Here is a 144,179-nt window from a genome sequence, read left to right as displayed (position 1 = left end):
ACCCATATATATGCTGTCTACAAGAGACCCACTTCAGACCTAGGGACACATACAGACTAAAAGTGAGGGGATGGAAAAAGATATTCCATGCAAATGGAAATCAATAGAAAGATGGAGTAGCAATACACATATCAGAGAAAACAGACTTTAAAGTAAAGACTATTACAAGAGACAAGGAAGGACACTACATAATGATCAAGGGATCAATCCAAGACGAAGATATAACAATTATAAATATATATACACCCAACATAGGAGCACCTCAATACATAAGGCAACTGCTAACAGCTACAAAATAGGAAATCAACAGTAACACAACAATAGTGGGGGACTTTAACACCTCGCTTACACCAATGGACAGATCATCCAGACAGAAAATTAATAAGGAAACACAAGCTTTAAATGAAACAATAGATCAGATAGATTTAATTGATATTTATAGGACATTCCATCCAAAAAGAGAAGATTACACTTTCTTCTCAAGTGCACAAAGAACATTCTCCAGGATAGATCACATCATGGGTCACAAATCAAGCCTCAGTAAATTTAAGAAAACTGAAATTATATCAAGCATCTTTTCTGACCATGATGCTATGAGATTAGAAATCAATTACAGTGAAAAAAATGTAAAAAACACAAACACATAGAGGCTAAACAATACATTACTAAATAACCAAGAGATCACTGAAGAAATCAAAGGGAAAATCAAAAAATACCTAGAGACAGATGACAATGAAAACACGACAATCCAAAACCTATGGGATGCAGCAAAAGCAGTTCTCAGAGGGAAGTTTATAGCAATACAATCCTACCTCAAGAAACAACAAACATCTCAAACAATCTAAACTTATACCTAAAGGAACTAGAGAAAGAAGAACAAACAAAACCCAAAGTTAGTAGAAGGAAAGAAATCATAAAGATCAGAGAAGAAATGAAATAGAAACAAAGAAAACAATAGCAAAAGACCAATAAAACTAAAAGCTGGTTCTCTGAGAAGATAAAACAAAATTGATAAACCATTAGCCAGATTCATCAAGAAAAAGAGGGAGAGGACTCAAATCAATAAAATTAGAAACGAAAAGGGAGAAGTTATAACAGACACCGCAGAAATTCAAAGCATCCTAAGAGACTACTACAAGCAACTCTATACCAATAAAATGGACAACCTGGAAGAAATGGACAAATTCATAGAAAGGTATAACCTTCCAAGACTGAACCAGGAAGAAATAGAAAATATGAACACACAAATCACAGGTAATGAAATTGAAGCTGTGATTAAAAATCTTCCAACAAAGAAAAGTCCAGGACCAGATGGCTTCACAGGTGAATTCTATCAAACATTTAGAGAAGAGCTAACACTCATCCTTTGCCAACTCTTCCAAAAAATTGCAGAGGAAGGAACACTCCCAAACTCTTTCTATGAGGCCACCATCACCCTGATTCCAAAACCAGACAAAGATACTACAAAAAAAGAAAATTACAGACCAATATCACTGATGAATAGAGATGCAAGAATCCTCAACAAAATACTAGCAAACAGAATCCAACAACACATTAAAAGGATCATACACCATGATCAAGTGGGATTTATCCCAGGGATGCAAGGATTCTTCAATATACGTAAATCAATGAATGTGATACACCATATTAACAAATTGAAGAATAAAAACCATATGATCATCTCAATAGATGCAGAGAAACTTTTGACAAAATTCAACACCCATTTATGATTAAAAACTCTCCAGAAAGTGGGCATAGAGGGAACCTACCTTAATATAATAAAGGCCATATATGACAAACCCACAGCAAACATCATTCTCAATGGTGAAAAACTGAAAGCATTTCCTCTAAGATCACAAACAAGACAAGGATGGTGTGATGAATTGGGAGATTGGGATTGACATATATACACTAATATGTATAAAATGGATAACTAATAAGAACCTGCTGTATTAAAATAAATAAATAAAATATTCAACAATTCAAAAATAAATAAGTAAATACATTCTATAATAGCCATTAAAGATTCAGCAGACATAAATCTAAAAAGTGAAATACTATTAATTTAAATAATTTATAATTTATATACTCACATAACATAAATTTATATATGAAGAAATGTCCAAAGAGTCTGGCAGGATATTATATTATTTGTCTGAATTTTTTACTGTTTGTGATGTCTGTCAGGTCCACAAAAACTGAATAATTTTTTTGTGTGATTTCTTTTCTCTTTCTAAATATATACTTATTTTTAACTGTAGTTTTGAATTTAGAGTTTTGTACTATTTTTTTCTTAAAAAGCGCTCTCAGGGACTTCCCTGGTGAGGCAGTGGTTAAGAATCCCCCTGCCAATGCAGGGGGCACAGGTCCGAGCCCTGGTCCAGGAGGATCCCACATGCTGCGGAGCAGCTAAGCCTGTGCACCACAACTGCTGAGCCTGCACTCTAGAGCCCGTGAGCCACAACTACTGAGCCCGTGTGCCACAACTACTGAAGCCCGTGTGCCTAGAAGCCTGTGTTCTGCAACAGCAGAAGCCACCACAATAAGAAGCCTACGCACCACAACAAAGAGTAGCCCCTGCTCGCAGCAAGTAGAGAAAGCTCACGCGCAGCAACGAAGATACAACGCAGCCAAAAATTAAATAAATAGATAAATAAATTTGTAAAAAAGAGCTTTCAGAAATATTTAAGCTTTGGCCCACACACGATCTTTAAGCAAGATGCTGCCCGAGGGCTTGTAAGAACAGAGATGGCTCTCGATCAAGCTTTCAGAACAGGCTGCATGACTGTTTTTGTGCCTGCTTGCTAATAAAAGTTTTTATATGTGACAGAATTGGGCCCAAGACTTGTTTCCAATATAATATACTACCTGGTAAGGAGATTGTTGGGGAGACTAAAGCAGGGTAACCATATAATTTATCATCCAAGCAGGGCACTTTTAAGAGTGTTAAACTACTAAACTGAATGGGACACTAGAATAACAGGCACTAAAGGAATGTGGTCCAAACAAACTGAACCAATAGCCCCTCACCTTCTTTTATCTACTGGATGCCACAGATAGCTTCCAAAAAGGACTTTTGACAGATCAAGTGGGCTTAGGTCAGTTCACGACAGTTTGAGTGTATATATGTATGTGTAAATACAGATAAATGTACATATACTTATGTATGCATATGTGTATATACAGGTATATATGTATATATGCATATGCATCTATACGTGCATACATGTATGCATATGTGTATATATGTATACACATATACCTGTGTATATACACATGTATATATGTTTGTTTTTTTTTTAGTAACGATCATCATTTCAGATACTTAGTCTCTTTGGGAACAATTTAAGGTGTGTTTTTAATGTTACTTTGTACTCAAGATACACAGCTATCCAAGACCAAAATGAGGGACTTTTTTAAGGGTGAATAATTCTGCTACTTGCGTTATTTGTCTTCCTTATGGAGTCCAGTTCTTCATTATGAGGGACAGTAAGAAAACCCCAGATGTCAATGCTTTCTCAGAACCCCATTAAGGCAGAGGTGAGAGTGCAGAATATTTAAAGGGCTCTGAAGGCAGGAGCTACACTAAGTGTTTCTGGGTGTCTGCTCTCTACGTATCTGGTCCCCAAACCTCCCTCTTTATATGTAACTATCCTTAAAAGAAATATGCTACAGGAGCTGTATGAAGTTCATGTCATTATAATCTCATGAAATAAGTAAATATGACTAGAATTCTCACAGTCTTCTATTTTTTTTTTTATTTATTTATTTTTTTTTTTATTTTTTATATTTTTGCAGTACGTGGGCCTCTCACTGCCGTGGCCTCTCCCGTTGCGGAGCACAGGCTCCGGACGCGCAGGCTCAGCGGCCATGGCTCCCGGGCCCAGCCGCTCCGTGGCATGTGGAATCCCCCCCGACCGGGGCACGAACCCGTGTCCCCTGCATTGGCAGGCAGATTCCCAACCACTGCGCCACCGGGGAAGCCCCCAGTCTTCTATTTTGGTCTGACTCCCTGAGACTCTAGAATTTGAAGCCAAACAACTGTGTAAAAAATCATCAGATTTTTGCCATGTTGTTTTGTTTTTGAAAATCTCAAATATTTCCAACTGATGCTCTTTGTCTATTTCCTATTTGGAAAGAAACCTACCATCTCACATTTCCCAAAACAGTCACCAATAGGCTTTCACCAGAAGAGGTTCTGAGCACATGTCAGTCAATACCCAAGTTTCCAAATTCAAGGTGATGGCAGAGTTTTTAGGAGAAAATACACTTGGTGTGACTTCACACTCGAGTGACTTTTCAGTTTCTCATTTGATAGCACATTAAAGACAGTGAAAAGTGAAGATGGGCAACACAGAGAAAATAAAACACCTACTCTTGGTGCCCATGATTAAATCAACATTTAGATTAAGAACAGTTTTTAGAAAACAGATTCTTCTGCCTATGACTTTAATTTAAAAAAATTCAAAAACAGTGCACTTTTAATAGAAGTTGGAATATAGTCAGCAGAATTGTATGATTTTTTTAGAGGCTTTAGTAAAAAGGGTATTGTGTTTATTTCCTGTTTTGTCAATATTTCTAATGTTGTTTGTACCAAGTGTAGCTGTTGTCATTGTCCCCAATTTCATCAACAACAAACTTGAAGGAAATTTCTTATGGATTGAATGAATTAATTAAAAGGACTGTAGAAGTTTAGGGCATTATAAACTGATGATTTGCTTGGCCAGTCAGTGCAGAATCTGGATTTTGACTCTAAGTCCCCACTCCACAAGGTCCCTTCATGCTGTTTCATTCTCTCTCCTGCTCTTCTGCTCTTCTTGTCTTTTCTCTTTATTTTCCTTTTTTTTTTTTTTTTGGTCTTTATTTCCTTTATCTTGGGTACACACAATTAAGATAATTAGGCTCTCCTCATGGCCCACCGTCATCACTAGCTATTCACTTTGTTTCATTTTATTTTATTACATATCTGCTTTGTCTCTGTTCCCATTCCATTCCCTTTCTCGTCTCTAGTCACCTACTTTACTTTATTTAAAATATACCCCTAATATACCATCTTTATGTATATTAGATAAACAGGTACCCTTAAAATACTTTTGTGTTTTATAAAATTTCATAAATAATATTAGATTTAAATCTTAGTATTTATTAAATTTTTCTGGTTACACTTTTCTTGAGTTCTAACCCACACTGTTGTTAATCTAGTTAATTAATTGTGATGGTAGTATAATATTGCACCGTGTGGTTTTACTACAGTTTGAGTCTGATTCCCCTAAAGACCATCATGTATCAAGGACCAAATTTTGCCCAATAAAAATGCAGCTGTGAGCTTCATCAAACACATTCCTTCATGGGTCTGGGCCAGTTTTTCTGAGGTATATACACTGGAATGGGCTTGTGGGGTCTACAAGTAAATCTGTATTTAATGTCACTAAGCACAGGCAGGACATTCCCCAATTGACTGTATGTGATGCTTCCCTTGAACAGGGCCTCCCCACTCTCATCATGACTTCCTCAATTTTGATGTTTGTCAAAGTAGTGTTATTCATAAATTTAAGTTGCATCTCACTATTTACTGAAAAAAAGTGAACATCTTTTCATATACTTCTTAGCCATTTGGTTTCCCTTTCTCTGAATTACCTATTCACTGTCTTTGCCCAATTTTTGATTGTGTTGCCTTCCTTTTCCTTGTTAATTTGCAGACATTTCCTCTATGTTCTAGGTTTTAATCCCTTCTTATATTTTAGAAATTGAAAATGTCTTCTTTCAATCTACCATCATATTTTAACTTCATTATGGTAAACTTTGTTAAACAAAAAAAGTTGATTTATGATAAAAGTCAAACATGAAGTTTTACCTGATGGTTAATGCTTTGAGGAATCTGATTTTTTCAAAAATCCTTCCATAATCCAAAGTCATAAAGATGTTCTCATATGTTTTGTTTTATTAACTTTAAAATTTTATCTTTACAGCTAAGGTAACTTTCAACAAAATGAAAAGGCTACCTACTGAACAGGAGAAGATATTTACAAATGATATATCTAATGGATTAATGTCCAAAATATACAAAAACTCATGCAACTCAACACTAGAAAAAATAAACAAACAACCTGATTAAAAACTGGCCAGAGGATCTGATTTTTTTTTTTTTTCAGTACGCGGGCCTCTCACTGTTGTGTCCTCTCCTGTTGCGGAGCACAGGCTCCGGACGTGCAGACTCAGTGGCCATGGCTCACGGGCCCAGCCGCTCCGCGGCATGTGGGATCTTCCCAGACTGGGGCATGAAGCCATGTCCCCTGCATCGGCAGGCAGACTCTCAACCACTGCGCCACCAGGGAAGCCCTGAATATTTTTTTTAAAAGACATACAGATGGCCAACAGGCACATGAAAAGATGCTCAACATCGCTAATCATCAGGGAAATACAAATCATAACCACAATGAGATATCACCGCACACTTGTCAGAATGGCTATTATCAAAAAGATAACAAATAACAGGTGTTGGCAAGGATCTGGAGAAAAGGGAACACTCAGGCACTGTTGGTGGGAATGTAAATTGGAAAGCCACTATGGAAAGCAGTATGGAGGTTCCTCAAAATATTAAAAATAGAACTACCATATGATCCAGCAATTCCACTCTTGGGTATTTATCCTAAGAAAATGAAAACACTAATTAGAAAAGATATATGCACCCCTATGTTCACTGCAGCATGATTTACAATAACCAAGATATGGAAGCAACCTAAGTGCCCATCAATAGGTGAATGGATAAAGATGTGTGTATACACACACACATATGTGCACACATGTGCACTATGGAATATTACTCAGCCATAAAAAAAAGAATGAAATCTTGTTGTTTTAGACAACATGGTTGGACCTAGAGAGTATTATGCTAAGTGAAATAAGTCAGACAGACAAATACTGGATAATTTCACTTATATGTGGAATCTAAAAAACAAATGAACAAACATAACAAAACAGAAACAGAGTTATAGATACATGGAATAAACAGGTGGTTGCGAGCCGGAGGAAGATGGCGGAAGAGTAAGACGCGGAGATCACCTTCCTCCCCACAGATACATCAGAAATTCATCTACACGTGGAACAACTCCAACAGAACACCTACTGAACGCTGACAGAAGACCTCAGACCCCCCAAAAGGCAAGAAACTCCCCACATACCTGGGTAGGTCAAAAGAAAAAAAGAATAAACAGAGACAATAGGATATGGACGGGACCTGCACCAGTGGGAGGGAGCCGTGAAGGAGGGAAGGTTTCTACACACTACGAGCCCCTTCGAGGGCGGAGACTGCAGGTGGCGGAGGGGGAAAGCTTCGGAGTAGCGGAGGAGAGCACAGCAACAGGGGTGTGGAGGGCAAAGCAGAGAGATTTTGGCACAGAGGATCGGTGCCCTCAGGCACACACCAGCCCGAGAGACTTGTCTGCTCGGCCGCCAGGGCGAGCGGGGCTGGGAGCTGAGGCTCGGGTATCGGCTTTCAGTCGGAGCGCAGGGAGAGGTCTGGGGCTGGCGGCAGGAAGAGACCCTGAAGGGGTTAGTGCTAGCCCGGAGGGAGTCCGGGGAAAGGGTCTGGAGCTACCGGAGAGGCAAGAGACTTTTTTCCCTTTTGTTGCCTGGTGCGCGAGGAGAGGGCATTCCCCTCCCTCCCCTCTGCCTGAGTGAGCCAGAGCCCCCGAATCAGCGGCTCCTTTAAACCCGTCCTGTCTGAGCGAAGAACGGACGCCCTCCGGCGACCTACGCGCAGAGGCGGGGCCAGGTCCAAGGCTGAGACCCGGGAGCTGTGAGAGCAGAGACAGGGAAATCTCTCTGTGCAGCCTCCGAGGCAGCGGATTAAAGCTCCACGGTCCATTTGATGTGCCCTGCGTCTGTGGAGTGCATGAATGGACAGCGAATCATCCCAAATTGAGGAAGTGGACCTTGAGGACAAGATTTAAGACTTTCCCCCCCTTTTTTTTCCTCTTTTTACAACGAATTATCCCAAATCGAGGAGGTGGACTTGGAGAGCAAGATTTTTGATTTTTCCCCCTGCTCTCTTTTTGTGAATGTGTATGTGTAATCTTCTGTGTAAGATTCTCTCTGTATAGCTTTGCTTCCACCATATGTCCCAGGGTTCTTTCGGTCCGTGTTTTTTTTCAATAATTGCTTTTTAATTTTAATAACGCTACTATATTTCATACTTTATTCTATTTTACTTTACCTGCTCTTTCTTTTTTTCCTCCCTTCCCTTCCTCCCTCCCTCCCTCCGCTCCTCCTTTCCTTCTTTCTTTTTCTTTCCTCCATCCCTCCCTCCCTCCCACCCTTCTTCTTTCCACTTTCTTTTTCTTTCCTTCCTCCCTCCCTCCCTCCCTCCTGTCTTTCTTTCTTTCTTTCCTTCCTCCCTCCCTCCCTCTCTTCTTCCATTCACTCTTCCTTTTGCTTTCATTCCTCCCTCCCTCCCTCCTTTCTTTCCTTTCTTTCCATCCTTCCTCCCTCCCTCCTTTATTTCTTTCTTCCTTCCTTCCTTACTTCCCTTCTTCCTTTCTTTCAATCTCTCTTTCTTTCTTCTACTAATTATTTCTTTCTACTTTTTCTCACTGTTATTCTGAGCCGGGTGGATGAAAGGCTCTTGGTGCTGCAGCCAGGAGTTAGTGCTGTGCCTCTGAAGTGGGAGACCCAACTTCAGGACACGGGTCCACAAGAGACCTCCCAGCTCCACATAATATCAAGCAGCGAAAATCTCCCAGGGATCTCCATCTCAACACCAGCACCCAGCTTCAGTCAACGACCAGCAAGCTACAGTGCTGGTCACCCTATGCCAAGCAACTAGCAAGGGAGGAACACAACCCCACCCATTAGCAGAGAGGATACCTAAAAACATAATAAGGCCACAGGCACCCCAAAACACACCACCAGACGTGGACCTGTCCACCAGAAAGACAAGATCGAGCTTCAACCACCAGAACACAGGCATTAGTCCCCCCCACCAGGAAGCCTACACAACCTACTGAAACAACCTTAGCCACGGGGGACAGACACCAAAAACAACGGGAACTACGAATCTGCAGCCTGCAAAAAGGAGACCCCAAACACAGTAACATAAGCAAAATGAGAAAGCAGAAAAACACACAGCAGGTGAAGGAGCAAGATAAAAACCTACCAGACCTAACAAATGAAGAGGTAATAGGCAGTCTACCTGAAAAAGAATTCAGAATAATGATAGTAAAGCTGATCCAAGATTCTATTTCCCAGATCCAAAATCTTGGAAATAGAATAGACAATATGCAAGAAACAGTTAACAAGGACCTAGAAGAACTAAAGATGAATCAAGCATCGATTAAAAACACAATAAATGAAATGAAAAATACTCTAGATGGGATCAATAGCAGAATAACTGAGGCAGAAGAACGGATAAGTGAGGTGGAAGATAAAATAGTGGAAATAACTGATGCAGAGAAAAATAAAGAAAAAAGAATGAAAAGAACAGAGGACAGTCTCAGAGACCTCTGGGACAACATTAAACGCACCAACATTCGAATTATAGGGGTTCCAGAAGAAGAAGAGAAAAAGAAAGGGACTGAGAAAATATTTGAAGAGATTATAGTTGAAAACTTCCCTAATATGGGAAAGGAAATAGTTAATCAAGTCCAGGAGGCACAGAGAGTCCCATACAGAATAAATCCAAGAAGAAATACGCCAAGACACATATTAATCAAACTGTCAAAAATTAAACACAAAGAAATCATATTAAAAGCAGCAAGGGAAAAACAACAAATAACACACAAGGGAATCCCCATCAGGTTAACAGCTGATCTCTCAGCAGAAACTCTACAAGCCAGAAGGGAGTGGCAGGACATAATTAAAGTGATGAAGGAGAGAAACCTGCAACCAAGATTACTCTACCCAGCAAGGATCTCATTCAGATTCGATGGAGAAATTAAAACGTTTACAGACAAGCAAAAGCTGAGAGAGTTCAGCACCACCAAACCAGCTTTACAACAAATGCTAAAGGAACTTCTCTAGGCAAGAAACACAACAGAAGGACTATACCTACAATAACGAACCCAAAGCCATTAAGGAAATGGGAATAGGAACATACATATCAATAATTACCTTAAATGTAAATGGACTAAATGCTCCCACCAAAAGACACAGAGTGGCTGAAAGGATACAAAAACAAGACCCATATATATGCTGTCTACAAGAGACCCACTTCAGACCTAGAGACACATACAGATTGAAAGTAAGGGGATGGAAAAAGATATTCCATGCAAATGGAAATCAAAAGAAAGCTGGAGTAGCAATTCTTATATCAGACAAAATAGACTTTAAAATAAAGACTATTAGAAGAGACAAAGAAGGACACTACATAACGATAAAGGGATCGATCCAAGAAGAAGATATAACAATTGTAAATATTTATGCACCCAACATAGGAGCACCTCAATACATAAGGCAAATACTAACAGCCATAAAAGGGGAAATCGACAGTAACACAATCATAGTAGGGGACTTTAACACCCCACTTTCACCAATGGACAGATCATCCAAAATGAAAATAAATAAGGAAACACAAGCTTTAAATGATACATTAAACAAGATGGACTTAATTGATATTTATAGGACATTCCACCCAAAAACAACAGAATACACATTTTTCTCAAGTGCTCATGGAACATTCTCCAGGATAGATCATATCTTGGGTCACAAATCAAGCCTTGGTAAATTTAAGAAAATTGAAATTGTATCAAGTATCTTTTCCGACCACAATGCTATGAGACTAGACATCAATTACAGGAAAAGAGCTGTAAAAAATACAAACACATGGAGGCTAAACAATACACTACTCAATAATGAAGTGATCACTGAAGAAATCAAAGAGGAAATTAAGAAATACTTAGAAACAAATGACAATGGAGACACGACGACCCAAAACCTATGGGACGCAGCAAAAGCAGTTCTAAGGGGGAAGTTTATAGCAATACAATCCCACCTTAAGAAACAGGAAACATTTCGAGTAAACAACCTGACCCTGCACCTAAAGCAATTAGAGAAAGAAGAACAAAAAACCCCCAAAGTTAGCAGAAGGAAAGAAATCATAAAGATCAGATCAGAAATAAATGAAAAAGAAATGAAGGAAACGATAGCAAAGATCAACCAAACTAAAAGCTGGTTCTTTGAGAAGATAAACAAAATTGACAAACCATTAGCCAGACTCATCAAGAAAAGAAGGGAGAAGACTCAAATCAGTACAATTAGAAATGAAAAAGGAGAAGTAACAACTGACACTGCAGAAATACAAAAGATCATGAGAGATTACTATAAGCAACTCTATGCCAATAAAATGGACAACCTGGAAGAAATGGACAAATTCTTAGAAATGCACAACCTGCCAAGACTGAATCAGGAAGAAATAGAAAATATGAATAGACCAATCACAAGCACTGAAATTGAAACTGTGATTAAAAATCTTCCATCAAACAAAAGCCCAGGACCAGATGGCTTCACAGGCGAATTCTATCAAACATTTAGAGAAGAGCTAACACCCATCCTTCTCAAACTCTTCCAAACAATATCAGAGGAAGGAACACTCCCAAACTCATTCTACGAGGCCACCATCACCTTGATACCAAAACCAGGCAAGGATGTCACAAAGAAAGAAAACTACAGGCCAATATCACTGATGAACATAGATGCAAAAATGCTCAACAAAATACTAGCAAACAGAATCCAACAGCACATTAAAAGGATCATACACCATGATCAAGTGGGGTTTATTCCAGGAATGCAAGGATTCTTCAATATACGCAAATCAATCAATGTGATACACCATATTAACAAGTTGAAGGAGAAAAACCATATGATCATCTCAATAGATGCAGAGAAAGCTTTCGACAAAATTCAACACCCATTTATGATAAAAACACTCCAGAAAGTAGGCATAGAGGGAACTTTCCTCAACATAATAAAGGCCATATATGACAAACCCACAGCCAACATTGTCCTCAATGGTGAAAAACTGAAACCATTTCCACTAAGATCAGGAACAAGACAAGGCTGCCCACTCTCACCACTCTTATTCAACATAGTTTTGGAAGTTTTAGCCACAGCAATCAGAGAAGAAAAGGAAATAAAAGGAATCCAAATTGGAAAAGAAGAAGTAAAGCTGTCACTGTTTGCAGATGACATGATACTATACATAGAGAATCCTAAAGATGCTACCGAAAAACTACTAGAGCTAATCAATGAATTTGGTAAAGTTGCAGGATACAAAATTAATGCACAGAAATCTCTGGCATTCCTGTACACTAATGATGAAAAATCTGAAAATGAAATCAAGAAAACACTCCCATTTACCATTGCAACAAAAAGAATAAAATATCTAGGAATAAACCTACCTAAGGAGACAAAAGACCTGTATGCAGAAAATTATAAGACACTGATGAAAGAAATTAAAGATGATATAAATAGATGGAGAGATATACCATGCTCCTGGATTGGAAGAATCAATATTGTGAAAATGACTCTACTACCCAAAGCAATCTACAGATTCAATGCAATCCCTATCAAACTACCACTGGCATTTTTCACAGAAGTAGAACAAAAAATTTCAAAATTTGTTTGGAAAAACAAAAGACCCCGAATAGCCAAAGCAATCTTGAGAACGAAAAACGGAGCTGGAGGAATCAGGCTGCCTGACTTCAGACTATACTACAAAGCTACAGTAATTAAGACAGTGTGGTACTGGCATAAAAACAGAAAGATAGATCAGTGGATCAGGATAGAAAGCCCAGAGATAAACCCACGCACATATGGCCAACTTATCTTTGATAAAGGAGGAAGGAATGTACAGTGGAGAAAGGACAGCCTCTTCAATAAGTGTTGCTGGGAAAACTGGACAGGGACATGTAAAAGTATGAGATTAGATCATTCCCTAACACCATACACAAAAATAAGCTCAAAATGGATTAAAGACCTAAATGTAAGGCCAGAAACTATCAAAATCTTAGAGGAAAACATAGGTAGAACACTCTATGACATAAATCACAGCAAGATCCTTTTGGACCCACCTCCTAGAGAAATGGAACTAAGAACAAAGATAAACAAATGGGACCTAATGAAACTTCAAAGCTTTTGCACAGCAAAGGAAACCATAAACAAGACCAAAAGACAACCCTCAGAATGGGAGAAAATATTTGCAAATGAAGCAACTGACAAAGGATTAATCTCCAAAATTTATAAACAGCTCATGCAGCTCAATAGCAAAAAAACAAACAACCCAATCCAAAAATGGGCAGAGACTTAAATAGGCATTTCTCCAAAGAGGATATACAGACTGCCAACAAACACATGAAAGAATGCTCAACATCATTAATCATTAGAGAAATGCAAATCAAAACTACAATGAGATATCATCTCACACCAGTCAGAATGGCCATCATCAAGAAATCTAGAAACAATAAATGCTGGAGAGGGTGTGGAGAAAAGGGAACACTCTTGCACTGCTGGTGGGAATGTGAATTGGTACAGCCACTATGGAGAACAGTATGGAGGTTCCTTAAAAAACTAAAAATAGAACTACCATATGACCCAGCAATCCCACTACTAGGCATATACCCTGAGAAAACCATAATTCAAAAAGAGACATGTACCAAAATGTTCATTGCAGCTCTATTCACAATAGCCCGGAGCTGGAAACAACCTAAGTGTCCATCATCGGATGAATGGATAAAGAAGATGTGGCACATATATACAATGGAATATTACTCAGCCATAAAAAGAAACGAAACTGAGCTATTTGTAATGAGGTGGATAGACCTAGAGTCTGTCATACAGAGTGAAGTAAGTCAGAAAGAGAAAGACAAATACCGTATGCTAACACATATATATGGAATTTAAAAAAAAAAAAATGTCATGAAGAACCTAGGGGTAAAACGGGAATAAAGACACAGACCTACTTGAGAATGGACTTGAGGTTATGGGGAAGGGGAAGGGTAAGCTGTGACAAAGGGAAAGAGAGGCATGGACATATATACACTACCAAACGTAAGGTAGATAGATAGTGGGAAGCAGCCGCAGAGCACAGGGAGATCAGCTCGGTGCTTTGTGACCGCCTGGAGGGGTGGGATGGGGAGGGTGGGAGGGAGGGAGATGCATGAGGGAGGGGATGTGGGAACAGATGTATATGTATGACTGATTCACTTTGTTATAAAGCAGAAACTAATAAAAAAAAAAAAAAAAAAACAGGTGGTTGCCAGAAGGGAGTGAGGTAGGAAGAGGAAAGAAATAGGTGAAATTAAAAATAGGAAATTAAGAGGTACAAACTTCCAGGTGCAAAATAAATGAGTCACAGATATGAAATGTACAGTGTGGGGAACACAGTCAACAATTATGTAATTATGTAATATCTTTCTATGGTGACATAATTAGACATATTGTGGTGATCATTTTGAAACCTATAGACATATGGAATCACTATGTTATGCACCAGGAACTAACATGGTGTTGTATGTCAGTTATATTTCAAAAACAAACTTGAAGAAAAAGAGATCAGATTTGTGGTTACCAGAGGCAGGGGGTAGGAGGAGGGGAATTGGATGAAGGCAGTCAAAAGGTACAGACTCCCAGTTATAAGATAAATAAGTACTATGGAGGTAACATATAATATGATAAATACAATTAAAACTGCTTTATGTTATATATTAAAGTTGTCAAAAGAGTAAATCCTAAGAGTTCTCATCACAAGAAAAAATTGTTTTCTATTTCTTTAATTTTGTATCTCTGTGAGATGATGGATGTTCACTAAACTTATTGTGATAATCATTTCATGAGGTATGTGAGCCAAATCATTATGCTGTATACCTTAAACTTATACAGTGCTGTATGTCAATTATATCTCAATAAAAATGGAAGAAAAAAATAAATACATTGAAAGCAAAAACAAAAACAAAAAAGCTGGTGATTTCAATAATAAGGATTGGAAAAAAAATTATCTTTACCAGTTTAAATCTTTAACTCATCTGAGGTTTATATGGTATTAAGTAGTAATCCAATTTTATTTTTTCTCTCTATAGAAGGAGAGTTTCTCCAAGATCATCTATTAATAATCCACCCTATACCTACTGTCATATACCAAATACCCATATATATGTGGATCTAACCCTGGGATCTTTACACTCTTCCATTAGTCAATTCTCTTTTCCTGAACCAGTGCCATCTTGTTTTTATTTCTTTGCACTAGATCCCAAGGGTTAATAGGACATAGTCCTCAATTTTGTTCTTAAAAAGAGTTTATTCATAGGCTTATTTTTCCATATAAATTTTAGAAAGCCAGCTTCTCAAATTTCATAAAAGAGTCCTCTAGGAATTCTAATTGGAATTGCATTGAATTTAAGATTAATTTGGGGAGAAACTAGGTCTTCACTATATCATATAATCTCATCTTTGAATACATTATATCTATTGACTTATTTGTCTTCTTTTACTAACTTTACAAGCTTAAAAAAATTCTTTTACTGAAGATGTTGTGCATTCTGTTAGTTTTATTCCTCAGTATTTCAGAGTTTCTGTTGCTCTTATGAAAGGTATTTTGTTTTCTTATATTTTCTACTTAGTTTTTATTCTCTTTTGCAGAAGAAAGTTATTGACTTTTGTATGTGAAACTTGTATCCATCATTATTTACTTAGATATTTTCTCCCTTCCCTTTATTTTTCTTTCTGAGATTAATATTAAAGAAGTGTTGGGGGCTTCCCTGGTGGCGCAGTGGTTGAGGATCTGCCTGCCAATGAAGGGGACACGGGTTCGAGCCCTGGTCTGGGAAGATCCCACATGCTGCAGAGCAACTAGGCCCGTGAGCCACAACTACTGAGCCTTCGCGTCTGGAGCCTGTGCTCCGCAACAAGAGAGGCCGCGATAGTGAGAGGCCCACGCACCGCGATGAAGAGTGGCCCCCGCTTGCCACAGCTAGAGAAAGCCCTCGCACAGAAATGAAGACCCAACACAGTCAAAAGTAAATAAATAAATTAAATAAATAAATAAATAAGTAACTGTACCATTTAAAAAAAAAAAAGTGTTGGCATTTCTACATCTAGCCTTCATATCTCTTTTCTTTCATTCTTTCCATTTTTTTAAAAACCTTTTCTGATGCCTTAAAACAAAGTCCCTCAATGGGATCTTCCAACTGACTATTTCCTACTTCGATTGCATTTTCTCTTCACTTCGTCTCATTCATCAAGTTATTTCAACAGCTTTAATGTTAACTGAGGACCACTGATTCACCCTCACTGATGCCACATGGTGTAAAAGAATCACCTGGGTGAGCTCTGACCTAATCCCTGATGCACAAGATTGTGAGATATAATAAAATTTTTTCTTAAAGATGCCACTAATTTTGGCCCAGTTCACTACACAACTGATAACCAGATCGTCATGAGATGGTGGTAAAAGAGGATGCAGCTTTGAGAGACAGATGAATCAAATCCCAGTCTAGATTTTGAAAAGAAAACAAAAATAATCTAAAACTGGTTTAATCCAGGCTTTAAAATGAAAATAAAAGCTGCCCAGATTGGTCCCAGTGCAGACAGTCTTTTCCCTGTTCTTACCTCTTAGTGGTGTCATGGGAGTCCTGGCCTAGTAGAAATGTCGAGCTCTCAGGGGGCTTTCATATCACTAGATTCATCTGTGTGGACCGCTGTGGGGGCACTTCTATTCATAGTGCTGTGGCCTGTTTATTAACTGAAGTAGCTCACCTCATTATGAATACATCAAAATGTGCTTGTGTTTGCTCTTTGGATTCTCAGAGTGATTTTTAAAACAGCATTTTTATACACTGAGAGCCTCTAATGAGGAAACTATCAATTCCAAAAAAAATTAGGCTTCAAAAGGAACAGCTAAACTATCCTTTCTGCTGTTAGTTTACAGCCCACGCATAGGGGTTGAACAATAGATTGTCATTCATCTAAAGAAGACAACCTACCACAGATCTTGAAAAAACATGTATTTGCCTTTAATCTGCCTCAAGTATGTAAAATTCAAAGGTCACTTGCCCAAGAGAGAAAACACTGAGTGGCTGTGTGAGGGGAGAAGAGTTGTTAGATATAATAAACCCAGTGTACCATGTGGAAAGTTGGGTTTTTTTGTTCTTATCTTTGTTTTTCCTACTTAGCCTCAGTTTCCTCACCCATAAAAGGAGAATACTACTCATTCTCAGGGCCAATGTGAGAATTTAGTGAGAATTTATATCTAAATTGCCTGAGAAGCACTCAATAAATGGTAGCTGTCACTTTTATTGTTATCATCATCATTATCATTAAAAAGGGAGGAATGAACCTCAGTAATTCAGAGCAGGGTTAAAACCTAGAGAGATCATGGAACGAAAGCATTTTGTCAAGATGTCACTCCAAAACCAGTGAAGCTTTAGATTAGCTAGAAAACCAGCAGAAGCACCACAATTAAGTCACTTGGGGGTGCTGGACCAGAACCCAAAAAGTCAGTTTAGACAGAGTACTCAAATGGAATCAAGGGAATGAAGACCTTATGTAGAAAGAAAATTTTTGACCCATGTAGCCCATCCCACTCTCTATGCCATTTTTAATGGGCAATATGCCTTGATCAATTCCCATCATAATGTTCAAGAGCAGGGAAGTCTTCTGGTGAAGGGCAACAAGGATAAAATAGGAGAGGAAGATGTCATCAAGAATTCTTCTTGGAAAGGGCAGTCACTATGTGGAAAGAATACTTTGATAGGGTAGCAGACACCGTCGGTGTACAGCCTACATCTGCCTGGGTCCCTCATTCTGTTTCTTTGCGCACCTTCATCCCAGCTTCCACGTGCACTTGCCTCTCAAGGCCCATGGTAGTACCTCTTCTTTGAGGGACTACACTTAGGCTCCTGGAGTCCTTTGCCTGCACATACAGAGAGCCTCAAAAACATGAGAGTTTATTACCCTTAGGTTGGCCCTTGTCCAATGACCGATGGTGCCTGCACATGGAAGCCTAGTCTTCTTGCCTTAAGTCACAAACTATGAGGTGTAATTTGTATCACACAGCATCATGTCAAGGGTAAGGTTTCGCCTGAGGTTACACCTTTGCTTGACTTCTTACTGTTCTATGTTCTGCTTCCCTCACTTCTTCTCCAATTTCTCCTGGGAGCATCTGAAATAAATCACTTGACTTTTCATCTGAGGGTTTGCTTCTGAGAACCCAACCTAAGACAGTGAGCCACTTCAGTGTTGGCTGCAACAAGAAAAGGATGCATAGGTAACAAAAGGCAATCTGCCCTCTGAAACTGGCGGAGCCTATTAATTGGAGAGCCCTTTGTTTCAGTGGATTTGAGAATTTAAATTTTGCTGAGACAGAGCTGGTATTTGTGTGATAGAACCACTCCCCCACATACACACATATTCAACTTATCTCCTCTGTAAAATATCAAGTAATGTCTATGTCACACACTAAGAAGTTCACACACATGAGTGGATTCTTTTGAAGAACTGACCATGTGCTGAGTTCCTCGTTAGGAAAGGCAAAAAACAAATGCCGTAATTGCTCTTGTGAACCTATACAGGTCCAGAGATTTAGGGTACATTTCACTCTGGTTACACATATAAAATACAAGATTTTAAGTTGTAACAAACAGATGGAGTGGAAAAACAACAGCAATATATTAGTCTTATCCTAATCTATTTGTTCTCCTCTTTCCTTAACACTTTAGTTATATAAAATGCTTAACTCATCTGTGCCAAATTTCTCATTCTGTTATCAAAAGTCGAACATAATTATAACATTTGCTTCCCTCCTTCCTTCAGTGATCAAACACTACTGTTCACCTTCTCAACTCCTCAGCAGCTCTTTTCCCACCTTTCCCTGTCTCCTTCCTCTGGGTGTCCTCCCACCTTCCTATAATAGAAGAGTGATGTCATCTTGAAGGAACACGCAGTCTCTATTTTCAAGGGCTCTGTCATCATTGAAGCCGTCTGACATCCTGTCATTGTCCATCTCTGTCAGTTAATACAGAAACACAAAACTTCAGTGACATTATGCAAATGTGTCACCTTCCCTGGAGAAATTCTGCCTGGATGCCATTGTCTAGGTATAACTGAAATAACACTTTGTCTACTTAGACAGCTGTAACCTACTCTACTGTGTCAGAAAAACAAATAAAAATTATCTTGACCTCATTTGCTAAGGGAATCTACAATTTCTAGCATGGAGTAGCCTTCTAGACCAAAGCTCCCACAAGGAGAAAACGCTTTAGCAATCCATAATCCATGTCATCTGGGAAGAGCCCTCGATAGAAGTCGAATTTAAAACTCACTGAGTAAAATTTCTTCTCCTGGGATCCAACAGGCAATGTAGGCTTTGCAGGATCCATACCACACCCAAACTGAAGGGGTAATCACTCCATTTTAATCGTGTTCTCCTCTCCTTCAGGTTCATCAGGCCAATGCAAGTAACCTAGATGCACTAACCTTTCAAGACACTAAAGCATATAAACTCTTGTTATTTAAGCATCTTAATCGACTCGCTCACCGACAATTGCTTCTCATGACCATTTTAGCCACCGACATCCTTAGTCTTCCCTTTCACTCAATAAATAGTCCTTAACTATTAACTGTGTTCACACACTCAGTAAGTCCTGGGAAAAACACAGCACTCAATCACCAACGGCCTGTTGTCAATGAGCTTGGAATCCAGAAGGGGAACTAAGAAATATATACACACAAAATCAATGAGAGATTGTGCATTGTTTTGAAAACCCAGAAGTGCTTCAAGAAGGTAACATTTATAAGCAAATATAGAAAAGAAGGTTACAGTGATTTTCTAGTTGCAGCTGTAACAAATGACCACAAGCTTAGTGGCTTAACACAAAACAAATATTGTCTCATAGTAAATATTTCTGGAAGTCAGCAATCTACCGTAAGTATTAGAGAGCTAAAATCAAGTTTGTCGATAGGACTGGTTTCTTTTTGAGGCTCCAGAGAATCCAGTCCTTGCCTCTTCCAGCTTTTAAAGGCTACCTTGGCATTTTTTAACTCGTAGTAGCATCATTCCAATCTCTGCTTCTATCTTCACATCACCTTCTCCTAATGTGATCTTCCGTGTCTCTCTTATAAGGACCCTGTGCATATATGGGGCACACCTGGATAATACAGAATGATCTTCCCATCCCAAAATTCTTAACTAAACCACATCTGCCAAGTTCCCTTTTCCATATAAGGTAACATATTCACAGGTTTCAGAGATCAGGATGTGGATATCTTTGGGGCAGGGGAGACATTATTCAGCCTACCACAAAAGTGTTCCAGGCCACAGAAGTTTTCCCGACGAAAGGCAAGGAAGCAGGTGGGGATACCACCACTGGAGGAATGGTGAGGTAAGGGTTTATGCAATGGAGGTAGGAAATCTCCATTTAAGTGGTAGGACAAAATGCTACTAAGGAGGCTGAAAACTAAAGATAACTAGAAGAAATCAAAAGTGTAGAACAGAAGAGTGTTTTTAAAACTCAGTATGACAGTATTGTACAGAATGATTTGGAATAGGAGTCTCAAATATAAATGGTCTAGGGGCCATTCAGTTACCTTAAGTGAATGAAATGCTCACAGTGTAAAGAGAACCCACCTGTGGGAGGAAAGGAGCCCACAGACTCCCTTCTAAAAAGGTCAGCACTGGGCAGCCTGAGCCAGTTGCGGCCCTGATGGATGAGACCCAGTGGTGTCATAGCATCAGATCTTTCAAAAGAAGTGAGAAATCAGGATTTTATATAACATCTCTCAATTTGTAAATATTAATAACTATTCAGAAAATTTTTTTTCAAAAACATTGTAATACTGAAACAAAGCATGTCTGTGCACTTGACACACCCACAGCTGGCAGTCTGCAGCCCCTGAATGAGAAGGCAAGAGGAGTCATTCAGTGCTCAGGGCCCATCTCTGCTCTGTACATGGAAGTGTGACTGGGATTAGGAACAAGCTCATAACCTTAAACCCTAAATTGTCCTTTTGCTGATTTCCACGTGTCAAAATATTATCCACCACCATTATCTAGTTGGGGAAACAGAACGTAGACATGAGAGGATAATTAACTCCAAAAGTTCAGATATGCTAAGTGTCAGTGAGTATTATATCAACTGTTGCTTCAGAAATCAGAAGGACACTGGTGGTTTGGCCTGACAGAAAGACTTTTGGATAGAATATTTCCTCAAGTCTGATCTCAGTTATTTGATTCCAGTCATTACATGCTCAATCAAATATCTTCATTCCTATAGCAGTTGTACTTGTGGCCTAATCAATAGCCAATCCCATCTCTGACTTCTTGCTAACAAAGTCTTGATTCCGTGCAAGAATCTGTATCCTCATCTTTAGTGGAAGCTGGGCCCCTCCCCAGATCTGTGGGAAAATCTTGTTTAGTATAAGTCTATCATGGCAATTCCATTCCTCTCCCAAGTGACTGGTTTCAGAATTGGTCCAACAATTCAGTTCTGACCACTGAGATGAGAAAGCAATTCTGTTGATGTAACTTGTAGGGGAGTCTTCTCTGCTCTTATAAAGGCACAGACACTCTTCTAGACACGGAAGATTGCTGTGTGATGTCTGGAGCTGCTGCAGACATCTTGTGTCCATGCTGGGGCAAGCATGAAGTAAGATCCATCATGCTGAAAGTGGTATGGCCAAAAGATGAACCAGTATCATTGGTGATATTCGCTGCTAAAGTTAAACATGGGAACACCACAGAAGATGACATGTGGCTGGCTGGTTCAAGAACCATAAGGGAGGAAATCCACAAACACTTATAGCAATGGTTAAAATCAGGCCTTTTCAACACCAAAGCAAGATGGGTGGGAAGAAAAACATGAAAAGTAAGAAAGAAGAAAACAGATGAACACAGTAAAGGGTCAAGGGAGCAATTAAGAGCAGAGCTGACTGTAGAGATTCCAGGTGTAATAATACAGTGACAGTAGGAAGATACCAAGCAGGGCAGCAGGGGAAAGGGACAAGCTACATCCACTTCGGACCCTGCGGCCTTCACTAAGAGCATGGGTGTCCAGCCAGTCCAGCAATCTAGAGAGTGTTTAGTAAAAAAGAAATAATTTTTAAAGAAAAATTTCAATAACTGCATAAAAAACCTTAAATGGTACCACTCTGAAACCCTACTACACAGTAACAAAACTTGGGGGCAGTGAATGGGCAGTTTAATTTCTACTCATTTAGTAGCAAACTTAATTTTATCAACTCAAACTGAAATAACTGAGATTATAGGGGCTAATATGTGCAATATGATAAGTTAAATGATAAGGAAGTAAGAGCAAAACAATGGGGTGTATAAGTAAATGCACAAAGCAAAAGAAGCAAAAGAATGAAGACAGAAGCAGAAAAAGCTATAGTCATCCTAAAAGAGGAAACATGAGATTGTTATGCAATTTAAATAGAATAATGTAATTAGAAAAGAATTATCAATAAAATATAACTCTATGGAAGTATGACCTAAAGATCAGAAAACAAAAGCTAGTTAAACTTATGAAAATTATGAAAACTATGAAAATTAAGGCAATTATGGTCAAGTAGAGCTAATAAATTAGCTGTTAGAAACAATTTGAACATCTTGACATTTTTCGAATGAATCTCAGTAAAAAAGTAGAGAGTAATTCTCTATCCCTGCTTTTTGATAAATAAATACACTAATTTTTAGTAATAAATGTATTATTTCTGAGTCATATGTATTTTCTGAAGGTGCTGATATTGTTGGAAAACCCAATATAGCTTTAAGAAACTACATGTATTTTAAGAGGGGGAGTCAGCAAACTATACCTGTTAAACAATGTTCCAAATTCAAATATATTTATTAATATTTATAAACATTATTAATATTTAATACTGTTTCACAGGTTGGAATGAAATCCATTTCTTTTTTACATCTTTATTGGAGTATAATTGCTTTACAATGGTGTGTTACTTTCTGCTTTATAACAAAGTGAATCAGCTATACATATACATATATCTCCTATCTCTCCCCTCTTGTGTCTCCCTCCCTCCCACCCTCCCTATCCCACTCCTCTAGGTGGTCACAAAGCACGGAGCTGATCTCCCTGTGCCATACAGCTGCTTCCCACTAACTATTTTACATTTGGTAGTATATATATGTCCATGCCACTCTCTTGCTTCATCCCAGCTTACCTTTCCCCCTCCCTGTGTCCTCAAGCCCACTCTGTACATCTGCGTCTTTATTCCTGTCCTGTCCCTAGGTTGTTCAGAACCATTTTCTTTTTTTTTTTTTTAGATTCCATACATATTTGTTAGCATAGGGCATTTGTTTTTCTCTTTCTGACTTACTTCACTCTGTATGACAGTCTCTAGGTCCATCCACCTCACTACAAATAACTCAGTTTCGTTTCCTTTTATGGCTGAGTAATATTCCATTGTATATATGTGCCACACCTTCTTTATCCATTCATCTGTCCATGGACACTAGGACAAGGTTGCTTCCATGTCCTGGCTATTGTAAATAGAGCTGCAATGAACATTGTGGTACATGACTCTTTTGGAATTATGATTTTCTCAGGGTATATGCCCAGTAGTGGGATTGCTGGGTCATACGGTAGTTCTATTTTTAGTTTTTTGAGGAACCTCCATACTGTTCTCCATAGTGGCTGTATCAATTTACATTCCCACCAACAGTGCAAGAGGGTTCCCTTTTCTCCACACTTCTCCAGCATTTGTTGTTTGTAAATTTTCTGATGATGCCCATTCTAACTGGTGTGAGGTGATACCTCATTGTAGTTTTGATTTGCATTTCTCTAATGATTAGTGATGTTGAGCATCCTTTCATGTGCTTCTTGGCCATCTGTGTATCTTCTTTGGAGAAATGTCTATTTAGGTCTTCTGCCCATTTTTGGATTCGGTTGTTGTTTTTTTGATACTGAGCTCCTAAATACCAATGTTTCAGGTGTCTCATAAAATATAGACTTATACATGTATAAGTTTTTTTATAATGTAAAAATTATATTCGTGTCCCCAGATGTTTTTTAAAGTATAGCTAACTTACAATGTTGTTAGTTTCAAGTATACAGCAAAGTGATTCAGTTATACCTATATATGTATATCCTATATATAAATATAGGATATACATGTATGTGTTTTATACTAATTGCGTATATTAGTGGTTCTCAACACTTTTTTTTTTCAGCTTTAACATATGTAATGGACAATGTTAACAAGTTCCTTTCCCTTGGTTACACAGATTTTGCTGACACAAAGAAAGAAATAGCTGGGACCTCTGGATGTAATGCAGAGTTATAATTCACATTTTTATTCATACTTTCTTTATCCTTACGGACTTCCTTACTGGCAAAACTAAATAATAATAATAATTGCAACTTATTAGGATTTAAATGATTCATAATCTCTCACATATTATCAGTACATAAGTAGCAGCTGCATTTCAAGGACATTTCCCACTTAGCTAATGAATTATAACTCACCTCCTTTCCTCCCATATCAGAAAGCACATAAGAGAGAGAGTCTTGGGTATATCTTAATTTTTAACAAAAGGTAACTAACTCATTTATAAACTTTGGTACTCTTGTTAGTAACAAACGACCTATACCTGGGTTCACAACACATTTTTATCACAGGTGTGTAAGTGTGGCTTGACATCATTTTGGGGAACGGTTAGACTGTTAAATGCAAACTAAAGTGTTTGTAAAGAAAAAATTCAATTTCATATGTTGTGTCTGCAGAGGGAAAAAAAAAGACAGTAATTCTGGATCATTATAGAACACGCATTTGGAGAACAGGGTCAGTGTATATTAATAATTTTTATTAATCTATTTCCCAAGGTCACAGCCTTCATTCTACCTATGGACCAAAGTTTAATGAAAATATGAAATGTTATTATAAAAGAAACAGCATAAGAAAATTCATCATCATGCAGATCCTATGCAGATTTTCAAAATCTCATTATGACCTTAATATGCAATTTCTAATGTTCCTTGTGCCTGGTGATATGATGGTGAGGGGGGAGCAGCAGGGAAGAAGTGGCTTAAAGTATTTAGGAGTCTGAGTTGATAGTAAAGCTCAGTATGAGTCAACAGTGGCAGGAGGCAATCAAAAACTCTCACACATTCTTTATTAGAAACATAATATTCAGAATGAGTTCCCTGCCTCACAGACTATGCCTAGATTAATATGTGCTATTTGGACCTCACCTTCTTGAATGGGATGTGAAAAAGAAGAGAAAATTAAAAGAAGAGTGACTGGGAGGGGTTTGAAATCCTGTATAAAAGAACTGCCTTGGGCTTCCCTGGTGGCGCAGTGGTGGAGAGTCTGCCTGCCGATGCAGGGGACACGGGTTTGTGCCCCAGTCTGGGAAGATCCCACATGTCGCGGAGCGGCTGGGCCCGTGAGCCATGGCCGCTGAGCCTGCGCGTCCGGAGCCTGTGCTCCGCAACGGGAGAGGCCCGCGTACCGCAAAAAACAAAACAAAACAAAACAAAAAACCCCAAAAGAATTTCCTCGAGGACACGCTAGGTAAGATAAGCCAGTCACAAAAATTTTATGATTCCACTTCTATGAGGGTCTTAGAGGAGTCAAATTCATTGCGACAGGGACTCCGGGGAAGGTGGCATGTGGAGTTGCCATTTTATTTTATTTTATTTTTTGCCCACACTGCACGGCTTGTGAGATCTGAGTTCCCCGACCAGGAATTGAACCTGGGTCACGAAGTGAAAGCCCGGAATCCTAACCACTAGGCCACAGGGAACTCTGGAGTTGTCATTTTTAATGGGTATAGAGTTTCAGTTTTCTATGATGAAAAAGAGCTCTGGAGATTGGTTGCACAACAATGTGAATGTACTTAATACTATGGAACAGTTGACTTAAAAATAGTTAAGATGGTAAATGTTATGTGCCTTTTACCACAATTAAAAGCTTAAAAGAAAATCTGCTGAAAGAACAAAGATTGTTTAAACAGGAAAAGAGAAAGACTCGGGGTCAAAAGATAGAAGAGGTCAAATCTATTAATGAAGAGTCACTACACTACATGGGAAAAAAAAAAAAAAAGAAAACACAACTTATTCTTGTGACCTTAAGAAAAAGCCAGCACCAACTGGTACTAGCTACTGGGCTACAAATTTTAGCTCAACATACATAAGAACAATTCAACAGTCAGAATGTAGGACAGAAAGATAGAATAAATGATTGATACCTATGATTCATGATATTAGTGACCCTGAATAATTCATGCCCCAGGAACCAGTTAGGAGCAGTGATGTAGTATAAAGAGCATTGGGGAAGGAGTCAGATGATCTAAGTGTATGTAAGTCCACCTTTGTTACTAAATAGCTGTTACTATCTTAACATACTTTAATGTACCTTAATGTCCTTATCTGTAAATTAAGGTCTTGGAAAGGACTTCCAAGTCAAATGGCAACTGAGGTGGGCATTTAACTCCACACCACACCGATTTCTACTCAAATAATCAAAAGAGGAAAAAAATTGTGTAGCTATGTCAGAAACGAGGAGATGTGGGGCAGATATAGTGCACATAGGTCAGACCAGAAGCAGACACCAAGATGCTATCTCCAACTCTTACCAGTGAGAGAGCATCTAAAGAGTAGAAAGGATCTTGGAGCATCACGTTACAAACCTGATTATCAATATAATTTAGAGGAGTCAGAAATCAATTCATGGCTGAGCCTGGGGAGAAATGAAAAACATCCCTTTGAATCACTTTGACACTGCAGAGCATCAACTGATCAGCTGTTCTAGACTGTGGTCTGACTTTGTCTCCTCTCTTTATTGAACCCCATTCAAAAGATAGTAAAGGATAAAAGTCCTCTAAGACTAGATGGAGGCCTTCAGCAGATGGGTTGTTTCAACATATTTCTAGAAGAGAAAAAGCAGATGGAATAGTGCTGACAAATGAGATAAAATTGTGGAAGCTGTAGTTTAGAGTTCAAACAAAGTAGGATTCAGGGAAGTAGAGAGATAATCAAGTCTCCAACTTAAGACCGAGAACAGGTAAGACAAAGGACAGGAGGGGAGAGGGAGCAGACAATAGGGTAGGTGATTGCCCGTCTGTGTGCACCACAGAGAAGTTGATTCACTGCCCACTCTACTTCCCCATCCCACACTTGCATGTAGAGTATAGGTAACTGGTATTTACCTCCAAGGGAAAAAAGTAAAAGCTGAGAAAATTCCTAGACAATTTTTTTTGAGATAGGATAACTAAGGTAGCTAGTGAGTGTGTTCGTGCCCTCCTGATTCTGACACTTGGCAATAATAGATTGCTCCCTCAGCACTCCCTTTGAAGACAAAAAACGGAAGAAGTTCTTCTTCTTCTCTTAGTTCTTCTCCATGTGGAGGAGAACTAAGACACAAGGAGGTTGCGCAACCAATAACGACTGCCTATCATGTGAGTGACCCATACTGAATGGTCCAACCCAGTCAAAGCTACAGATGTCTGCAGTCCCAGCTGATACCAGGTAGAACAGAACCATCCAGGTGAGTCCAATCAAGCCAGAGGTTCATGAAATATAACTTTTAAGCCACTAAGTCTTGTTATACAGTAATATATAACTGACACACACACCCTCCCATGTTAGATTGATGATAAAATATACAATTTGTTTTCATCTGACTTAAGACTTAAAATATTTGTTGTCTTTTTAAAATAATAACTCTTAAACTTGTTAAATCATCAGGAAAAGACAATTTCTCCTCATGAATCAAAAACTATGTCTTATCTTTAAGTCCATACTGTCTTGACCAGCCAATAACTTTGCCTGCCTGGATCAAGTACATCCATCAGCAAATTTCTTCCCTTGATAGAATAAACCCTGAATTTAGAAAGGCTAGTATGGTGTTAAAAGACTCTTAAATTATAATTTCTTATATCTATAAGGGACCTAACAATTTACACTCACATTATTACTTGATGTGCAAAGCAACCCCATGGGATAGCCAAAGATGATTATTCTTGTGGTACAGGTCAAAAAAAGGAGACTGTGAAAAGCCTTGTCCGAGTTGACAGTTAGTAAATGGTGCAGTGGGGACTCAACCCAGGACATGCCTGGTTTAATGCACTTGCTACTGTATCATGATGTTTCCAACCACACAATATACTTTAACTTGAGGGATTGATAGCAGAACCTACAACTGTTGACTTAAAAAGGAAAGTGTACATTTATTTTATGTTGTATTAGAAATTACAGAATATTGTAAAGGACAGGGACATAACGTGTGGTTATTGTCAAGAAGAGCCTTTGCAAAAACAGCACCTCAGCAGAACATATATTTCCTCCCCATGTGTCTTCTGATTCACGTCTGCTTAGCTTACTCAGAAAAAAATAAATTTTTTACTACCACCCCTTCTGAGGAAGCAATCTTGCTACAGAAGAGCAAAATGCATGCTATTCTGTACTCATAAATCAAAAATATAGCTGGCTAAATTCTGATTTCAGAGTCACCATTGTTGGCAACGATATATAAACCAGAAGAAACTTTCTGTTAAAAAAAAAAATGGTTTCAGTGCTATGTTCTTAATATATAAAATAAATACAAATATTTGGCAAAATGTTATATTTGAACCCTGTTTCAGAAATACTTGAATTTGTCCTGATAGAGGCAGAACTTCTTGACACCTTAATTTCTGGATGTGAGAGTGAGCTCTGATGTAAGAGTGGCAGTTGCAGATCTTATTATCAGGAGATGGTGATTTAATTTCATAAATCTAGACTTTTGTGTGGCAGAAATATGTAGCAAAGCTCCAAGAAATTGAGAAACACTGTACTGGCCCAATCATGCCTAGCAGTGATTTGAAATTAGGTAAAGCAGAATCCTTCAAGCCAGAGAGAGTATATCGACATAAATAACAGGAGATTCTGTGTGATTGCATCAGCTCTTATCTTTACAATGGCAAACACCAAGCAGCTGAAGCCAGCAAACTCCATCAATGCCGCAATGCAATGGGCTTGACTCATAACTGCAGGACACAAATATGCCTATCTTCCTCCAAGGGTGATGACGACTCTTAAACACTAAAGGCTCAGTTCTGGATTTTCTGGTAAGATCCCAAGACAGCCCAGCACTTAAATATTTCTCTAATTTTTTTAATGTTTCTTTTTCACTAGATGGGACAAATTTTGCCTCTTTTCTGCATTCTTTTGTTACTAGTACAATTTTGCCTAACAAGCAAGAATCTTCTCTGAAATAGCCTATCTTATGAAAGGGTAAAAATGAACTTTATCAGACCAGAGGCAAAAGAAATGTATACAGGTCACTGTCCTCTCTCAAATGCAGGCATATTAAAATCACATTACCTTCATATTTTAAAGCACATCAGGGAAAAAAATCATAGTTATCTTTTTCATCCAGGCTGTTTCCCAGCATTACTATATAAGAAATTCACCATTAACAGTGAACCTGGGCATTATTCTTCATGGGTTATATTTCTATCTGTTCCATCCATCTTGCATTGGCACTCTTGAAGATTCCTTTATTTAACCCATTAAATATATGGCTAAAGAAATGTGTGTACCTGTTGTTTATCATCTTAGCTATTAAATATTGCCAATTGAATTATTTGAGTGAAACTCAGTATCATTAAAATTATTACCCTGTTTTATAGTTACAATTTCCTTGTTTTAAATCAACCTCAGAAATGTGCTTGGCACAACTGTATCTGCATTTACCCTCAGATGAACTTAAGCCTCGTCAAACAAAAAGACACCAAAATGTCATCTAAATATAATCTGATCATGTATCCACGGTTAAATTAACCTTTGATTATATAATTGCTTGAGCAATGGAGCCTCAGCATTGAAAGTCTTTATTTTTCATTACAGATCAATAAGGCTAATGAAATCAACCATTTGCAGGGCAAATGTCAATCCACTGGACCATGTTGGTAAGGAGACCTCCAATGTGAAAATGTCACTCTAGAAAAGAATACAGTGTGCAGTGGGCTGATGACAAATGGGCCCCTTCTGATGGCCGCAAAGCCCCAAGCCAACCATGTGGCTTCTATCACCACAGACCACCTCTTGTCCTTTAGAGCAAAGATGATGCTATCAGTTCATTATCTACTGAGTGGATGTTTTGTGGTTTGGGTTTGCTTTCCCCATGGGAGAGAAGATAGGTTGAAAAAAATCTACATTCATTACTGTCTGGACTACACTCATTTATGAGAAGGTTGGCCAAGGACAGACGATAAGGGGACAGATAATTAATCTCTGTGGAGTTCAAGCCCAATACAGAGGCTTTGTGATAACTCTGCCTAACCAATTAAGGTAACTTCTTTTTTATTTTATTTATTTTTTTTATTAGTTTCTGCTTTATAACAAAGTGAATCAGTCATACATATACATCTGTTCCCATATCCCTTCCCTCTTGCATCTCCCGCCCTCCAAGGTAACTTCTTAAGATGTGAATGTGACCTTTATATATATATAAAATGGCATCTGCACACCATTCTTTTGCAAGGGTCAAGCTCATTTTTTTCTGTCTTAATATTTTAATGTTTGTAGCAGGAACAACCTTTCATTCCCTCTCTAACTTATTTCCCCCGGCTTCTATGAGGTGTTGCTGCTCCTTACATTTGCTGCTGGCTATAGCTGCTACTGCTCCAACTCTTCCCTAGTTTTGTGGTAGTTTGTTCTTTCTGCTATGGCTTCTGGTACATAACACACACATGTAATCGCCATGTATAAATACACATACACACTCACATACCTATACTGGCTAGCTCCTGCTTCATTGCTAACAGTTCCATTTTCTTTTGTTGTTGTTAAGGGTCAACACTTTGCAGATGGGGTGATCATGTGACTTTCTGATCAATGAGACAGAAGAAGCAGATTTTAGGGGTGGTTGACAGAGCTGGTAGCTCTCCGGCTCTCTCCTTCCAGTCTAAAATGCAGATGACATGGCCAAAGCTATAGTGAACGCCTTTAACAATGCTGTAAGGTGGAGAATGGGACCCACTGTACCAGCCTTGGACCACTTGCCTCTAGATTTTTTTGTTACATAAGATAAAAAGAATTCCCTACCTCATTTAGACCGCTGCCTTTCAGATCCATGTGACTGATCTATTCCTAAGACAGATTCCATGTATAATTATTACTCTATTCATGCCAAGCACTTTATATGTATTAATTTAATCTTCATGACCCTTCAAGACATTTTTGTCCCCATTTTACAGATGATGAAACTGTCAGACACGAATCATTTAAGTTAACTTTATAATTTAAAATTAGTCCATTATTAACCACTACACTACATCCTCTTTCACACTGCTTTTCCGAGTTTATCTTCTTTAGAGTTGTTGCTTCAGTGAGCTTAGGGACTGATTCTTTTCACTAGAAACTCTTCTGGAGCTACATGTGGGTTCCAAGATGTTGTGGAGGGCTGAGGTAGTAAATAGTTCACGCCCTTGAGTGAGATTACCTGGATTCAAGTCTCAGCAGGACTAAAGCTATCTGTAAGGCTTTGGCCAAAGTACTTAAACTTTCAAAGCCTGTTTTCTTATCTTTAAAATGGGACAAAAATTGTACCAAGGAAATGAAAGCCATTAAGAATTATTTAACACTTGTAAACCAATGAAAATGATGTCTAATCATGGTAGGCATGCAACAAGAAAGCATTCACTGCTTTGATTACTATATAGTCCTGACTTTTAAGGAGCCTATACAAATTAGGTCATGGTTTCTTTAGTAAGAGCCAAAAGACCATTGACTTTCACCAGTAACTGGAAATAAAAGTTTTGGTAATTTTCTGATATCTACTCTGAGTCAATGTTGAAGTAAAACCCAAATTCTGGAGAGAAAAAAAGAGAGAAAGAAAAAAAGCTAATAATTCATAAGGCAAAAAACCCCAAACAGTAGTGTTTTATTTACTGAAGTGGGTGAACCTCTGATGGCTTTATAAAAGTAGACAATTCCAAGAATCCTGTGGAACCTTGTTTCCTCTTGGATGACAAAGCTAGAAAATCACTGGGGAGCATGGAAACAGACTTTTTGAGACTGAATGCCATTGAACAGTCAATGAGAGGTAAAAATACAGAGAAAGCAGGAGAATGGTGATATGGGGGGAATGGAAGTCTAGCTGAAGCCAAAAAAAAAAAAAAGTAAACCAAAGACAATGCAATCAGTCTTCTGTTCAAGATGTACATGTAGGGCAGAGGTAGAGGCAGAGACCTTTCTATTAAGGGAGAATGTATTAAAAATATCTGGTGGTAGAACTGGCAATAAGAAAATGCTCAAATATAAAGTGGAGAAAAATGGGGGAAAAAAAAAAACCCTTAGGTCCTATTCTGTATGTAGCCTTTTAGTTTATATGTGATGTAACATTTTAAACAAGACAACTAAAGCAACATGCTATATTTAGTGATCCTTAGATCACCTATAAATGGAAATGATTTATAATGGAACAAAATTTTGGAAAAGGTTCAAAACAAGAGAAGAAAATGGCTCAGGATTGAGATTCTAATTCACAATTTCCTGAAACTCAAAACAAGTTGACAGTGTTACTAAGGATGATCCCATCAAGGACGTGTTGAACTCTGAATTTTTTTTTTTGCTGTTGTTCTATGGATTCCTTTCCTTCAAAAACTATTATATAATATTAAGATATTCTCCAGAGATAACAACCTGAATATGATATTTCTATGGATTATTTACCACTCATAGCAGGGTAAGAGGTTTATTGCCCTAAACTCCCACAATGTACAGATAGATTGAGAATTGAATGACTATATTTTCTTACAGATGAAAAGCCACAAAACCACAAGCTTACCTTCGAATGAAGAGGTGTTGCTTACCTGCCAATTCTTAAGAAATTATAGTGTAATTTGTGTATTTATTAAAGCAATTATTATGTATGTTTCATTTTGTTTATTCTTTCTTCCTCTTTCCTCAACCATAGCTCTAGGAGATTGATAGATTTTCTACTTGGTATTCCACTCTCCAAAATGTCCAATTGGTCATCATCAATTGGCCTTATCTTTTTGTGTCATCATTACCTGATAGCTTTCTCTTCTTATGCCCTTTTAAAATCCCCATCACCTCCCCTACATCTAGATGACTTTCATTTCATTTCAGCAGATCTCCTGTGAATACTGCCTTTACTTTTAGGCTCTAAGATTTATAAATCTCAATAGTACTACCTAAAGAAAAACATGCCTGGTCAGGAAACATTAGGTGGGAAGGCTTGCTGCTAAAAAGATTAACCATGAATATCATGATAGTTTGTATACAGAATACTACAGATGGAATCAGTGGGCTTTTCTGGGCAAAGAATGATTCAGCCATTTAAAATCACCATTCAAGGGCTTCCCTGGTGGCGCAGTGGTTGAGAGTCCGCCTGCCAATGCAGGGGACACAGGTTCGTGCCCCGGTCCGGGAAGATCCCACGTGCCGTGGAGCGGCTGGGCCCGTGAGCCATGGCCGCTGAGCCTGCGCATCCAGAGCCGGTGCTCCGCAACGGAAGAGGCCACAACAGTGAGGGGCCCGCGTACCACAAAAAAAAAAGAAATCACCATTCAAGGGCCCAAATCTCATTTGGAACTGTTTAACTAAGTTCAGTTAGCAAGTTGCTCCAAGCCCCACATGACTAGCCTGCCTTATTTTGTCAAACATTACTCTAAGAGGGCCAGAGAACACCATTTTAAACAAACTATGCCCAGTTATTTCCAAATGACAAAGTAGTCCAAAGCACCGTTTTATTAACTATATATAAAAGGTAAAAATTTCTGGTTTTCAGAAGAATGAGTACAGATGTTAAAGGCATTGTTCCATTGCTTGCCCCTTTCTCTGCCTGGAAACCACACTGCAAAACCCAATATACGATGGATGAAAACAGTATACAGTAGATGAAAATGACTTCGTAGGTAGGAGGAAGGTCAAACCCCAGTGCCTGCAGAGGGAACACAGATGAGGAGAAAGAAGTTGACTCACCCCTTAAAACCCCACTCTGAGGGAAAACCATTACCACCTAAGAATTATTTACTAAGCCAAATGTCAGTGATGATGGGAGAATAAAAACATTTTTCAGACAAAATACTTAGAGATTGTATTGCTTCTCATGAAGCTACTGGAGGATATCCTCCATCAAAATATCGGTGTAAAGCAGAAAACAGGGATCCCAATAGAGAAGAGAAGCAGAGGTTTCCAGGACCTGGGAGAGAACAGAAGTCGCAGGATGAAAGCTATGCAGCAGATATTACCAGTGAGCAGTCCACACTGGAGAGGGGAAACCAGAGGGCCTAGGAGGGGAGTGTCCAGAAAAACACTGAAACCAGTCTATTACCCAAACAGGTTCATCTTGGAGAAAAATTATATTGTGAGACCTTTCTCAAAGATGTCAGGAAGTAGTGGAAGATGTAGACATAGGTTCAAACATTTGAACGTAAATTTAAAAACTAACAAAAATTCAAGAAAAACAAAAAGGTTTGCAGAAAGGAAATGCAATCACTGCAAATAACTTGAAAGAGCAGGGAATATATTTCCACAGTCATCACGGTGAAAACCCTGAAGAGAGATTTAAGTCCCTTATTAGGAAGATTTGGAGAGGAAAGGAGACAGAATCTCAGACTGCCAAGATGACAATGTACCATAAGAGGAAATCAGTAGGTGTCTAGAATGGATGAATCAAGAGAATGCAGGGCACACATACATACTAATGGAGAAGGCAAATGCCAAAGTAAACTGCTGAAAGGGTGCAAAATGATTGTTTCTGGGGAGGGACTGAGAGAGAGATTCAGGAGACTGATGTTTTTTCATCTAAATCTTTTAGTATTATTTGACTTTTTAAACTATGTACACAAATTACTTTGCTACAAAATGGAAATTATTTTAAATGCCAACAATCCATATAAAAAGCCTTTCTTACATTAAAAAAAAAACCCTTCTTAATGACTACATCTGAATTCATAGAAAACCAGCATGAATATTAAAAACATGCATTTTTTTGGAAAAAAGGTAGATGACATAATCTGGATAGCTTTAACTACTGTTTAAATTATCTTGAGATTAAATGTGATAACTTAGCAAATTAAACACCAAAAAAAACCTCATTTCCTATTCATGGCTTCAGCAAGCTACATTTCCTATTTCTGACTTGACTTTCTAATTTAAAAAAAAACCTAATAACATATTGATAAAATGTCATTCTTAGAAATATCACTCAAGGGAAATCAAAAAATGTTTTACGGTGAATATTAATTCATCTGGTCCTAAGAATGAGTCCTAGAAATCTTTTCAAAACATACCTGTCTATCCAGAGCAAACGCTGGCTGGTCCTTCTGCCAAGTCAGTCACGTATGGCTGTGTGTGAGGAAGTCTTCTTGATGCCCCAACATAGAAATGCCCACTAGGGTACAGGTCTCCACCAAGGCATTCTTCCTGCACAGGTGACAGGCGCCAGCCTTGTCAGAAACAATACTACCTGTGCAGTCATCTCTCTACTTCCTGGCTCTCCTGCTGGAGTGTAAGCCCCTCGAGGGCTATGGCCATGTCTTATTCACCTTCGTTGCTCCAAGTGAGCAACAAAGCCTGATATCCAGCAGTTTCCACATAAATATTTGATGAATCAATGTACAAAGTAGTGAGGGAATCAGTATCAGACTCTTGTTCAACCTCCTCTGAAAATGTAAATCAGATCTATATTTTTCAAATGGAAAAGGATAAAATGCTATGTGTAATTACTAGTGAATCTTTGCATAGCACTTGAAGAGGATACTTACTGAAAAAGTCAATTGCCTGCCCTTTGTGCTTCTGTCATATCTGCAAAAAAAAAAGTCAATGAAAAATAGCTTCACAATTCATTTACTTTTCACAATGTATTAATTCCTTTTTAAAATAAACATGAGGGCTTCCCTGGTGGCGCAGTGGTTGAGAGTCTGCCTGCCGATGCAGGGGACACGGGTTCGTGCCCCAGTCCGGGAAGATCCCACATGCCACGGAGTGGCTGGGCCCGTGAGCCATGGCCGCTGAGCCTGCGCGTCCGGAGCCTGTGCTCTGCAACGGGAGAGACCACAACAGTGAGAGGCTCACGTACGGCAAAAAAATAATAATAATAATAAAATAAAATAAAATAAAATAAACATGATACTTACGAATCATTACTTCCACAGCCCAGAAAAATAATATGAATTTACTACCAGGTATCAGAACTCCAGCACACACAGAAAAAAGAAATGATTATTATAGTGAGAATGATGATTTTAAGGCACATGCATCAACCACTTCTATAGCAAAAGCCGCATACCTTAGCTTTAGAAATGCATGTCTTGAGGAATCAGATATATTACATACACAATATAGAGTTACATCTAGTCAAATACACACATGCACATTTTGCATTGCAATAGGTGCATGAATCAGAATACAATCTCTAAATGGAGTTACCACATCACAAATAAATTTCCAACAATAAATAGTACCAAAGATGTAACTTGCACTGTGGGAAGTGCAGGCATTAAAATCACCTAGAGAGCTTTTTCAAACCATGTTCCTCCTTCCCAATTTCTCCCTGTCTTTGAGCTTTTATCCCCCTTCAACCCTCAACTAGGAGGGCATGGCCTCCCACTTGAGAATCACTTCTGTACTGAGCCACAATTAGTGACTGGAATAGGTCCTATACTTCCCGTATGCTGTGGGGAAAGCAATGCACATATAAAGATTCCTTAAGTTTTTCAAGCATGGCTCAGTTTAGTGATGGTAAATACATCCAAACTGATAAACCAACTTGACCAGTTGGTTGTGGCTGCCTGAAGTAAGAGTTGCGAAAGATTTTAAGACCCTTTTTGGTCTCAAAAACAGAAGTAATGATTAGTAACGTCTGCTGAGGTAGAGGCAGGTGGGGGTCACAGCATGCAGGGGATGGATGCCATCTACTCTTCTAGATGCTCTACATCAGCTTAATAAATTCTTTTAAGTAGAAGTCAGATTATAGGCTCTATAACAGCGAGTGCTTTGGATTTCTTAAAGAAGCAATGTACCCTGGTAGGTGACATGGCATAAATAGAAAAATACATGCTTTTAATCTGGGCCCAGCCAATAACGAGGTATGTGATCTAAAGGTCTCCAGGCCCGTTTCCTCATCTTAACACAAGAGCTCCTCACTGGCAAGATGACCCGTAAGATCTCTACCAAACAGCCTAAAATTCCTTTTCTGCTTCTTTTTCTAATTAGCTTCTAACCCATAAGAGCAGGAGTGTTCTGAACCTTACATGTAAAGCCTCATCAACTCAAGAAAATCATAGCAATCAACGAAGGCTCATTTTCTAATTTTTATATTTTAAGCGTAACTATAGGTCTTAATTTAAATATGTAGGGTGTGCACTGCATTTTATAGAGATGGTAATGGTAGATACTGACTTGGCTTGACATTTTAAAGAAAATCTCTCCCTTCCCCCAGGACCAAAATGTATTTTAAAGATGTTTATACAGCTTTATCTGTAATGGAAATAACCCAAATATTCAATAGCACAGATTTGATAAATTATACTACATGTTGTTGATAGGTTACTATACAACTACAGGAAATTACATTTAGGAATATTTAATTACATGGAAAAATATGGGAAGTATTTTCAGGGTTTAAATCCTTAGTTATAAAAGCTATATGTGTGTGTGCTTGCATAGAAGAAAAGATAAGAATGTTAATAGTTGTTATTCTGAGTTGTGGATTAACTCAATATTTCCAAGGCCCAAGTAAGTGAATAAAGTGGAAGCGGGATAAGACAGTAAGGAGTGATGGGGGACTGTGGAAAACTGAAGCATACATGACCTTTCAATGGCATTAAATCTATTTTTTTACATTATGAAAGCCAAAAAACAATTTGTCAGTTTATGGTCCCTGAATTTGGCTATGATTTTCTTCCTTGTGTTTTTGTATGTTGCAAATTTTCTACAGTAAGTATGTAATACTCCTGTAAGAAGAGTTATTAAAAAACTTGAAGGTAGCCACATTGGTAAAATTTAGAAAAAGATCTATATATTTCACTGATGGAAGAACATTTTGGCAATATTATTTTAGCCAGCAGGCAATGGGGAGTGGTTTTGAAAATTTTGTAGTATTAATAATGAAAATATGAGTTTCACAAGTTATAAACCAAAGGCAGCAAAAAATCCATCTCTTTTTTTTTTTTTTTAAGAGATGTGTAAAGTAAGTTTATCCCAAAGTCATACAACAGAAGGGTTCAAGTGCCCAAAAGGGATTGTGACACAATGCTGACAGGAGAAGTTTGGCCAGCGTCTTCTAAGGGGCATATATTAAGTATGGAAGGCAAGTAGTCTTGGTACCCAAAGTACATGCATTCAGGGGATGAAAGCCAAACAAAATCTTACCTGAATGGGTAGGAGAGGCTACATAGCTGGGGAAACTTCACTCATAGCTGGGGAGAGAAGTCAGACGTGAGAAATTAGCCAGACAAGCCAGGTCCTGGATGTTGTTAAGGCTAATGTCAGTAAAGTGAAGATAGGACAGCCAGCAGTTGAGCTGGGGATGGGGACAATGGCCAGGATGATTCAGGACCGAGATGAGCTGTGCTCCCCAAAGCCACTTTTCAAGAGTGGCTTTTAAAGATGTCTCTGATCCATCTCGCTCACATAGGAATGAAAGGTGATCCTGTGAGTGTCTACAAGGTGCTCAGTGCTTTCATCCACCTTGACATCCAAGTGAGACAGACAGTATTATCCCAACTTTATAACTGTATACACAGGTTAACTAAACTAGTAAAGAGATGGTAAACAAACCCAAGTCCAGTTGACTTCAAACCTTGTGCAGGAGGCATTCCCTTCCTGGGTCTTTAATCCAATCTTCAAGCCTGATGTGAGGCTCACTGACCTTCTCAGAGTGGCTTGCACAGGCAAACTGGAGCACTGGGACCAAAGGGATCCTTATAAGTGCTGGGGTGTTAATCGCAAACCCTTTAAGCCAGGTCAGAGTCAGAAAAGTTTAGGGTTTTCCTCACTTCTCCCATATCACCATTCTAATAGAAACTTCCAGGTATAGAAAGGTGCACTCAGAGCCTTAGAAAACTACACAAATAATCAACAATCCCTAATTCATAAGAGTATGCAGCTAAGTAGCCAAACATAATACATATCAGTTGACTGGGAAAAAAAATTAGAACTGCTTAGTTTTCATTTATTAGTTGCTTTGATGTGCATATTCTTGAAAAGGGCTGACTTATAAAGATATACATTAAGTTCACAATTTGTAGTTCACTCCGTCTTCAAATAAAATAATGGCTTATCGTTATCAAATAAAAACATTATTTCCTGCCACATTTAGAGAATAGACATTTGTGACTATGATGAGGTACACAAACCTTTAGAACATCATTGACTTTTTTTCTACCCCAACTCATGGAGGCAGTAAGAGCTAACGTGTAATGTGGTCCCCCTCTCTGCATCTTATTTCCACAGGAAACATCAAACCTTCCAAAACACAATCTTCATCTATGCAGAGGTCACTTAATTGCTGAATTCACAAAGAAGGCTTAAAAGAAATCAAGAAAGATGAAATAAATGATAAGTCTTACCTATGAAAATTTAAGTATCTAACTCTTAGGTGAATCATTAAAACTCTCACACATTGTTTATTTATCCTTATTTCATCCATAATTCTAATATGCTTCCTATCTGGTTTCCATTTCCCAGAAAGTCAAAAGAAAAAAAAATTAACAAATTAGATAGGGTAATGTATTCATGGAAATAGGTAAGTAGCTATAAAGTAGCAGCTGTCAAGGGGAAAACTGCAAAATACAGGTAGAACTAGAACTAGAAAAAAGCCATGTGTAACACTGTAGAAAAGCTCCCAACCCTCTGACTTCAGTAGAACCATAAGACTCTGACAGAGGTGATTCAAGATGGCAGCATAGGAAGAGGCTGAACTTACCTCCTCCCACAAACACGACAAATACAAAACTACATTTGGATCAATTCCTTCTGAATAGAACCTGAGAACTAACTGAATACTTGCTCCACAAGAAAAGATAAAAGGACATTGAGATGGGTAGGAGTGGCAGAGAAACACTCTTGCCAAAAATCCCACCCACACCTGGTGGCACACAATAAGAAGGGATTTCACCAGGCAGGAGTTTCTCCTGGAGGAGCGTGGGGTTGGGGCCCCACATCAGGCACCCCAGCCCCTAGGATCTATACCAGAGAGACCAGCCTCAAAAATGTCTGGCTTAGAAAAGGTCCCAAAGTGCTGTAAGAAACTAAGACTTCCCTCTTAAATGGCACACATGTGGTCTCTCTCGAATCAAGACCCAGCTAAATAACACCGGTTTGAAAAGTGCTAAGACTGTGTGAAAGAGAGATATTTGCAAATCTGAAAGCATCAGCTGGAGGGGCTGGGATGGTGGAAACACTACCCAGAGATTGAGCTGCTGGGAGAGGCCATTGGTGCACTCCCCACCTAACCTGCTAGCACAGGTGGGCTAACCCGCCCAACGGAACTACACAGAAAGCAGACTGAAACACAACCCATCTTCCTTGTGAAAAGCCTATTTACACTGTTGGTGGGAACGTAATTCATGCAGCCACTATGGAAAACAATATGGAGGTTCCTCAAAAAGTTAAAAATAGAACTACCATATGATCCAGCAATCCTACTTCTGGGTATTTATCTGAAGAAAACAGAAACTCTAACTTGAAAAGATATATGTACCCCGATGTTCACTGCAGCATTATTTACAATAGCCAAGATACAGAAACAACCTAAGAGCCCATCAAGAGAAAGTGGAAAAAGATGTGACTTATATGTACAATGTTTATATACAATATCAACAAATTCAGCCATAAAAAAGAATGAAATCTTGCCATTTGTGACAACATGGAGGGACATAAAGTCATGGGGATGTAATGCGAAGCATAGGAAATATAGTCAATAATATTGTAATAACTTTGTGTGGTGATAAATGGTAACTAGTTAACAAGGTGACCATTTTGAAATGTATATATATAATATTGAATCACTATGACGCACATATGAGACTGATACAGTACGTCTATTACACTTCAGTTTAAAAAAAATGAACCACAAGGAATCACTGTGTAATAAATGACAGTCTTTATGATGATTCCGAACTACCAAGGTTACACTGCATTCAAAAAAGTTTAAGTAATAAAGTACCTAATATACTTTAGAAATACAGTGCTCAAAAAGACAAGCTTTTGTCAGCTGAAAGATTTCCTCACAAGTCTTGCAGAGGCTCATTCTTCAACAGTGCAGAGTGAGTCACCTCTATAGAAGAAACAGAGATGTGGAAGCACAAAGAACTTTAGTGATTTATGGTAAATAAAAAGGAAGCTTGAATCTATGACTGAAAAATGAAAATAATTACAAGTATATCTATACAGAAAATACAAGTTTCAAGAGCTTAACATCAATTAACTGCTGCCAAAATAAATATTTAAAGAAACCAAAAACAAAACTGCTTAATAGTGGGACACAAAATACAACAAAGAGGGAGGAGGACAAACCAAGAAAGTGAATGAAGGAAAGCGAGTAGCAACTCCCCAAAGTGTTTTTACAAACGGGGATTCAGATCAGAGGAACAAACACAAAACTGTCTAGGAATATGACCAATGAGGCAATAGAAAGTGACTAAAAGTCAGTTATAAATAAAAAATGACAACCAAAATCCCAGAGTCTTAAATTATTTAATCCAGACATTATCTAACCCCTCAGATTTGCTTGGTGCTATGTTGTTTATCATTCTCCATTTGAATGAAATGTGGAACAAACACAATACTGGTTGGAGAGAATGTTTCAGAGCTAATTCACCCTTGAAGGTCAGGGTCAGCAGTATTATTGTGTTCACATAATTTATTTCTTCATATAGAAAAATAACATGTCAAAGAAGGGATTAAAGTAAATTTTATTTTGAAATAATCAGCTGAATCTCAAACGTCAAATAAATGGATCTTGAAATATTCATGAACTTCAGAATCTCAGTATTCTAATCTAGTGGTTACCAAACTATTCCCTTTGGCCCCAAAGGGACCAAACTGGCAAGTCTCAACAGTAACACCCTTTCCATGTCTTTAATATTAAAGTACATTAAATTTCTAGAAAGACTTATTAAAGAATTCTACTTCTTAGAAAATGTTTTAAAATGATCTAATCTACCTTATTGATTCACAAATAAGAACAATCAGACCAGAGTAACCTTCCCAGGTCTCCCCATTCTCAGGTGACGTCCTGTCTACTATTCTGCAGCCTTGATGGTCCTGGTATTATGAATAAGTTCTTTTCACTACTACCATTAAACTTACTGTCATAGCCTTTTGTATCACCTGGACAAAAATCTGTTCTAAATCAAGTAATCACAAACTTCTGCCTCCCCAGCAATCCAAAAATGAAAGACAATTTATAAAGAAAGAAATTAAGACCTACAGAAAAATTATTTTAGCAATACGTAAGGTCTACCAGAAAGACTGCTCCCTAATTTATTTACACTTGACTAACAATGTCTCTAAAATGTGTTAGAGAAAATGTTCTACACACACACATATATATATTATTAACACAGTTATAAGTTGATTAACAATAAGCAAATATATACAATAAAAATATATATCATGAGTCCAATGTTGACTTTCACCACCAGAGAACAGTAATGTTGAGATTCAAATCATGATTTCCTGATTAAGAGACAAGATTTTTTAAAAAAGGGAACAAAAATGTAGGAACAAGTAAATTATAAGTAGCAAAATAAATACAACTGTAGACAGGAGAAGAATTTAACACCTATGGAGGCAAATTTAGACCAGGTAATCTATTTTCATTATAACAAAGCCAGAATAAATTATTTGACAATATTATTTGCTTACTAAACGAAGGCAAGTATTTTTGCTGGTGGCAGGTGTGGATTTTTTTCATCAAAGAACATTAAAAGGGTGAGACATAATGATACCACTTGTATGTTTAACCAACAGTTCTGATCCCCTCTCATTAATCTTTGACAGCTGATAATGTGAATAGAAAGACATGATGAATCAACACATATGCCAGTTTTAAAAAGAAAAATCCCTTAAAGCAATCTCCGCATCTAAATGGTAAACATAGAATGAATTTATAATCTGGCAATTTGTTTTTTTTTAATTCAAGGGAAAAAATGTATGAATGAGTCTACCTATTTGTAAAAATGTGAATGATCAAAACAGTGCAGTCACTGGGCTCTCACACTGTGTAAGTTCAATTTGAAATGTACATCTGGTATAGGATTCAGCTGTCAAGAGGGAGCAACTCAAAGGACATCACACAATCTATAAACCAGCTGGAAGAAGCCATCCAGACTTTGCCCTGCCTAACTCTCTCTGGGCGATGATTAGACAAATCCTCATAGATGATATACTGTGTGCAGAAGTGCTGATCAGAATCAGGTTTGGCATGGTACGCGACTGTATTGATGGTTTGAGTCACGTCACTGTCTGGCTTGGGCTTTCTACTGAGGATCTGTCCCCCAGCTGCAGTGACAAGCTTAATAAGGTTGTCCTTTGGATGGTGTTTGAAGCTTCCCCCAAAATAGAAATAGCATCCATCAAACAGCTTTGGCAACTGAAAAAACAAAAAAAAAGCTCATTAAAAGCAGACCAAAATATTTTAAAACACTGCATATGAATAGGGAAATAAAAAGAAAAGTCACAAGCAGTTAAGAAGCTACTTAATGAGGTGCTAGGACAAGTTGTATTTCAAATAAACCATTTAGGTAAAAAAAAAATACTCATGCAAATAAAGGTTTCCTATACAATTTTTTCCTTAAGACTCTGGTGCTTTTCACTGTTCTCACATTTTAGGTGTGCTCTGTGTGTGTGTCTCTGTGTGTGTGTGGTATACATCCACATAAAACCTGTTCATCAAGCATCTTATATCAGAATATTTATTCATATTTCGTGGGACTTAAAGCCCCAAGAATTCCTTCCTAGGGTATCTGAAACATGCCTCACGGATACCAAGCTAAACTTAATTGTAAGAGTAACAGCTTTTCTATGGAGTTTTCCAATTCTGCCCATCCATATTTAGGTTCCTATATACTACCAATCTAAGGTCCCCAGAGCAGTGACGTGGGAGTGTGGCCTCCAGGATTCTAGAGATGTTTTCCTTAGAACACAATACATTATAAGGCCGTGGCTAGGGATCCAATTAGATATGAAACACACTTCTGTGAGCTTTACAGAAAAAGTTTCACAAGTCCCTTCTACAAAAACTTTTCTTTGGCATTTTTAATATACCTATATGTCAACAGGGTAATGGAATTTTATCCATTAAAACTACAATATGTGGTAATAAAGACATGGTTAACTAAATCCGAGCAGTAGCTCTAAGTCTTCTCTCAAGCTACTTCCTATATCTGAGACTCACCTCAGATTCTGAAAGGTTTATGGAATGTTCAAGATGCCCAAAATCTAGTAACAGTATGAAATTATTACCTTCTGGTTTTTACTGCTCATTGTGATCATTTCTCAGAATCAAGTGCTTGATATAAGCACAATTAAAATTTTAATCAGTCACCTGTACTTGTTGAAAGGGCAGGAGAAGTTTTGCCTGATGGTAATAATAGTATTAAGTTATAATAAGAACAATAAAAGTAGTATCAAAAGGAAAATACCAGCTGTTCTCTGTTGAGCCTGCTTCTATGTGGTCCTTCAGGAATTTCATACTTTTCTTCCTGTTCACATTCTTTTCTTTGTAGACATACTTTCACCCCTGGGGAAAAAACGAAGATAAAAGCAAAATAAATATCAAGTGAGCATTGTTTCTTACACATTGAAATTATGCCATTTACCTAAGTGATTTTTCTTCTTCATGGTTAAATATTGCTCTGAAACAGAAAAAGAAACCTTACTTATGCCAAAACAAAATGTAATAAAACTGGTTTTCCATATAAAGAAAATGTAAGAAATCTTTCCTTCAGAGAACTGAGCAATGAAGTAGTACTAAATACAAATTTTAGTTTTCTTTCTGAAAAACCTAAATCAGTACATTATTTCATGTACAAGAATAAAAATCTAAATTTTAATTTATAACTATTATCAAAATTAAAGTAATAAAAAGTTCCTCATTTAGTTCAGCCCACAATGATCTGACCCTGAGGTCTTATCACCTGCCCCACTCATTCTGGCAGTCCTATGCCTAACCTCCTGTTAGACTGTAAGTGATCTGACATTAAGGAAAGTACTTGAGTCCAGAACACCTCGCTTATTAAGCTGGTCAAATAACAGGGGCTCTACAGCTCTTGTTAAAATAAACAGTAAAGCAGAGTCTGGGACATGTTTGGAATTGACAGGTACCCACTGAAGTCACCAGTCTAGAGATGACTTGGTGACTGACTGAATGACTGAATACATCTATCTTGCCAAAAGCAGAGCTTTGTCAAGGGACTGAATTTTTTCTTAACTTGGGACTATTAATGCATATTCCAGTTGAACACTCAACCCTGGCATATCTATAATTCCCTATCATGTGATTCTTAATTTTTTGCTAGTTTTGCCTGTGTTTTAGTCCCCAGTGTTTTCAATACAAGGAACATATTTAGCTAAGTTTGTTACGCTGAATTCTACTCTTCTCACTAACTTATCATAAATATGATGGTTTTTATAAAAAATTGTTGGTTTTTTGCATGTAGTAAAAATTATATTTTAAAAATAGAATTTTTAATAACTATTCACAGGGTATAAAAAACTATCTTTCTGGGGCTTCCCTGGTGGCACAGTGGTTGAGAGTCTGCCTGCTAATGCAGGGGACGTGGGTTCGAGCCCTGGTCTGGGAGGATTCCACATGCCGCAGAGCGACTGGGCCCATGAGCCACAACTACTGAGCCTGCGCGTCTGGAGCCTGTGCTCCACGGCGGGAGAGGCCGCGACGGTGAGAGGCCCGTGCACCGCGATGAAGAGTGGCCCCCGCTTGCCACAGCTAGAGAAAGCCCTCGCACAGAAACGAAGATCCGGCACAGCCAAAAATAAATAAATTAATTAATAAACTCCTACCCCCAACATCTAAAATAAATAAATAAATAAAACAAAACAAAAAAACTATCTTTCCAATGAAGCTAATACTAAAATATTAACTTTACTGTATATTGAAAATGAGTCTCAAAATAAAATTTTTGACTAGGTCAAAATCATACGAGAAACACTGACAGTGTGCTTACATGACATCATATATTGGTTCTACATTAAACACCAACGCAAAAAAACATTACCAATCTAGCCAAATCACTGACTTACCTCAAACTCATTATTTTACATATAAATTACTACTTTTACTTTTTATCACTTAAGCATGTAACCCCCTTCCTAAACCTCCTTTCCTGGTGATATTTGAAGAGAATTTATACCGGTATCTTTAGATGAACTGTATATGCCAGCATATAAAGCCAAGGACTGAACACTGAATACTCCTATAATATCAAGTAACTGTAACAAGTAAAGAGCTAATGTTTAACTACAGAAATAAATAAATGGGCTGTGCCTATGCTGGCTGCTTATCCATTTTATGGGTTTATTTGACTGGTTATTTAAACTGTCAAAAAAGCATACTAAAATGGTTTTAATTGATCCAGGCAATATGCCAGCGTTAGTCAATCAACAGAATGTAGTCTTAACAGATACTAGAATGAGATAAGCATGGCATCAAGAGAAATGAGATGGCAGACACCAAGAGGGCAGCATGGCACTACCAGAGGAAGATGCCAGTACTCTTTCAGTGAAAATATGCCTCAAGTCACAAAACTTTCAGCCTTACAGCAATTGTTCAGTAAATTTCTGTAAAGGCAGGCAGAAAAATCCAATGCTCTAATTACAATTACTGAGCTAAATGAAGAATGTGTTCCTCTGATATCCTTTTATTCCAAGTAACAATTTGCCAACTCTCTCTACCACTTAATATCAGCTAAAGAAGCAAAATATAGCTTCCCCCTGAAAACTAAGGAACAGTTTCTAGGTCTATAACAATCTGTTAGAATTGCCGTTGTAGAACAGAAAACATGGAGAATTTTTTGAAACTCGGGTGTGACATCTAGTCCAAAGACTGTAACTCGAACACCTACAAGGGCCATTCAAATTACATAATCATGTGGGGAACCTTGTGTTAAGTGGTAGGGAGTTATGGAGACTGTAACAAATAGGAAAATGTACATGATACCTAAAGACACAAAAATTAAATGATTATGCTGAACTAAACCACATAAATTTTATCTGTTTTGGACTTAGATTGCCAATTTGACTTGATGCTTGTCTAATCAACCTCTTCATTTCATAGATAAGGAAACTGAAATCCTAAGAGATTTAAGCAGCTTTCCCAGTGATACATGTGAGACGAGAACTCAGATATCCTCCAGCTTCTAGATCAGTGTTTCTTTATCTTTATTTCATTAAAAAAATAAAGCATCTTAGGAAATGCCAGGTACTCTCTCCTCAGATTTAATATACTGTATCTCAAAATAAATGACATAACCATTTAACAGATGACTAAATAGGAGGATCCTTATTTTTAAGAGATTAGCCAAAAAGTATACCAAAATGTCAAAAACTGCTGACTACCTGGGAGTCGGGGGTTGGAGGGGGGAGAACAATGCATTTGGCTTTGTCTTCAGTGAATCAATGAGTTTGTTTAACCTGACTGATGCCAAAACTGCCACTCTCTCATTTGTACCCTATGAGTTTCAGAACGTTCATGCTTCTCAGCAGACATTTACAATAATTACATTTCATATCAACTTCCTAGTAGATTTCTTTTGAGATAAACCAATTGAACTGATTTACCAAAACAAGAATGAAATGCTTTAAACTTTCAGCAACCTAAATGCTGATATACTAACATTATCAATGAAATGGAAGAATCTACATGCCAAAATACTACCTAATTAACAAACCTAAATAATAGATAATATTTTAAGGTTTTAATTACTCAACATAAGTTAGTTAAGCAAACTGCAGCAAGAAGTGTTAAATCTATTTTCCATGTTAAAAAAACTATCAGAACTTTCACAACATTCCTAGTCATAAACTCATCTAAAGTATAATATATACTGTAATCCTTAATCTCTATAAAGATTTAAAACAGGTCTTTTTCCACCAATTTAAAGATACTTCCTAACTGTATAGCACACAAAACTATATCTAATATCCTATGATAAACTATAATGGAAAATATAAAAAAGAATGTATATATATATATAACTGAATTGCTTTGCTGTACAGCACTAATTAATACATTGTAAATCAACTATACTTCAATAAAAAATACATCCTAAAAGTCAACCAAATTATATTTTGTATTTGTACTTAATAAAGTCCATATTATTCCATTATCTGCCAATAAAATAGTTCAGCAGAAATGGATTCTTGTGAATATGCATATGCAAGATCACTAGTTAACTTTCTCAGCTAAATAGGAGGATCTGAATCCAAACTGAAATGACTATACATGAATAATTTATATTGTTTATGTAAACACAGGAGATTTCTGAATATGACAGAACGATATATACTTTAAAATGTGTCAAGCCACTATCCTTGTAAAATGTATGCTTTATATCATCTTTCTTACTTTTCACATGTTCTATTATATTTTAAGATTTTGACCAAAGCTATCATTTTTCAGAAGTACAGGAATCAACTACCTATCTTATTAAAACTAAGATTCTTTTCAGCACAGATGTATTCCGGATCATGTCTACCATTTCAGGTAATCTTTCCTTTTGCCCTGACTTTGTTACTTTTTTATATAGAGGTAAGCAGCCCAATTCCCAAAGTACTGCTTAACTCAAAGTCATTAACTCAAAGTCATTAAGGTAGCTCTGGCTACCTAGGCAAAGTCTAGAATCTGTATACTAATGCAGCTTATGAATTCTGGGATATGATTTTTTTTTAAAAGAAGCTTGTACCATCCAGAAATGTATTCCTTTATTCTGAATCTCTAGTAGCCACTCTTGCCTCCTACCTCATAAAAGCACATATATCCATGGATGTACATTTTCATTTCAGCTGCGTGAACCACTGATGATGTTCACTAATCTATATTAAGCTTAGTCACTTTTCTTAGTTTTAGAAAGAAAAAAAGGATTGCACAAATGGGAGGGAGTAGAAGAAAGGGCTTCTGAATCTACAGCTACATGCAAATGATTATACAATACAATGAAGACAGAATAAAGCGTTAAAATGGAGATCTGTTAAATGTCCAAAGGGGAAAGTATCCCTCCATGAAAACCACAGAATGTGCTTACTCTCTTCAAAAGCTAGAGCAATAAATAAATTCCTAATTTAAAGAACTGTTATTCTTCTGAAGCCACTGGCTATTTGTAACTGAAATAGCACTGAAAATCATAATTAAATATTACTCTTAGCCAACATTAAATGTTATCCTAAAAAAAAAGAAAATACAGAATCAAATATTTCAGGTCAAAATCAAAAATCCTAATAAATATGTCATTAGATCCAAACTGGGCACTTATGTAACTCAAGAAAACCACATATTAGTAAAATAAACACTGAAGAATTTCCTTTCTGATTGTCTTGAAAATGAACACCCAAGGGGTAAAAATAAAAAAAATTATTTTTAGATGCTTTTCTAGTAGGCTTTTTAGTCAAATAGGCTATGATATCACTAAACTTCAGACAAAAGGAAATGGTATTTAAGAGGAAACTTTTTACAACAATGACAAAAATAGAAAAACAACTTTCACTCTCACTGTAATTTTTTAAAAATAGGATGGCAAGTAAAAGAAGAGCTAAGCCCAATACTATGAAATTCCACAGTGAAGAGTGGAAGGACAGTAAAATGAAGGCTGAAAATGTAAAATAAAAGGTAAATGCTCCTCTCGTGCCATCATAAACATTTAGATTTAGGAAATCAACTGTCACAGATCGTTAGATTTTGTGTTTTCATATAAATACCATTGAAAAACTGTTTATTTTTGGCTACTTTTTAAGCCAATATTCTAATTATAAGCATATTTATACATAAAAATACATTTCCTCATAGGATAGTTTGCTAAATTTATTTATTTTACTTAATGCATATTGAGAAGCAGGTCAAATTCTATCACAAAAATATATTACTGTATCATGAAATTTGCTTGGGCAAAATCTGGGTATCAATTCTAAAACCTTGTATTATGAATAATAATATCAAAACAATCCTTCTCTTTATAAATGTGGTTACAGACCAAACTCAGCCTAATGTCCAAAATTTTTCTCAATAATTTAAAAACTCATACTTGGTGTTCTTTTTTAGTCATATATTTAAAACTGAAATATTTATGTAAGACTTCCATTTTTATTGGACAATAACCATATTAAAATTTATCTGCTAGGTCTGCACAACAGGTATCAACAATCTGGTGTACCAGATTGGAGCAATATACATACACAGGTTCTAATTTCCCTGATTAAGAATGAAACCCTTGGGCTTCCCTGGTGGCGCAGTGGTTCAGAGTCCGCCTGCCGATGCAGGGGACACAGGTTCGTGCCCCGGTCCGGGAGGATCCCACGTGCCGCGGAGCGGCTAGGCCCGTGAGCCATGGCCGCTGAGCCTGCATGTCCGGAGCCTGTGCTCCTCAACGGGAGAGGACACAACAGTGAGAGGCCCGCGTACCACAAAAAAAAAAAAAAAAAAAAAAAAAAAAAGAATGAAACCCTTACCTACCCAATTAAGTTTTAGAAAAGATCAAAAAGAAGATCTAATTGTTATTAGAACTTGAGAATTTGAACTTCTTCATAAAAAACTTGAATTTAAGAAACATACATTGATTTTTAAACTGTTATATTGGGCTTCCCTGGTGGCGCAGTGGTTGAGAGTCCGCCTGCCGATTCAGGGGACGCGGGTTCGTGCCCCGATCCGGGAGGATCCCGCATGCCGCAAAGCGGCTGGGCCCGTGGGCCATGGCCGCTGGGCCTGGGCGTCCGGAGCCTGTGCTCCACAGCAGTGAGAGGCCCGCGTACCGCAAAAAAAAAAAAAAAAAAAAAAAAAACTGTTATAAACAGACCTCTACCTAGCAATCTACAACTGTTTTGATTGTTTCTTTCCCTGTACATATTCACACATTTATATATTGACAGTGAAGATATAATTGTTTTATGCTCTTTAAAAAATTTAAGCAAATTTGGTTTTTCATATTTCAGTCCTACTAATTATCATATAAAAAGAAATTTTTTTTCAGAAAACACCTTTAAGCATTCCAGAATGCTCTTAATTTTCTCATATTCCGGTTATTCCCCCCTACTTCTTGTTATAAGAAATAACAATGCAAATAGTTTTTTTTCTTTCTTTTGTATCACTTGCTTGGAGTATATTCTCAGAAGTAGGACTATTATATCAACAGATGTTAATTTGTTTTTATTCTTAGACAATCTTTGTAAAATATTTCTCTAAGCATGAAGTTGCCTAATCAATCTTAGCTGACAGAAATGCTTTGGTATATTTATTTTTTGATAATTACCAAAATATGATTAGTAAAAACTATCTGTATTTTTAAAATTCCACAGCTCACTCAACATCCATTTGAAGAAATAAATTTTAATAGAAAAGTATGTTTATTAACTGATTATGAAGTTATTTATAAAATGATGATATAATGATTGCCTCTTAGGCTCCATCTTCCTCAACTAAAACAAAAACAAAGAAACACTGTATCTGGCCCTTCCTCTCCTCACAGACACAAGTCCAGTGCAAAATGTCTGGCACATTCCCACAGCAACTCCCTGAGGTGCTAAGGCCTTTCAGAACTTCTATAGTAGCAATTTTATTTAAACTTAGATGAGAGTGGGGAAGAGGAAGAGATTATGAAAGAAAAGAGGACAACCATTTGCTCTCCCCTTCACAATGAGATGAGAAATGAAGACGCAGAATTAATTTTTTTTTTAAAAGGTTAGGCTAGAGGAGATTTTGAAAGCAGTGTACTGAAAGAACAGGTCAGTAAAATACATTTTCACTTTCTGAAGGCTAGTTTACATCCTTAGGATGCAATTCCACCTTTTTCATTCTCTAAGAGATGAATAAAATGGCATATTTATATATCTTCTAATCTTCATTCTAGTCACCTCTTTAATTACCAAAATTCACCCTGTACAGGGATGGTTATTAGTTGCCTATGAGGAATTAGCACCAAAACTAGGACTAAAGCAGAATCTCAGGCACAAATTTACTCTTGAAGAAGGAACTTTCCTAGCTGTATATCCCATTTCTGTAAAATAAAGATAAATACCATTTGATAAAATATCTGTAAAATAAATATGATGAGACAGAATGGCTAGTACAATAGTATAATTATGCCCTATTCTTAGAATGTTCATTCAAAGTTCATTAACTATGACACTGTAAGATGCTCTCTATATATAGTATAAAAAAATAAGAGATATGAACCAATTAAGACAAAATAAGTTTCAACAGAAGACTTCCAATAGTTAAATTTGGATCCAATGGATCCAGACTGTTTTGTATAATTCTTTTTGTTAATTTGTTTAAATTTGCTTAAGTTTTTAAATAAGTTCTCTACAGAGAAAGTTTAGATGAAATTTCCTCTTTAATCTACTTGGTTTGTGGAAATGCCATAAAAAGTTGATACTAAACTTTCTATATAGTTCAGCCAGTAAAGCTTCTGTCTACCAGGCAAGCTGGTGGATATCCTCAAACACAAGATCTAGTTTTAATAAGTCATAAATCTTTATGATTAATTTTGAAAGCTTTGGTCCACCACATCTTTCCTTAATATAGATGGTTTTCAACTAGTTTTGAATAGCTGTGAACATTTTTTTTTAAATCACACTAAGTTGCCTGACATTAAGAACAACACAGAAACCATAGAAAAATGTATTAGGATAGAAAGTATTTGAGGGTTCTTGCTTTCTTTTTATAAAACCAGCAGCTATTTAAAGTAATTGTCTCAAACCCTAAGCCTATTTCTCAAACCTATTTGAACTTTATATTAGACAATATGGGGATATGAACTTCAGTAAGAGATTCCATCCATCTTTTATCCTAAAAGAACGATTGATATTAGAGTATATTATTCACTACTGTGAAAATCACCAAGCAGCACGCTATTAGGTCAGCTTGAGTCCATCGGTGATTCTATAAAAATGACATGACCAAGCCATTAAAGTGACAAAACTTCCATTTCTTAAAGAAGGCAGATATTATGGAAATGAATCATGTAGTCTGTATACGTAACCAGATGCAAGTTTGGCAAATTCACAAGAACTAAACTTACTGGGTAAGTGGTAAATGTCTTAATAGTCAAAATTTCACATGGCTTCTTTATTACTGAGACCTTATTATTATGAAAATCCATTCCTTCCTATAACCACAGGCAAGGTTTCTGGCACAAGTTCAGTACAAAAACATCTATAATCATGGAACCATTTTAAGTCATTTTTTAAAATACTGAGGCCCAATAAGACTTGCCCCTTGATTAGAAAGGGAAATGAAAATTCAAAAATAAGAGACATAAAGAGAAACTTTTTTTTCTATGTAAATGGCCAATCAGTCCAATTGTTTATCATACTTGTTTAACTGGTTGACTGGCAGAGTCTAGTAACAGATATTGATGAGAACAGATAGAGTAGCATTACTAGTCACAGCCGACCCAGACCAAATCAGTGGAGATACCATCACAAGAAAAGTGTTAGCTGTATTTTATAAAGATGTGAATATCAGTTGCTAAAACTTTTTTACAAACCAAGTTAATTTCAAACAACAGATTAAATTAATAATATAGATTTTGATTAAATCAAGCATCTCTGCCATAAAACCTTCAAAACACAAAGCTATAAAAAAGATTTTTCAAAACTAATCCATCGTTTGCTTCTTAAAAGGAAAGTTTCATTAAAAATACTCACTATTCTTTTTTAACTTTTTAATTTGAAATAATTATAGATTCACAGGCAGTTGCAAAGAAACATACAGGGAGGTTCCATACACCCTATCTCCAATGTTAACATCTTACACAACAATAGCACAATTATCAAAAGCAAGAATTTGACACCAATACAATCCAAAGAACTTATTCAGATTTCATCAATTATACATGCTCTCTTTTGTGTGTATGTGTGCGCACATGCGCACGTACATCTGACATTTAATCACATGTGTAGACTGTGTAACATAACTACCACTAGGATCAAGATACTCAACTGCATCATAACAAGATTCCCTGTGTACCCCCTTTATAGCCACTATTCTTTTATAAACAGTTAGCAAAAAAGGTCATTTCACTGTCCTATATTAGCCATCATATCACAAGTAGATACTTTAGTTATTGAGGAGTAGAAAATAACCTTGCATGAGCTTTGTTTTTATTTTGTTAAGTCCTAGGTGAATCCAAGGTTAAGAAAAATAAACAAGTGAGAGCTGGGAAGGTGAGAGGCAGCTCCAAAGGTAGTGGTGTTTGACTACATAACTAGAAAGGGGAATGGGGACACATTCTCATCAGAGGTTTAGAGACTACCTAGTGTATTCGCCCCAAACCAGGTATTACAGGGCAGTCTAAATTGCCAAACAGCTTCCTAAAATATACCACATTAGCTAAGAGAGCAAAAGAGAGTTATACAGTTAAGTTTTTAGGAATCAAAAAGGGAAAGCAATAAACTACTTTCATTTCATAGTTGTATATTTAAAACATGCATTTATTAAGTTAAATATATCATGTAATGGTAATACAGATTGTTTAAGCTTACAGGTCTATTACATAATCCATTTACTCTTGATTAAAATAGTTGGTACTGTAGAATAAAAGATTTTGAAACCAGGACATACTTGTGGATATTTACTAAGAACATCTAAATGATACCATTAATATGAGACGCTTTTTCAAAATGCAGTGACTAACCAGAGGTTAAAAAAAAAAAAATTAGCATAAGGTCCTTAAATAATTATTGGTAGTAGAGCATTATAAAAATGAAATTAGTCAATTTCATTTTATTTCATTACTTAATTCCTTTTGTAATTCTCCCAAATCCAATACTTACATTCAAATTTTAGGATCCAGCAACCACTGAGAATCCCAAGCATACATTTCAGGGTGCTTTGAACTGTATCACCAGGAACAATGACATGAGTTACTGGAAAACAAAAAAAGCAATAAGAGAACCAGAAATATAAATCAAAATAGTTTTTAAACCAGTCTGCTTTTTATAAACAGTCTACATTTTATAAACTTATACCTGAATTTTCTTGAAAGGTAACAATTTTTATACTTAGGTATAAGACTTCTTTTATTTAGTTTCATTCTCTATTCTGGCTACCAACAAGAAAAACCAGATCATAAACCATATATCTTAAAGCCACAGTAGCCAACACAAATTTTTCTTTTCTATTTCAAATTATAACTAAGGAATTAAAGCATTATGCTACATTACAATTTATTTGTCATTAGCAAACTCATAAAATTGCTCTGATGTATTGTTCTGTCTTAAAATAGGTGCAAAGCTTTAAACTTTATATTTCCGAACTAAATTAAGACTTGTAAGTAGTTTATAACTGCAAAAATATTTTAGAATTATTACCAGATTCAAAGTATATAGTCAGATCCCAATGGTTAAAACATATAAATTATCAAAGGGAGCTCTACAATGGAATTACCCATTTAAAAATTTCTTCAACCAAAAATAAATAAATAAATAAATAATCCTCACCTGTACTGTCAAACTCAGCACATTTTTTAGCCTTAAGAATTGCTGCAAGCTCACTGAGCATTTTCTGTTGTTCTGAAGAAAGTCCACTGCCTATAAGTACAAGAGGCCCATCCCTGCGCTGACCAGTGTTTACCTGTCAATGGAAGAGGAGATGCCAGTGTTAAAAACATTTAAAGATTAGAGAAAAATTAAACTGACTTTCAATTGATACAAGCTTGGATTTCATTCCTTAGTTTATCTAGTAATTCCCCAAAATTTCCATTGAACCTTAATGCTCAATGCATTTGAATAACTGTTTTTCTATTTCTTTACCCCCTTCTCCCAATAAAACACTACTTGGGCTAGCTGTCTATACCCAGGATGTCTTGTTTCCTTGATTCTATTTTTTTTTAATAAATTTATTTTATTTTTTTTTTATTTATTTTTGGCTGCATTGGGTCTTCGTTGATGCACGGAGGCTTTCTCTAGTTGCGGCGAGTGGGGGGCTACTCTTTACTGCAGTATGCATGCTTGTCATTGCAGTGGCTTCTCTTGTGGTGGAGCACGGGCTCTAGGCGCACGGGCTTCAGTAGTTGTGGTGTGAGGGCTCAGTAATTGCAGCTCATGGGCTCTAGAACGCAGGCTCAGTAGCTGTGGCGCACGAGCTCAGTTGCTCCGCACGGCATGTGGGATCTTCCCGGACCAGGGATCGAACCTGTGTCCTCTGCACTGGCAGGCGGATTCTTAACCACTGTGCCACTAGGAAGTCCCTCCTTGACGCTAAATTGGGTCTCTCTAGGGTTTTACAACTTCATTCTGTCACCAGTAAGCACTCCCCCCTTTTTTTAAAGTAACCCAAAATACCCACTTAAAATGATCAATTCTCTATCTCCCCCCCACTAACTTATTCCAATAGAGTTAAACTCAACTTGGTCTTTTTAATTTAAACTGAGATTACATAAAAAATTAAAGAAAACTAAGGCTTCTAGAACAGCACTGATCTCAAAGACAGAAAAAAAATTTTAACACTGAAACAGTTACCTCTCGAAACCAAGAAAGTGAAAACAGGCAAAGGAATACCAAAGCTACATCAGATCCACCAACAGTAGTAAGTCAATGCAGCTTATGAAAAGGGAAGTGTTCTAACAAAGACTAATATTTTCATTTTAATAGAAAGACTTAGAACTTACAGAAGACAAAAAAGACAAGAATAAAAAGGAGGCACCAATGTATACCGTTAAAGATTAGACATGAAAGATTCAAAGAAGCAACGTGACAGTGTTTTCAATAGCAGCCAATAGAAATTTAATAAATGAAATTGGAGTGAGAGTTAGCCAAAAGCTACCTGATAAAAGAAAAGCAATGACCCAGCAGATAAGAAAGAAAACGTAAATCAACACTACTGTATTACAAGATAAAAAGCCAAACACAATACTTTAATTTTCAAACACCATACAAAGAGTCCTCCTAAAAGTATGAGTGTATATGTATTCTGGACATCTGGGCTCTCAAAAGTTCCACAGAACATGAGTGAAACACCGCAGGTATAATTACCAGTATAGTTCAGCAAGTAGATTGGAGAAAATTGATATTTAAATATTCACTTCACATATCTGAGTAGCGATAATTTAATTTATTCAGTCTGATGCCGTACAATATTACACATAAATTGTTGGCTACAACTGTAAACAGACTGATCTCAATAATTCATTCACTCAAAATACATTAAGTAAGATTCTACTATGTATTTAAGTGTGTATTCAAGACATTTTAAAAAAGATTTCTATAAAAGGTTTTTTTAATGGCAATATTCAACACTTAAAAGTTAGGCTTACTGAATTACTTCTTTCTCTAAGGTTCAAGTTGCAAAGGTTTTCCTGGATATGCTGGGCACACACCACACACATACTGACATCACATTTCTGTCCACTTATCTTTCCTATTCACTAAATTATAAGATGAGGTAACCATGCCTAACCTAAACACTGTAAACACTCCATAAGATGAAAATAGTTCAGTCTACTTAATCATTCAATTGCTATACAACGATAATATTAAAAAACAGCATTTCAAATATTCTTGTCAGTTATACAAATAAGTGTCATAAAATAGCTCTAAATGGAACATACTACTTTTCAATTTATATAACTCCACTTCAGCTAAAGTAGTTCTCTGCACGAAATAAAAAATGAAAAGATATCAATTCCAAATATAGCATATGATACTATTTCCACCAACCTCAGGAAAGTACCAAAGTAGGTCAAGCATTTTCCTATCCAGTTTCTAAATTAGAATAAAAAATAGAAACTGGCACTAATTTTTCATAGTTAAGGAAAGCTCTTTAAAAAATGAATAAAATTGGGCTTCCCTGGTGGCACAGTGGTTGAGAGTCCGGCTGCCAATGCAGGGGACACGGGTTCGCGCCCCGGTCCGGGAAGATCCCACATGCCACAGAGCAGCTGGGCCCGTGAGCCATGGCCGCTGAGCCTGTGCGTCCGGAGCCTGTGCTCCGCAACGGGAGAGGCCACAACAGTGAGAGGCCCGTGTACTGCATTAAAAAAAAAAAAAAAAAAGAATAAAATAAAGCAAACAGCTATCAAAGCCACATGTCTGATATGGGGTGGGAGGTGGGAGTGAGGAAGACAAGTGATTTGAGAGTAAGCAGAGGTCTCAGAACCAGGAGGTTCAAAAGATGTTCAGAAAATATCCAAAAGTTTCAATACTCTGATTTTAGAGAGATTAGATATTATGTACACTGGCATTAAATACACTCTTATTTAAGGAATAATTAGATATGAAACTTTTTCTTAGAAAAATTAGTTATTCTGAATTTATCCAAATTAATGAGTTTATCAATTATAGGACCTGAAAAACTATACAAAGAGTCGAAGGGAGTGAGGAAGCATGCCATGTGTACATCTGGCTCCCTGCATTTGTTCCTGGTGGAGAAAACAGCTCATGCTAAGGACCTGAAATGGGACCGTGTTTGGGGGGGATTCAAGAAACAGCAAGGCAGCCTATGTGGCTAAAAAAGATGAGTGAAAGGGAGTCTGATAGTGGCTGGGGAAGCAGATCCCAGAGCTTGATTTTAATGAGTACATGTAAAGAAACAACCCTTTCAACTTAAGGACTTGTTACCATTCATTATCATTTCCTTAGCCAAGGATCTACCATTAAGATAGTAAATAACGATATTCACAGGCTATGTCCTTGTGACATGAAGAAAGTATAGGTTTCTTATATTTAATAAAAACACGATAGTAATTGGATAGTTGAATTAAAAGGAAGATTGCCACTCTCAGATTCCGATAATACCATAAAGATATCTTTATTTTTGACATATCTAAAATAGTTCTTTCCCAGCTTTTACATAAAAGAAACATTGGCAAATGACAACTTAGTTATGTTCTGCCAGCAGAGTTCAAGTCCAAATGAATAAAGTAAGTGCCAATTTATAGTTAAGTATGATGGGACTGAATGAATACTGACCTAAGATTTAAGAAATTTAAGTTCTAATTGATCCATTAAAAAAGTTTTTTTTTCTATGGCTGGTTAACCCTGGGCAAATCACACTACATCTCAGTTTTCTCATTTATAAAATGAGGAAATTCAACCGCTAATTTCTAGGTTCTCTTCCAATTCTATAGATGGGGCACACTTAAAAGGCTTAAGTCTAGAGCAGGACATTAAGAGTTTTCAAAGTATAAGGGTAACCAGCCTGTGACAGCACCTATGACCACCTCAAATTATAACACTTTCGGTTACATCCTTATCTTAAACAATGGGGTCAATCACTACTCCACTGACCTCACTAGATAAGAAGTCTTCTCTGAACAGTTCTAGATCTCAGCTCATCCTTTTCTCTCATTTTCCCCCATCTGAGCAGTTGCTAAGACACAGTGAGTCCACCATCCTTCTCTCTCTAAAACCCCTCATCTCCTCTCCACACACCTCCTCCTTCCCCCACCACTTGTAGCTCCAGTCCTCACCACTTCACACCTGGACCCCACTTCAATAGCCTCCTAACCAGTCTTCAGTCCCAGCCTGCCCCCAACTATCCCCTGTGGAGTCCCATTCCACTTAGAGACACGCTGAAGGCACCCCACTAACTGGGGAATAAAGTCTAAACTCCTCCACAGGGAACTCAAGGTCTTTCACAATCTCTTTACCTCCAATTCCTCTTTAACACACCTCCTGCTCCTCTAACACTAAACTCTAGTTTCTCAAATTTCTAAGGTCCTTCGTGTCTCTGTTTCTCTGACCAGCTGTCCCTTAGATTTGGCCTGCCATCCCTGCTTCGTACACCTGATTGCAGCAGGCAATCAAAATCCATTCCTCACTCCCTCCACACTAAGAGAATCCTAATTTTGTTCAGACACCCACTCTTCAAGGACTGACCCTATCTTCAACCGTGATGTATGCCAAAAACAATTGTGTGACCAGTTCTGACCAGTAAGACATAAAGGGGAAGTCCACTGGAAGGCTTCTGGGAAAGGTTTTAGTCCTAACGCTGGACACTGCCACATCTGGAATTGTGGCAATTATCCTGCAGCCACTAGGAGGGAGATTAGTGAGGACAAAGCCACCAAGCGGAGGATGGAGAAGTAGAACAACAGAAAGAATTTGGGTCTTTGGTGCAGCCACGTAATTGCTAAACTAACCAAATTAAGAGCTATCCTATATTGGGATTATCTTTATATAAGATAATACGCTGTCTTTAAGCATTTGAGTGAACGTTTTCTGTTATTTGCAGCCACTAGCACTCTGTTAGATACCTTGCTAAAAGTTGTACCTTTAAAGGCTTAAACACCTTGTCACCTTCTCTCCTGATTCCTCCTAAAGTCAGCTTCTTCCTTCATGACTCTACTGTACATTTTCTATTGCATGTATTACAAATTCACTGCAGTGTGTAATAATTTGTTTTACACCCATATTCCCCACTAAACTAGAGGTTCCTAAGGAATAGGCATTCTTTCCACAAGGCAGTAAATGGCACCACCATCTTCTCCACTATTAATTCTACTCCTTCTCCACACTTTGTATGTAATCCATCCAAAAGTTCTGGTGGCATTAACTCAAAAATACATACTAATCTCATTACTTCTCATAATCTCCACTGCTGTTACCTTAATCCAGGAGGGTATCTTTCTCCTGTCACAAAGAAACAGTCCTAAGTGATCTCCCTGCTTCCACCCTTGCTGCCACCCCATGTCTCTTGATTAGAAAGCAGCTAGAGTGAACTTTCTAAAGCATAAATCAAATCATACCATTCCTTGCTTTAAATCCTATCAATGGTTTCCCATTACTCTTAGACATGCCCTATTCACTAGCAATAATGACCTTCTCTCTAATCTTCAAATACACCAGGGTCATCCACTGAAGGGCCTACATACTTGCTGTTCCCTCTGTTTGGACACTTGTCCTCCAGATATTCACCTGGATGTCCCCTCATCGTCATTCAGGTTTCAGACCAAGTATCGGTTCTTTTTTTTTTTTTTTTTTTTTTTTTTTTGCGGTACGCGGGCCTTTCACTGTTATGGCCTCTCCCGTTGCGGAGCACAGGCTCCGGACGTGCAGGCCTACCGGCCATGGCTCATGGGCCCAGCCGCTCTGCGGCATGTGGGATCCTCCCGGACCGGGGCACGAACCCGCGTCCCCTGCATCGGCAGGCAGACTCTCAACCACTGCGCCACCAGGGAAGCCCCAAGTATCGATTCTTTAAAGGCCTTCCTCGATGACCCAGCTAAAACAGTGCCTTTTTTGGAGCCCCCATTCTCCATTCCGTTACACTCTATAAAATCTTCAAAGCACTCATTTATAAGTTTCCAAAATTATTTTATTTATATTAGTTCACATATTTACAGTCTTTTTCTTTCCTAGCTCTCACTAGAATGTAAGCTCCTTGAGAATAAGAGTTCTATCAGTCATATTTATTGCTGTATGAGTGCTGCCTAAAATATAGAGGGGGCGGGTCAATAAATATTTGTTGATTTATTCTGATTATGTCTTCGAACTTGAATTCACAATAGCTACTACACAGAAGTGCTCAATAATTGGTGAATGAAAGCAGTTCGCTAACTGGAAATTTTGCCATTATGTTCATTTTATAGCTGATCTCAATAAAATACATAAATTTCCCAAAGCTAAAACCATACTCACTACTGAACAATGGCTAGTTGATGATGATTCATTCTTCTTTGGTAGCAGCAACAGCGATTTCATATTTTCACTGTCTGTATAATCCACAGGCCGCAGACCAAATATGTTACTGGTAAAATAAGCGCAGATGGGTTTAAGTAAATAAAATGTGTGATTTGATTCTTAACTAAATGAATACACTAGTGGAACAACTTTTTCAACTTCCTTAATAATATACAATTTTTACTAAAGTAAATGACTCAAGAATTCACATAAGGCATAAGGATCAAGTACCACAAGCTGCTGAATAGAAAAAAGATATAAAATTTCAATTTGACACCAGACCATTATAGGGAGTATTCCTAACTGAATATATTGTTAGTTACACATGAATTTTTTCACAGCTCTGTATTCTTGTGTATTCATATTCATATTTTAAAATATAGCTACATAATCATTAATCACTAGGGAGTGAGATGCTTTCAAATGCAAATAAAAATCATTTACTGTAGCTATTATAGGCTCCATAGTCTATATAAACAAATACAAAAATTAGATAAATTCACAAGATAGGAATTTAGATCCACTAGAAGGAAAACTATGCCACATGACAAACAATTTAATAAAGTAGTAAACAGGGCACTTTTAAAATTAATTTTACTATGTATGTACACTATAATCTATAATAATCACAGCCATCACAGAGCAAACTGACGTGATGCAGAGAACACGCTGACGCAGAATTCCCAGCATACACTAATTCACGAGTCACAGAATATTATACTGGAAGAGACCTCAGAAACATGGTACAATGGTTATTTCATAGATTAGAAAACAGACAGAAAGGTTCCAATGACTTGACAAAGGTCACATTTTCCTTCCATTCATTCCAACAATATTCCATATTGCCCATGACTAGTCTTCCAATCATAAATAGTTAAAACTACAGCACCTTGTCTATTATTCCATTTCTTTACATATGGTTTCAAAATGATTTTAATGTATTATACCATGGCAGAAAAATTTTCTACTGAACATTTCTTTTAAAATCTTCTATGGTTTTTTAAGATTACAGGATATCTATATAATGGTCATTAATGTTCATGTAAAAAAATGCAATGTGTTAAACAGGATATAAAATGATAAACTTGGTACAATACCAGTTTTTAAATTTGTATTAAATGTATAGACACAGATCTGGAAGGAAACAGAGGGAAACATAAGGGGAAGAAGAAGGAAGAAGGTGCCAACTCTGATGCTGCCTGGAGGGCACAGAGATGAGCATGCGAGCACCTACTGGGTTTAGAGATAAGGTCATTAATGACCTTGGAGAAAGCTGTTTTGATGGCAGAGTAGGAAAAGAAAGCTAACATATTAAGAAATGAACCACAGCAAATGTTTCCCTAATGACTGCTATTCATGACTATCAGGTTCAGTCACTCTTTCTTCTTGGGAAAATGCTACATAAACACTGACCAATGCTTTGTGACCACCTAGAGGGGTGGGATAGGGAGGGCGGGAGGGAGGAAGACGCAAGAGGGAAGAGATATGGGGATATATGTATATGTACAGCTGATTCACTTTGTTATAAAGCAGAAACTAACACACCATTGTAAAGCAATTATACTCCAATAAAGATGTAAAAAAAAACACTGATCAATGTGTATTCTCAGATTCACCTATATGCCCAGGTCCTATAACCTGTAACTTTCTTCTGGCAACAGTTTTTCTCGAACTGAAGTACAATACAATCAACTGTATTTCACCTTTCTGATTTACAGCAAAGTGATACAAGTTACTGTACCGGAAATTGGGTCTTCCCAAATTCCCATACATTAAAGCAGACAAGCTCACCTTATTTCAAAAGGTAGCTGATCTCATTCACTACACTTGATACTTCGCAATTTCATTCTCTATTATGCCCATGTACCAAATATACAAACTCCTCACATACATATGCTGTAATTATGTATCAAAAAGGAATCAGGGCTTCCCTGGTGGCGCAGTGGTTGAGAGTCCGCCTGCCGATGCAGGGGACGTGGGTTCGTGCCCCGGTCCGGGAAGATCCCACATGCCGCGGAGCGGCTGGGCCCGTGAGCCATGGCCGCTGGGCCTGTGCGTCCGGAGCCTGTGCTCCGCAACGGGAGAGGCCACAACAGTGAGAGGCCCACATACCACAAAAAAAAAAAAAAAAAAAAAAAAAGGAATCAATACTCTAGATCTTAAATCACCAAGTGCAAAAATGAATAAACAAACCAAAAAAAGGTCACTACATGCATCAAAAAAAAAAAAAACCCAATCAATGCACACATAAGGACTTCTTCACAAAGACAAATGTAGATTTCTCCAAGGAAATAAACTTTAAGAGCCCAATCAGTGTACTTTAATGCACAGTAACTACAGAATAGATATTTTACACAAATACAAATAAAAGTCCACTATGACATTTAAAAATGTTAAGTGAAACTACTTCCCAAAGAATGACCATCAGCTAACGAGGACTTTAAATCAAAAAATAACCAATGAAACAATTGTCTTTAAACAAGTAAGATGCCTTCACCATCTAAAGAACTGCTTCATAAAATGACTAGCAAGATCCTAATTTACATTTAGAGTCCTTAATACAAAAGCTTACTATCTGACATGGCTTTTAACCATGTGGTTTCTCCACTTGGATTATGGATGGCTTCTGCTTATACACAATTTGCTAAACACTTAGCCCTCCTGCATTGCTAATGAAATGGAGAATGGCACATTAAAAATGCTACAGATTGAAATAATCAGTTAGCCCTTAGTCCTGCATCGTGAGAGATGGAACCTATTAAATCCTGTCATGATTCTGCTTTGCCATGGACCACTGAAATTTGGAATTAGACACAGTATTTTATGTGACACCTTCGAAAACCATAGCAAGAGAAGACAGAGCATACGTAAGACTTCTCCTTTATTATGTGGGCACAAGAAAGTCATTAAACTTTTTTTTCATAATGATATATTTGAATGGAATAATACTTTGCTTACAGATTTATGTGAAAAATCAGTTTGAAATATATATAATTAGATTTATTCTTTTTAAAAAAATAGGTAATACATGGAGGACAAGTCACAAGGGACTATCAATGTGACTATTTTTTTATTTATTTATCTTTTATTTATTTATTTTTGGCTGCGTTTGGTCTTCGTTGCTGCCCGTGGGCTTTCTCTAGTTGCGGCGAGAGGGGGCTACTCTTCGTTGCAGGGTGCAGGCTTCCCACACACCGCTGCGTACACGGTGTGCGGTGGTTTCTCTTGTTGCAAAGCGCAGGCTCTAGGCACATGGGCTTCAGTAGTTGTAGCACGTGGGCTCAGTAGTTGTGGCTTGTGGGCTCTAGAGCTCAGGCTCAGTAGTTGTGGCGCACGGGCTTAGTTGCTCCGCGCGGCATGTGGGATCTTCCCGGACCAGGGCTCGAACCCGTGTTCCCTGCATTGGCAGGTGGATTCTTAACCACTGCGCCACCAGGGAAGTCCTCAATGTGACTATTAATTGAAGACAGTGATAAATCAATTATTCCCCATCTCTACATAAGGAAGAAGTGTGTTTTGTTTGTTTTAGATTTATTGTAACACCATGGACTCAGGATAAACATCAATAATTTAATTTGCTATTTTATTAGAATGGGTTACTAAGGTAGCTTATAGAATGATTTTTTTCTAACTGTTCTTAAATAGAGCATGTTCCCTATTTTCTGACATACTTTAACCTAAAACCTTAACCTTAAACTAGGTATTTTGGAGGGATACATAAAACTTAGAAAACACTGTCTTTGCCTGTAATCCTACTGAGGACAAATACTCATTCAAGAGATAAGTATAAAACTGATAAGGTATAAACCAAGGCACAAGTAATGAGGCAAAATGTGAGATGGATTTCAAAGGAGGTAAAAAAAAAAGATACACATTAGCAAATAAAATGACCTCAAACCCAGGACTAGAAACTAGAATTTGGTAGATGAATGTGAAAGGCCTGTAGAGGGAATAAGCGATGTGATTGTTGAAATGGATGGAATTAATGAAAGAAAGCCTTCTATCAAGGCTGAGCATAATTACTGTATGCTCATGGGTCTGAGCCAAACACAATATGGAGAACTGATGAAATAATCAGGCATAAAGCAACAGTCATTAGAGACAAAGATAGTATGTAGCTGTGAAAACAGAGAAGCATAATTGTCTACTGGCTAAACTATATGGGTCAATGCAACACCAATATAATTAAAACTATTTTCAGAACATAGGAAAACATCAATATCGTCACTGCTGACTTTACATATAGTACACGACAGTATATTAATAGCTTTCAAATGCACCACTCCTGACAATTCAGTTCTCTTAATGACCTTATCAAAAAAAGCCCTTTATAATTCCGTGAATTGCAAATGATTACAGATATATTTTATCAATCCTAAATCATAAAAATTGGTAATTGAAACATTTTATATAGTCACTAACCAAGAACGTATCTCTGATTCCAAATATTTTTTTCTGTTCCTTCACAACACAGTACACTGGCAAATTTTACCAGTTTTTTTCCATCCGATATATTCGTGCTCTATTCCTTTAGCTGTGATTTTAAATCATAATTTTAAAAATATTTCATATAAAATTTTTGAAGATACGACTTTTGAAGATCTAAGTGCCCATAAGTTATTGCTTTTTACTATCAAAAAGTTACTAAGCAATATTGAAGGATCATTGTTACTGATACAGATTAGTGGATTCAACATAAAAACGCATGTATATATTAATATGCATAATATACATATATCACAACTAGTAATAATCATTTATTTATTTAACACACACAGAATGAGTATATGTGTATACAGTCAGCCCTCCGTTTCCATGGGTTCCATGTCCACGGATTCACCAAGAGCAGTCAAAACATTAAAAAAAAAAATTTTTTTTTTTTAGGAAGTTCCCAAAAAGCAAAACTTGAATTTGTCATGTGCCAGCAACTATTTACATAGCATTACATTGTATTAGGTATTATAAGTAATCTAGAGATGATTTAAAGTATATGGGAGGGGACTTCCCTGGTGGCGCAGTGGTTGAGAATCTGCCTGCTAATGCAGGGGACACGGGTTCGAGCCCTGATCTGGGAAGATCCCACATGCCGCGGAGCGGCTGGGCCCGTGAGCCACAACTACTGAGCCTGCGCATCTGGAGCCTGTGCTCCGCAACAAGAGAGGCCGCGACAGTGAGAGGCCCGCGCACCGCGATGAAGAGTGGCCCCCGCTCGCCACGACTAGAGAAAGCCCTCGCACAGAAACGAAGACCCAACACGGCAAAAATAAATTAATTAATTAATAAACTCCTACCCCCAACATCTTCTTTAAAAAAAAAAAAAAAAAAAAAAAAGAATCCGCCTGCCAATATAGGGGACACAGGTTTGATCCCTGGTCCGGGAAGATCCCACATGCCACGGAGCAACTAAGCATGTTTGCCACCACTGTTGAGCCTACACTCTAAAGCCTGCGAGCCACAACTACTGAGCTCACGTGCCACAACTACTGAAGCCCGTGTACCTAGAGCCCGTATTCCACAACAAGAAGCCACCGCAATGAGAAGCCCGCACACCGCAACAAAGAGTAGCCCCCGCTCACTGCAATTAGAGAAAGCCCATGTGCAGCAACGAAGACCCAATGCAGCCAAAAATAAATAAATAAAATATAAATAAATTTATTTTAAAAATAAATAAAGTATATGGGAGGATGTGCATAGGTTATACACAAACACTTGCCATTTTATATAAGGGACTTGAGCATCCATAGATTTTGGTATCTGTGGGGGCCCTGGAACCAGTCCTCTGTGGGTACCAAGTGGTAATTGTGTACATATAGGGGAAAAGCTACAAACATCACTTTGTACTCAGTTTGACAAACAGTCGTTCATTCAAGTACTTCTAACGACTCTTTTAGTCACTAAAGAACCAATGAGATATAAGGTCTGCACAGAGCTCAGTGGGGCAAAAGCAGAGCAAAGAAAATAGGAAGAACTTAAAAGCCTGGTGAAGCTGCTTAGATGTGAAAGGAGAAAGAATAAAAGGAGGTACAGAAGTAGAATGAGGCTCACAGCAGAGAGAAAAGCTTGTGCGAAGGCGTTGAAGTGAGCTAGTGTGGCAAATGAGAAACACCAAAAAATTTTAAAACAAAGAGAAGAGCAAGAAAGACAGAAGAGAAGGAGGAGGAGAAAGACACAGAGAGAAGAGAGAGAATGCACAGAAGAATGGGGTGTTCTGGAAATGTAAGCTGCGGCCAGAAACAAAAAGATGGTACTGAAGAGGTGGACTGTCTCCTTAGTGCACAAGAAACCCTGAACAGCTCCCTAGACGGTTGTAAGCAAAAGGGATATCATCAACAGAGCAGGGTAGCTAAGAGCTAGGGTTACACAATCAGACGGCCTGAATTTAGAGTCCAACTCTGCCACTCAATAGTTGTATGACTTTAGAGGTATTTAACCTCCTATGCCTCTGTTTCCTCATCTGTAAAATGAGAATACAACCTACTTCGTAGGATTAATATATGTAAGGACCAAATGAATTAATGTATATGTAAGGACCAAATGAATTAATGTATCAAAAGCACTTAGAACTGTGCCTGGCAGATAAGTACTCAATAATTGCTTGCTATTAATATGATCAGATTGGCATTTTGGGGGAGACAGATACAAAATGAAGATATAGGAACATAAGTTACATCTCCAGTGTTGACCTCTTCTCTTCATTTTCTCCAATTTTATGACATACTTCATGTATGCTTTGTAATGACAATTTAGATGTACACTAAAGGGAAGGACAGAAGCCTGGTTTCTTAGCAACATTAAAATAGGAGTAGATTTATGTTTTCCTGTATGGTACAACATTAAAGATTAAAAGTATGAATGTACAATGTAAAGATAAAAAGTATAAACTAGATGACTCTGAAAATTCCTTTCCTCACTAGGATTCTTTTTAAACACTAAGGCTAATAAAAAGGAAGTTTAACACTTCAGGTTTTTTTCAGGAGTTTAACATTTTGGCTTTACTCCAAAGGCAGAGTTCAGAATATAGTATAGCACTTCAATGTCCTCTTCCCCTCAAGAATGATAGAATAGACACCCACCTACAACTGTGCCCAAGATGAGTTTTACCACTAGTATAAGGGGAGAAGGAGAGATGGGCAAATTTAAATTTGCACTTGCACATATAGATCATTCAATCCCAAACACACATGCAAAAAGGCTTTTTTACCAAGACGGTCCATGATGAAAACATTTATGAACAACTATGAAATTGCAAACATAAATTTTAAGTTTTCAAGTCACTTGAATTGCAGTGAAGCAAGAAAAAGCAGAGAAATTCAAAAGAGCAACATGTTTTTTTAAAAGCTATAAAACATAAATTATCTGTTACAGATTAATTTTTTAAACATTAACTAGGGCAGTGGAATAATTAATAAGTCCAATGGTCTATATACTATTTTCTAATTAAGAATTCTACATCCTTGCAAGGAAAACTCTGTTAATAGCAGACCAAGTAACAAATCCTAAACTCTGTATTTCTGTTAAAAAAAAAAAAAAATGATATTCTCCAAACACTCAAAATAGTTCTGATGTGACTGGAATAGCTTTGGTTTTAAGTTCGAACTGGGATGCACAGAAGGCAGGGCACATGGATAGCCAATGAGGTTTTGAACAGTTATCAATATAAATATTCTTGAGCAAAAAAGAAGTGTAGAAGATATGAACCTTATTCTCATATCTGAAGTTAATATAGAACGAATTTTCCTTCTTAGGTAATGGACTCTTATTTTAGTCCTTAAGAAGTAAATTTCTCATGCAAAACACAAGTAAATTCAGAGTTAAATGAAGTAACACTGTATTCAAATGTAAGAGGCATTTAAAAAATGCCAAAGTTTGCACAGCAAAAGCTCAAAGCACATAAGAAAGTACTCTAAGCAAAATGTGACTTTAAGAAAACAGTAAAGTATTAGAATACTAAAATTAAATCAAAATAAAAGATAAAGTCAGAAGTACATATATAGCCTCAAATAAAACTATAAAATAGGTAAACTTTGTATTATAGTCCACAGGGACGATTTCAGAATAAATTTAATGGGATAACAAAAGTCCGTTTCTCTTTAGTTCCTGTACTCTATTATTAATACATTAGTATTTCAGAGTGATAACTAGTAACCAAATTGAGAGAGATCTCCAAATATTATACAGTATGAAAGTTATCAAAATAAATAATGTTATATCAGGTTGGAGACAAGGGACAGGGGATGGAAAACAGGAGGTAGGGTGGGAATTATTTCTGTAAGATACTCCATTCACATCCCCCAGACCAGAGAAGGTGGAAAGCATCCTGATTATTTTTAAGAAGCTGTAAGTATGATTTTCATATCAAAATCTGAGGGCAAAAAATGAAACCTAAAACAACAAACCATTCTAACTTACACCTATAGACGCAAAAGTCTTAAATAAAACCCTAGCAAACTAATGTAAAGTATTTGTTTAAAGAATAACACAATACACTAAGTCAAGTTTATCCCAGGCATGCAACATGGTGTAATATTTTAAAATGTGTTAATGACATCAACAGGCAAAAAGTCTAAGTTCATCTCAAAATCATTTAATAAAATAAAATACAGTCTTGTTTAAAAATGGTAAAATAACTGGGAGGAAGATCTTTTTTTTTTTTTAATTGAAGCATAGTTGATTTACAATGTTGTGCTATTTTCTGGTATATAGCAAAGTGATTCAGTTATACAGACATATACACATATATATATTTTTTTCATATTGTTTTCCACCATGGTTTATTATAGGATATTGAATACAGTTCCCTGTGTTATACAGTAGGACCTTTTTGCTTATCTATTGTATTTATAGTAGCTTGTATCTGCTAACCCAGACTCCTAATTTATCCCTCCCTCATCCCCTTTCCCCTTTGGTAACTATAAGTTTGTTTTCTATGTCTATGGGTCTGTTTCAGTTTTGTAAATAAGTTCATTTGTATCATATTTTAGATTCCATATAAAAGTGATATTATATGGTATTTGTCTTTCTCTGTCTGACTTACTTCACTTAGTATGATAATCTCTAGGTCCATCCATGTTGCTGCAAATGGAATTATTTCATTCTTTTTCATGGCTGAGTAATATTCCATTGTATTTATACGTATACCACCTCTTCTTTATCAATTCCTGTCAACAGACGTTTAGGTTGCTTCCATGTCTTGGCTATTGTAAGCAGTGCTGCAATGAACATCAGGGTGCATGCAGCCTTTCAAATTATGGTTTTCTCCAGGTGTATGCCCAGGAGTGGGATTCCTGGATCATATGGCAGCTCTATTTTTAGTTTTTAAAGGAGTCTCCATACTGTTTTCCATAGCAGCTGCACCAATTTACATTCCCATCAACAGTGTAGGAGGGTTCCCTTTTCTCCACACCCTCTCCAGCATTTATTACTTGTAGACTTTTTGATGGTGGCCATTCTGACCAGTGTGAGGTGGTAGGTACCTCACTGTGGTTTTGATATGCATTTCTCTAATAATTAGTGATATGAGTACCTTTTCATGTGCCTGTTGGCCATCTGTATGAGAGGATCTTTATTTTTAATATTGATTTTAATAGTGACTTATAAACCTACAGTCAATATTTTTTTTAATGAAAATAAAACAAGCATGTCAACTATCAATATCCACTTCACCAGGGCAACAAAAGGCTCAAATACCTAGGAAAGTCTCAATATATAGTTAGTTCCATGTGTATACAAACACACATATATAAAACAGATTAAAAACTTGACTAAGATGTATAACAGAAGATGTATAAGATGTATAACAGAAAACTTAAATAAACAGAGAAACATACCATGGTCCTGAGTGAGAAATCAACTTTATTAATCCACTATTATCTATACACTTACCCAATTTTAATCAAAATCATAATAGGATTTTTTTGAAACTTAACATAGTAAATCAAACTTCATGTGAAGGAATAAGTTGATAAAAACAGCCAATTCCCCCTCCACCCCCCCACTGCTACTGTCACCACTTTAATTCAGACTCTCATCACTTGTCCCCTAGATTATTGGACACACCCTTTCACTGAACTTCCTGCCCAGTGTGGAGGTGAAAGTTTTCAACTTAAAATTTGAACTCTTTAGCACACAAGGCCTTTCACTGCTTCTGCCCACCTTCTCTGGCCTCTCATCTCATCCTCCTCCCTCCCTTCATTCCAGTCTTGTATCAGCTCCTAGAAGTGAACCAACAAGCAGTCTGGCCATAGTACCTTAGCACCCATCATCCTCTTTCTGAAAAGCCCATCCTCCTATTCTTTTTCTTCAAATTCAGTTGAAGTGCTACTTCCTCTAGAAAGCCTTTCATGACATCCTCTAGTCATATTTCTAGCCCCTCCCTACCCTGGATTTTCATAGAATCTTGGGGCACTGAGCTATAAAGGCCTGTATCATACTGTTCTGTAACCACTAATATAACTGTCTGTTCACTCCTACTAGAATACAAGTAGCAGATAAAACAACTGGGGAGGTGAAGAAGTAAAGGGAGTGATGGAGAAGAGAATGAGAAAACCTAACAGCATTTCATTGGAAACCCAGGAAAAGAAGGCATCTAAGTAGAAAGAAGACTTCAACTTTGATATAATAAAGATTGTCAGAATGTCTGTCCTAGAGCTAAAGAATGCCATTTAGAAATTTAGAATAAGCAAAAGGACCCTACTTATCTACAACTTCAATGAGTCAAAGTACCAAGGCATAAAGAAGGAAAGATAAAAGAATAGTTTTTGCCCTTTCTTCTACTACTTTCTTCTACTCTAAGAGTAGGGAGAAGGTCCCTACTCTTCTCCCAGGGATGGAAAGAGTCTAGTCCTGGTTATTGAGAAAAGAGATACATTACGAGTAACAGAGAAAAAAAAGAAAAGCATGTTTGCCAACTCAGAGTCTGGAGTCTGAGATATTAATGGCTTAAAAGGAACAAGAACTTCAGGCAAAAAAAAAAAAAAAGAGTAGTAGGAACCCTATATAGTCCCCATGCCCCGCTCCCCATGCTCTGCTTAAGGGATGGAGGAAGGCACAGGAACAAACTTCACCTATTCTCACCTGGAAGTACTTAACTCTAGAAAGACAATAGACAGAACACTGGCAGAAAGAAAAATAGACCTTAAAAATGCCAAGGCTGGAGGAATTACTTTGGGAAATTATTTTGTGATCCCACAAAAGGTAACATGGATGCCTAATGGGCAAGAGGCTAACAATTCTGCTCAGGGAGCACACATCATTTCCTCTGACATCTACCAGGAACCCATTCTACCGGCCTAGAAAAGGTGCAGCTTACGGAAACTTGGTTTTAGACATTCTCTTCACAATTATAGTCAAGTTGGGAGCAGAGGGAAGCAATTCCTATTTTCAGCTCATCAGCCCCTTTTATCAAGTGAGGAAAAAATATACCATCTTTTTATGCATTCGAACACTTACTAATTCACTCTACAAAAAAATGTGGGTACAGACTACGTTAGGCACTCGGCAGGGCCTGGGAGAGCAGGCACGATCCCTGGTCCCTAGAGCATACTACCTAATGAGAAGATGGAGAGAGGCAGGTGCACTACCACCTCTGGTCTATGACTGGGAGGAAGCGTCACATACACACAAAGGATTCGGGAAAGCCAGCCAGAAAGAAATGATACCTAAGATGAAACCCAAAGAATGAGAAACTGACCACCAAAAACGAATACTCCAGACAAAGGGAAAGCATATTTAAAGGTTAGGAAGCAAAACAGCTTGGCACATTTTAAGGAAATAAAAATTTAGAAATGCTAGTGCAAAAAAAGGCTGAAGGAGAAGGGGGACAGGGGGAACTGTGGAGAGACAGGGCTGGAGGGATGAGGAGAGCCAGACCGTCTGGGGCCCTAGAAACCATGTTCTGAAGTCTGACTTTTATTTTAAAAACATTAAGAGGTGCCAGTGAAGGGTTTTAAGCAAGTAAGTCATTTGACCAGAATTGCATATTTTTAAAGTTCTTGGGCTGCTTTATGAAAAGTAATCTGAAAAGGAAACCAGTAAGTAAATGGCAAAGCCAATCAGGTCAACAGCAACTACCACAAAATAAAACAGAAAGCAGAAAACACAGAAAATACTTAAGTATAATGACCAATAGTCCACAAAATAAGGATGTTTAAAAACAGCCCCCACCCTGTTATACCCTAGACTAAATCGACTTACATTTGCCCTATAGTTGCCTTACTATCCTCTATCCAACATCATTCCCAACTTCTGTCACCAAATAAACCTTCCTTCCCTACCATCCTAACTATATCAACCAGCTCTCTGGAATGCAGTAGCCACTTGGCATATGTGACTATTTAAATTAATTAAAATACATTTTAAAATTTATTTCCTCAGTAGCAATAGCCACATTTCAAGTGTTGAATAGTAATAGATGTCTAGTAGCTACTGAGTGCCCAGCACAGATATGGAGCATTTTCATGAGTGCAGAAAGATCTACTGGACAGTGCTGGGCTATCGATGTACCTAAAACTGCCACTTCACCATGTAAGCCCATTGAGAACAACACAGCTATCTGAGAAGGCACCTGTGAAGGCAGACCCGCTCACTGTCTCAGGCCCTCACCTTGTGTATTAATGAGCTTCACAATGTAGTGAAGAATCATGGTGTACACACCATAAGACAGGCCCTGTGTTTTGGCTCATTAACCCTCACTATGTTCTGAAGAAATTGAAAAGCAGCCGGCATCACGCATGTTTTATAGGTAAGGACACCAAGGCACAGAAACTAACCTGCCTGAGGCTATAGAGTCAATAATGGAGTCACAAATAAAAGCTGGAATCCCTAATGCCCTGACCAGTCCTCCATTCATTAGAGTAGTCATGGCTGATTTAAGAACCCATGAATAGAAACTATTCTGTTTCACCTGACCCAAGCAACCACTTGCTCTATCAAATGGATTGCTATGCCCACAGGAGGGTCATATCTGTTAGATATGTATATATATGTATACACACACACATACATGAACACATACCATGGACATGTATATGTGTGTATGTAAAAAAACAGAAAAATTAAAAAATATAAGATATGTATTCCCTGAGCTTGCCCTATCTTATTACATGTGATGGGAAATAAAGGATATTAAAAACACTTACCAAAACTAACAGCACCAAGGTATGGTACATTCCTGTGTTATTAACTTGTTTTTCAATTACATTATATGATTACCTATAAAAAAATTACAACCTAGAAGCTGTGCATTTTGTAATCCTTATTTGCCTCTGTAACCAGCATTAAGTCCTGACTTTTGTATGCTCCTTCCAAACCTGTAGAAGTAATGCTGGCATAGAGAGGCAATTCTTGCATTTTCATTTCAACTACCTCATTAACTGAAAAGAGTAAAATAATATATAGGGAGACATGAACCAAGTTAGAGATTAAAGATATAAAATCCACATACAGCATTTGCTTATGACACTTTTGACAACAGCAATTTTAAAATGCAGCCGCTGGCATTCACTAATGTGTCTCTCTGCCCTAACACTGTAAAATAATTTACCCAGAGCTCATTTGAATGATGTAAAAAAATCTAAGAAATAATTTGACTGCACTTGCCTAACATCTGAATTCTTACATATTTTAACTGTGGTTACACTAAATATGCAAAAAAAAAAAAAAAAAGGAGAAAAGGAATAGACTATTTAAAACAATTCTAAAGTATTGGGAAGCATACAAAGTAGTTATATGCTTCTAATTCTTGCCTTAATTAATAAGTATGAATCACTTTATATAATATAAAAACTAAGTGAATTTTGCCAGAAAGTCAAAGCTTCCAAAGTTAACTTGACAACTGTCTCTGAATTAGAAGAGCAAATCTCCCTCAAATATGTAAGTACCATAAAGGAAAAGGGCATGAATGCTGATTTTAAATCCAGAACATAATGGCCACATCTAAATTTAGTTGTGAAAGAAAACAGAGCCATCAACTTGGGTAGTAAAGTCTCTGTTTCATCACAGACCTTGATTCAAGAATAAGTCAGCAAAAAAAAGTTTTTAAGTTGAACTACTTACACCGCGTTCCTGGAGGCTCCATAGGAGAGTAACAGCTTGACTATATCCACATGCCCATTCTTGGCTGCATCGTGAAGAGGTGAGTCATTCTGATACCCAGTGGTGTTCACCAACGCCTTGTGCTGGAGCAGCAATTCCACCACCTTCAGGTGCCCGTGATTGCAGGCTTCATGCTAATTAAAGAAAAAGAAGAGTGAGAGGAAGAGCAATGAACAGTATCATAACAAAACCACACTTCAGAAAAATAAATGTGAACCTCAATCAGTAAATTGGTTCTTACCTAAATACTTGTACTAAACCATAAGTTGTTGACAGAGTAAAAGCCACTATTAATAGTCTTTATGGTAAGATGCATGGCGATCAAGATTTATGCAATTTATGGAAAAAGATTTTTTTCATTTGAGCCTTGGGTCAAGCTCTCTTAATCTGGAAGAAAATATAGCTTTGGGCCAATTATGGCTCCTAAATTGTTCTACAGTAAGAAATTTGAAACAAGAAAAAAAAAACATAGAAAATATTTAACAACCAGATCATGCATAAAATCTGAAATCCTCCAAGGCTGAATAGAACTCACCAAATCAGGGGCTTAGCCATAAGCTAAGCGGTGCACCTGCATGTATACATAAGCGCCCAACAAAGTGAATATCCTAGAATGAGTATTTATAAGAAAAGCCTCTCCAACTGCTGAAGCTACAGATACTGTATGGCTGGTGCCAATGATAACAGAAAAAAACACAGAGTAGGCACTCAAAAAGAGCTTACTGAATGAACGTTCAAAGATGCTTTACATGCACATCTTTCCTTATGTTTAATGATCTGCTAACAATGCCACTATGTTGTATTATTCTAATAAACCTCTGGCATGCCATATTTTTTAAGTACATACATTGAAATCTTAATAGGCAATACACAACATTAAATGTCTGTAGGTCTATTTCTAGGAGAAAGGGATCCAAATAAGGCATCAGGTGCTCTAAATCACTCATCAACTTCTACTACAGTTTGCCTTAGTGGCTTGAAAGAAAAATTAACCATTCTTTGAAAAGGTTAGCCAGCCTGTGGAGTCCAAACAACAAAGTGACTCTGATCCAGACTAAACACTCCCAGCTTAAAAACTTGGCAAGGAGAAGTCATTATATACAACTTTAAAACCTTATTTGCACCTGTTCTAATGAGACTCTCTCAATTTCTGTGAATTTACAGTTCACAGAATAAGGGCATCCACCTCATCTCTTAACACTTCTATGGCTGCATTCAAGCCACATGCTACTGTCCTAATGTAATTAGCCGGTATAGCACTTGTTCCCATGTATTTGTACCATTCTTCTTCCAGACTATCCTTCACACTTTTTTTTAGTAATAATAAGCAAAGACTTTAAAAAATGTTTAACATGGGCTTCCCTGGTGGCGCAGTGGTTGAGAGTCCGCCTGCCGATGCAGGGGACACGGGTTCGTGCCCTGGTCTGGGAAGATCCCACATGTTGCGGAGCAGCTGGGCCCGTGCGCCATGGCCACTGAGCCTGCACGTCCAGAGCCTGTGCTCTGCAACGGGAGAGGCCACAACAGTGAGAGGCCCGCGTACCACCAAAAAAAAAAAAAAAAAAGAAAAATGTTTAACATGAGCAAAGATTTCTACTGCCTCTGTGTGTCATACCCTGGATAGGGTATAAGTGAGACTAAGACAGATACTCGATAAGAATCACTGCCTTGTGATACATTGCTACACCCAGTTCCTCTGACCTCTCTTTGTTCCAAGAAATGTGGTTCCAATGACATGCAATGCTGCAGAAAGGAGCCTGATGTCAGCTGCAGCAGTTACCTCTCCATAAATGAGCTAAATTCAGCAATATGGTGTAACTGGATTCTTAAATCTAAATGTAGTCAGTCAAAAGGTAGCCAATTTTTCACCCGTCACAACAGAAAAGCTAGATAAAACATAATCATTTACTCTTATTTGTTGAAAATATAAGTTCTTCAGATTAAAAAGAGATTGTATATGTGGTAGAGGATGACATATAGGTGACTACATAACTATAAACTATAATAACTATAAAACATAAACAGAGGGCTTCCCTGGTGGCGCAGTGGTTGAGAGTCCGCCTGCCGATGCAGGGGACATGGGTTCATGCCCTGGTCCGGGAAGATCCCACATGCCACAGAGCGGCTGGGCCCGTGATCCATGGCCGCTGAGCCTGCGCGTCCGGAGCCTGTGCTCCGCAACGGGAGAGGCCACAACAGTGAGAGGCCCGCGTACCAAAAAAAAAAAAAAAAAAAAAAACATAAACAGAATGATAATAAAATAACAAACAACTAGAAAACTACCAGTGGTGTCCATCCAGCATGGTCTTTAACATTCGGGTCACTTCCATTTTGTAAGAGGTATTCAACAGAAGGTACGTCGCCCTAGTAGAAAAATGAAAAGGTAGAAAGAAATTAAAAATCATCAAGGACAGAAAATAAATATTAAGATTTAAGATTTTACCTTCTTCAAGATAAAATTTAAATCTTTTTCTCTTCTATGCCTATTGCTCGTGAGTCAATAAATAGTAAGCTATGTATGCAGATTGTTCTGAGGTGCCTACTCATCAAAGCCATGTGGTCCATCACTGAATAGAGTAAAAAATCTCTGCTATTAACAACCTGTATCAAAATTCACTTCAAAATACCAAGGACACTAGCCAAAGATCACCTGATCAAAATGAGTTTTTAAAGTCACCATTTCGTTTGTGAAAAACATCCTTTCTGAGCACACATAAAAATGGTTTCTGATTTCTGTTTAAAACAAAATTAAAGCCAAGAGGGCTGCTCAGTGAAACCAATGTTAGAAAGCCAAAAACTGTTCTTATTGGCAGTTAATCTACTTATCCTCGAGATATTTAGCTTATATTCACCTTATTTGCTCAGAGATACTTTTTAGGCAAAAGCAAAGCTTATTTTCTCCAAAATAACTGAGAGCTTACTCTGAAAAAGGGTGAATAAATAAAAGTTACATATGACAAAAGTTATACGTGCCAATGTTGTGTTTTGAGAAGAGCTTTTTTAGGGAGAAGGACATCTCCTCTCTCCTACCACTCCCAGCCCCAGCACTCTTCTAAAATGAGTTTTTCTCTATTGGTTTGAAAATGTAGAAGTCACTAAGTTCCCTAAATACAGTAACATTTGCTTTTATTGGATTGTTTCAGACTACCTCTCAAATACAGCAAATCTTAAGATGGTAGCTTACTCAGGTTTCTAAAAAAAAACAAACCTGCATACAACATATATTTTTAAGATCCTATATTAGCAAAATGACCTTAAATATTAAATGGGCCTAAAAAAACAAGTATTCTATATGTTTCAAATCAATTGCCCCACTTCCAATAAAAAAAATATTTCCCATAGTTCCTTAGAAGTACAAATTCTACACCTCTAGCACAAGTTAACATACACTTAGCACCTTTTGCACTATATTCAAGTCAGTTCCAAATGAGCTCAGGAAAATCTGTCAAGATACCAATTTGTTTTTTTTTTAAAATGATCCCATGAATATTGGGGCAGATGAACTGCCAGAACCACACACATTCTTGACCTTCAAAATGAAAGTATCCACAAAAAAATACATGTAAACCTTCTCAAAAATGTCCTCAGTCTAATTCTACATGGTAATCACAAAAACATATTAACCTAAAGAAGCCTGTAAAATAATATAAACACAACTGTGGAATGGAAGAGTCCCATGGAAGAGTCACAGAGACAATTAGTGACAATTTAGAAGCTAAAAGCAGAATCTCTTTTCAGGTTGCTAGCCAGTGGTATTTTTCTTTAATGTCACCTCTTCATATTATCAAAGGTGTCTTCTGTTAACATTTTACCCCTATACTTCCCTGAAATGTATAGCTGATTTGCAAATTGCTTGCTTTTTATACCCGATCTGCTTTTTCCTCCCTAGTACTTAAAAGTTCATCATATTTTCTCCTTCTACTTTATGTAAATTTAATGTCATGCACATAAATAAAATTATGATAATTAGATAGGGTCCACGGTAACTGCATAAGCTTGAACCAATATAAAGTTTCCAGGAAACAAATTAACTTCTGCTTCTGATTTCTTTAAATTACTTTCTTCTCAAACAGAATATTTTCTGAGTAATAAGCACTCACTTTTAGGCTTCTCACAACTTAAAAGAATAATTGAGATTCTCTTAAAACCACAGGGGGGGAAAAATCCATCTAAGCAAAAAGTATTTACCAAGGCTTATAAAAAATTTTAAACAGACTTGGTGTTTTCAAATAAAACCTTAAAGGCTGAAAACAAGGGAACATGAGTTGTCGCATTGAATTTTCTTATTGCTAACCTTTCATTCAAAGGAAATATTCTTCATACATGCATATGGCAGTAGTATAAGTTAACTTTCCAAAAACAAATACACACACACACAAATAAAACTTTTTCCTTATAAAGGTTAGCTCTTCTAAAATACTATTAAGAATAAATATTTTTATAAAAATAGTACAGGACATTACAATTAAGTACAATAATGATGACTTACCCAAATGGTTAAGCTTTTCCACATAAATGAACTAACCAGGTACCTAAAATTTCTCCTTTTAGCAACTAGGTGTTGTTAAAAAAAAAAAAAGTTTAGTCATCTGGAACAGAGCTCTAAAGTTTATTAAACATTTTCTGGGTGTCTTAGTTATTTACTGAATAAAATAATTTCACAGATGAGTCGGGCAACCTAGCCATCATGACAGTAAGTTACTGGTATTACAAAGATGGTGGGTGACAAAGGGAAAAATGGAGACTGACTCCAAGAGGTGCTCTAGAAATTGAAATCTTGAAAATATCACAGATGCCAGTTTGCTTTTGAGTCCTTTGTTATTGTCTGAGGAAGCCAGTATGGAGGATAAGTAATAACATGATTTTACACACAATATAACATGACTGCCTTAAGGTATAATGAATGGTTACAAAGTCAAACCCTAAAGGAGATGCCTCACAAGGGATTTTCTCTCTACCTAAGAAATCCTCATCACCTTTGTTATGTTAGGCATACCACCCCTTGTAAGTTGCCTTCAAAATATTATCTATTATGTCTGCACCTTAAATATATCATGGCATGTCAACTTCAAGCCATTCTTCTATTTCTAATATATTCACTGCTATGGCATGAATTGAGTAATCATTACCATTTGAAGAATCTGTGCTAGAGAACTTTGGGGCGGTTTATTCCAGCATCAATGAATTCTCAAGCAAAGGTGAAAAAACAGAATAACAAATCAAATTTTTCTCTGTATAATGAAATGTCAAATGCTAAGATTTTTCTTATTAAATCAGAAGAATAAACAATGAGTGTATATCTTAGTTTCTAGTAGGCATAACGCTTCCTCATAAAATCTCTTGTTTATAACATAATGTTCTCAAAATCACTTTAGCCATCAGTGACATAGGTATTCAAGTACAAACATGGGGGCAGGAAGAGAGCACAGTGAATCTCAACTTTTGTTCTGGTTGAATAAGGATACTCACAACATCCCAGACACAGTATTAATAAATATTCTGCTTAAAATTCCATAGTGTAAGAAAATAAATGTATAAATAAAGAATTCAAGAATAATCCTGTCTGAGGTATGCATGCAAATGGCACTGAATGTCCAAAAACTAGTTGGCTGGCCTATAAGCCCATGATCCTGAGGAGAAAAGGATCTGAGAACTGAGAACATAAACATTATCTGCTGATGATATAGTAACTGCCTACATTCAGGCAGCCTGAATATTTAGGCAGTCTGGATATTTAATAAGAGCCTTCTACTACCAAGTATGGAGCGTTTCAAGATAAATAAGGTTAACAGATGCTTTACATTAACCCAAAAGTCCCACTTCTAGGAACTTATCCTAAGGATATGCCTGCTCACATATGAAACAAAGATTGCTCACTGCAGCACAGTTTATAAAAGCAAAACAATGGAAACACAGGCATCCATCAGTAAGGGACCAGTAAAATAATAAAAATTCATGGAACGCTATGCTACAATAGAATGTACAGAAAAGTGTGTACTAATATGGAAAGCATTTACTTATATTTGTATAAAGAAATTCACAAAAGATACACAAGAAAGTAAGAAAGGGCTTGTCAGCAAAAGGGTGGCTGAGGACAGAAATGGGAGTGAGGCTTTCCACTGTAAATACTTTTATTCTTATTTTTGAAGCATGAAGTTATTACTCACATTTTGAAATTACATTTTAAATGGGGAATAAACTCCACATAACCACAAAGTCAAATTGAGGAGTCATATAATAAACAGAAAGCTAAAAACATATAAATGCAAACAAAACAATGTCACCATAGAGGAAAAACCAACTCTGGGAATTCTGTAAAAGACTGATTCAGAAGGCAGGCTATACGCTAGATTTTAAACGTTAGATACAAAGGACCATGAGGGAAAAGGGAAAGATGCAGAGGAAAGGATATAAGAGGCAGAAAAAAGAACATGTGCCAAGTATTGGTAGCATTAAAGTTCAGTGTCAGAAGAAAAGGGTTCAGATCATGGCTAAGTGGGAAAATCACTCAATTATTCAACAAATATCTATCTATTACATACCAGGCAATGTTCTAGACACTGAAGACAGAACACTGAACAAACAACTCTTGCTCTCATTCTAAAGAGAAAGACAGGAAACAAAGAGATCTACAATAATGATGTCAAGAAGAAGAAAAACAAAACAAGCTAAGCATACATATGGCAGAGACTGCTATTTTATGTAAGTTCGGAAAAGTCTCTCTGAAGCGGTGGCGTCTGAGCAGAGGTCTGTAGAGGCCATAAGGAGGACTGTGGATTTTATTTTAAGTGAGACGGGAAGTTATAGGTAGGGCAGCACAGAAAAGACAAGTTAGACAAGGCTTTGGTCAGATGACTTTGGCTGTTATACAAAGAACTGAGTGCACCAAGTACAGAGGAAAAGCAGAGAAGGTAGTTCAGTGATGTGGATGAAAACTGAGAACACCCACACTGCCACCAACAATGTCCACGTTCTAATCCCCAGGGACGTGTGACTACGTTACCTTACACAACAAAAGGAACTCTGCAACGTGATTAAGTGTACAGACCTGGAGGTGGGGAAGATTATCCTGCACTGTCCGAGCGGCCCCCATCTAACCATGTGAGTCCTTAAAAGCAGTGAACTCTTCCTGGCCAGGGCAGACGGATGGAATACCAGGACTCCACCTGCTGCTGCCAGCTCTGAATACAGAGGAAGAGGTCCACACACCAAGGAATGTGACAGTCTCCAGAACCTGAGAAGGGGCCTCAGCTATAAGCCAGCAAGAAGACAGGATCTCAGTCCTACAACCAGAAGGAAGTACACAGTTCCTGCCAACAACCCAAGTAAGCAAGGAAACGGGTTCTCTCCTAGTGTCTCCAGAAAGTAGCAGAGCCAACGAACTGATTTTAGTATGGTGAGACTCATACCAGACTTCTGGCCTACAAAACTGTAAGAAAATAAATTTGCCTTGTTTTAACTCACATTTGTGGAAATTTGTTATGACAGCAATAGGAAACTGCTTCAAGTGGTTAGGACAAGAAAATACAGGTAGCTTCCACTAGGGTGATAGCTATGGCCAACAAAGATGCCCAGAGGTAGGTCTGGGGCAAGATATTAAAGAATTTTATTAATGATGTGACCAAGTTCAAAGATCATTCTATAAAGCCATCACTGTAGCAAGGCAAGCTAACTAGCCCAACAGAAGAGTAAAACTACTGTGGGGTCCTCTACCCTCAGCGCATCCACCAGGCATGCACAGTGCAACAGTGCACACTTAGGATCTGGGGGAACCATGGAAAATGTGGACACTGCATGTCTATAAGATGTTTCAGGGGAAAATAACAACTACAATAACATCAACAAAATCTGTCTTTGACAGCAAAAAACCTCATTTGTTCTGGCGACCTGCAAAGTCATCAGGTCTGTATTCATGACTCAGCTGCAGGAACTCTTTCCTTTTCCCTGCTCCTCGTTCCATGTTATAGTACAGCTGACCCTTGAACAACACAGAGTTGAACTGTGCGGGTCTGCTTATACACACATTTTTTTCAATAAATACATTGGAAAGTTTTTGGAAGATTTGCGACAATTTGAAAAACCTTGCAGACAATCCAGGTAGCACAGAACTATCAAAAAAATTAAGAAAAGTTAGGTATGTCATGAATGCATAAAATATATGTAGATAATAGTTTATCCTTACATAGACATAAGGTGAGATTTAATATAAAATTAATAATGTGTTAGTCTTCTTACTGTTTTATAACTTTGCTCTCAAAGAATTACATTACCATACAAGATGCCTCTCTGTACAGCATGCCTCTCTCTTGTAATTGGAGAAACTGCCCATTAGCCTATCATCACAGGTAAGTGGTTTTTAAAAAAACGTAACGATGTTTCCAATACTGTAATATGAATATGACTGTAATACTTAGGCCATAAAATTTTATGATTCATTTATAGTATATAGCTAGGCTACAGTGATACAACTCTATCAATTACACTAGTCTACCATAAAGCAATAATATTGCTGCTTCTTATCAATGCATGAATCATTATACATGTAAATAAATATGAATTTCTTCTTCACAATATCTTTTCATTTTTGATGTCTAGTGTTAGTAATACATATACCAACTACAGTGTTTTGTATCATATAAGACAACGTTGATGCATGTACTGACAGATGATTCATCTTATAAACAGATGACGTAAACTTATGCTATCTAAATGCAGTACAGTACCATAAATGTATTTTCTCTTCCATATGATTTTAATAACATTTTTCTCTAGCTTCCTTTACTGTAAGAATACAGTATATAATACATATAATATACAAAATATGTGTTAATCGACTTTGTTTTATCAATAATGCTTCCAGTCAACAGTAGGCTATTAGTAGTTAACTTTTTTAAGAGACAAAAGTTATACGAAGATTTCGACTATGTGGAGGCCAACCCTCCTGACCCCTGCCTTGTTCAAAGGCCAACTGTAGCTTTAACTTTAGAGCCACCTCAAATCCTTTTCTGAAGTAGGTGGATACAAAGCATAAACAAGACAGCAGGACTGCAGCATTTGGTTTTCAAGTATGCACAGATTATTCACTCTCGGTTGCAAACAAAAAAATAGGATAGAAAATGAAATGAACACTATTTATAAAAGGATAAATATGCTGATAAATCCTTGATTTTTCTTCAAGTATTTGTTTGATTATTAAAATCAAGCTGAGATGGGGACATGCATTCAACTTATAATAAATTTGTAAAAGAGAACATTATTGTTAAATAGGCATTTTAAAAAAAAATAGAAATCAATTAACTTTTCTTAAATGTACTATATCAGAACCTGCCAATCAATGACAGTATAGTATTTGATAAGTTCAAGAGAATCAAAATGAGTAATTCTAATTCTGGCAAGACAATTGCTAAGTAAAATGACAATCTGACAAAACTTATATTGAAGCAATCTTGAACATATGAATGGAGAAAATTCACCAAGATGGCATCATGCCACCATTTTTCCTGTCTTAAGATTCCACTGGGCTTTTTTCCACAGCCTACGCCAAGCACAGATAAACTATGGCCTGGAGGCCCGACACCTAATTTCATGTGTAAAGTTTTACTGGTTTACATATTATCTATGACTACTTTTGCACTAAAACAGAGTTGAATAGTTAAGATTATATTCCTACAAAGCCAAAAATATTTACTCTAATTGCCCCTTTAAGAAAGATTTGCCAAACCATGGCCTAGACTCTAGGTCCTAGAGATCCTCACTAACAAAGATAAACGATTCTTACAACTGAGTGAAAAATTCTCTACCAATGAAAGCAGATGCTTAACTGCTGGTCTGCAAATAATTCCCAGTAAGCAAAATGTAGAAACTAAAGCAGTCTACATGTATGTATTAGCCAGAAAAATGAACAAAAAATATTTACTATTATGCTAGGTACTTATATCTATGAAGCATTAATAACATTATAATGTTAGATTATACCTTATATATTATATAATACACAAACACATAGATATAAATAAAACAAAGAGGACAAAAAATATAGTCAGCTTTTTAAAATCATGCTTTGCAAAAATCAGACTAAAATGTAACCAGAGCCAACTCCAAAAATTCAAGTTGTTCATAGGATATGAAATGCCTAGAAAGTAGTCATGTTGCAGGTTCTCCCCTTACTGGCATCAGGCGTAGAGATCCTACATTCATCATTTATTGGAAGATAAAGGAAGAAAAAAAAATCATGGAAGAAACTCACTTTTGTGCTTTTCCCTTTCTCCACAGAAAAATACAGGAATCCCTGGACTCAATGCCTACTCCATGTTCTTCCCAGACATTTTATGTTGCTCACCAGCTTCACATTCAGGGTCTCAAGGGGCTCTTTCCAGACCTCCCAAAGTTCCCTATCCATGCAAAGGACCCAAGGGTTTCCCAGTAAATTTACTGAAAGATCATAAAAGCTATGCTAATTTAGTACGAATCTCTCCCATATTGTATTTTCATAACACTTGCATGAATTCACAGACCAAAGTCTATAAAGCTATGATGCTAACTGCTCCCCTCTACGTGCAGCACTTGCGTCAATTTCAAAGATTAACCACTACAAGTACATACACCACATGCTCAGCAAACTAGCTAGGTTCCAAAAAATGAACACTGCCTCATCCCAGGTGTAGAGGCAATAAAGGTAACTCAGTGAATAGTCTAGTAAAAGGAATGGGCTGACTGTGGGCCCCAGAGAAGCCCCTTTGTGGTGAACCACAGGAGCCATTTCTAACAATCAAATTTTCAGGTCACTGGAGAAATGTACAGACCACGTCTCACAACCTCCCAGATCCCAGCAGTACCCACTAGGAGTGTCAACAATACAGAAGCTCATCCCCTCTCACACTGCCCCTGAGCTCTGAAGTTAGGTAATAAAGATGTGTTGCCAGCAGTAACTTGGCAATTGTCTGTCTATATCCATAAAGCATGAGAAGAATGGGTAAACAAAATGGTGAAAACTGAAAAAAACCATTATGGAATAGACAAAAATGAAAGCACTTGGCAAAGCTGAAGCTGAAATACGGAAATATTGGTTTTCTCCTGCAAGATCACGCTCCTCAGGACCAGGGGCCACTGCTCTGAGGTAGGGATACAGTCCCTATGAATTTTTGCTTCTCTGGTTCACAGGAAGTATCACATCTGGGTAGGTTAATTAGCCTAGTAATCTTATATCATTTTCGACAAACTCCAAAGATACTGTTTTATACTGGGTCTCATTCTGAAGCTGTATTTTCGAGTGAACATCCTACCTTAATTGAAGCAATATGGAGCAAAGTCTCTCCTCGATGATTTCTTTTCATAGCCATAAGACTACTGGGCGATAGCTTCATTGCTGAGGGACTACACATCATTCGTCTGTAACTTGGACTATTCAGTGTAGAAGGGGGCATACCTGGTGAAAGGCTAATGGATTCATCTAATATATTACTGCTTTTCCTCCTCAATGTGTCACCAACTTTAAGTTTCTTTGAAGGTGGTGAAGAACATCCAGGCAATGGCATGTTTTTTGAGAGCACTGTTTGCTTAATAGAATTTCCACTGGTGCTCAGACTGCTGCTTCTACATCTCTTAGAAACAGGACTGGAAAGTCTGTTGCGATGCCCACGTGTCCCATTATGACCTGATGGCAAGGATTTCTTAGATGTAAGATCGTTTTCACAGAGAGTCTTCTCAGGAGTCCCTACTTCATTCCTGCTCTCAATTTCTGGAGACTCTATTTGCTCAGCCAATGGTAAAGAGACTTCAGTTAAGCTTCTAAAACATTCAGATTCTGTTACGGAGCCACTTGCTAGTAAGTCTATTTTACTATTTATCTGCGGACTAGCAATAACAGATGGTTGGCTACAGCAGGATACTAGCTTTTCCTTAAATTCCTCTTTGGAGTCAAGTTTACCATCTTCTTTTTCTGCCTCTAAATTCCATTTTTGGTTGATTTCAGCCCAAGTTTTCTTTTTCTGCTTTTTTCCAGATTTTATGGAAGTCTTCTTAGCCCTCTCAGAAACATCCACTGGAGGGCTTGCAGAGACAAATTCGTACATGGAGGCCCGTGGAGCATTTTCATTGTTTACCACAGGAGGCTGAGTTTGCACTGAAACTTTACTCACAACATACCTGACCTTCTTACTTCGAGGACTAAACCACATTTTTATTGAATTCTTCTTACATTCTGCATCACTAAATAAACTTTTCCTAGATGTTTCTTCTTTCAAATCTGATAGGAAAAAGGAAAAGAAATCTGTTACACGACAATCTCTCCCATCTTGAGCTCCCAAAGAATTTTGTTGATAGTTCTCCTAAGGTGTATCACCTTTTATTTGTGTATTTCTTCCTTCCCTCCTAGATTCTGAACTCCTTGAAAGCAGATATCCTCATTCAACAAATATTTACAGAATCCTACTTTATTTCAGACAATGTTCTAGTGGCTGGAAATACAGCAGGGAACGAAACATGGGAAAGACAAAATATACAAATAAATAAGTAGAAAATACAGGCTGCTGTATGGTAGTGATAAGAGCCATGGAGAAAAGCTATACTAAATAAATAAACAGACTGATAGGCAGGTATGAGATTCAAAGTAGTCAAAAAAAATTAAGACTTATTAACTGATGCTTAATTTTAAAAAAAGACTTTTGAAAATCAATCAATATAATTCACTGTATCAACCAACTAAAAGAAAACCATGTGACTTTTCTCAACAGATATAGAAAAAAAAATCTGGCAAAATCCAACATCCATTCATTATTTTTAAAAAGTTTCAGAATTAGGGATAAAAGGAAACTTCTTCAACCTGATAAAGGACATCTACAAAACTACACACCGCTAGGGCTTCCCTGGTGGCGCAGTGGTTGAGAGTCCACCTGCCGATGCAGGGGACGCGGGTTCATGCCCCGGTCCGGGAGGATCCCACATGCCGCGGAGCAGCTAGGCTCGTGAGCCATGGCCGCTGAGCCTGTGCGTCTGGAGCCTGTGCTCCGCAACGGGAGAGGCCACAACAGTGAGAGGCCCACGTACCGCAAAAAACAAAAAAAAAAAAAGAAAAACTACACACCGCTAGTACCATCCTTAATGAAGAAAGACTGGAACTACTGTTTTGTTCCTATTATCTTGTTCCTGTCATCAAGAACAAGGTGAAGATGTCTGCTCTCACCATCCCTATTCAACGTCATACTGAAAGTCCTGGATAGCACATCAAGGTAAGAAAAAGATAATAAAAGGCACACAGATTGTAAAGGAAGATATAAAACTGTATCTATTCACAGCTGACTTGATTGGCTATATAGAATATCCCAGAGAATCTTTTTAAAAAAATTAATAAAACAGGTGACTGTAACAAGGTCATAGAATACAAGGTCAAGGTACCAAGTTCAACTGCAACTGTATTTCTGTATTCTAAAAATGAACATGTAAACTGAAATTTTTTTAAAATCTGGTACTGTTTATAATAGTACCAAAAAAATACTTAAGTACAAGTCTAACAAAATATGTACAAGCTCTGCTTGCTGAAAATTAACAATATGTATGAAAGAAATCCTATACAATTGGAAAGACATACCGTGATTCATGAACTGGAATACTCATTATTGTTAAGATGTTAATTCTCCCAGACAGATTTATAGACTGTAACATAATCCCAAGAAAATTCCAGGATGTTTTTAAAAAAAATAATAGACAAGCTAATCCTAAAACTTACATGGAAGAGCAAAGTAACTATAATGTGGAAAAGCAAAAGACCTGGATGGCCAACACAACACTGAAGAAGAACAAAGTTGAAAGGACTACACTACCTGATTTCAACTTCAGACAAAATGAATCTAGGGAATTAAAGGTAATAGTCACAACTCTTCAGGTACCATCTAATATAACCTCGAGCTATATAAACAAAAAACTAACGAGAATGAATGAACTATAACTATACACTCAAACATACTCTTGAGCAAAAGAAGCCAGATATAAGAGTACATAGAAACGGCTGTAACTAATCTAGCGTGTTAAGTCAGAACAGTGATCATCCCTATGGGGAAAGGAGTCAGTGACTGGAAACAGGCAACGAGAGGGGCTTCTAGAGTACTGTTTATTCTTCTGAGTAAGTTCAGTTTGTGAAAATTCATCAAGTTATACACTTACAATGTATGTATTATATACTATATAAGAAAGTTTTTTTAAAAAAATACGTATTTATAATCAGGAATTAAAACACAAAGATTCGTTAGAATTTTAAAAAAGAAAATAATCATTGTCCCTAAGTAGACAAGGTGTGACATTTTGTGAGTGAGCACTCTTTTGCACAAACACCTGGCTGCTTCAGCTAAGGTCATGAAGAAAGGCCTCTCTGAGGAGCTCACTTTTAAGTTGAGACCTAAATGACAAGAGGAAAGCAGCCACTTACGGATCTAGGCAAGTGTTTCCCAGGCAGAAGGCAGAGTAAGTGGCAAGGTCCTAAGATGGGAACAAGTTTAGCATATTCAATGGACAGCATGCTATTGTGGCTGGAACTTGGAGAAGGAGCAGAAAATGGAGGGAAATGAAATCAGGCAGGTAAGCAGAAGCATTCTATAAAAAGCTCAGTCTCGGGTTTTTTTGCTGGTACTCCTCATTCCGCTCACTTCTGAGGTGGGAGGGATCAGGACTTTATCTGCAGTCTCTCCCTTAATAATCATATATATATATAACATACACGCAGTTCTTTGTGTATGCACTGGCAACTCCAAATGTGTAAGTGCAGCCCAGACCCCTCCCCTGGACTCCAGGCTCCGCTACTCAACTGCCTACTGAACGACTCTACCTGCACGTCTACTCCTAGTAAGTATCTCACACCAAGCATGACCAGAACTGGGCTCCTGGTCCACATCCTCCCAAACCTGCTCCTCCTACAATTTGCCCATCTCATTAAATGGCACATCCATCAGTCCGGCTGCCTTAGGACAAAACCCTTAAGAGTCAAACTTGTCTCTGTTCTCTCTCTCACATCCCATATGCAAATTGCAAGTTCTACCAGATCTACCTGAAAAATACATCCAAACTCTGACTACTTTCTGCACCTCCACTCTTACCACCACGGTACCATACTGTCTCACTAGATTACTGCCCCACCCTCCTTTGTCCTCTCCCTGACGATGTCTTTGTCTCCTCCGCTCTAAGTCGATTCTCAACACAGCAGTCAGTGGTCCTTTTGTAACTGGTCAGATCCTGTCACTAAAAGCCACCAAAGACTGTCCATCTGACTCTTAATAAAAGCCACGATTTTAGTCTAAAAGGCCAGAAATAACCAGACCCTCCATTTCCTTCCTGATCTTACCTCCTGTTCTTTACTTCCTCACCATTCCACCCACTGGGCCTCCCTGTTGTTCCTCAAACACAAGAGGTATGCTTCTGCCTCAAAGGCTTCACATTTGCTGACCCTTTGCCTGGAGACCTCTTCCCCAAATATCTGCATGGCTCACTCTCTCACCAACTACAGGTCATTGCTCAAATGTCACATTTTGTGAGATCATCCCTGACACTCTATTTAAATTTACAAATTCTCACCTCCTACTTATTTTACACCTCTTTTTGTGTCTTGTCTGTCTCATCCTATCAGAATATAAGCTCTAGGAAGGCAGAAGTTTATACCTCTACCCTGCTATTCCCCAGTGCCTACTCAATGTCTAACACATAGTAGATGTTCAATTAATACCTCCTGCTAAATAAATGAAATTAATGGGATCATATAATCCAGCTAAAGCAAGCTGGATCTCATTCAGATTCAATTCAGGGAGAATAATGTTTTATGCTTTAGAATGACCACTCTGGCTGCTATTGAGAAAGAACTTTGGAAGAAAAGAATGGACACAGTGACCAATTACATAGCTATCATCCGCTAGAAAGATCACAGTGGCTCTGACAAGCACTGTAGCAGTAGAAATGGTAAAATACAAAACCTAAAAGGCTACTAATTAACTAAACAAATAGGCAGGGGAGAGATGATAAAATGCTTAGAGCCCAGTAGCAAGAGGGCATATGATATATTTCAGTAACTAAAAGACAACCAGTATACTTGCCTTGCAGAGAGACCAAGGAATAAAGTGGTTTAAAGATGAAGACTATAAAGCAATAGCCAGACCATGCAGATTCTTGCTGGCAATGTTAAAGACTTCGATACCTATGCTAAGAGCAATACAAAGTCAATAAATTGCTTTATATGAATCAGGTGGCATGACTACACCTGTGTTTTTAAAAGATCCCTCTTGGCTTGAGTGTGGGAGAACAGGTTGGAAGAAGGCAAGAGTGGATGCAAGAATAATCATTAAGAGGCCGAAACAGGAGTCTAAGTAGAAGATGACAGCCTGGGGAGGTGATAGTAGAAAAAGAAAGAAGTAGAATTATTTGAAAAATATTTAGGAGATAAGATTTACAGGATTTGGTGATGAAATGAATAAAGGAGAAGGTGACAAAAACAATTCATATGTTTCTGGCTTACACCACTGAAGGCACCTAGAGAAAAAACACTGATGCTGGAAGAGACAGGCCGCTCGGGCTCTAAACATCCCTACACACTCTTGCAGGATGTACCAAGAAGGCAAGGCCCTGGCTGCTTTTTACCTAGGCCATTTCTCAGGGCTGTGTTTGCAGCAAGCCACCGTGAGGGATGCAGTAGTGTCTCCCCAGGGGAAAAAAAGCACGCCTATTTCTGCTTACTATAAAAACAGTCAGTTCCCCAAAGCTCAGAGCTCCTTTCCTATATCACAACCCCCTGTACATGCAGGGAGCCATGATAGGCCCTTTGCCAAGTATCATCAAAGATGCAGCACTGCACTGAGGAATTTCAGGGGCAATGTGATAAAAGATTTGCAAATTTTACATGCACATGCTCTTTGACAAAGCAACGTTACCTCCAGTAACCTATCTTACAAAATATACAAAATATTCATACATGTGCCTGAAAACATAGATGTGTGTTAATTGCAGCCATATTTGTAATAGCCCAAATTAGGAAAAAAGTCAGTGTTCACTCACTGGAAATCAGTTAACTATTGTTCATCAATTGGAAATCAGTTAACTATGGAGCATTTATATTACAAAATCTTATGTAGCTGTGATACATGTCAATTAACATGCAAACATCCTCAAGACACTTTAAGTGTAGCATAACCCTATTTACATTTTAAAAATTCTATTGTGTTTATGTCCAAATATTTTCATAAATTCATAAAAGAAAGACTAGGAAGGTTAAACAATGAAAACAGTACCTCTGAAAAAGATTTTGTGTTTTTTGGTTGGGGGGACTTGCACACCTTACACACTTTTATATTGCTTAATCAGTTGCTAAGAGAATGTTCTCTTATATTTCTTAGGTAAATTAAACAAATAGAAAATAAAACTTGCATGAAGTTATATACCTAATTGGTGATAGAGTTGGCATTTGAATTCATGTTTTCACTAAGTAAACATTCAAAAGTTTCACTAAGTACACACTGTATGTGATAATGTGATTTACAAGAAATATATATTTGGTCTTTGTCCACTGTCCCAGGAACATAGTTCCTAGAACCCTGGTAATTTCCTGTATGAACCACAGGGGCATCTTTTCTTATATTTAGTTGTGTTCTCAGTTCCCAAAATAGCGCCAATGAAAAAGGTGAAATGGGTGTCTTTTATTATTCATAACAAGCCCTGTTTCAACCACACCTGAGTTTGTTAATGAGGTGAATTTTGGAAAGCCCCTAATGATGGGGGCTTGTTGCCAAGGGAACCAACCTGGATTATAGGGTTAGAACTTTCAGTCCCACCCCCTGACCTCCAGGAAGAGAGGAGGGATTGAGGTTGAGCCAATCACCAATGGCCAATGATTTAATCTATCATACCTCTGTAAAGAAGTCTCCATTAAAAAAAACCCAAAACAGGATTAGAGAGCTTCCAGGTTGATGAACGTGTGAAGCTGCTGGGAGAGTGGCACACCCAGAGGGGGCATGGAAGCCCCTTACCCCTTCAACATACCTAGCCCTATGCATCTCTTCTGTCTGGCTTTTCCTGAGGTATATCCTTTTATCATAAACCAGTAATCTGGTAAGTAAAATGTTTTCCTGAATTCTGTGAGTCACTCTAGCAAATTATTCAAACCTGAGGAGTTGACGGGAGCTTCCAATCTATAGCCAGTTGCTCAGAAGCACAATCTGGACTTGAGACTGGCACCTAGGCGGGGAGGGGTGGAGTGGAGGCAGGGGGTGGGGGGGGGGTGGAGTGGAGGCGGGGGGAGAGTGGGGAGTGGAGGTGGTAGGGGGGAGTGGAGGCAGGGTGGGTGGGGGGGCTGTCCTGTGGGACTCTTAACCTGTAAGATCTGACACTATCTCCAGGTGGACAGTGTCAGAATTGAGTAAACTGTAGACACCCAGCTGATGTCACAGAATGGCATGATGTGTGGAAAACCCACACATCTGGTGTCATAAGTGAAACAGTACTGTACGTAACACAGTAGTGTGAGTAGAGGAGACACAAAGGAGAAGTGAGCCTTTCTCTACACACATATAGTGTAATCTCTGTATGTACTGTCAGACCTACTGATCTTGCCTGTTAACAGATGCTCCAGAAGGAGTCAGTGATGAACTGTAGTTTTCCCTTTCTGATTCTGGCAGTGATCCCTCTTCAGGTTCTCTTGCTTCGTTTTTGCCTTTAAGCCCATTCACTTTTCTTTAAAAAATATTCCCTTGAAATTCTCTTCTCTTGCCCCATACAGGCAGGTAAAACCCAGGTCAGCCCAGCACAGAGGTGTGCACATAAATCGTGCTCAGAAAACATTGATGAATTGATGAATAAACTATCTGATATCCTCTCTTAAATCTTGACAGGTATTTATACAAGGGAGGTTAGAATTCAATTTAAGGGCTAGAAGAAATCTTGAGGATCACCTGTCCAATTCTCTCATTTTAAATATGAGGCATTAAAGTCAAAAAGGAGAGGAAGGGAGTCTCCTAACTCCCAATCCAGTGCTCTTCTCCCCACACAAACTGGGTTATCAAGAGGCCATTTCAGGGCTTCCCTGGTGGCGCAGTGGTTGAGAGTCCGCCTGCCGAGGCAGGGGACACGGGTTCGTGCCCCGCTCCGGGAAGATCCCACATGCCGCTGAGCGGCTGGGCCCGTGAGCCATGGCCGCTGAGCCTGCACGTCCGGAGCCTGTGCTCCGCAACGGGAGAGGCCACAACAGTGAGAGGCCCGCGTACCGCAAAAAAAAAAAAAAAAAAAAAAAGAGGCCATTTCAGGTATAAAAAAGAACACCAGAAAGGCAGGGAAACTAGAAAAAACACCATGACCATGACCAGCACCACCTGACAGGATTGACAGTGACTAATAAATAATTTCATATTGGCTGATACTCATTCTCCAAATTAACACAGACTGAATCTCCTATAACCAACTAGGGCAACTGACATATGTTTTATTTGTCTTATTTTTTAAAAAAGAAGGAAAAAGGGCATTATTTGAATCATGTTTTTCTCCTGAGAGGTCACTCCTCATTCAAGCTGAAGAGAACTCTGTATAACAGTTTTCTTACATTATGGAATCAAGAGAAAAACTTCAATGAACCAAGTTCTAACACTAAGTTACTTTAAGAAGAAAACCAACAGCCACCGGTGCATCTTTCGCCTAAGGACTGGTAACAGTCACTGTGTAGGGAATAAGTGTGTCTGACATTACTACAGTGTTATATAAAATTGTCAAGTGTGCTCTTCCTACAAAGCTTTCATAGTTAAAAGAGACAACATAATTTTAATTTCATTTTTCTTATTGTTTCTGGGAATACATTTCAACATTTCTCATGTCTTAAAATATTAGCAAAAGAAAAGGAAGTTATGAAATATTATTTTTTGAATTCCTTTTAGATATTCGTTATTCACACAGAACACTCAGTTTAAAATTATTAATACACAAGAGGATTAATAAACTAAAATCTCAGATCTTCTCTAAAGTTCAAAATCTCTTTTGCCTATTCTTTCACCTCATGTTTCTTAAGTACAAAAGTCCTATCTATTTTTTTGGTTTTTTTTTTTTTTTGCTGTACGCGGGCCTCTCACTGTTGTGGCCTCTCTCGTTGCAGAGCACAGGCTCCGGACGTGCAGGCTCAGCGGCCATGGCTCACGGGCCCAGCCGCTCCGCGGCATGTGGGATCTTCCCGGAGCGGGGCACGAACCCGTGTCCCCTGCCTCGGCAGGCGGACTCTCAACCACTGCGCCACCAGGGAAGCCCAAAAGTCCTATCTTTATAAATAGATCTGCCAAGTAAAAGACAGCACTTTAAACAGACAAGAAAAAATGAAACAGTGGATTCTGAAAAACAATTAGCATTTATCTCTGTAGAAATTTCAGAGATATGATCCCTGCCAAGCAAAATAATTCAGTCAAACTCCCCTCCACTCCACTCCAAAGAAGCTATCCCTTCCTCCTGGAAATGGAAAAGGAAAGCACTGCACTGAAAAGTCAGTAAATGATAAACCCAGCTGGAAGGAGGAGTGGGTATCCGAATAAGAGCAGACCCTCTGACACCCTTTTACATCCGAACTGAACATCACCTGCTCAGAAAAGTATTGTTAGGACAGGATCTTGGAAATAAAAACAATCAGAATGAGGATCCATTCACACAGACTTCATGTCTAAATTCAACAAGGTCTTTTCTCTGCAGTGACAAGTAGATTTCAAAACTAAGTCCTTTCCGACATAATCTCGAGACTAGAGAAAAGGTCAAAATGAAACGTTACCAAGATTACTTTTTAAGAAAGACTCAGGATTACAAAGACTTAAAGGTTAATCCTCTGGTGGTCTGTAAAAACTCGTACTTGATTTTTTTTACTTTATTATTAAACGTAGCTGATGACATTTTCAATTAAAAACAATGTCAAATTCTGAAGTCCTCAACACTTACAAAACTTCCAAAATGTAGAATTAGGCATTTTAAAGGAAAATTAAGGCTTGTAGGTAGTAACAACACACTCAATCAACTAAAAAATCTAAATCTAAAAAGACAACAAAACTTCAAACTCAGGAGCACATATTTCCTAACTTATAAAGGAGTAAGTGCAGAGAGCATATATTTATGTAGTTTACATTGTACACAATAATCTCATAATCATAATAATCATCCCATAATAAATTTACTTAAGAAGATTTTGATTATGCATCTTGTCCTAACTAACCAAGAACCACTACAGCAAGCATGATTTTAAGTTCTGGATTTTACACAGTATAACTAAGTTAAGACTGTAAAAAGCAAAATCACCACCACTGCTGGAACATAAATCATACTACTAACAGCTACAACAGTTTTTACGGGTGAATGCTTCTAAGCATGATAAATTATCATACTCATTTCATGAAGAAAAATATTCGTCCTTCCTCTACATAGTAAATTTCCTAATGATGACGTTTTTAAAAGAATTCTATTCTCTGAATTTAAATATTTCTGAGTACACCACAAAATATCGAGGAAGAGACACACACATGTTGCTAAGGAGCTGCTTAGCCAAGTGTTTTTCTTAAAATTTAGTAATAAACTATAGAAAAGGGAGGCAATTAGAAAATGTGATTTAGCTATCATTAATCTACATCAAAGGATTATAATGATGTACACTGTGTGCCTTTCAAATTATTCTCTATTACAGGTTTCACAACAGAAGTTGAGAAAACTCTTTGACAAACTAGCCCCTTATTAAAAATCAAAGGAAAGTACTTTGCTACCATCTGTGCAACATTAACGCCTTCACTAAAGAATGATTATTTTGTAAGTTAAGAAGTATTCAGTTCTATTTAAAACAAAACAACAGCGACACAGCTATTCAAATGCTCATCTTCATCTATTATAAAAAAGTCATAGCATATATGAAACACTATGTAATTTGCTACAGAAAGACCAGGATCTCTCCCAAACCAGAAAACAGAGAGGAAAGTTGGGATCCTATGAAAGCATAATCAAAGCATTTTTTTTAATGTCACCAACACCAACATATGCTTCACAAAACCTAACCGGCACCTGCAAGGTCTGATTTAATATGACAGGGGGCAAGAGAAAATAAAAACTTTTAAATTTAACGTCACTGGTAGAAAGCAGACTACGTTTTAAAGAATAAGGTAAAATTATCCATAAATGGTTGTCAGAAAAATTTATGACAGACAACCTCTTCTCTTTAAAGTACACTGAACCAAGAAAAATTTCTTCAAGTATTTAGAAGTTCATTTGAGGAAGTATTACTGTAAATCAAGCTTCTTTATCTCCAGTATACTATATACTATGTCCACGATTTAACAAGGTCTTCCTAATTACCCATCTTAATTATAGTAATTATATATTTTATAGTAAACGAAAGTAACAAGGTTCATTTGGAAGATGAATTGTGAACTACAGGTTTAAAAAAATAAATATAGAAAATGTGGGAGATGTCCAACCATTCCACTTAATTCATCATCTTCAGCACTTGACTATTTAACAGAACCATATGATTTTGGAGCTAGAGCTCAGGAATCAGTTAATCTAATACCTTTATTTTATAATGATATTATTTTCCAATTTCCTCATTATAAAGAGGATCAACCATTATTCGTCCCCAACTATTAGTTCCCTGTACGTATTCACCTAGTTTGCCTTATACTTAGTTTTAGAAGTACTTGCTAGATAATAAACTAACATAAAGGTATATATACATGAAATATATTGAATAGATAAACTATAAGGAACCAAGGGATATACCGAAAGAAAACACCTCAAATGCCCTTCAAGGCTAAATTTGTTTTGGGGGACCTTAGGAGGAAAAGTTGATAACAATGCAACTTACAATAAGTAGAAAACGCTTTGTACCATGGACATTACAGATCCAGATAGAAAAGTATATGTTTATACTCTCGACTTATTTCATCTTCTCTAAATGTAGCAAAGGAGGATGTCACCATTATAAAATGGATTATTGAAACCAAAACCTAAGGGTTTGTTTTAAAATTGTTTTAACTAAGTCTAGTCTCTAGGATATGAATTAGTCTTAACACTGCCAATTTTTCTCCAACACAATTCAACAAATAAAACAAATGCCCACACTTCTAACAAAAGCACCGTGTTAAATGATAAAACAATAAGCAAGAAACTGACAGCATGACCACCCTGCTTAACCTAGGCCCTCAATTTCCTCACCTACAGAATAAAGATCCTAAAATTCTGATTATAGGTTAGGCAATCAGTGAAATTTCAATTCATCTTAAAATAAGTAAACTATTAAAGCCAGCACAGCTAAAGTCTGGTAATGACTAATGTAATTATTATTCATTATAATAAGGAAAATGAACACAAAATGGCCTTTGGAAAGTGAATCACCATAATTCTCTCCCCAAACTCCACCTCTCCTCTGAGAAAGACAGCATTCCAAAGGGCCTCAGGTCCCACACAAAAACTTGTTCTCAACTCAGCAATTTTCCTAAATATCTTTTTTAATGATGAAATATTAAGGCATTTCATATTCCATGGTCCACAAAATATGAAAACCATACTGATAATTCAAACATCACTAACTACAGTAAAATTTCTTGAGGAGTCATCTAATTCTTTGCACCACATGGTACGCAGTACCCCGGCATGCGATAACTGACTACAATCAACCTACCGAAGGTTATTCTGCTCCCCCATTATCACCATTAAAAATGTCACATTACTTGTTTATGGGTTAAACTGTGTCCCTCCCAAAATTCATATATTGAAATCCTAATGCCATTACCTCAGAACATAACCTTATTTGGAAACAGGGTCATTGCAGATTGGTAAAGATGAGGAAAGTGGGGCTCTATGCAATATGAATGGTGTCCCTACAAAAAAGGGAAATTTGACACAAACATGCATACGTGGAGAACACCATGTGAACATGAAGACCGCCTTCTACAAGTCAAGGAGAGGCCTGGAACACACGCCCCCCTCACAGACCTCAAAGTAACCAAACTCACCTAGTCCTTGATTTACAACTTCTCACCTTCAGAACTGTGAGACAATAAATTTCTGTTGATAAGCTACCCAGTCTGTGGTACTTTCTTACAGCAGCCCTAGCAAGCTAAATATTACTCTACAGAAACTGAAGAAGAATCAAACATCATGACAGCCACAGACAAAATATAGATAGCACCCAAATTTCAATGCATGGCCAACATTCCTAACAGACCACACATCTTTAAGAATCTGAGGAAAGCCACTTTCACATAGACATGAACATTTTTCATATTGTACAGTTAACTCAAGAGACTTGCTAATTCCCGCCACCCCCCACCCCCACCCCAAGCCCCAACACTGCTAAAAATGCATGGACTCTTAATTAACAACTCCTGTTTTAATCAATGGTAAGGGGGTGGGGGGAGGGGTAACAGATCATACACTAATCTGTTTTAAACAGAAAATAAAACACTGTCAGCACTATCTTTGATAAAGAAGGGAAACAGTACAGATGAACTAATAAAACTTTTCCTCACTGTGCTCTTAAAGAGGTTTACTACATATTATTTTTTAAAGTACTTTTCAAAACATGTGCATATATAATTACATCTGAAAATCAGTAAAACTTTATCACCATAGCACATTTTGTCATGAAAGGATGGAGTCTAATATAAAAATCAGAAAACTAGGCGAAGAAAACTTTTCTTAGGTAAACTGTGATTTAAATTCTTCTCAGAAATATGGACCTGGTCAATAAGACTCAAAGTAGTTGCGTTACTTCTTTATTTTGCCCAATCAACTTCACCTTTAGTAGCTGACAATAACACATCATGTTGGAAAACTAAGATCAAAAGTTTTCAAAACAGAAATTCAACCATTTTATATGAGCTTTATCAATCATTCATGGCATCCTGCCAGTCAATAAAAGGTTCTCCCATAAACACAAGCTGAAATGATGTTATCTGGTCAATAAAAAGACAATTTCAATCTGATTATGAAGATTCAAAAACACTTTACTTGCTTTCCACAGCTAATTAGTTCTCAGCGGAAAGCACAACGGGAAAATATATAGTTAACACACAGAGTGTAAGAACAATTTGAAAAACATTAACCTCCATTTAAATAGAAAAGAAAATGGATGTTAGATTTTTGCTCTTTCAAAAATGTGCAAAATTGGGCTTCCCTGGTGGCACAGTGGTTGAGAGTCCGCCTGCCGATGCAGGGGACATGGGTTCGTGCCCTGCTCTGGGAGGATCCCACATGCTATGGAGTGGCTGGGCCCGTGAGCCATGGCCGCGGAGCCTGCGCGTCCGGAGCCTGCGCGTCCGGAGCCTGTGCTCTGCAACGGGAGAGGCCACAGCAGTGAAAGGCCCACGTACCGCAAAGAAAAAAAAAAAAATGTGCAAAATTAATCTAACTAATTTGTAGAAAAGTGACACCCAAAAGGTTGTATTCTATCTTGTGAAATAATAGTTAACTGAGTTTAACAACAAAAATCACTATTCCATATATATTATACAGAAATTATTATAACTGTAAAAAGCAGGTAGTATAGGTGGTAAAAAAGTCTCTGGACTGACAATCAGAAGAAACGGGCTCTATTTCTCCTGCTCCTGGTACTAACTGCATGTGTGACTTCAGGCAAGATCATTTAATCTCTCTGGACCCTGGTTTCTCATCTATAAAATAAGGGAGTCAGACCTAATTACCTCTGTCACCTCTCAAAATGATTCCTAACACTATAAATCTTAACATCTGAAATATGTCATTCATATTTTACATACTTTATAAAATCAATATGAATTTATCAGTTATTTAACTAAGAGAGACAGTGAAATTTCTCACCTGAAAAATCAGTGTCATGTAGCAAATTTCGAAGCTTACTACAAAGCTGGATCATGCTGTCCAATTGTCTATTTATCTTCACATCTTGTATCCAGGCTGGGGTGTAACACACTGGACATGCGGTTCCAATGCAGTCACTTACACAATTACTTAAAAAGGATCAAAAAATATATAGATATCAATACATTCAGCAGGATCTGAATTGAAAAAAATGAGCAGTTTGAACTGAAGTAAATGAAGCAGAGGCTGTTCTAATAAACAATGGTCAATTATAAAATATTAGTTAAAACAGTGTTTTTGAAAGAGTATGACACTGACACACAAACACACACATACCCTATCTAAATCTAAAGTTGCTTATGTAATTTGCTATGTAGAGACTACACTTGGCCAGACAATAGTCTGCATGATTTTTCCCTGCAAATAAATCTAAAGTTTCTAAAGAGAGTACAGAGGGAGATATTAAAAAAATATTTAGTACCTAATGCATGTAAGCCATGCATCTCAACCTTTCCTACTCTAAACCTAACACTCTGCTTCATGGAGATACCTAAAATTACTGCAAAGAAATGGGGAAAGGTGTTTTTTCTTTTATTTTTGTACAAGTGTCTAAAGGCTTTAGTTTTTGAGAAAAGATGTTTGGTTCCTTCAGGTACTTTTATAACCTGTAGACTCAATTAAATTACCTCGGGTCCAAGAGTTACAGTCTCAATAGTTAGAAAGGTTTTTCCTAACCTTGGGGGTTACAAACCCTTTGTGACTCTGATGAAGATGTGCACAAGCGTTTGTTCACAATCCCCCCTGAAGCCTATCTGTGAATCCTGAAATAAGAAAGCTCTAAATCCACACCTCCCTTAGCTTCACCAGATGGGCTCTAGAAGGACTGGGTAATATAATAGTCGTAAAAGCCACATCTCCTCCAAACACTACATCCCCTTTCATGTAACCCTCTCATTTGTAGGGCCAGAGGATTCTTACAATGGAGCCCCCTTCAAAATATGTAACCTGTCTTCTACTCAGCAAAATAAAGAAATCTGCAAAAATGTAAAAGCAGTGCCACTCTTCTATTTTTTCTTTAGTTTGAAAAATAGTTATTTCTCCTTAAAAAGTGTTATTTATGTTATTAGGTAATGGGTTTTTATTGTTATCTTTAAATGAATTAGTATTTTTTTAATGTCTCAGTTTTATATGGGAAATACACACAAGTAAACAAAATCTCTTTGGGGTCATCAATTTTCAAGAGTGTAAAGTGGTCTGAGACCAAAAAGTTTGGGTCCCCCTGCCACATGACTTAAAGACTTCTTCTTTTTTTTTTTTTTTTAAAGACTTACGTCTTAAAGAGAGTTCATGGACTACTTTTATTCGGGATTGGCATGTAAGTATTCTGAAGCTAGCAGAACATGTCAACAGGATAAAAATCTGTGTTCCCTCCAACCTCCCCTTGACTCCAATGCTTCAGTTGCACTGTGACATATCAAAACCATCTTTTAAAACTGCATGGCAGGAGTTCCCTCGTGGCCTAGTGGTTAGGATTATGGGCTTTCACTGCCATGGCCCAGGTTCAATCCCTGGTTGGGGAACTGAGATCCCGCAAGTCGCACAGCACAGCCCCCCCCTCAAAAAAAAAAGAATAAAAACAAAATTTCATGGCATTTACAGCACTGCTCAGCAGCTTCACATATCTCCAAATCTGCAAAGAATACAAACAGCTACCCTAATTCTTGGCATCATATAATGAAAATGAACCAAACTACACTGAATCAGTTCTTTCCTCTGTTCATATACAGATGACCATTTTCTTTTAAGATGTTCTCATGCCTCCCTTAATCTTTCATTGGCCATTTTAAGTCACAGAGCCCTTTAGAATCCAATTAAATGTATGGAACACACACAAGCTTTACATACAATTTCATTACATACAATTTCAAGTTTGTTATGCTCCAGATTTGTCACTAATCTATTATATACAGTGAGTACAACCCCTGAAACAAATCTGCTTGCTCCAGAGTGGAGACAGGGAGTGGCCAAAATTTTATACAGGAATAATGGGAGGCCTCTTGGAGGAGGTAATATCTGAGCTGAAATGGAACTGATGAAAAGCTAGCCTCACAAAAATCTGGCAGAAGTACATTCTAGATGGAAGAAATAGTAAGTGCAAAAGTCCTGGGGCAGGAGTGAGTTTGACGTGTTTAATACACTAAAAGGAGAATGTGGCTGAACAGTGTGAGCCAGAGGGATGTGCGGTCCGAGAGGCAGGCAAGGACTGGGCCCTGCACAGGGTCTCGTGGGCCTCAGTGCAGAGTTTGGATTTCATTCTAATTGTAATAGGAAGTCACTGAAGGACTTTAAGAGCCGTAATGATAAGAACGTGATTTACATTTTCAAAAGATCTCTTGTGAGATCACTCACAGGAACATAGAAAATGGGGAAGCGAACCAGCTATGAACTTTTGACAAAAGTCTGAGGAGAGGGCTTCCCTGGTGGCGCAGTGGTTGAGAGTCCGCCTGCCGATGCAGGGGAAACGGGTTCGTGCCCCGGTCTGGGAAGATCCCACATGCCGCGGAGCGGCTGGGCCCGTGAGCCATGGCCACTGAGCCTGTGATCCGGAGCCTGTGCTCCGCAAGGGGAGAGGCCACAACAGTGAGAGGCCCGCCTACCGCAAAAAAAAAAAAAAAAAAAAAAAAAAAGTCTGAGGAGAAATAATATGATGGTGGCTTGGACCAAAGTATAAACAAGAGTAAATATAGAGAAAAGTGGGAAAGTTCAAGACGTAGGGCACATTTTGAGGTGAAACTGACAGAACTTAATGACATGGGATAAGGAAGAAAAACAGCAACCAGGTATGACTACTGGTTTTTGCTTTGAGCAACTTTGATACCATTTATTCCAGTGGCACCAGTTACTGCTATGAAGATTACCGAGGCAGGAACAGGGTAAAAGGGAGGATGATCAACAGATCTGCTCAGAACATATCAAGTCTGAAATCCCATTTCATCATCCAGATGGAGACATCAGGTAGGCAATAGATACTATTTCCTACCCCATCCTCCTGCTGGATATGCCCTATGTAACAGACCTATGTTTCTAGAAACAGAATTGGGACCCCAAGCATAGGTGCCCTCCACACATCCCCAGCCCACTGAAGTAGATTACTTCCACATGTGCTTAAACTTCATATTGCAGTCTGCGCATGCCAGATAATCACAGTCATAACTTGAAATAATTAAAAGATTTATTCAAAGGAGGATACACTAACCCTGTCTCAGACAATTAAACTATGACATTCACTCCTTTAATTGATTCCTCCTGAATAAGAAATAAGATGAGATGAAAACCTAATATACTAACCTCTCAGCCAAGGCTTTAATGGATATAATTTTATAATAACTGTAATGGCTTAAATTGGTCCACCAAAAGATGCTGAAGTCTTAAACCCGAGGACCTGTGAATGTGATCTTATTTGAAAATAGGGTCTTTGTAAATGATCAAGTTAAGATGAGATCATCAGGGTAAGTACCCTAATCCAATATAATTGGTATTTTGTAAAAAGAGGAAATTTGGACACAAAGACAAACATGCACACAAGGGAGACTGCCATGTGAACATGAAGGCTAAGATCAGAGTGATGTATCTATATAAGCCAAGGAAAGAATGCCAGAATCCAAAGATTCTCCACCAGAAGGTAGGAGAGAGGCATGGCACAGATTTTCCCTCATCGCCCTCGGAGGGAACCAACCTACCTGACACCTCGCTGTCACACTTCTAGCCTCCAGAACTGTGGGACAATAATTTCTGTTGCTCTAAGCCACCCAGTTTTTGGTACTTTGTTATGGCAGCCCTAGGAAACTAATCCAGTAACGATAAGAACTAAAGTTTCACAATTTGCAAAGTCTGGATTCAAAACTAACTGGAAAAATAAGAGAGACATATTTGAATTATACAACAGATATTAATTTTCCCCCAAAATGTAGCAAAGCCACTTACTAAGCTTTGTAACTGTCAACAAGTCACTCTCTTTGAGCTTTTAGTTTCTGATTTGTAAATTAAGACAGTTGAAAGGACCAAAATGAGATAATGTACAGTAAGTCACTTTGCAATCTATGAGTTACACAACATAAGGTAATACTAGTATCAACATGATTGCATGACTATTACCTAGTAAAAAACATAGTTACACTAAATTTGTGTGTATGTGTGTGTATGTATCATAAACCATAATTACTTACCTACAGAAGATGTGCTCACATCCTCCTAAACACACAGGGTCCCTCAGAATATTAGTGCTGTTTGAAGAAAGAAAAATAATCAAGACTTAGGTCGTTGTTAGATAAACATTTTTTACTCAACATTTCACAAGTCCAAGGCCCAACACTACCATATTTCTTTCTCAAAACAGAAGATATTAAGGATTTATTCATTTGAAAGGTTGTTACTCCCTGATTAAATATTGTCTCATCACACACCTGCTGAATTCAAATAGCAACTACCAAACTCAGTACAACTTGCAACACTTTTTATAATGCATATACTGTGAAATCATAGAAAGAAGCAACTTTGTTCAATATCTCTGAACCTCTTACAGGCAAAACCAACCACTGGCTGCTTCTTTCAACTAATGATTCAAAGTGTAGACCATAAATCTCAAAATCAGACCCACAAGTAGAATGACTATGTAGTGCATTGTCCTAATGAGAACACTTCTGAGAGTGAAGGGGAGTGATAACTAGAGAGAAGAGCAGGACTGCCACAGAAAAACAGGACATCTGGTCACTTTGACCATAAGAATTTATGGTTTCCCATTAAAAAAAAAAAAAATTGGTTTCCGGTTGTTGTCAAGTACCCACCAATTTTTTACAGATGCCTTATCAAAAATGCAGCCATTCTTTCATTTTACAGGAAGTTGTTTGTTTTCTTTAAAGCAACTGCAAATGGGAATCATCAGGTTGGCTGTCTAGACAATTAAGTATTCCCAACGTTTCCGTCAAAAAACACCTGCTAAGTTTGATAATCCCAAGAAGGTAATGCTACTTAACTAAGAAACATATCAAGTCATTATAATCAGAGGGCGTAATGAGGCACGAGCAAACAGGAGAAGTAAAGCTTTTAAAGAACAAACATTTTTTGTGCTTGGTTTATTATACTAACCCTAGGACCTGTAGGTATTTACACCATTATTATCCAATTACCTCTGTACACGTACCATATATCAATAAAAATAGTTTTCCACACTTCTTGAAAGATCGAAAGTATCACACTGCACATTTTAATAGAAATGAACATTAAAGTGAAATTGAGCTTTCAGAAAGAGTGCTAAAAACAGAGCACACCCACAATGTTATACTCAAGATGTCGAAAATGGGGCTCCTGACATTATAAAACCCATCACTTTTTAAAAACTCAGAATATCTGAGTTTTCTATCACGCTACACAGAACATGGTGATAAAAATATGACTTGTGATGTGCCAGCCAATTCTGTGATTCTGGCAGCTCAGATGACCCTTACCACAATGCTCATGCTGCTCCTATAATTTCTGTTCATTACTTGACCTACCAAACCTAACCCCTGATCTCGAATCAAGTGTGCTGAATTCTACTCCATTACGAGCTCTGCCTCTAAGATCCCAAAAGCGGTGTGATCTCACTCCCTCCTACCATAATATCCCCCTTCTCTTTTATCCCATCACCCTGACCAAACCTCCATCTTCAGGTTGCTTTCCACATGGAAAGACTTCCATTCAGTATTAGCTCCTTGGATTCCCTACCAGCCCAGGCCACAGAGCTAACTTGTTCTGGGCCATCTTCACCACCACCCTAATTCTACTAACCTCTTAGACACTCAAGGATGCCAATCTATTGATACAATGCTAGACAGGCTCCCCAGTCCTCTCCCGTGCCTGCTCTCGGGCTCTGAATAACCATTACAAAAAGACAGGAAGATATACAAACTTGTCTCTATAAACTCATTTGGTAGTTTTCTCACCTTTGTATCTCTACCAAAGTGATGTAGTAGATGTTCTGTGGGTAAACAAACAAATGAATAGCCAGCTATACAAAATAATCCCCAGGCTCTAAATCCCATTAACCTTACTGAAGCCAAGCAGTGTGAGCTTTTCACCACTAGACTCATTCCTACCTCTCCACCCATAATCTTACCCCTCCTCCCTCCAGGCTCAGAGGAAAAGAACTCCTTCAGTCATTCTTCCTTCGTAAATTGTGCTGCTCTATTGTCCTTAGATCCCTTACCTTCTCTGCTTTCTAAGAGTCTATTCTCATCATTACAGTCACCTTTCATCTTCCATCTGTACCTAAACATACAAAGGTAATCTCTCCTGCAAACTAAAACAAACAAAAAACCCTTTAGACTAGCAGTCCCCAACCTTTTTGGCAGCAGGGACTGGTTTCATGGAAGACAATTTTTCCATGGATGGGGGGGGCGGGGTGGGCACGGCAGGACAGAATCAGGCAGTAATGCCAGGGATGGGGGGGTTGGTTCAGGTGGTAAGGCAGGCAACGGGGAGCGAGGCAGATGAAGACTTGGTCCTGCTGTGCGGCCTGGTTCCTAACAGGCCATGGACCGGGGCTTGGGGACCCCTGCGTTATACCCTGCCCCGCACTCTACCGTCTGCCCCAGCTCCTCCCTTTCTTGCAGATGTAAGTTCTGGTAAGTTCTCTGTAGGTGCTCTGTACCAGCTAACTCCATCTCCTTTCCTTCCTAGCTTTAATTCCCACCACTCTGCTCAAACTGCTCACCAAAGCATCTTTGGGTCCTCTTTCTCCCTGACCCTCTGTGAAATAACATCGACCTCACCTTCTTTCCTGAAACCTTCCCTTCTATTGAGTTTTAATTTCCTATAGCACATTTATGTGCTGATTTCAGCTCGTCCTTAGCTGCTTCTTTTCCCATCTCTCCATGTAGGTTTACCTCCCGGATGCAGTCCACAGCCTTCTGGTTTTCTCTGCCAATACCTGACTCAGTGCCTTGATTCTATTTCTAAACTTAAATTTCCATCCTAAGATGACTCTGTACCCCTTGATCTATAGTTCTTACCCTTCACCCTAGCAACAAGATGCTACAGTGCAAGTAGCAATGAATCTAGTACTACAAATAAGTGATCAACTGTACTAATTATTCTAATTAGTGACCTAGAAAATACTTTTTATTGCTGTTAATAGATGAGAAAAGACACTGGGAGAATGAATGAAAAGTATGTGCACGCATGTGCTGGGGGGAGGAGCAGAGAGAGGAGTGTTATAGCCAAAGCTGGGAGACGGTAGTGCCAAGTTCAAAAGAATTTTAATGGAAGAGCCCAAAGAATAGATACACTGCAAGGAGGGTGGCACGGATCACTGTCAAAGCGAGACTTTCTGAAAATGTCTAGAGCTTAGCTGAGAAGACACTCTGGAATAAAAGAATTCTTATTACAACCAGACAGTATCTATCAAAATTTTAAATGTACCAAACTTTAACTCAACTATCCTACTGCAAGGAATTTATTCTTCAGATAATCTCAGATGGATGCTTGAAAAATTGAAATTTCAAAACACTAAAGATATCTATCTAAACAAAATACCAAAAGCTTCCAGGAACTAAGAAATAATAAAATGTCAGATACATATGTGTGTGTGTGTGTGTGTGTGTATAAATATATATATATTATTTTTAAAGGATTCAGAATAGCATAAGACATCTCACGGGTGACAAGGAACAAACATTTGGCCTTCACAGTAATGAATGAAAATTATTTTGTACTTTGAATTCTATATCCAGTCATCTTTCATAGTAGAAAGTTGATCATTGGTAATAAAAAAAAACTCACCTTTCAGAGTAGGAAGTTAGGAAGTTAACAAAAAATGTCTAAAATGGAAAAAAAAATCTAGAACTAGCAACAGAAACACATTTCGTAATCTGGAAATTAAAGAATTAAAAGAGATGAAAGAGTTTGTATCTGGAGTATAGAACTCAAGGGTGATAAGGGATGAGGCAAAATAATGTTTTCATTATAATCTTTGTCCTATTGACTTTGTCAACTGTGTTCACGTATAATTCTAATAAAAAATTTTTAATGTAAAGGCACATGGACAAGGATATTCATTCACTCCAGCATAAGTCTTGTGTTTATTACAGCACAAGACTGGGAACAATCTAAATTTCTACCAAGGAAATGGTTAAATAAATCATGATACATCTACCTGATGACTGGTACTCTCTCATCTGAGGTACAAACATAGAGAAGCTCTTAAAGGATACACAAGAAACTGATCAGAGTGGGTTCTTGAAGAAGATTCAGACTTACCTGTCATTCATTTAACAAATATTTAATAACCATATACCATGTTATTTTAATTCTTTGGCATATACATGTATTACTTTCAATTTTTAAAAACTTAAAAAGTTCTTCACAGTCTGGTTACTCCAAAGCCAGGCAACCTTTGTTCTCACTGCTCCTCAACAAAAACTGCTCTTATCAGGCCAGTCAGTGTCTGTAACATTTGTCAAACACCTTATGACCAATTCCAAGCCTAGTACTGCTCAGACTGTCCCCAGCCTAGAATATACTTCCTCCTCCCACAAAACTATTCAAGCTGAACACATTTTCCAAATACCATCCAGGATGATACAATAAAAATGACACTAAACAAAGAAGCACAGAATTTCTTGGAATTTAGTTTCCATGCCATCACTTGTGCAGAATCTGTACCCTGCAGCAGACACATATAAAGGACACAAAGTTGACTGCATTACACTCTTTCCTAAGGGGCTTACAATCTAGCTGGGTAGTTTTATAAGCCAGGTTAACATATGACTTAAGTACAAAATGCTCTAAAGTTCCAGAGATGGCATCAAGCTGGGGCTCTGGAAATCAATGTTGAAAACTAAGTATTTTGTATTTTATCTGCCTGATTCTTTCTTTTCTTTCTTTCTTTCTTTTTTTTTTTTTTTTAAGTTTCCAAATAGATTGTAGTCCTACAGACAAGAGATCTTGACTTTCAATTCTTCAGAGCTCCCCAACACACCATTACCTACCTAGCATGGTGCTATGCGAACAGCAGGATTTCAATAAATCCTTAGTGAACGAACTAAGTGGAAGACTACATACAAAATGCATTTATATTAACAATTCTATTTTATCCTTATCCTATTTTTTGTTTGATATACATATATATTAGAAGGAAAAAAAATCCAGAAGAATAACAAAAGACATTTGCATGGTAACAGGACTTCTGTACCTTGAAAATTCAGCTACTTTATTTTTTTCCATCTGCAGTCATACTTCTGTTACTTTATACGTAGTTGATTTGGAAAGACCAGTACAGTCAGAGGATTATAACTTAGGGAAGAACTAAGTAGGGAAAACAAACTTTTTTTTTCTCTTTTTAAAGGTCCTATTGAGAGAAAATTTTCTTTGCTAAGAAGAAAAGGAAAGTAAATTCAGTTGAGATTACAGGACAGAGGCAGACCTATTTCTTAACTGAATGACTCCATGAGATATCAACTGCTATTTAATATTAGGCAAGATAGCTACTACAGTGCTCTTGCGTTTTAGAAAATTCCCATGCTATTTTTAGGTGTGGACCAACACATTTAACACCAAAATGCAGAGGCTCCCCAAGCCAATTAAACAATTGGCTTTATTTTTCTTGAGGAGAATAAATAAAATTGTTAACAAGTCAGGGATATGGATAATGACATGAAAGCATCTTATTTTGTATAGTTATTTTGTATGCCATATTAAAGTAAATCACATGGGGAAAATAGTAGCTCATGTCTAATTGTTCAGTGTCAATAAATACTGAATAAATCAATGAGTCAAATATCCCCAAAATCAAAGGGGTAATAGAATTCTATCTATTAATGACTATTTATAATAGAATCTACTATTAGGAGACAGATAAGCCACAGAGAATATCATGTATACCCAGCTCAAACAGTTTTGGTTATTTTGTCTTCTATATTCCCTTTCCTCCAAAGCAAAACAGTATCTAAGTAATTGCTGATATTCCTGTCCTTAAAGCATCACTTCCTCCACCTGATGTTCAAATATTGAGTTTCCAGGCTCAGACATAGGCACCTTTATACCCTCTTCCCAGCTCACTTCCAGAAGTATGCCTTCAATTGCCACATATACGCAGATAACTTTCAAATTTTTACTCTCAGCCTGAAAACTGTCCTCTGGGCCCCAGACCTGCATAACAGTAACTTCACTTGTAATTCCATCTCCTCTGCTATGGAGGACAGTACTAAAGGGTGCTCAATGTGTCTGGTAAGTCTCCCTGGCAGTCCCAAGCCCTATATAACACCAGGCATGTGTAGCCTGTAATGGGACTGTGCATGTCATGGTTCTAGCTCTAAATCCCAGGGGGAAAGACCTGTACCTTCTACATCTCCCCTGAAACTTTAGTCACTGTTTACTACCAGGAACCTATGGAGGATTCTTGGCAATTCAAATGAATTAACCAGGTCCTCTGGTATTTCCACCTGCAATGTGATCCTAACTTAACCTAAATTTTCATGTCTTAATTTAACAAACTAAGAAACTATGTGTCCAGCACTGTGACTGCAAATGTGAACCTGTCTTTATGAAATGTGCAGTATAACTGAAGGAGACAGGTGTCAATCAAAGAAATCAAAATACCACAAAAGTAAATAAATCCCATAATTTGGAGGGACATATGATATGTGAACACTAATGATTTGTGTCCTTTTCTGTGTGTATGTCAAACTTCACTAAAAAGTTTTAAACAATATTTTGTATCCAAAAGACACTAATAATTCCAGAGTCTGTGAATTGGAGAGAGCCTGAAAAATCAATTCATCCATTTTCCTCATTTTACCTATGAGGACACCAGGGTCCCAGGAAAGTTACACAAATTGCTCTCCTCAGGGAGTAACTATGTGAAACAATGTTAAGCTTCTAATCCCTAGGATCTGACCTTGTCTTTAACACTGCCCACCTGAATCACTCCCTCTCTATTCTACATACTTTTTAGCATATTTTTATTTGCTATAATCCTCTACCCGGCTCACCTATAAAAATCTCTCCAAGCCCCAATTCAAAAGTCCAGGAATCTTTCCTCCACTGGTCCCACCCAAGTACTCTTCTCTGCATCCCCTTGGCCTTCATCCTAATTTACCCTGAACTGTGTGTACACTTCATCCCTTATAACTAAGGATAGCGCCTTAAGGGTGGAAAGCCTCACTGCATCACCACTTACACAATTTACAGTGCCTCAGGGATTGTTTCCTAACAATGAAGGGAGTAATCATCCCATCAAAGGATGAATGGCCTATAAGAATGCCTCTCAACATTCCAAACTAATGAATAAAGACAAAGGCTAATGTTGGAGTCAGGAAATCTACCCTTTATTTTACAAGCATTCATATAGCACTTAGAACATAACACACACTGCTCTGAGTACCTTACAAATTAACTCATTTAATTCCCCTAACAAACTTATAAAGTAGAAACTACTACTAATTCATCCGCATGTCAAGAAAAGGAAGCATATAAAATTGAAATAATTTGTCCAAAATCACTGAGCCAGGATTTGAAGCCAGGGTCCAAAATCCATTCTCTTAACCACTAAGCTATGCAGCCTCAAAATATAAGAGAAAACAATCTCAATCACCTTTACTAAAACGACAAGAGATACTTTAGAAAAATGAAATCACCTATCTTAAAAATCACAAGACTGTTTTTTTGACTTTTTACTAAAAGTTGATTAAAAAATCACTAGAACAACAAGGTCCTACAGTATAGCACAGAGAATATTCAATATCCTGTAATAAACCATAATGGAAAACAATATAAGAAAATGTACATATATGTATAACTGAATCACTTTGCTGTACACCGGAAGCTAACACAACATTGTAAATCAACTACAATTTTTAAAGTCACTAGAGGACTTCCCTGGTGGTGCAGTGGTTAAGAATCCGTCTGCCAATGCAGGGGACACAGGTTTGATCCCTGGTCCAGAAGATTCCACATGCCACGGAGCAACTAAGCCCGTGCACCACAACTGCTGAGCCTGCGCGCCACAACTGCTGAGCCTGCGCGCCTAGAGCCCATGCTCTGCAACAAAAGAGGCCACTGCAATGAGAAGCCCGTGCACCACAACAAAGAGTAGCCCCCGCTCACCACAACTAGAGAAAGCCCGCACACAGCAAGGAGGACCCAACGCAGCCAAAAATAAATAAATAAATAAAATGGAAAAAAAATAAATAATAAATAAATAAAAGTCACCAGAACTCCGAATTAAAATTGTGGTAGATGCTAAACCCCAGCCCCCACCAAAACACAGATCAAGAGGTATCTAGTTATTTAAATTCCCAAAACAGTGTCATAAGACACCTGGGCTTTTTCACTACAGCTCCCATTTCCTGCTTCCTTTAGGAACCCAGTATTCTCATGCTTCCCGTCTCATTTTCCCAAATCTTTAAATAGCTTCTATCTGGTTGTGAGGCTTGGACCTAACACATATGTCACATCTGGCCTCTTGAACAATTTCATCAGCTTCACCTTGGAGTCATACTTACGTTAAAGGTCAAGAAAAGATGCCCTGTAATGTAGGCAATCCACCCTCACTCACAAGTAATGCTTGCTGCAAAACAGATCCAATATGCTACACAGGACAGGTGACAGCTGGGAGCATGAGATGGATGACAGCTGCAAGCTGAATGTGAGGGTAATTGGGGTAATCACTAGCCCACTGGGTAAGACTTTGAAGCTCTGTAAAAAGGACAGACACACTGACACACAGTTTCAAATAATATGACACTGTTTTGAATGATGGGGAGCAAAAGCAAGAAGCAGGTCATCCTGAGTTGCTTCTTTGGAGTAATGATGTCAGGCAGCTACTAGGCAAAGCACAGGAGGGAAGAATGGGTTGGTTTTTTCCTATGCTTTACTCACTACAAGACAATGCCAAACGTGCAGTGACAGGGAGAGGAACGCTAATCATTTCTAAACACTAAACCCCATGTGACATTAAATTTTACACCAAAAAGGATTTTTAACCTTAAGATGTTTTACCTGTTAAAAGTTTTGCAAACTACTGTCTGTGCACCAAATCAAGCCAGTAGCCTGTTTTTGTACAGCCCTTGAGGTAAGAATTTTTTTTTTATGTTTTTAAGGGTTGTAAAAAAAAAAACAAGAACAGACACTGTTTGTGACAGCAAAGCCTAAAATATATACTATATGACCCTTAACAGAGAAAGTTTGCAGAGCCCTATGCTAAAATATGCACTAAAAGAAACGGCTGAGATTTAGTTAATCCATCAGTGGTTCGTATATTAATTTTTTTTCTTTTAATCACTGGAGGGAATTCCCTGGCAGGCCAGTGGTTAGAACTCCTCGCATTCACTGCCAAGGGCCCGGATTCAATCCCTGGTTGGGGAACTAAGATCCCACAAGCCGCATGGCGAGCTGCGGACCAAAAAAAAAAAATGTTTTTTCATAAATAAATAAATCACTGGAGTTCAGTATCATTAACCATCCACGACGGGTTGTATTAAAAGTCTGGACCTAGTTACTGATGTCTACTTTCAGGCTTTTGGCTCTTACTGTCTGCTCACTTCAGTTAGAAACTGGAAAAATACTGGTAGGGGATAAAAGTGAAACTGGCTTTATTAGATTTCAGGACAACCTATAGGTTATTCCTCTTTTACTCCTCTTTTGTCTCCCCCAAACCATTCAGCAAGCAGACTGTATTTTTGTATTTTCATAAAACACGTGCTGTTAATCACTGATTCTATAACAATCACCACATTCACCACTTTACATGTATAATTTCATTTAGTTTCTTCCCTCCCATAGAATGTTAGCTTCATAAGGGTTGGGGTTTCTGTCTGCTTTGCTTACTAATGAATCTCCAATGCCTAGAGTAGTCTGGCACTTGGTAGGTGTTCAATAATATATATTTTTTATTATTAATGAATCCTCACAGGAGGATGAGCTGAGCACCATCGTCACTCAGATAAGGAAACTGAGGCACAGAGATGTGGAATGACCAGGGCCATTATTCAGCAGTATCAAAGCTGGAACCTGACCCCAGCAGTCTGACTCTACGGCCTAAGTGAGGCATCACGCTGCCGCCCTAGTGCCTTCCATACAGAAATGTGCCGTCTGAATGTCTAACTTTCGTTGACCTATGAAGGTGTGACTACAATTGCTTCTATTATAGCAACCAACAGAGCCAGTTTTAAATTTCTTAGTCTCTGATGGATGACCCTTGTGCTATGTGAAAACACACACATCAGAATGTCTTCATTTACAAAAGTGCCACTTTTCTAAGGAGGGTAATGATGTCATTTGTCACAAGGTTTAAAGTGCGAAACTGACAGTTACGTCCTTTCCATTTTTAAAGAAAGAGTTGCTATGTTACTTATGCTTTACGTACAACAAAGTTCTGCAAGTTGGACATCAGAGGGGGGGAAAAAATCAAAACAAAGTCCCAAAAAAGAAATAGGGTAGAACAGCTACGAGCAGAGAGAAAACCTGCCAGAGTGATACTGATGCAGAAATACTGAGCTGTGCACACAGCAGGCGCTCAATAAACGCTTTTGGAAGAAATGAAAAGTGAGATAAGCCCTTCTTGGGTTTTATAAACCTTCTTTATTTCTATACTAGGAGGAGCTACAGGAAAAGAAGAAGCAAGGAGTACCAGTCAAGAAAGTGATGTCTTCAGATGGAATGAAAACTTTGAACTTAAAGGATTCCCATGGTGTAACAGCATGAAGGAAAATAAGAAGCAAAAAGTAATAATAAACAGCATCTCTTAAGAGCTGGAACCCCAAGCCGTACAGTCTTTGATCAAACCAAGGAAATGTGATATTGTAAGAGAAATTGGCGGTGACCATCACCCCGCCATCTTCAATCTACCCCTCAAAAAAGTCCCCAAAACTCTCCTCCCTCCCCAAATAAGGTTGCGACGGAGAAAAGGTCAACGGGGCCAGCTCAGCAAATGGTGACAGCTGCTTCAAATTTAGTGGGCCTCTTCAAACCTAACAGCCCTCGGCCTAAGGTTCTGGAATTACCCTAGTCACAAGAATCACGGGCCCGGTGAACAGTGCAGATGCCTCAGCGCTACAGATTCAAACTCTGGAGGCGGGAACAGGGATCCGCATCTTTAGCCACACCTCTAGACTCTTAAGCCCGCCAAAGTTCGAAAACTACCATCTCAGTTGGGTTTGGTGCAAGAAAGGCTAGAAAGCCGCCCAGAAAGGGTTGAATGGGGGCCCGGAGTGGGGATAAATAACACCAGATCCCTGGGCAGGTACTAACTCTGCTCGGCGGCCCAACTGCTGGGGGGAGGTGGGGAGACGGGAATGAACGGAGGAAACCGGAGGTTTGAAAAGACGCCTGCCCCCCGCCGAGGCCCTCCCGCCAGCCCCCTCGAGGGTCGATCTTTACCAACGCGAGCAGCGCAGCAGCTTCTCCAGCCGGTAGAGCGCGGCGCGGCTGTGCGCCCAGGCCCCGCGACCTGCCGGCTCCATGGCGGGCGCAGGATGAGGCTCGTTCCCGGAGCGGACCCTCGGCTGCCGGTTCCCCCGCATCGCCCCGCCCTCGCGGAGGAGGCTCCTGGGAGAGCGGGAGGCAGGGCGAACTCGGGCAATCACCCAGACAGCGCAGGCCTGCGACCTGACCCCCGGCCCCCCGCCCCAGCTTTTCCCACTTCTGTGCCTGTGGGACGCCTAAAGGACCAGGCGCGCAGGGTGGGCGGGGCATGGCCAAAACGCGCCAAAAGTCCCGGCGCGCGGGGCGCGGGGCGGGGCCTCGGCGCGGGGCGGGGCCGCGGTAGGACCCCGCTGTCGGCGGGAAAGGGGGCGGGGCCACAGGCTGCCCTGAGACGTAAAGGCAAGAACGTGAGCAAGTCCTTGCTTTTCCAGAGCGAGGATTCTAGGGACCTGTAGCCGAATTTAATCAATGGAAAGTCACAAACCGAGAAACTTTTTAGTTGAGCATGGTCTATAAGGAGTGCTGTTTCGACTACTGCTGAGCTTGGAAACGCTTTGCTCGTAACATTGACACTCTTAATTCCTAAGAAGGTAACTTTCTTTTCTCTCCCCACCCCCACCCCCGGCTTTTCATTGATGGCCATATATACAGATACACCTACTACGCACCCCTTCACCCTCCCCATCCAGTCCGCTGACAAACCCTTGCATTTTTTTCCCCTTACTCTCAAATCTTCCCACTTCTCTCTGTCTTCACAGCAGGCCCAGTTGTATCATTTTCACCTGGAGTGTTCCCATAGCCTTCTAGCTGATAAACCGGTGTCCACCCAAGTCCCGCTCAGTCTTTAAGCTACACGGCAGCCATCTAAAACATTTTCAAATAAACACGTGGTTAGTAGACGCAGAACGAGTAAAACTAAATAAGGTCTTATAGGGTGTTTTACCTGACCTAGGATAGCACATGAAATTAACCAAATATATATAAATATATATATTTAACCTCACAGGTAGCCAAGAAGTTAATCCTTGATTTTTTTAAGCCATTGCTTACCCTTTGCAGAGAAATCAAACCCTAGAGAACTTAAAATGTTAAATGAACTTGGAGAGATGCTATGGTGTATAATGGAGTTAGTTGGAGACTTCAGGAGCCGGGAAGTCCTACTTCTAATCCCACTTCCTCCACTGAATAATTGTGTGATTTAAGTCAAGCCTTAAGTTCTCTGAGCATTTGTTTCCTTATCTGCAAAACGGGGATAACAGTATTTATCCTGTAGATTTGTGGGATTACAGTAAATGTAAAAGCACCTACATCATAAGTACTCAAAACTAATGTGAAGATGATCAGTACTGTGAATGCTTTACTTACCACAGAATGACACTGAATATTTTTATCAGATGCTTTTTTTTATTAGGGCATAATTTAACTGTGATCAGAGTAAATGAAAATTTCACATTTTGGTCAAATGCTTTGAGGACCAAACAATTGTTACTGGCCTGTTCCTACAGTGCTGTTAAATGAATTATGATGCAGGTGCAATGACTTCTTTCTCCTATTAGTTTCCTCTTCCTTCTACCACTGCTCCATTACCTCTCCCCAAACTCACAAAATTCTTGGCAGCTGTTTCATGGTGGCCATAGTACACTGGTCAAGAGAATAAGCAAGGTTACTCTTCCATCCGCCACTTCCCCTTCCATTTGCTTCCTCCCAGCCCTGCAGTGCTACAGCTCAGGTGACTGATGCTTAGCTTTTAGTGGAGATGGGATATGTGTTTTTGAACCAACTCTTCCTCTCAGGCCTGGATCCTGAATTTCAAGAGCCAATTCTTTCTCCCATGTCCATTATGTGTGCAGGTGAAAGATGGGTGACCTACCCAGGATGAGGTACACCAACAGTGTGTGAAATCCTGAAATTCTGTTCCCAGAAAAAACTTCCCCAGGCAAATGCAGTCCAGCTATAGGGTCCTGGTAAAGCCTTAGCTTAGGGCATTAACAATATCCCCTCTCCACTTTAAAAGGGGATAAATGGTATCTTATTTCCCTTTCCGTTTCCCTGCAAGGACCCCCTGAGTCCATCAAGTTTAGGTTTGTTGCTCCATTTCACTCCTAGTCTATCCTCCTCTCCTTCCAGTTAAGCAGTATTCCCCAGAACCTTAGAACCTTCAACCCTTCCAAAATTATTCATCCTACCCCAGTGTAACTCTCTGGTCCCAAGGGGGATTCTGAGGCCTACAAATTGGCTTGCTTTAGCTTATTTACCCATTCTCTTTCCATGCCCTGCCCCCCATCACTTTGATTACCATCTGTAATTCTCCTGTACTCCGAAGGCATCTCCAGCCTGGATTTCTTTCCAATCTTCAGGCTCCATATAAAAGTTTGTTGAAAACAGTCTAAATGCTAATTTTTTTCTTCTGTTGTGTTGTGAAGTATTTTACAAATAGTAAATCTTCCTCATATTCACTTGGATAAACATATATAACAAGTAAAATGGGAGAAGCGTAACACCCAGACTCTCAGCCCCGTGGAATGTGAAGCTATCTCACAAATTCAGCACGTACACTAATTCTTCTCTGGCTTTGAATTATGGTGTCATGCAGTGAAATCGACCACCTCAATTCTTTTGAGTGCACTCTCTTTGACAGATATAAATTTTGTTTGCAAGGACCTCTATGAAACCTAGAGTTACCCCCAGAAAATGTAGTTTGACAACAATTGAATGTGGTAATTGATGGAGTGGAACAAACCTCCACAGCATCTAGGAGTGTGGTGTCTGCTCTCTGCATTTGACTGAGCTAGACTTCCTACGTGAAAATGCCATTAACCTAAGTTAAAGTCATAAGCTCTGTGCCATTTTTTCTGGAATCCAATGTGGCATAATGATTAAGTGCCATAGAGCTCTGGAGTCAAGCAGAACTGGGTTATAAACCGACCCCTGCCATTTCCTAGAATTGCGCCCATGGGCCCATTGTTTAACCTATCTTGGAACTTAGTCTCATCTTTTGTAAATGTCAGATTAATGTATACTGACCTCTCACAGGGTTGCTGTGAGCAAAGAATTACAAACTATGAAACTGTTCTAAACCAGGAATGCAGCACAACCAATGCAAATCCCTTCACAATGGACTGTCCTGAACTTTAATACATATATTGAAGCTTAAGTCACAGCGCACAACACATTTTCCCATCTTTAGAACTGGTTTTAGCATTGTTGAGTTGCACTAAGCCAGTTATGCTTGCTTTAAAATTCTCTTACGAAAGAGTACATCTTCTGAGCTAGAGGGAGCCTCTCAATTCCGTGACTATGGAACAGAGATACTTGCCGTAGCAATTCCTTTGCAAATATGGTGCAATAACTCTGAAAGGAAGCTTGAATTTTGCTTAATGACCATAATCTCTCTTAGTATCATTGCAAATGAAGTTATCTACTGAATTCCTAACACCATCCTTGGCATGGTATTAGGACCCGTTAACAAAAAGTCTTATAGTTTTGTTCAGTTAACTTGGAGATCTTTTATTTATTTTGTTCTTCCTTTAAGAGCAAGGAAACCTCAACAATTAAAAACAGTAATTTTGCCCTATGTACTATAGACGGCTTATATGAAGCAAACAAAACAGTATGGCCAAAACTAATCAGTACCTACCACCCACAGACACCATATGATGAATGTGGACCCCTACTTGGGCAGTACAGTTGTACATACATGTATTGATCAAGTTAGTGGCTACAGTCTCTCTGAGTTGCACAGATAGACACAGTCTCAATGTCATGTAGACCTTGGCATTTACTGAAAAATTACCTAAGTCACTAGAAGCATCTAGATATTTTGAAATGGTTTTTGAAAGGATGTTAACCCCATTCTTGTGGGCACCTGCCAAATTTCTGTTACAGAATCAAAAGTATGTAGTCTAAGGACATAGATATATTATTACGTCCCTTCAGCAATGGTTTTAAAGGTTTTGGTATCTTCTGTATTTCCTGATCATTTATCAAATTCAGTCTGACACAGATATTTCACTCGTCATTGTTTTTGGTTCAACAGACTTCAGAGTTCAGCTCATTCCACTGCCTTTGATTGCTTGCTGTTTTTAGGAGAGATCTCAGTAGAAACCCCCTTTTTCTGTACAGTGTAATTACTGAAGCACATAAAGAGGTTATAGCAGGAATTTATCACTTTCAGGTGGAAATACTCCCAGCCAAATAAAAGATAGAGTAGGAATGCCAGAAGCAATTTATAACAGGCTCACTGACATTTTGTGTTGAGAAGCTCTACCACTGAATAAGTATTAAGTCATAAATCTCTGTAAACGTGATTAAAGCCAGCAAGTTATTCTTTGACGGGACACCATAATGAAAGAATGTTGTGATGCAAAGCAGGAAGATTCTGTTGACAAAATCACCAAAAACAGCTGTCTGTAAAATTTACAAACAGCTTGTTTTAAATTCTGTTGAATTCCAGCAGCTGTTTGTTTGCACATAAAATGTTCATTTAGGAAATGAGCATCGACCCTAGTTTGGGTTCCATTGTGTTTCAAAATTTTGTAATCAGTGCAATCAAAATTCATACAATAATTTAAATTTCTTTCCAAGGACACGTAAGAGGTAACCAGTATATTTAAGTATGCCTTGGACACAGTATATGTTCGATAAATAGGGAAATGAGTGAATGACTGTATACCATTGTCCCTGAAAGCAGTGGCCAGTTACCAAGTACATTTCAGCTTTTTTTTTTTCATTCACATATACTGTTTGGAAATTATGCCTTGTTCGTATTAGATTCATTTTGCTAGTATTGATAATAACCCTTAATAGGCCTTTAGAAATACATTTTGGAGTTTAGAACATTGAATTAAAATTTAGTTACTGTTGTAAAGTCACTCTCTGTGACAGAAAGTTTATTAAATCTCCCCTCAATAGTTTTGCATTGCCTTCATTTAGTTGTTTTTCTTGCTATCTCAAAAGATAGCTTATATATTTTTTCATCTGTGAAGTAGGGATAATAGAAAATACCTCATTACTGTTGCATGGATAAAATAAGCTAATAACCTTAGCAAAGTCCTTGACACACAGTAAGTTCTTAATAAATTCTGTCATTTATTACTCTATAAAAACTCTAGGTTCAAGAATAATAAAATGGGGCTTCCCTGGTGGTGCAGTGGTTAAGAATCTGCTTGCCAATGCAGGGGATATGGGTTCGAGCCCTGGTCCAGGAAGATCCCACATGCCACGGAGCAACTCAGCCCGTGCGCCACAACTACTGAGCCTGCGCTCTAGAGCCTGCGAGCCGCAACTACTGAGCCCGTGAGCCACAACTACTGAAGCCCGCGTGCCTATAGCCCATGCTCCACAACAAAAGAAGCCACCGCAGTGAGAAGCCTGCACACTGCAACGAAGAGTAGCCCCTGCTCACCGCAACTAGAGAAAGCCCACGTGCAGCAATGAAGACCCAACACAGCCAAAAATAAATAAATAAAATAAATTTTAATAATAATAATAATCAAATAAGAAATTTATTCTTAGATAATAAGAACAATATCCTCTTGGATAGTCAGGTAGACTGCAATCCAGTATATTTCAACTTTTAAAAATATCTGTTCCCCCCAGCCTCAAAATAATATATATATATATAAATTGCATATATATATATGCAATTTTTAGGTGTTAATTGGGAGATTGGGAAGTTACCTCAACGAATAAACCTTATCTTAAAAATAACTATAACAACACTTTGCATTGTTAAGCCAGACATACACAATGATAGTCTTTCCTTTACGTGAATTAATCAAACCATTGAGAAAAATACAGTCGTTCCTCAGAATGGGACAGGGGTCAGGGGGTTAGGGAGGGGGTGTTGGTTCCATGACCTATCACGATACCAAAATCCAAGGTTGCTCAAGTCCCATGTAAGCCCTCTGTATCCGGGGTTCCATATCCAAGGGTTAATCCAACCTTAGATCATGTATTAAGTTTGGGATCCATGGTTGGTTGAATCCGTGGATGCCGAAACTACAGATATGGAGGGCCAACTGTGTTTATTGAAAAAAGTCCACGTATAAGTGGACCTGTGCAGTTCAAACCCCTGTTGCTCATGGGTCAACTGTATCCTTTGGTTTTAAATTTCCACAAAGTCTATATAATTTAGACTTACCATATAATCCTAACAATCACCTGAAGGTAAAGAGGTCATTACCTATCCAATTGACAGAAGGGGGAAAGGGGCTTCAGGTTGTTTAGTAATCATCCCAAGGACACACAGGTTATAAGCGGCAGAGTAGGGAAATAGATTCAGGTCTTCCTGACTTCAAAGCCCAGATTTTAAGCACCTGCATAACCTAGTTTTAATTAACTTCCAAGGACTTTAAGTCCAAGTCAGTTTAAATATGAGGGTGCGTACTGATTTTCAGCACAATTATGCATTGTACAATTACAGAAGAAGTTTAACTTATAGTCTTTCCCCTCAGAGAATTTACTGTCTACAGACACGATTAATATAAGAAACAATACAAATAATATGATATGAGACAGGTTATAATTAAGTGTTCAATTATGTGGTGCACATGTAAGTATCACAAAAGGTCAGGGAAGAGAATGCTTAAAATTGCTTACAGGGTCCTGTTGGTCCAGTGGTTAGGACTCAGCGCTTTCACTGCTGTGGCCCAGGTTTGATCCCTGGTCGTCAGGGAACTAAGACTCTGCAAGCCTTGCGGCCCGGCCACAAAAAAAAAAAAAAAAAAAAAATGCTTACAGAAGACTGGGGAGGACTTCCCTGGTGGCACAGTGGTTAAGAATCCACCTGCCAATGCAGGGGACACAGCTTTGAGCCCTGGTCCGGGAAGATCCCACATGCCGTGGAGCAACTAAGCCTGCATGCCACAACTACTGAGCCTGCGTGCTGCAACTACCAAAGCCCACACGCCTAGAGCCTGTGTTCCGCAACAAGACAAGCCACCGCAATGAGAAGCCTGCGCACCGCAATGAAGAGTAGCCCGCATACCGCAGTGAAGAGTAGCCCCCGCTCGCCGCAACTAGAGAAAGCCTGTGCGCAGCAACAAAGACCCAACAGATCCTAAAATAAATAAACTTATTTTAAAAAAAGAAAAAAAAAAAAAGGCTGGGGTGATCGTGGATATCTTTGTAGAAGAAGTGAAAGCAGAAGTTAAGTCTTACAGATAGAGAGGTTTAAAGTAGTAGAACGGTGGAGGAAGATTATTTCAAATGGTCTAAATGATATAAACACAGACACAAATGATGGGGGAACATTGGCACCAGTTTGACTAGAGCAAAGACATTGGACTGAAGCATATGAAATTACTGTTTTTGTAGGTCAGAAATGGTCAGATAACAGCAATTTCATCTGGCTCAACCTAATGCATATTAGATAGTAGTGATTACATATAGTACATAGCTGAACACTATAAGGAACTTCTGGAATTTGGGGAGGAATTAGTGAAAAGTCACCTTCTTGAGAGGGAAGCTAGCAGGAATCAACAAATAATGGTTGAGATTAAATAGAGTAAAATTAAAGGACTGAATTTTTTTTTTAACTTGCCCTTTCAGGACAACTTGAGCCTGAGAATAAAAATTGTCACATGATTAATAATAACAATCTACATTTATATAGTTTTGGCATCTACCAGTGATGTGTGCTAGCTGGTTTATACAGGTTCATAAGAGCCAACCTTATATTTGTAGGAATTTTACTAGCTATTTGTTAAACATAGCCATTATTAAAAACCATATTGTGTAAACTTAGAATTAAATAATTTCTTAAAACAAAAGTAATAAATATTTAAAACTCATCACTTCCTAAATGTTTTACTACATTTTTTTTATTATCTAACCTCTTAATGTGAATTACATTTTAAAAACTTGTCTATGATGGACATGCCATAGTATATAATGGTATGCCCTTGCACATTTCTTGCCAGCTCCACATTCAGTAACATCACCTTGGTAGCTTGAAATTTATGTTAATAATACAGATTAATATGTCATGTCTATAGCTCTTGTATCGTGAATAGGTACAAAAAATTGATGATTTATTTTTCCAGTGTTCAAAACTGAATGAGCAAACAATTCACTCACATCACTGACAAACAAGTTTCACTTTTATCTTACTCATGAATTGAACACAAATATCAGTGAACGGGTGTGGGAATTACTCTCAGAAAGCCAGTTGTTCAACATTTACCCGTACACCAGAGCATCTTCCCGCTGTGTTGGATCTGGTGTCTTCCCCGCACACCCCCACCCCCACATCCCCGCCCAGTGGAAGTCTTCAGGCTATATTTCACGTTTACTCACAAACACAGTGCTATTGGCTACAGTATTGGCATCTAGATTTTCCCTCTTCCTAGGCTTTGATTCTGAGCCCTGCAGTGATTTCTGCTGCCTCGGCTCAGAAGCCTGATATGCTCTGAGATGGTGAGATTCTTACTCCTTTGGACTCCACAACCCCTCCAGCTCAAAATCATCTCTAGCTGCTGCCTTTAGAAGGTACTCTGCATCAACACTGCTTTATTAGAATAGGGGGATTTCCTTTTCCCCAATCTTGTACCTACTCTGTGCTAATTATGTTGCCTAGTGCTTTCAGTATCTCCCAAACAGGATGTATGAAGTTGACGCTTCTGGTTTTGCTGTGCTTTTATGTTCACATCACATGCCTGTGAGGGGCTGGACTGGAGGAACACTTCCTACCCTATTTTACCTTCTCTGTGTGTTTCTGGTGGGTATCACTAGCTAATACATTATATATTTAACTTATATTTATCTAATTTAGTATCTGTGTTTCCTCATGGAATGTAAGCTCCAGGAAAGCAGGGATTTTTGTCTACTCATTGCTATAACCCCAGCACACAGAACAGCACCAGGAGCTTAGTAGGTATTTACATGAATGAGTGAGTGAATGAATGAGGACAAAGCGACAGATATGCTGTAGTCAGAATCAGCTTGGCCCTTTGATGCTGGGGGCATTATTTCTGGACCAAACTTGCTCTACTTTCTCTTTAATTAAGATAAGTTTGTTGTTGTTGTTGTTTTCTCTAGACATTCCTAAATCATTTGTGCCCTCCAAGTTCTCTAAAGATGATTAAATTCTCCTTAAATTCCACCTTGGTGGGTGTTGCTTAGATTCCACTCCCCACACCATTCCCTAGTCATGCATGAAGTCGTAACTGGAACGTTATAATGTAATCTAACTGAATGAAGAGAAATAAAATCTATGAGTGTGTTGAATCAGAATGTTAAAAAAAAAAAAGCATTTTCTTAATGGTTCAGATCGGAATTTCTTTTGTGAGATGGTTTGGGAAAATTCTTGATAAGGTGCTTGGCTAAGAGGGATATTAGGAAAAACCAAAGCAGCAACAGGCGGTGTTTAAACTACTTTCCATGGACAAGAGAAATTAGGTTTGGGGCTTGGGAAGGAGCAAGGGGAAGAGAGGGAGAGGGACAGAGGAGGAAGCAACAAGATTGTCACGAGATGGGAACTGCAACAAGAAAAGGCAGCCCGTGAAGAGTCCCTGGAGTTGGGTGACTGAGAACCTTAAGAACAAGTCCTAAATTATGGAACTCTTTTAGCTGGATATAGGATTACTGTGGAAACAAACCGGATATCTATGAATTTATGGGGCCTGGCTCCCTGGAAAATGCTATGGATGCTCTCTGTGTACACTGAGTATAGAGGTGATAATATTTCATGTCTGAACAGGTAGGTCTCTTGTGCAAGTGAACTGGCTGAACACATTATTGCTTACAGATCAGAGTCAGAGCACATCATCATGTGGCCCAAAAAAAACATAGGAGCTGGCTGGCAATCCGGGACCTTGAAATGATGAGGAAAGTTGGAAATTGTTAGCAAAGACGGTGAGAGCTCAGATTTGCACCAGTCTGGTTTGAAATCTAATCTTTTGTTTCATCTTAGTAGGGCTGCGTAAGAAGCTTCTGGTTTTGGGTTTTTTAAAAAAATATCAGATACTTCCTGCCCCCAAGGGGAAACGGTTTGCTACCAGAACAAGATGGACAAAGGCCGTGGTGCTGGAAGATGTTTCAGGCTTTTATCGTCTCACTCTCAAAACTGTCCGAACAGCTCAGCAAATGAAGGCTTATCCTGCCAGAGGCAAGAAACGACAGTCCGTGTGGGTAAAATATATTACCTGAAATTTTTTCTGATCATATTATCTTCTCAATAGAGTTCTATTTTCACACTCAGTGACTTGATGTCAAAGATTTTTCACATCTTTCTGGCTTATTACTTTAGGTGAATGTGGATGCTGTGATAGCAGTAATTATCAAAACCCAGAAAGAACAGGAAAAGGAAAAAGACCCTTTGTTTTCCAGCTCTTTTGAATGGTTAAGAGTATTTAAAACTAAAAGGAGAAATATACTTTAAAAGTATACATATTTTTAAGAGAATTCATGAGCATCTCTTGGGGCAGGAGCAGGCAGGAAAAAGCAGGAGAGGTGGGATAACAACTAATGAATAAGCAAAACAAAAACAAAGACAGGACATTGTTCTTGAAACTATAAGATACATGGTCAAGCCCTGGCCCTGCCATTTGCTAATTTTTTTACCCAAGCCATTTAATGCATTCTTCCAATTATCTCATGCATCAGATAGTTCTTGAGTGCTTACATACCAGTCACTATCTTAGGTGTTGGAAGCCCAACCTGACCCCCTCATCACAGAGTTTACAATCTCTGCTTCCCTTTTACTAACTCTACAATGGGAAAAATAATAATTGCCTTCTCATAGTGTTTCTGTGACGATCAAATGAGAATACCTTACGTAAAAGCAGTTTGTAAACTATACACGTGAATGATTATCATTATATTTCTCTTTATCCAAACTCAAAATAAGAGGTACTCAGCCAACCCTACATTTGTTAAAATTAAAACAAATTTTTTAAACTTCAATCGTCAGTGCACAATGGCCTCTGCCGAAAAAAAATACCTTCTTTTAAAAAAATCTATCAAGATTTTGTGCAACTCCCATTATGATCAATAGACAATGTGGCTTGCTTTGAAATGTCTCCATTTCATTTCTGAGTAGGAATTAAATTTCTTTTCTTGAATTATAGGGTGCCAGAATAAATGATTGAAGCATTGGAGGAGAATCACAAAATCACACTCATTTTGTTCTGATATTTGAACCACAGCCAAAAAAACAATATCCTATAATTTGAATAGAGATATCCTCAGACTTAGGTAGTATTTAATTACACAACATTAGTACAACATAGTTTAAAAAAAAAATCTAAAGATCATTTTTTAAAATACTGAATTAAAGTAACAATTTAATCTGCTTACTCAGAGAATAAATTTAATATCAAATCAAACAGAACCATAGCCCCACATCCTCTCTTATTCTCATTCATGTGCTATATCTCTTTAAATAAAATTACAGCACTAACATGGTCACAGGTCGAGCAATCTTGACAAGCTCAGCTCTGCTTAAGTGTGTTATAATTATTCAAAAATTGTTAAGTATTACTTGAAATGAGTTTTTTTTGTATTTTAAGTATTACTTGCTGACAAGCATACCAGTTTTGAAATAGTGGTAATACCTATTTTAAACAGTATTTGATCCATTGATCTTCTAAATAAAGATGCCACTAACTTTTGAAAATAAAGGTTACCATAAGACAATAAAATAAATACATCACCTTCTTTCTTACAAACTGAACTACGTTTGCAGCCTTTGTCAATAAATCAGTATGTGTATTCATTTCTCTGTTGTGCTTTACTTAAATTTACAACCAAGTAAACATCGAACAAACCACTACATAATACAACTAAGATCAAATGCATATAAATGTAATAGTACATACATACAAATATATTATTGTAGTAGGATATAAGATTAAACTCATTCTTAAATTCATAAGGTTAAAGAGTTGCAGACTCTAGAAATACAGGAAAGAGTTTTTTCTGCAGTAAATTATTGCAGACAGTTGGACATTCCAAAGTGCTAACAACTGGGCCCAAGCAAGCATAAAAAATAACCAGATCACTAAATTTGGTTTATGCAATGTTTAAGCACAAGCAATGCAGTTTTCGCCTTTATAAAGCAAATGTATTTTAAAATCAATTTGTAATGTGACAGAAAGACAATAAAATAGTTTCAGTAGTTGTGTGATATACTGTGATGGTTTAGTTCTGTGCAAACATGAATCAAGACATCCATATCCTGTCAAGGCAACAAAGGACCTAACCTTGCTAAGAGAGAGCAATATGAATTCCAAACAATGCGCTTCTTAAAGGAAACATTTAAGGAGAAAAATGGCACCAAGCTCTTTGGAAGAGAAGTACAACCTTATTCCAAGTTGATTGTACTGCAGCCTCTGTATTTTAAAGTAGCTTCACTTGTTATCTCTCTTTGTATACTACTTAATACATAGAGTATATTTATTAAAATGCCTAATGAAAATTTGAATACAAATACAGTACTCACTATTTTACAAGGTTTGACATGTTTTTTAATATAGTAAAAGTTAAAAATATTCATGTTTGTGAAAATCAATATTTTAACTCACTGAAATGAAGTATAGGAAATAAAACTTTACAATTGTGAATTTGTTTTCAAAATAATAAACTTTTTTTTGTAGTTTTCCACATGACTTCGGAGGGGATAACAGCTCCTTTCTATGATATATTATTCATATTCTGCATAAATGAAATGAAGAATATCATGAAACAATTTATAAAAGTTTATAATCAGTCAATGAACTACATTTTACTTATTAACTATTTAAGTGAAATATAATAAAATCCTGTATAAATCATGTTTTTATAAGGCATAATGATTTCACATTTTATATTGGAGCTATGTCACTGGTGAGATTTTCTTTAAAATAATCTATTAAGATCAGTTGTAAGGTATCTGAAGAAAATAAATTGCAAATATGGACAGCCTCTTAAGATTCAAACTCAACCCCAAATTTATGCTTAATATTTTTATTGGGCATCTATACTAGAACTAGGGGTGACCGAAAGACCCAATACTAATGACGTATGGTTCATTAGAAAGCACTGGGAGGGTAGGTACCCATAGTTCTTATTCCTCACCTGTATGGATGCTCTTGGCTGAATCATAATGAGCAAAGCTGTTCAGTCATATCCCCTTTTTCAATTACTCAAGCCGGGGAGAGACTGAAAATTTATTCTGGTGATGGTATTCTCTGATACTTAGAATTAACAAAAAGAATACATTGAATAGAAAGAGATTCCTTTTCAAGCCCAGAATGAAAGGGAAGGATGTGAGAGATTTGTTTCCACACGTTGCAGAATAGTAATGCAACCAGAATGGCCTCCTCCTGAGATTGTGCATGTTATACCTGTTCGATTTGTTGAAACTTGATTTTCATCAGAAAAGAAATTTTTTTGCTCAGACAAGTATTTAGAAAGATCTCTAAAATGTCCCTGTTTACCACATGGTAAATAAAAACTGTTTCTCGATATACAGGACATTCAAGGAGAAAGTACTTAGGAAGAGGGACAAGAACCTTAGGGAACTGACGACATTAGGAGGCAGGAGAAGCAAGATGATGCAGATTAAAAGAAAAACTTCAGGTACACAGGAAGCACCACTTAAGTTTGAAAAAACTTATTTTGAAGAAGAGTTTGGGACTGTACGTGAATAAGGTGGGCGCAGGGAGGGAGAGACTGAAAAACATCGCAATCGCGTTCTTCATTTTAAAAAACTCTCCTCCAGGGCTTCTCTGGTGGCGCAGTGGTTGAGAGTCTGCCTGCCGATGCAAGGGACACGGGTTCGTGCCCCGGTCCGGGAAGATCCCACATGCCGCGGAGCGGCTGGGCCCGTGAGCCATGGCTGCTGAGCCTGCGCGTCCGGAGCCTGTACTCCGCAACGGGAGGGGCCACAGCAGTGAGAGGCCCGTGTACCGCAAAAAAAAAACCCAAAAAAACTCTCCTCCAGCGCTGAGAGGTCAAGGGTTGAGAACTGGGAAAAGGCCACCGATTTTGGATATTCTACCCCCAAAAGATGATGGCATTCCAGAACAAGTGTTGTTACCTATGTCCCCAAATGCCTGCTCTTTCATCTTTTTCAGTATATTGAGATCTGAAATGGCTCTGGCTCATTCCTTTTACTGGTTTTGCCCAGTAGGTCCCTGGGATCTGACACTATTTCGTACTGGGGAAGGTCCACTTGAGGTGGGTCCTCTAAACCCCAGGGCAAAATTTCATAACAAATACTAAAGTAGGAGAATGAAAAAGAAAGAGAGAAGGAAGAGGCAATGGAGAAGAACGAAGAGGAAGATAAGAGATTTGATGGATCTTTAGCTTAAAAAATAAAATTTAAATTGTGAAAATAAATTATCTTATTTAACATTTAGGTTATAACTGCAATTATGTGTTCATTTTATTTATTTATTTATTTATTTATTTATTTATTTATTTATTTATTTATTTATTTATTTTTGGCTTTGTTGGGTCTTTGTTGCCGCGAGCCGGGGCTGCTGTTCGTTGCGGTGCGCGGGCTTCTCAGCATGGTGGTCTCTCCTGTTGCAGAGCACGGGGTCTAGGCGCACGGGCTTCAGTAGCTGTGGCTCGTGGGCTCCAGAGTGCAGGCTCAGTAGCTGTGGCTCATGGGCTTAGCTGCTCCGCTAATGTGGGATCCTCCCGGACCACAGGTCGATCTCATGTCCCCTGCATTGGCAGGAGGACTCCCAACCACCGAGCCACCAGGGAAGCCCTTGTGTTCATTTTTAGAATGAACCAAGAATGAGCCAAAAGTTCATTGGTTTGCGGTGTAACATGGCAAAGAAATGTTTTTGATAGTTGGACATGGCATTATTAATCCACTTTTTCCCAAGGGCCTCTCTTAATCCTTTGATAGTCAAATAATTCTCTTTTGAAGCTCCTACCTTGTCATCATTGCTACTGCTTTCTTTTCTCCAGTGGTTGAGTGGTGAAATTCTCTTTGCTCAAGATTCTAGAAACTGTCCATTGTCACTTTCAGTGATTTCAAGAAAGTCTGCATCTTATGCAATATTTGTATTTTTACTTTGAATTTGATTTGCATTGTATTTATATCATATTGTCCAGATGCTGATGCTTTAAGCAACAGGGAGTATAGAATCTAGTGTTAGGCATAGAGAATTCTGTGTTGAGTGAGTACTAATTTTATAAATGGCCAGTTTTGTATTACGTATTTACAAGTATTTTGTATTTTCTTTCCTATACAATCTTGTATAAATCCAGGAATTTGATTATGAAAACTCAGAAGAAAGACCTCTCTGATCTCTAAATAATCAAGAATGGCCTGTCTTCCCAAACATCCTATAAATGACTTGATTTTTATATAAATGAAATGTAATCATTGAGAAATGATTTCTCAAATCACTGAGAAATAAATTGAGAAATATTATTTCACCCTCAGAAATCTTGTTATGCTATTCTCATGTCATAATAATATATTTTGGGAATATATGCCTAGTCTTTAACAAGTTAATCGTTCATCTCAAAATTTAACTTAAAAAAAAAGCAGAAAAATAATTGCTTACCCACTGTCTGACTGGTGAGCTGTTAACAAACAAAAGATTCTCTATTTTAATTGCTTTTCTCTGTGGCAGTTTAAACTGGTAAAAAAAATGATTAGTCAGATTATTAGGTTTGCCTTTAACTTTGTTAAGTTGTTTGTATACGTAGGGAAAAGATAACTGTAAATTATGACAATTTGAAATACAATTATAATCTTATGATACAATGCATATTCACAGTCAGAAAAATACAACGTTGGAATGAGACTTGTTGCTAGGAAATGAAGCTCTCTCTACCAATTAGCATTTCTGGAAATTTTCACTTAAAGTGATGTACTGATTCATTTTGAAAGTTTCTCTGGATAAATTTGAATTTCCAAATCAGGTTTACATAAGGAACTAAGATGATCAAAAATGTAACTCAAACTTAAATCTATTCAATCCTTTTCAAAAAATAATTAAGAGTGGGCATTCTGGCAAAATCCCACATGTAATTTTAAATCTCCACATTCTATCTGACTAGTGATTTAGGAAAAATCATCATAATGCATCATAAAGTTCACGTGTTTGGCTTTACAAAAAAAAAGAAAAAAAAAAGATTTGTTTCTGGAAGAAGCACTTTCAGTGCCCAAATTGTTTTGCCTTTCGTTGCATTAGAAACCAAGCCATTATTGGCCAACAGATATTCAGTAAATGCAAAGATTCAGTAGAGATGCACCTCCTTTCTGCCATCTTTAATGCTTTTCTATTCTAGTAATTTGGTCCATATCTTGCCCTTTTTGAAACATCCTTTTTTTCAGTCATTTCTTTATTTAGAATACTGTGAACCTTCTCATTGCTTTAAACAATGGGGACCACTTCTGACAATACACTGTTGATTCCACTTTTCCCCCATTGTCAGCCACAAACATGCTCTAGTAATTATTAGAAATGACCAAACAATTTCCCTAGGACAATGGCCATAAGATTTGTTTTTAGAACTTGGTCCATGGCAGGAGCAAAAGAACTCTGTCTCATATACACTATTTCTCTCACTTTCAAATGAGTAACAAAGAAGTAGCATCCTATAAGAATAGGTCAGGGAAATAATATAAACAACAACGATGTCTTAGGATGATTCTCAATTATTGTTAGTCTTGTTTTGAATTAAATTCTTCAATAAGCTCAATCACACAGTAATTTTAGTTCATGCATATCAAAATTTAGTAAGTTCCTAGAAACTTAGCAGTACATAAAAGTTACCAAATGATTTAAATTTCCCAAGGAGCTCTAAAGAAGTATATATTACTGTGAGAGGTGCATGAGAAAAAATAGATTATAAAAATGCTAGGGCTTCCCTGGTGGCGCAGTGGTTGAGAGTCCGCCTGCCGATGCAGGGGACGCGGGTTCGTGCCCCGGTCTGGGAGGATCCCACATGCCGTGGAGCGGCTGGGCCTGTGAGCCATGGCCGCTGAGCCTGCACGTCCGCAGTCTGTGCTCCGCAAAAGGAGAGGCCACAGCAGTGAGAGGCCCACGTATGGCAAAAAAAAAAAAAAAAAAAAAAAAAATGCTAGACCATGGTAACTGCCGTGCCTTTCTGCCCAACAATCTCTACGGAAACTATAAACATCATCTGTCATTTTACTCTACCTCTCTGAAGCTTTCAAATTCATGACAAAATAAATGACAGACATCAAATTATGATAGAAGAACCCTACATTGTGGGTGTCTCACTCACTAGAGAAGTCATAATACCCATAAATTTAAGCTTCTATTGCATCCCCTTATCTGCTTTGCTCCAACTTAATTTGTCTGCTGAAGTCAAACAAATTGCACCTTGATCTTTCCTATGTGTTTCTCACACTTTTATTTTCTTCTGTATTTATTCCTGCACTGAAAGTATTTTTCCCTTCCTTTCTTCCAAAGAGAAGAACCTTTCTTCGTGCAAGAAATCAATAAAGATATGACAACTCTTGGACAGTTTTCTCAAATTTAACCCACCTTCCTCTTCACCCTAAGCATTTAGCAATCCTTTTAGCCTTGTATATAGCTGTAACTGATAGTGAAAAGTGTAAGGCCAACTGGCCCGAGGCAGAGGAACGTAATCAGATTCACAGGTTGCATCACACCTAAACTCTCCGGACCACCCAGTTCCAGAAACTGACCTGGAGACATTCTGGACCACCCAGTTCCAGGAACTGACCTGGGGGCTTTCCACCCGGCCCAGCCTTCCCTCCTTTCGAGGGGCAGGACTAGCGGTCCCAAGACTGATGTAACCGGCAGCAGATATTGCCACCATACCTGAAGAGACCACCAAATAAGGAATACCCTGCGCCTTCCCAGATTCACCACACCCCTTTCCCTTCTTCCCCTATAAAATCTTGCCCAACCCTCACCCGGGCGCGACTTCTCTGGCCCCTTTCTCTCGGACCAGTGAACCTCACCCGGGAGTGCCCCCTAATAAAGCTCACTTGAAGCTTTCCTCTGTTTCGCGATGCCGTTTGTTAAGATCCGACCTTACAAAAAATATTTCATAAATTTGGGTATTCTTCCTTGAATTTATCATATCTCCTCAACTGTAGCAATTTAGTGACCCTCATTACTGCATAGGCTCTAGAATCACGGAATCCATTCCAATTTTACTAAAGAAATTATGCAATTAAACTTGCATTTAGATTGTCCACTTCTGAGAAACTGCTTACCTTCCCCAGAGAAAGTGCTTTATGCATAACTGGACCTGCTGATGCTTATTCCATAATTGTTAGCCCAGGCTAGACAGCCTGGCACAAAAGCTCTGTCCAAAGGAGATAACCTGTTATAAATGCTGCTGGGCAAACCAATTGAATCCTCACCCTGGGGAAGTCAAAACTCAGGCTCAGAGGAGCTAAATTGCCATGATGGTAGACAAACAGACCAGAGAGATTTTATGTGCTGAAAAATGTGATAGTCTGAAAAAATAAGCCAATTCATGCATGGATCACTGGGATGGCCACCAATCTCATGCTTGTGTCTACACTGCATTTACATTTTATGTACCAAGTAAAGGCCAACTAAAATCAGTGCGAGTTTCCCAGGAACGGAACTTGAGAAAAGTGTTGGAAATACTGAGTGATCACACAACATGCTGAGTTCAAAAAAGTCTTCACCACAGTACAACCACACTTGCAAGGAGATTGCGGCAGGCTTATAAGAGGGAGGTAGAGGGAGACTTGACTACAGAGACAGAAAAGGAGAAGGTGGTGTGACGGTGAAGCAAAGACAGATCTCAAGATGGAGGAAGGAGCCATAAGCCAAGGAACACAAGCAATGCAGCTCTAGAAGCTGGAAAAGGCAAGGTAACAAATTCTCCCCTAGAGCCTCCTGGGGGAGCTTGGCCCTGCCGACACTTTAGTCCAACCCAGTGAAACCGATTTTGGACTTTTGACTCCAAGAACTGCAAGATAATAAGTACGTGTTGTTTTATGCCACCAGGTTTGTAGTAATTTGTGCATCAACCATAAGAAACTAATACAGAGATGTATGTGCATATTCCGGCTTTGTATTTGGTAAATAGAATCATAGATACACATTAGAAATTTTTTTTCTTTTCCTCATCACTAACTGGAGTTAGGTACCTATTTAATGCAAATTTCAATAAATTGACAATCAAGGGTTGCTCTGGACAAAATTTAGTTAATTACAAGATCTGATTATATTCAAATAGCAAGCAAATTCTTGAAATTATTAATACTAAGGTGAATTAGCATTATTCATATTAGTATTATTGAGGTTAAAAAATGTACACATATTTTAACATATTATAAGATGGAGTTGAAATAATACTGTAAGAAGTGGCAGGTAAAGATGGTAGAAAGCAGAAAAATAGAATAAAGGTCCTTGATTGTCACAGTGGTTAAAAAAAAAGTATACATAAATATAAGACCTGAGTCTGTATCTTTCAAATCTTTCTATTATTTAATTATTTTATCCAGTCTTTTATTTAGTTTTCTATTTAATTTTACTGAAATAGTAGCATGAGACATAGTTAATGTTTTCAATTTAAATTGCATTAGACTTATACTTTGATTTATATTTAATTTGCAATTTTGTTGATTTTATTTTTTACTTATGTATTTATTTTAGTTTATAAGAGCTATTAGCTTAAGGAGTTTAAGCTTAGTCTTACCTTTGTGTGTGTATATATATATATATATATATATATATATGTCAACCTCAGTATCAGAAACATTTTTTTCCCTTTAAAAGCCACTAGTTTTTAAAGCTATTTTAAAAGCTACTTGACTCAGAAACATTATCCAAAGTTTCTGTGAGGCTTAGCTAGGCAATGGCTTTCTGTTCCTCCATACTTGCCCAACAAACTTCCAGGAATAGAGTATATCTCTCAAAGCCTGAGAAACCTTACAGCATCCATACACATGTGCACCTTATTGTTAAAGATTTCCCCAGATATCTTTGCTCTGGGATGTAATTTGCTAAATTCAATCTTTATAATGAATTCAACAATTAGGTGAGTTAAGCATAGTTTTCAGAATAACTACATACTCTGGTTGGAACTCTTGTAGTTTGAATATGCAAAGTTTCAGTTAAGATAATATTGTTCCTTAGATGACAGTTTACATGATATAAATTCCACAAGTAAGGAACAACGGACAGTTAATAGACAATGGTGATAGATGTTAGAAATGTGAACTCCTTAGATCTTACTCATCTCTGAAAACTCAGCTGCTTTGTCATTCCCCTCCAGAAAGGCTTCCTGGGCCACCAGCCTCCAGCAATGGGCCTGGTGCTGCTCCTCTAGACTCTCAGGGTACCTGTCCTTGCTGTGCTGTTTCCCCACTAAACAGTGGAGAAAGGAAGGGGGTAGGTGTTGGTCTATTTAATCTCTGTATTAGATAGAAGGCCTGTCTCAAGGCCTCAGACCAGCATGCCTAGTGTATAGTAGACCCTCGATTAATGTTTGTTGAATGAGTCTAATTCCTACAAATGCTATGTGCCAAGAGGAAGAACACTTTTAATAAGAGGCCCTTTCTCAGGGGCTATTCAGCAAATGTCAAGGCTTTTAAACTGTTGCCTAGGAAAATCTGACACTGGAAACTTTATCCTTTAGAAGCCATATCAGCATTTCCTTGAAAGCTATGTTTTGCAACGAATAACAGGCTACACCTAAAGTCAGCTAATTTGTACTCCGATAACACAGATTTAATAAAAATGTAAAGCGGATAGTGAAATTATCAAAAACCATAAACTCCCAGCTTATTACTCTAAAGCAAAGAACATATTCTCTAGTTAATCTTCTATTTCCCAATGATCTATGGCCACTTAATCATCCCTAGAATCCAGCCAAATCAATTATAGCACTAGTTCTTACAGCTTCCAGGAAGGAATATCCTTCATCTGGCCACATCCTCACGTTTCCTTGTGGATGCAGATTTCATCGTATCATCAGGTGAAAGCTGATTTTTAAAATGACATGTTCTTTGAGTGATTCTCCCTATTTGAAAAAAAATGAAAAGATAGGAGCTGTGGAATCAGCAACAGTACAATTGCACTTAATCTGTGTCCACTCGGGCTTTTTCTATGCTCACCACTTTGCTGAATGCATCTATAAATAGTTTATGATTCTTAGTCTAGTTTTTCATGAACACACGTACTCATAATTATTTTATATTTTATACATATTTGCATTCATTCAACAAATATTTCTTGAGCATATACTATATACCAGGCACTTTTCTAGTTCTATATGTATATTTCTGCTAGTAAAATATTTCTAGCTTATATGATGAAATTAAATATATCAATGTTTTGTAAAACTGTGAATCTATGTGTTCTGCAGCTAAACGCAATCACAGCCCTCCCAAGATAGAGCCCATTAAATTATTTGTGCCCATTGTTTAGTCTTTGAAGCAGAAAAAAAGATGAGTCTGGAAGAACCATGTTTCATGCCTCCCTAATTGCAGTTCTGCTACCAGTGATTGGTTTATTTTTTGTCTAACCTGATAGATATAGTATTCTGGTATGTTAGCTTCTCCTGCCTGGTTTCATACTCTTCATGGAACTCTTGATTTATCAAAAACTTATCCCTCCCTTAGCCTTCTTATCTCAGTAAATGGCATGGCCATCAACACAGTGCCTCATTTCAAAAATTTAGGAGTTATCCTTGATTTCTCTCATCTCCTCCTCAGTATCTAATCTAGTATTTTGATAACTATTGGCTTTACCTTCAAAGGTACCACAAACCCATTAACTTATCTCCATCTCCTCTGCTCTCACCTGGTCCACCACCATCTCTCACCTAGTCTACTGCAATTACTTTGCTATTAGTTTTCCCATTTCTGCTCTTGCAGTTTTGCAATTCATTCCCTGTACAGCAGCCAGAGTGATGCTGTAAATGGAAACAGACCCTGTAACTCCAGTACTTAAAGCTCTTCTGTGGCTTCTTCTTCCACATGGAGTATAACTCAAACCCCTTTCTGTGATCTTCATAAGCTTGATGATGTGGGCCCCACTTCCATCTCTAACTTCCTGTCCTGTCACTCTCCACTCTGCTCACTAAGCTGCAGCCACTCTGGCTCCTTGAAGAAATATTAAAGAGGCCAAGTCTCTTCCTTCTTCAGGGCCTCTGCATTTCTATCCCCTGGGCCAAGAACATTCTTCCCTAGTTCTTTGTGGGTTTGGCTACCTCTTGTTCTTCAGATCTTCAAATAGATTTCTTCATGTTCTCAGAAAAGGCTTCCTGGCCACCCAATCTAAATGAGTCACCTTCCCTTTGTTTGCCAATCAGTCTCCCTCATTGCAGTGCTTCATGATTTTGTTTTATGTATTTGTTTATGGTCTGCTTTTACCCACTTGATCGTAATCTCCATGAAGGCAGGGGATCCTCTCTCTCTTACTCATCTGAATGCCTAGATCAGGCACTCGTTCACCTAAATGGTTGCCGGGCACATAGTTGGCCAAAAGTACTTGTTGCATGCATAAGTAAATGAATACTTGAATGAAAAAAATTTTTTTATTTTATTTAATTAATTAATTTATTTATGGTTCTGTTGGCTCCTCGTTTCTGTGCAAGGGCTTTCTCTAGTTGCGGCAAGTGGGGGCCACTCCTCATCGCGGTGCGCAGACCTCTCACTATCGCGGCCTCTCTTGTTGCGGAGCACAGGCTCCAGATGCGCAGGCTCAGTAATTGTGGCTCACAGGGCTAGTTGCTCCGTGGCATGTGGGATCCTCCCAGGCCAGGGCTCGAACCCGTGTCCCCTGTATTGGCAGGCAAATTCTCAACCACTGCGCCACAAGGGAAGCCCGAAAAATAATTTTTGTGAAAAGGCCAACACATTCAGAGTTTCAATGTGACTCATGACATTGCAGTTCGCTTTCCTGACACTCAGAGCTATGTATCTACATAAATGGCCCCATGACGTAGGTACTTGAGTTTGAGGATGGATAGATGGATTTATTTGTTTGTTTACTGTGCATCAGGGTCAGTAAAGCTCAGTGGCTCATTTGATTTGGGTTGAGAGGGCATTGCCTCTGATTTAGCAACATGAGCAGCCATACTCTTACCTAGTAGATATCACTTTAACAGAAAATAAACTAACAGATTCTTTTGTTTCTTTTTTCCCAGGATAACTCACTGCCTATTTTCTGAAACTATTTTCTGGCTTCAGAGTAAAACAGATTCACAAAGACCACTTTAAACAGAGACCAACCTTTACACAAACTTTCAATATGAATAGACAGTGATCATTTTTATTCATGCAAGTTCAAAACATTTGATTAAAGGAAAAATTTAGTGGTTTAGTGATATACGGGAAACATGAAATACATGCTAATGTTTGAACTGCACACATTTGGTAGGCAGAAAAAAGTTTTTTAAAAGATACGTTTCTATAGCTCTGTGTAATTCGCTTAGAAGAAGTAATAAATATAATGTCTTCTCCTAATTAAGTAGGAGTTAATAGAGGATCTGATCCATTTTTATTGAAAATGAAAAAGTGAGTTATTTTAATAAATATTAAAGTTTACCTCTTGGATCAGGCAGAAAAAAAAAATCAAGTCATAGAGGAAAATAAAATGCTCTTCTGGGATAAAAGTAAGGAAGCCTGGAAGATTCCCACTGAGACAAAAGACAGAATTCAAAAAGATTAAAAAAATCATTGCAAGACACATGTATTTCTTTATTCTTAAAGAAAAATGCTTTCTTGCTTTTTGACAATATTCAGAACCTCTCCCTAAATCTACATGGAATTACAAACTCTACTGAATGCAGAAGAGAATACAGCAACTTTGTCTGAGGTCTGGGAATTATGAATAAGGAATCTCTAGACTTGCTTTGAATGCCAATGAATGTCAAATTCATAACTTACTAATAATAGCACTAACATTTGTGTAGTACTTTATAGTTTATGGACACTTTCAAATACATTATCTCATTTGGTTTTCAAAATAACCCTTGGGAAAATCAGAATATGTTTGGTGATATTTAACTGATAGGGAGAGTTTAGGGCAGGCCCAAAGTCACTTAATACCGTACTGAAATAAGCAAAATCCTCCCTGCAGCTTAACTTCATTTTACTTGGGAACAAAGCCTCTCATTCCACCAAAGTACCTAGGTTTAAACTGCAGCTGCCCTGGGAGACTTAACACAGCAATTTACATTTCCATTAAGATGCAAATGACTGATTACAGATCCTTTTCTGTGGGAAGATTTTAGGAAAAGGTGAAAGAGTCTGGGAGCGCTCAGCTCCAGAAAATGTGGACGTCCTTTCGTGAGGAGGTTGCTGGAAGGAAGTAGGAGCCCTTGAAGAGAAACCTGGCCTTATTCACAGGTCATCTCAGGCCACCCTGTTCTTCTCACCTTAAGCTGTGCTAGTGAACATTGTGTGTGAAAGTGTATTACTGTTCTTGAAAATGTTCAGCTGTGCTGATTTTTTAAAATAATGAATCAAGGCATAGTTTAAATTTGCTAAGTGATGTTTAGACTAAGATGGGAAGAGTGAGTAGGAGTTAGTCAGGTAAGGAGGAAGGAAAAGCAGCAATATTCCAGGCAGAGAAAGTGACATGTGTGAAAGTCGGAGGCAAGAGGTGGTACAGCCCTCTTTACTACTATGTGCCAGAATCATTCACTGAGGAATTAATTTGTGTTTTGTTTGCACAGCTATAGATGGATCAGAAGCACAAGAATTTTTTCTCCTCCTCAAACCTGTCTGTCCCAGTCAGGCTTTTGGTTGAATGGAGAACTGGACCTTACCTTGCAGAGTTAAGAAAATTTTGTTTTGTGAAAGAAAATAGTCCAAGAAAGGGGATGGGCATGAGGCCCTAGGATCAGGAACTGGACATGACAAAACTGAAAGAGGGTCCTAGGAGGGTGGTGGTTAGGGGTCCTGGGAGTAGCAGACCTGCACTCTACCTCTTCAGTGCATCCCAAGGAGGTGTTAGGAGCTTGAAGAATGGCTGGATCCAATCACCAAAGCTCCCAGCCTCTGCAAGGGTCTCAGTGTTCATGTTATCAATGATACCTCTTTACAAAGAAAAGTCCAGGCCTGGACAATAAATTGTGACCTATTTGGGCCAAAGACAAGACCTACTGAATCTGAGGTGGGGGGGAGTGGGTTGGCAGAGGGATAGGTGTGTTAGTTTTCTTAGAAGTATGTAATTGCTGTAAATACTCATTTAGGATATGTCGATTGCTTATCTCAGACTCAGAGACCTTCAGACTCTGAGGTCGGATCCAGGTCTTTGGAATATGAGTGGCTCATATTTACTCCTGTCTCCAGAGTTTGTGGGGTTTCTGAAGGTCTCGGGATCATCATTTCCAGCACATTCATACATTTAGAATTAGAGATATTCATTTTCACAATGATTTAATAAACTCTATATTTTACAATTGTCACGGTCACAAAGAACAGAAACCAATGTGAACATAGGCCATGCAAAGGTAGAACATTTACCACATAAAGGTAAAAACAAGAGGAAACACTCATACACACAGCACAAGCTCTTTTCCAAGTACTGTTTTAAGTGAATGAGCTAGATTAAGTTGCATGATACCCTTAACAACCCTATAGATAGGTATTATTTTTATCCCAAGTGTGACTATTGCCATGAGAAGGATGGTGGATGAAGAAATGCAAACACTGACTAGGTAGGATTTTCCATCAGGAGAGAAGATGATATTGAGCACCAATGAAGTAAAGCTAAAGGTAATTCCTGGATCACAATCAAATATGATCAAAAGAGAAAAATAATCTATTATTTTTACCAACGTTAAAACCAGACACAGAACGACTTTTGCCACATAGAGGATGGATGACGTGATTATGTGAACTTATTTTGCCCCCTCCTTTCTGGGAGTCAGTTGTTTTTTGTATATAAGGCTTTTGGGCATTATCCCTCTTGAGTTTTCACTGAACAATGAAGGCTTACTGTTGGGTGATTTCCAGCATTATCATTAGGAGGGTGCAGCATCCTGAATCCAGCCATCATTTCCAGGCATCTAGGGGCCTCCCATTGATTGTAATAAGCCAAAATACTCTGAAATTGAAATTTTTAGGTACTATTGCTCAATAGAATCTACTATCCAATTTATTTTACAGCAAAGTCTATCACAAAGCATTGAGTAAATTAATCTGGCTTGACGGCCAGGAGATTCTGATGTTCCAGTATTTTCCCCTCAGAGCACCAAGGGGAGTTTGTTCATCTGCGCTTCATATTATTCCCAGTGTTTTATTGTCAGTGACATGGCTGACCCTAGGCAAAATGGCAAAGCAGCCAAAGTACATTTTAAGAGTCCTTCCTTCTTTTCATGCATACCCTCTTCATCTTCGTGAGAAAGCATGGATTGTATCTAGTCCCAGGAAGGCTCAGATATCCACTGAAGCTCACTGGATTTATGAAGTGTTTAGACAACCAAAATTTGTCATCAGGATTGAATTGACCTTCCCATTGCTAAATCCACTCATAAATGCTTAGTCCTTATTTGACCTAACTTAGCAGCAGCATTTGATACCTCTTCCTTGATATATCATTTTTCTTTGCCCCGTTGGCCTCCCATTTGGACATCCCATTTCCTTGGGTTTTCTTCTTATTCCACTGCTAGCTTCTTTTTGATCTCCATTGCTCCTTCTCTTCCCTCTAGCCTTTTAACATTGGAGGGATGCAGTGCTCAGGCTTTGTCTTCTCTTTCCCTCTGTATTCACTCTCTTGATGATCTCATTGCTGGAAATATCATCTATATACCAATGACCGCCATTGTATCCCTTTGGTGGAGCTTCCTCCTGAACTCTAGACTCAAGTTTCCAACTAACTACTTGAAAACCTCTCTGGAATATTTAGTAGGCATCTCAAAGTGCAGCTGACCAAAACTGAGCTCTGTATCTACTCCAGAAAAATTGCTCTTCTTGAAGTTTTTTCCATCTTACTTGAAAGAAACTCAATCATTCCAGTTAATCCAGGCAAAATCTTTAGAAACGTCCTGGGCCCCTTCATTACCTCATATCATACATCTAACTATACACATCTAACTTCAAAGTACATCCAGAATTCAATCTTTCCT

General features: G+C 38.0%; 1 protein-coding gene across 1 annotated transcript; it reads right to left on the bottom strand.

Annotated features, from left to right (window-relative positions):
- Positions 1-43,224: 43,224 nt before the first annotated feature.
- On the bottom strand, positions 43,225-117,259 carry BARD1 (BRCA1 associated RING domain 1; the record flags this gene model as incomplete). Its single annotated transcript, XM_079709632.1, has 11 exons — positions 43,225-43,557; positions 44,609-44,706; positions 54,966-55,058; positions 55,632-55,764; positions 61,770-61,878; positions 75,864-76,036; positions 78,186-78,266; positions 87,185-88,146; positions 101,703-101,851; positions 105,929-105,985; positions 117,117-117,259. The coding sequence occupies 11 exons, from the start codon at positions 117,257-117,259 to the stop codon at positions 43,225-43,227; spliced, it is 2,331 nt and encodes a 776-aa protein (XP_079565758.1).
- Between the last annotated feature and the right edge of the window lie 26,920 nt (positions 117,260-144,179).

The sequence above is a fragment of the Hyperoodon ampullatus genome, assembly GCF_949752795.1.
Source record: "Hyperoodon ampullatus genome assembly, chromosome: 8".
Classification (NCBI taxonomy): domain Eukaryota; kingdom Metazoa; phylum Chordata; class Mammalia; order Artiodactyla; family Ziphiidae; genus Hyperoodon; species Hyperoodon ampullatus.
Note: the sequence above shows the minus strand (reverse complement) of the source record. Positions and strands in the feature narration are given on the sequence as shown.